The 120,777-nt window shown below is 42.7% G+C and overlaps 2 protein-coding genes across 6 annotated transcripts; one reads left to right on the top strand and one right to left on the bottom strand.

The window, feature by feature from the left end:
* Nucleotides 1-1,942: 1,942 nt before the first annotated feature.
* LOC134351712 (V-type proton ATPase 116 kDa subunit a 4-like) lies at nucleotides 1,943-79,943 on the bottom strand. Of its 5 annotated transcripts, XM_063058268.1 has the most exons (22): nucleotides 79,413-79,941; nucleotides 72,701-72,825; nucleotides 62,589-62,717; nucleotides 61,124-61,202; nucleotides 58,431-58,528; nucleotides 53,719-53,844; nucleotides 52,464-52,561; nucleotides 46,135-46,261; nucleotides 43,748-43,830; nucleotides 39,247-39,340; nucleotides 37,930-38,142; nucleotides 34,337-34,487; nucleotides 30,689-30,828; nucleotides 29,045-29,202; nucleotides 28,080-28,173; nucleotides 27,178-27,296; nucleotides 22,326-22,542; nucleotides 20,306-20,413; nucleotides 18,996-19,121; nucleotides 18,533-18,650; nucleotides 12,023-12,194; nucleotides 1,943-2,879 (listed from the first exon to the last, which is right to left on the bottom strand). In XM_063058268.1, the coding sequence occupies exons 3-22, from the start codon at nucleotides 62,703-62,705 to the stop codon at nucleotides 2,786-2,788; spliced, it is 2,532 nt and encodes an 843-aa protein (XP_062914338.1). In that variant the 5' UTR covers nucleotides 62,706-62,717; nucleotides 72,701-72,825; nucleotides 79,413-79,941; the 3' UTR covers nucleotides 1,943-2,785. The 5 variants fall into 5 exon arrangements, with proteins under 5 accessions (XP_062914338.1, XP_062914339.1, XP_062914340.1 ...); XM_063058269.1 differs by lacking the exons at nucleotides 72,701-72,825; nucleotides 79,413-79,941 and adding an exon at nucleotides 78,897-79,102; XM_063058270.1 differs by lacking the exons at nucleotides 72,701-72,825; nucleotides 79,413-79,941 and adding an exon at nucleotides 64,879-64,897.
* A 24,215-nt stretch (nucleotides 79,944-104,158) lies between these two features.
* Nucleotides 104,159-111,231, top strand: LOC134352374 (transmembrane protein 213-like). Its single transcript, XM_063059695.1, has 3 exons — nucleotides 104,159-104,314; nucleotides 104,402-104,479; nucleotides 109,836-111,231. The coding sequence occupies exons 1-3, from the start codon at nucleotides 104,239-104,241 to the stop codon at nucleotides 110,018-110,020; spliced, it is 339 nt and encodes a 112-aa protein (XP_062915765.1). The 5' UTR covers nucleotides 104,159-104,238; the 3' UTR covers nucleotides 110,021-111,231.
* The last annotated feature ends 9,546 nt before the right edge of the window (nucleotides 111,232-120,777 follow it).

Genomic DNA, 120,777 nt, shown 5'->3' on the forward strand with positions numbered 1-120,777 from the left:
TTCCCTTTCCTTCGCCTAAGTCACCGGTTACCTGCCTTCTTCAACTGAGGGGTCACTACCTTGCTGTAGTTCTTATCTATCGCCTTCTCATTCATTGAACAAGTTCCAGTAGAATCTTGGCAATATTTATCATAGTCTTAAAGGTGTTCAGTATGTGGTCATGATCAACAGTATCAGCATAATGATATCTGGTAGAGTGGTCCGAACCGGAGTTCACTCTTGCTCAGAATGTGGGCATCACCAGCAGAACTGATTGTCTATCCCAATTGTGTCTGCAAAGGTGTAGGGAACTGCTCGAGTCCTCTACTGCAGATTATACAACGAGGTCATTGTGCTGGGATTTAGACCTAGCAATGTTGAAGAAACAGAAATATTCCCAAGTCAAGATGCTGGGCAATTTGGAATAAAGCCTGCATGAGTTAGTATTCCCAAACAGCTGCTAACTTTGTCCTTCTTGATTTGCAAGATGCTGGTAAGTAACCTGGTCGAGACATGTTGCATGTTCTGCATACAGCAACCTCCGTGAGCCATTCATACAGCGCATGAACGGTTATGATGGTGGATGAGACTCAGGCCATGTGGACTGCTTTGTCCTGCATAGTGTTGAGTTCCTTGAGTATTTTTGGAGCTGAAGCATTTGAGGATATTTTATCTTGCTTCTGACTTGTGTCTTGCCAATGATGGAAAGGCTTTGCGGAAATTAGAAGGCATGTCACCTACCACAGGATACCCAGCCTCTAACTCACTATTGAAGCCAATGGCAATAATTTGGCTGGTCCAGTCAAACTACTTGTCACAAGGATGGTGAAACTTGAAATCTTGGCAATTGTAATACATTGAATAATAAAGAGAAATGGTTGGGCACTCATATGGGAGATGGTCATTGCCTGGTACTTGTGTTGTGAATATTACTTGTCACTTGTTAACCTATTCCTCAGTGTTGTCTGGGTCTTACTGCAAGCAGGGCTGGGCTGCTACAAGTACTTTAGAGTTGCAAATGGAATTAAAAATTGTGCAATCAGCAAACACAATGTACTTAATATCCAGGGAAGTGCAATTTTTAAAAAATCTTACCTATAGATATGAAAGAATTATAGAAAATCAGATGCTCTTGCATCTAAGAAGGGAACAAATATGCTTTTTTTTAAATTAAAAGGGATGATGCCAGGAAACAAGTTAAACCATAGCCAAAGACACAATAGTGTATCATCACTGCAGACAGGCTCGTTCCAATCATCATCAAGTGGGACTGCCATTGTGAGGTTTCAAGTTCCTTGGTAAACACATCACTGAAGATCTCACCTGAATTGTACACACTGGTTGTGTGGCAAAAGACGCACAACAGCATCTCTTCTACCTCAGGCGACTGAAGTTGTTCAGCATGAGGATTTGGGGGCTCAAGACCTGCTAAAAAAGCACTATTGAGCGCCACCTGACCAGCTGTATCACTGCTTGGTACAGGAACTGTACCAACCTTGATCACTGGGCATTGCAGAGAGTGATACAATATCATGAGCCCAGTGCATCTCTGGATGTGAACTCCCCCCCATTGAGGATATTTACAGCAGCAGGTGTGTAAAGAAGGCCCGAAAGATCATCGGGACCACCAGTCACCCCAACCATAAACTGCTTCAGCTGCTTCCGTTTGGCAAATGGTACCGCAGCATTAAAGCCAGGACCAACAAGCTATGGGACAGCCATTGGACTTATAAATTCACGTCTGTGCATTGTGATGGAGTCATAATGCAATGAGTTTTACTCCTCCACATTGTGGGACAGATGAAAGATTTAAATAAATTCAATCAGAACTATCAGGCTTGTGTGACACGGAAGCACCAAAGTAAGGCCAATATCACTCACTTCATTACTTGCCTTCAATCTGCTCAAAGTAACAATTATTTGTCTTTTAATTCAAGACATTTAACTGGCTGCACAGAACTGATGTAATCTTTATTCTTCAGCTGGGACTTTTTTCAACATTCTGGTTAAACGTGTGCACCCAGTCGATGCAAATCAACACAGCTCCTGGAACTCGGGCTTCGATCTTCAGTATTGACTTGCTGATGATCATGAATGAGGACTCCAGCTTGTCCTCCAATTCCCCCACCCTCCATGTCTCTAAATCCTTCTGTTCCCAAAAAACCAAACCTTCAAACACTACACCCAAGCCACAGACTCAACACGATTTAGACTGGAAGAGTCCATAGAAAACTTTCTTGGTGTGTCTGTACTTCAAAATAACAATCAAAAGATCATAGGAGGAGTAAGCATTTATGGCACCCAGGAGATTTAAGGTGTGGTAGCATGTGTTCTGAAAAAGCCTTTAAATAAGGAGGATCCCAGCTTTTGTGTAACTTATGTCATCTGAGGTGGAAACCTCCAATGTCAAAGCCCAATAAATATTCATATTCAGAACTTATCAAATGAAGCAAATGCAATTAATTTTTAGATAATCAGAATTGGATTTTTGTTTCTCGCCCCAGAAAAAGTCACATTTTAATGCAGAGAATACGAATATGAACACAAGGATACTGAATACATTTGCTATATGCATGCTCTATTTTAACACAGCTTTCTCTCCACAACCCCCTCAAAATATCACCTGCATATTGGTATTCAAATACTTGCAAAAATTAAATTTTAAGATGTACATTTCTTGAAATACCAATAATTTGTATGTTAATTGATTAGCAAGATCCACAGGTGATTTGATTTCAATTTAAACAATCTTTTGAATCTATAGCTGAGATGTCTTTTGTACCAATATTTCATTTTAAATTCCATTTCATTCATCTGGATTTCCATCTAGAATCGATTTAAATGAGAAGGGATTAAACTTGTAGCCAGCTCCACTGTAGAACTTGTTCTGGAACTCCACCCTAGAGAAGATAAAACAATGGATAGTTTGAAATTCATTGTAGGTAATACACATATTGAATGCTTGTCATATTTGGTTAGCTCTATGTATTCCCATGACTTGCTCTTGCATTCCAGTACATAGAACATCCTGTGAACCAGGTTAAGTATAGATCCCTCAGTGGGTGAGTATTTTGGAGAAAGTGACAACTCCCTGAACTTTACCACAACCTTGGAGAAGGATAAAAGCAGATGATATAGGAATGTACTTAATTGAAGGAGGGCAAGTGATGATGATATTAGGCAGGAACTTGGGAATGTAAATTGGGACAGATGTATTCTGGGAAATGCACAACAGAAAAGTGGAGGTTGTTTAGGGTGCACTTGCATAGGGTTCTGGATAGGTTTGCCCCATTTGAGGCAGGGAAAGAATGGTAGGGTGAAGCATCCATCATTTTCAAGAGGGAGAAAGAAGCCTACTTCAGGTTCAAAAAGCAAGGATCAAACAATGCTCTAGAGAGTTACATGGTGGCCAGGAAAGAACTGAAGAATGGACTTGTAGCTAGAAGAGAACATGAGAAGGCCTTGGTGAGTAGGATTAAGGAAAATCCTAAGGTTTTCTACATGTACGTGAAGAACAAGGGGATGACTAGAATGAGAAGGATCGATCAGGAATAAAAGAGGAAATGGGCCTGGAGTCAGTAGATAGAAGAGGTTCTTAATGAATACTTTGCTTTAGTATTGAGGACAGCATAGAATAGGTTGATATGCTGGAACATGTCAACGTTAAGCAAGTGGACATGCTGGAGCATTTAAAAACCATTAGGATAGACAAGTCCCTGGGGCCAGGGGGGGGATATACCCCTGGTTACTACAGGAAACAAGGGAAGAAACCGCTGTGCCTTTGACGATAAACTTTGGGTGCTCACTGGCTAAAGGAGTAGTAACAGATTAGAGGGTGACAAATGTTATTCCTTTTTTCAAGAAAGATAATAGGGATAATACTGGGAATTGTAGACTAGTGAGTCTTACATCAGTGGTGGGCAAACTATTGAAGAGGATTCTTAGAGACAGCACTTGAGCATTTGGAGAAGCATAGACTGATTAGGGACAGTCTGAATGGCTTAGAAGGACTTTTTTGAGGGGCAGCTCAGGCCTCATGAGCCTGATTGAGGAACTGACAAAACATTGATGAAGGTAGAGCTGTGGATGTTGTGTTTATGGATTTTAGTAAGGCATTTGGCAAGATTTCTAATAGTAGGCTCAGGAGGCATGGACTCCAGGGAAACTTGGCTGCATGGGTTCAGAATTGGCTTGCCCACAGAAGGCAGAGTGTGTTAGTAGATGGAGAGTATGCTTCCTGGAGGTCTGTGACCAGTAGTGTTCCTTAGGGATCTGTCCTGCAACCCCTGCTCTTTGAGATATTTATGAAAGAGTTAGATGAAGTGGAAAGGTGGCTCAGTAAGTTCGCAGATGACACCTGGGTTGTTGGTGGTGTGGATAGTGGGTAGAAGGTTGTCTTAGGTTAAAAGGGGACATTAATAGGATGCAGAGCTGGGCTGAGAAGTGACAGATGATAGTTCAGTCTGGAGAAGTGTGAAATGAAACACTTTGTAAGGCTGAATTTGAAGGCAGAGTAAAAGATTCTTAGTAGTTTGATGGAACAGAGGGACCTTAGGAGTTCATGTGCATAGATTCCTCAAAGTTTTTACACAGAGTGGTAGGTGCGTGGAATGAACTCCAAGGAGTGATGATTGAGGCAGATACATTGGGGACATACAAGAGACTGTCAGGCACACAAATGAAAGAAAACTGGAGGGTCATGTAGGAGGGAAGGGTTAGATTGATTTATTGTAGGTTAAAACATTGGCACATTGTGGGCCAATGATCTTGTTCTGTTCTACACAGAACTGCTCCATTTTCTATGTTCTGATGCAGAAATCTACCACTGTCCGCATCATTCACATTCATAAGCTTGAGAGTTTGATTCTTCCCCTGGTAAACTTGTTAGTATCCAATAGATCTGCTGGTCAATTATTCTACTGCAGTTTGTGGGATCTCACTATATCTGATTGGTTAGTGCATTACCTACATTATAACGTGACTAATTTAAATATTTCTTTTGTTTCTGGCACCTTAATTTGCGAATGGTGATATGCAAATTCTCTCCTACCTAATACTAAGTAAAATACAAATTGGAATAAATTGGAAATGTGAAACTCCTAACTTGTTGGCTTTGGAAGCCCAGGATGGTGATTGCATATTCTGAAATAAATGACTGAAAAGAGATCCCCGCAGTAGTGAAAACAGGGCTCCTGGTTTAAAAAAAAGATTTCTGCGCAGCTTATTATAGCTTCAACCTGACGTTCCAAATGAACAACTAGGAGCATGGCTCAAGGGAGCTAGCAGATGCTAAATTTCTAAAGCTTCAGAAAAGAATTATAAGAATGCAGATTTAGTTCTTGGAGTCTGATTTCCAATTACATTGCATATTATTTTCACATCTATACAAAAAAAAAGGCAAGATGGAGCCTAGGTGACTCTTTGCATGCAGCTCCGAAGGGAATCTTCAAATATCCCTGTTGAGGAGTACTGCAGCTGAAATTCAATCAGTCATGGGTAAGTAATAGCATTTTTAAAAATCCATCAGTCCTTCAAAACTGACGGGCCCTGGTTGGCAAACTCAGATCATGAGTGCAGTTCCGCTTCAAGGTGAAGGAAGCGAGGAAGGTAGGTTGGGTTGCAGGTACAATTGAAACACAGAGCCCTTCGACCCCCCCCCCCAACTCTGCACTGCACTGCTGGTGAATGTACAGTCTCTGGAAAATAAAACTGAAGACCTTAGATCAAGTTGCAGTACCAGAGAGACATCAGGATTTGCTCCATGGAAACATGGCTATCCCCCACCATTTCAGACACTGCACTTCAGCCCAAGAGTTTTCACTATCCACCGTAAAGACAGAACAACTGAGTACTTTAAAGGCAGAGGAGGACTTGAAATATGCTTCATGATCAACAGATCATGGTGCACAGATGTGGCAGTCCTATCTCTATCCTGCTCACTGATCTGGAACATCTTCTGGTCAAGTGTTGTCCATTTTACCTGCTGAGGGAGTTTTCCTGGTAGTGGCTCTGGACAAAGTCAAGCAGCTGAGCACCATGACCAGCAGCCTCGAAACTGTGCACCCCAATGCCTCCCCACGCATTGTGAGGGATTTCAACCAGGCTAGCTTGAAGAAGTCTCTGAACAACTACCACCAACAAATCACCTGTGGACCCAGAGGAGCCTGACTACTGTTATTTCACCATAAAGAATGTTTACCGGGCCATCCCGAGCCCGCACTTTGGAAAGTCTGATCACCTGGCTGTACTTCTACTCCCTGGGTACTGACAGAGACCAAAGACTGCAGCATCAGAGAGGTGAACCAAGAAGGTATGGGGGCTTACGGGACTGCTTTGTGTCTCTGGACCAGACAAAGTTAAGGGATTAATCTTCGAATATGAATGAATACACCACAGTCATCACCGACTTCAATAAGACCTGTGTGTGAGAGGACATGCCTTTCAGAACATACCGGACATACCCACACCCTTGCTGTGGATGAACTAAGAGTTTTATAGTCTGCTGAGGAGTAGATCTGTGACATTGAAGACCAGTGATCCAAGAGGGCCAGGTGCTACCTGCAAAAACTATTTTAAAAGTGGAAGAACAATTCTGATTGAAGATAGAGATGGGATCGGACGCACATCAGCTCTGCCAGAATTTGCAGGCTATTACTTCCTACAAGGCAAAACCTAACATCATGAATGGCAGTGGCGCTCCTCTCTCAGATGAGCTCAACTTTTATGTATGCGTTGAAAGGGAGAATAAAAGTGCACCTCTACGCTGCAGCATCCAGCTACCCTGTATTCTGTCCTGGAGACCGATGTGAGAATATCCTTTCAAGAGGGTGAACCCTTGCAAGGCCCCAGGCCCTGATGTTGAAACTGGTAGGGCACTAAAATCCTGTGCCAACCAGCTGGTGGGAGAGTTGAAGGACATTTTCAATCTCTCACTGCTTTAGTTGGAGGTTCCCACCTACTTCAAAGGGCAACAATCATACCAGAGCCCAAAAAGAGCAGGATGAGTTACCTCAAAACCTCACCCATTTGCACTCACATCTAATGTGATGAGGTGCTTTGAGAGGTTGGATATGGCTGGAATCAACTCCTACCTAAGCAGGGATCTGGACCCGCTGCAATTTGCCTATTGCCACAATAGGTCCATAGTGGATACGGCCTCAGTGGTCTCCACTTTGCCATGGATCACCTGGACAATAGAATTACCTAGGTCAGGCTGCATTACAACTCAGCGTTCAACGCCATCATACCCCCAGTACTAATCAACAAGCTCAAATATCTGGGCCTTTGTACCTCCCTCCTCAAATGGATCCCGACTTCCTCTTCGGGAGACCATGGTCAGTGAAGTTTGGAAATATCTCTTCCTCGCAATCAACACTGGGCACCTCAAGGATGCATGCTTAACCCACTTCTCTACTCTCTGTACTCCCACAACTATATGGCTAGGCATGCTCAAGTGCCATCTATAAATTGGCACAATTTCAGATGTTGATGAGGTGGTGTACAGCAGCGGTCCCCAACCACCGGGCCGCAAAGCATGTGCTACCGGGCCACGAGGAAACAATATGATTTGGCGATATGAGTCAGCTGCACCTTTCCTCATTCCCTGTCACGCCCACTGTTGAACTTGAACGCACGCGTCATCCATGTCAGCACAGGAAGATGATCAACTCCTCGAGCTTGCAAATGACAGCGGTCTGAAAAGTATGTTTGACATAACATCTCTGCCGGCATTCTGATTGAAGATAGAGATGGAATCAAAGTCAAGGCTAAATATCCTGAGATAGCCACGAAAGCACTGAAAACGTTGCTTCCATTTCCAACATATCTCTGTGAAGTGGGGTTTTCTGCAATGAATGCAACGAAAACTAAATTGTGGAATAGACTGGACATAAGGAACCCCCTTCAAGTATCGCTGTCTCCCATCACCCCTTGATGGCACCTCGTCTTGTTGCAGGGAAACAAGCCCAGGGCTCCCACTGATTCAGCGATATTGGCATGTTGCAATGATTTTATATGTTCATACGAGGAAAATATGCGCTGTGTTTAATATGCAAACGTTACTTAAAATGTTATGATGCTATTGACTTATAAGTGACTTATAATTGACTTATCACTATACTCATGCAAGGAAAATATGCGCTGTGTGTTTAATATTAAATTCATTAGATGATCCCTTTTAGAAATGAAACTGAGTGTATTAGCCACTTTTAAGTGTCTTAAAGTTGACATCACCTATATTCTGGTCGTGATTAACACCCCTTCCTCCCAGGGTTGCCAACTGTCCCATACTATATGGGACTTCCCGTATATTGGGCTAAATTGGTTTGTCCCATATGGGACCACCCTTGTCCCGTATTTCCCCCACTAAGGTAGAGCGTTCCTATGAAACCTTTCGTGCCAAAATGGCATAAAGCGAAGAAGCAATTACCATTCATTTATATGGGAAATTTTTTTGAGCGTTCCCAGACCCAAAAAATAACCTACCAAATAACACATAAAACCTAAAATATCACCAACATATAGTAAAAGCAGGAATATGATAAATACACAGCCTATAGAAAGTAGAAATAATGTAGGTACAGCGTAGTTTCACTGAACAGAATCGCCAAAACCAATTTGTAGAGGGAAAAAAAAAATCGGCACGTACACGCATGCGCACACAGGTGCCCGCGCAAGGCTTCATGGTCATGGTAGTCTTTCTTAGGGTAAACAGTGAGAAAGTTGGCAACCCTACCCCCCACCCCCCGTCGGTCCACAAGAATATTGTCAATATTAAACCGGTCCGCGGTGCAAAAAAGGTTGGGGACCCCTGGTGTACAGGAGCAAGATAGATCAGCTGGGTGAGTGATATCACAACAAACCTCGCACTCAATGTCAGTAAGACCAAGGAATTGATTGTGGACTCCAGGAAGAGGAAGTGAAGGGAACATACACCAGTTTTCATCAAGGGATTAGCAGTTTCAAGTATCTGGGTGTCAGCATCTTTGAAGATCTACAGTATCCTAGGCCCAGCATATTCATGCAATTACAAAGCCAGCAAAATAGCAGCTATACTTCATTAGAGTTAGAGGAGACTTGGTATGTTACCAAAAAACATGCAAATTTCTACACATGTACTGTGGAGAGCTTTCTAACTGGTTGCATCATCACCTGGTATGGAAGGACCACTGCACAAGATCAGAAAAAGTTGCAGAAAGTTGCAAACTCAGCCAGCTCCATCATGGGCACTAGCCTCCCCAGCTAGAGGACACCTTCAAAAGTCAATGCCTCAGAAAGGTGGCACCCAGCATTAGGGATCCCCACCCCATCACCCAGGACATGTCCTCTTCTCATTGAGGTGGTACAAGAGCCTGAAGACACACATTCAACATTTTAGGAACAGATTCTTTCTCTCTGCCAGATTTCAGAATAGATAATGTACACTACAATATCTTTTTTTTTGCTCTTTTTGCACTAAAATATATATTTCTTATTGTAATTTATAGTTTTTTAAAATTATATATTGCCATATACTGCTGCTCAAAACAACAAATCTCACGACATAAACCCGATTCTGAAAAAAAGGTGATTCTATTTAGCCCGGCAAGTGATGGTGGGCTTGCACAGAGCTTCTAGCTTTTCCAGCTGTGACAGGTTTGGGGTGGTAGAGAGGCACAAAGCTTCACGGCTCTAATGATCCCAGTCTAATTCTGACTACATGAAGTTTTAATGCTCTCCCCATGACCTGGTGGTTTCTTTGAGGCACTCTAGTTTGCTTCCACATCCCAAAAGATTGCTAGGTTAATTAACAACTGTCAATCATCGCTGGAGTGCAGGTTGTGTAGAAGTTGAAGAAGAGGGTGCTTGATGATTGACACAAACTTAGTGGCCTGACGAGCCCTTTTCTGTGTTACTTTATATATTTTTTTTTAAATTGTGGAGTATGCTCTTTTTGCCCTTCGAGCTCTGCCGCCCCAGCAACCTCACCACCCCAATTAAACCTAGCTTGATCATGGGACAATTAAAATGACCAATTAACCTACCTGGTATGTCTTTGGATTGTGGGAGCACCCAGAGAAAACCCCACGCATTCCACGAGGACGTACAGAAACTCCTTACAGAATGATGCTGGAATTGAGCTCCCAGGAGCCCCAAGCTGCAGTAGCATCACACTGACATCTATGGTGCCCTGATGACTACATCCAACGGCACTTAGTGACTCATGAAGCAACTCAATACTGGGCACTCCTGCACTTGTAAAGCTGCAAGTTGAGTTTAGTGAGCCATTCCATTGACCCTTCATCAGCAGGAACTAACCAGTGGAAGGAGTCAGAATTGAACTCCAAGTTCTCAAAGTAGGAATTAGTTCATTGTTATTTCTAAAGATTCACTAGTGAGGTGTTTGAACAAAGATGACGTAGCCCTAGAACAATACTTTTTGTGAAAATAGGAATGAAGGTAACTCAAACTGAAACAATAGCCCTCATAATGCAACTTATATGCATCAGACCATAAAAAAAGCAGAACACGAGGAAATCTTCAGAGGCTGGAATTTCAAGCAACACATATAAAAGTTGCTGGTGAACGCAGCAGGCCAGGCAGCATCTCTAGGAAGAGGTACAGTCGACGTTTCGGGCCGAGACCCTTCGTCAGGACTAACTGAAAGAAGAGCTAGTAAGAGAATTGAAAGTGGGAGGGGGAGGGGGAAAATCCAAAATGATAGGAGAAGACAGGAGGGGGAGGGATGGAGCCAAGTGCTGGACAGTTGATTGGAAAAAGGGATAAGAGAGATCATGGGACGGGAGGCCTAGGGAGAAAGAAAAGGGGGAGGGGGGAAGCCCAGAGGATGGGCAAGGTGTATGGGGGGGGAAGAGGGGGAGGGGGAGGATATATATATAAAATAATAATAAATAACGGATGGGGTACAAGGGGGAGGTGGGGCATTAGCGGAAGTTGGAGAAGTCGATGTTCATGCCATCAGGTTGGAGGCTACCCAGACGGAATACAAGGTGTTTTCCCTCCAACCTGAGTGTGGCTTCATCTTTACAGTAGAGGGGGCCGTGGATAGACATATCAGAATGGGAATGGGATGTGGAATTAAAATGTGTTGGAGGAACAACACCTTATATTCCGTCTGGGTAGCCTCCAACCTGATGACATGAACATTGACTTCTCTAACTTCCGTTAATGCCCAACCTCCCCCTTGTACCCCATCCGTTATTTATTTATATACACACATTCTTTTTCTCTCTCTCCTTTTGCTCCCTCTGTCCCTCTCACTATACCCCTTGCCCATCCTCTGGGCTTTCCCCCCTCCCCCTTTCTTTCTCCCTAGGCCTCCCGTCCCATGATCCTCTCATTTCCCTTTTGCCAATCAACTGTCCAGCTCTTGTCTCCATCCCTCCCCCTCCTGTCTTCTATCATTTTGGATCTCCGCCTCTCGAATCTCTTACTAGCTCTTCTTTCAGTTAGTCCTGACGAAGGGTCGACTGAACCTCTTCCTAGAGATGCTGCCTGGCCTGCTGCGTTCACCAGCAACTTTTATATAAAAAAAGCAGAATTTGGCCACTTGGTTCATTAAGCCTGTTCCACCATTCGATCACTGCTGATTTACTACCCTTCTCAACCTTATTCTCCTGCCTTCTCCCTGTAACTTTTGACACCCTGATTAATCAAGAATCTATCAACTTCTGCTTTAAATATACCCAATGACGTGGCCTCTGCAGCCATCTGTTGTAATGAATTCCACAGATTCGCTATCCTTTGGCTAAAGAAATTAGTCATCTCTGTTCTATTAGGACATTCTTCTATTCAGAGGCTGTAACCTCTGGCCTTATACTCCCCCCACTAATGAAAACACCTTCTACATGTCCAATCTACCTAGGCCTTTTGATAGGTTTAAGAAAGATTACCCCCCCCCCAATTCTTCTAAACTCCAATAAGTACAGGCCCAGAACCATTAAACACGCCTCATGCATTAACCCTTTCATTTCTGTAATCACTCTCGTGAACCTCCTCTGAACTCTCTCCAATGCCAACAAATAACTTAGATTGAATTACTCACCAATGAAGACGCAGTGCATGAAGAAAGGCCGACAATCCTTCCATCACTAACAGAATGGCAACAGTTAACACAGCGAAAATTGCAAAAATGATGAAGACACCAATAAGACCACCCCAGGAAGCACTACTCAGTCCAATGTGCATGACCATGGTCCAAAGGACTTCAGACAGCTCTGGAAATAAAGGAGACTGTGTTGTAATACTTTTAAAACAGACGTGACCTTCTGAGTGGACTACTGAGACAAGGGTTTTTCTGATTAAGATTGCAAGATTTCAGGATTTTTGTTTAACAATTTATAATAGTCTTTTGCTAGTAATTCTGAAGTGCAGTTCAGTTCAGATACACAGCTTGCTCTCTAACCTTGCACTTGATAGACTACTAGTTCCAGGCTCCAATAACCATTTATTTTATGGGGCAAGATTAAGGCTGCAGCAGCTTTCTTTGAATATTTATGTTAATGTAATGTGAAGATACAGCAAACTGAATATCAAGACCATACACCCCATCCTGTAACAGTTGCTAAATCTTGGGGCTGCACTTATCCTAAATACATCTCGTGGTCAGCTGCAGTGATATCATGAACACCTCTTCCCTCCACGTCCAGCGCTAGCTTATTACATCACTATCTCATCCACTGCTGACACACATTTACAGACATCCCACCTCTCCCGGCAGTTCTGGGAGTCTCCTGCATATTAATAGTGGTTCCCTGATGCCCCCAAATTATATACATTATCACGGAAATCAATTTTTTTGAGAGCGAGCGAGAGCGCGCGAGCGACCATGAGAGAGCGCGCGCGCGCCATGGCAGAGTGTTCCAAAAAAAATAAAACGTACGTCACCCCAGACTACACTAAAATATACCCCTGCCTAATAGGGGTCAAAATAATGAGTGTTGCTCGCTGCACTGTTTGCAACAGTGACTTTTCTATTGCCCATGGTGGGTTAAGACTGTAAAAGACATGTTGAGGTGAGTTTAACAGGTGTCATTCGTTCATTAGCATAGCTAATGTTACTTAAACTAGCTGGCTAGCTGCTAAGGAGCTACTCTATTGCAGACATCCCACCTCTCCCGGAAGTCTCCCGCAAATTGATGGTGCTACCTCCCTGAAATGAGTTTTTGCAGGGTGGGATGTCTGCATTTATCTCTGTGCTCATATATTTTACCACATCCCTGGCAAACATGTCATTTTCTACCCTTCATAAACCTCACATCACAGTGAAACCTGGGAAAAGAAAGCAAAATTCTCAATCTGGTTTTCAAAGTCTCTCCTTGCCTCGTTTCCTTAGTTGTACAATCGCTCATACAATCTACTGTCGTTACTGCTACAGTTCTGAATCTTTGTCAGTATCCTATTTTAATGGTTCCATCATGGATTATGTTTTCAAATGCCCTAGCTCTAAGCTCTTGAATTCCCTCTACACACTGTTTTACCTGTCCACTTCTCGGACACTACCTGACTAGCCAACCTCTTGGTCATGTCCAAGTACACAAGAACAAAATAACAGAAGCATTGTAGACCAGGCCCCTTGTGCTTGCTCCGCTGTTCAATACAGTCATGGCTGACCTACTCTCAGGCTTCAGAAGATCACTAAAGTCCTCAACTCTGAGATTTTTCAAAAATTACCCAAGATTTGAACTGCAGCGGCCACTCTGGTGAATGATATCTGTTATCTATCAAGTAGGGTGCCGTGCACAATCCTGATTTGATGGAGACGGATGTGAGAGCACGGAGGAACATCTGGTGAAACTTCTGAAATGCCTGCTTCACTGCCGCTGCTAATGTGTGATCCAGAATCTCCAGGGGGGGGAAGGCCCCGAGTCCTCAGCTTTACTTGTTGCTCGGCGGCCAGGGCGGGGTCAAAGCGCTCGGCAGAGATGGAGCTTGGTGCCGGAGGCTCGAAGTTTTCGGACGGACTCGGAGTCGGCTGCAATCGGGTGCTTCCAATGCATCGGCAAGTTTGCGATGCTTCCGTCTGCATGAGATGATGGGTCTATCGGGACTTAAGACTTTTTTTTTACTGTTCCCATGGTCTGCTCTTTATCAAATTACACTGTGGCTTTGCACTGTTGTAACTATATATCATAATTATGTGGTTTTGTCAGTTAGTCTTGGTTTGTCCTGTGTTTCTGTGTTATCTTTCTGGAGGAACAGTGTATCATTTTTAATGCATGCATTTCTAAATGACAATAAACGAGGACTGAGTGTCCTCATAATCTAATCTAATCTCTAGAATTCGAGACTGCAGCCCTCTGGGAGAGAGAATTTTAGAGATTCACCATTCCTTATGGGGTTAGGAATTCTGTGACAACAAGAAAACAGTCATGCTGGAAATCTTGTATCAAGACAGAAAATACTCAGTTACTCAGATTGATGCCCTTCAGCTGAACTAGAAGTCATGGAACTAAACATTCAACTCTGCTCTTCTGTCTACAGATGTTCCCGAGCCCCAGTACGTCATTTTGATTTGATCACTGTGATGTAGCTTGGATTTTTAAAGTTCTAAACAAACCTGAGTAGCTGTTGAACCCGATACCAACAGCACCACAAGACATGGAAGCAGAATTAGGCCATTCAGCCCATCAAGTATACTCTGCCAATCTGTCATGCTGATTTATTATCCTGCTCAATCCCATTCTCCTGCCTTCCCCCAGTAACTTTAATGCCCTAAATAATCAAGAACCCATCAACCTCCACTTTAAATATAATCAACGGCTTCCATTAATTAAATATAATCCAGAGCAGTCTGTGACAATGTCTTCAATAGATTCACAACCCTCTGGCTGAAGAAATTCCTCCTCATCCTTGTTCTAAATGGACATCTCTCTATTCTGAGGCTGTGCTCTCTGGTCTTAGACTCATCCACTACAGGGAACATCCTCTCCACATCAACTCTATTTAGGCCTTTCAACATACAATAGGCTTCAGTGAGATTCCCCAACCCCACCACTCTTCTAAACTCCATCAATTACAGGCAAAGGACCACCAACTGCTCTTCATACATTAAACCTACCATTCTGAAATCATTCTTGTGAACCTCCTCTGGACTTTCTCCAATGCCAGCATATTTTCTTAGACAAGTCACCCAAAACTGTTAACAATACTCCCAAGTATGGTCTGACCAATGCCTTATGAAACCTCAGAATTAAATCCCTACTCTCATATTGTAGTCCTCTCGAAAAGAATTAACATTGCATTTGCCTTCCTTACCATCGATTCAACCTACGAGTTAACCTTTAGGGAATCCTGCACAAGGACTCCCAATTCCCTTTACACCTCAGATTTTTGAGTTTTCTCCCCATTTAGTCTATGCGTTGATTCCTTTTCCCAGAGAGCCTGACCATGAACTTTCCCACACGTAGGCCATCTGCAACTTCGATCTGCCCCACAAATGCCAGCCACTGCTGTTCTGCCATCAAACCTGCTGGTGCCACCTTCCAATCAACGTCGGCTAGTTCCTCTCTCATGCCTCTGTAAATCCCTTTACTCCAGTGCAATACTGATGCATCTGGCTTTAGCTTCTCCCTCTCAAATCGTAGGGTGAATTATATCATATTATGATCACCCCCTCCCAAGGGTTCGCTTTACCTTATGTTCGCTAATCAAATCTGGTTCATTACACAACACCCATTCCAGAATTGCCTTTCCCTCAGTGGGTTCCACCACAAACTGCCCTAAAATGTAGGCATTCAACAAATGCTATTTCTTGGGATCCAGCACCAACCTGATTTTCCCAGTCTACCTGCACATTGAAATCCCCCATGACTAACATAACATTGCCCTTTTAGCATGCTTTTTTTTAAAAAAAGTCTCCTACTGTAATTTGTATCTCACCCTGGCTACTTTTTGGAGGCCTATACGCAACTCCCAATGTCTTTTTAAACTTGCAGTTTCTTAACTCTCATCTTCTGATCCTACATCGCTTCTTTCTATGGATTTGATTTCGGTTTTTACCTACTGTTACGTAACCGGCAACAATGAATATTAATCGAGACTAGACTTATCAAAACAGCTAAACATTTATTAAACATGTATAAGCGATAAGGAAAAAAAAACGAAGGAAAACTTTAACTGGAGGTTGAACAGGTACGCAGCCGTTCATCAACTCCACTCGACTCTGGTTCTTAAAGCGTTAAATGCGGAAACAGTTCTTAAAGCGATACAGTCAGGTATAGTTCTTAAAGCGATAAGTTCGAAAGTCCAACAGTTTTACACGTTCAATTGGGAGAGACTTCTCTGGAGAACGATTTCTTCACAGACGCACCTTTACTGCCGGTTCTGTCCACAGGATTCCCGATGCCGAAAATAAACAGTTTAAATCGACTGACCTTAAATTCCTTTTAGAGAGAGAGAGCCTTTACATGAACTCATTACTCTATTGCAAGAGTTATCGCAATGCAGCTTCTCTTCAACGAAGACTCAATAAGGTCGATCCTTTATTAAACTGCCAAACCGATGCCGACTTCTCTCGATCCTTCACTTCGACGAATTCTTCACTCTCCCTTCAAAACTGTCAAAATTGAGCAGATTGGCACTTCCAGCCACAAATTTCCAGTCCAAGTAATATGGAATCTTTCAACAGAACGTACAACCATTTTAAAAATGAAACTGCGTCACAAAAACAAACACGCAACAGAAACGGAGGCACAACACGTTCTACCTGGAAATCCACACATTCAAAAACCTACTGCGTCACCTGAGTCGACCCTTATATAGTCACGGGGGGGGGGCACGTGTCATCACGTGACCTCACAACGGCAGGAAAATCACATCAGGTGACCTCCAAAAGACCATTACAGCATTCTCACAAAAAAAGAGATCTCCTTGAGCATGTAACACCAACCATGCAACCCCACCCCCTCTGTCTACCTGCCTGTCCTGTTAATACAATGTATATCCTTGGATGCAAACCTCCTAGCTATGATCTAATTTCAGTAATGACTCAGTGATGCCCACAATGTCGTACTTGCTAATCTCTACCTTATTCCATATACTGCGTGCATTCAAATATAACACCTTCAGTCCTGTATTCACCCTTTCAATTTTTCCCCCATATCACACTTCAACTTATCGCACTGATTAACATTTTGCTCCATCATTTTGCTTGTCCTTCTTACACTCTCACTACACATTGCATCAACTTGTATAGCAACTTTACTATCCTCAGCCCAATCACTCCAGTTCCCACCCCCTGCCAAATTAGTTTAAATCTTCTCCAACAGCTCTAATAAACCTGCCTGCAAGGATATTAGTCCACTTCTGGTTCAGGTGCAACCTGTCCTTTTTGTACAGGTCATACCTTCTCCAGAAGAGATCACTGCCCATTGCAGGAGTTCCTCAACCACTCATTCATCTGCACTATCATGCTATTCCTGTGCTGACCAGCATGTGGCACTGGAGCTAGTCCAGAGACCACTACTTTGCAGGAGGTCCTGCTCTTTAGCCTCTTCCCCAACCCCCTACACTCACTGAGCAGGACCCCTACCTGACTTCTAACGATGTTATTGGTGCCAACGTGCACCATGACCTCTGGCAGCACTCCCCCCCCACCCCCCCAACCTTGAGAATCTGCTGCAGCTGTTCTGAGACATTCTGGGCCATAGCACCTGGGAGGCAACACACCATCCTGGTGTCTCTTTTGCAACTGTAGAAACTCCTGCCAGTTTCTCTATTGAGTCTGCTATCACTAACGTTCCACCTGGCTTTACCCTTCCCTGCTGAGCCTCGGAGCCGGCCACAGGGCCACTGGCCTGGCTGCTGTTCTTGTGCCCAGAAGTACCCAAAGGGGTGTACTTGTTGCTGAGGGGAATGGCCACAGGGGAACCTTGCACTACGTGCTTATTCTTCACCCATCTGCTGTCTGAAACCTGAACTCTTCTGGGTGTGAACACCTCAGTAAAAGTCTCATCTATGAGGTTCTCAGACTCTTGGGTAGTCCTGAGTATATCCAGCTCCAGATCCTTGACCTTGACAGTCAGGAGCTGAAGTTGGGTGCACTTCCTGCAGATGTAGTCAGCAGGGAGACCATTAGGTACTGTGCAATCTCACACCATACAGGAGAGGCATTCCAAAAGATAAATTAAAGCATCATTGTCACCATTCAAAGTGCGAGAGTAACTGAGCAGAGTGGACATGTTGTCAGGGTCAAGCCTTTAGCATTGTATGTGTTGCTCTGGATTTCTGACATTTGCAGACTCCTCTTTCCTCCATTATTGACACCTTTCATATCCATATGTAGTGAAAGAGAACAAATTTTGATTAGGCAGAACATATAAAGATTGGACGCATGGACAGAATTTATCTTAAAAAGATATTCCCTAATTGTTTTCACTTTCTCTCTTTTACCCTCTGATCATTACAGGGCATTTTACTGAATGGTAGAATGTTCTTCATATTACAGAAAGCTTTACATTCACATTCAGAGTTCAGTAAGTCCATTCACTTCACTCATTGCCATGAATATTCAACCCACCCATCATATACACTGGGACCAAAAAAATTTGCTTACCTGCATGAGCCAAGCTTAGAGCCCAGAGCCGGAGGTAGGAAGCAGTGTTGGAGATGCAACCGAGACAGTACTCAATAGTATGGATTGCTTGGTGCACAAAAATATCACCAAAGTCAAACTGAAATAATACAAGAATTTTTTTGTTAAAATGCAGTCACTGCAAAGCCCCTTAGGTATATATCTAATCGGGCAACTCCAGCCCCTCAGTTAGTGAAGGCAGTGAGAAACTGAACGTGGAGAATGTACAAACTGCTTACAAACAGCAGTCGGAATCAAACCCTTATCGATGGTCGCTGGATCTGTAAAGCAATTGTGCTAACTGACACAGTACCATAGCACCTGATAATACAAGGTAAAACATCCGCAGTATTTGATTAGGCAACAGGAGGGATCTGCTCTTGATAGTTAGTTTGTTAACAGAGCACAGCCAGTTTTAAACGTCCAAGTTAAATGTGATACTCACCTCTTCGCCATGCTGGTCCCCATGGCCACCAGCATGGTCAGTGGAGTTCCTTTGCTGGGTCTGCATCATGTCTGCATCGGCTGCATCGGCTACATCCACATAGACATTCTCTTGGATAGTCGCCAACTATGAAAAGCAGCCAGAATTACATTCATCCAGGATATCACTGTGACTGCGGCAGTGATCCAGTGAGACAGACAGACTAAAGGCTGATTTACACTTGTGCATACTAGCTTACGCCGCAGCCTACCCAAGTGGGCTACGCCGTTGTGAGCATTTATACTTGTGCGTTGATGTGTCTGCGTCGCTCTGCAATTCACCGCCAAAACGCTGGTTGGCAGTGGGGTTTCTGTGCCACTGTGTTGAGTTTCTTCGTGTTGAGTTTCAACACGAAGAAACTCAAACTTCAAACAATGGCAACTGAAACTGAAGGAGGGTGAATTTTCTGTGCTTGGCCGGCCACTGAGAGACATGGATGAGGAAATGCTTTTCAAATATTTTCGGACATCGGCAGGTAGATTTGACGATTTGGTTCATCGTCTCCAACCATTTATTTCGCATCAGTGTATGCACAGTATACTCAGAGACTGGCAATCACCATTCGAGTTTTAGCTTCAGGTGGAAGTCAACAGGCTGTAGCAGCTAGCTACAAACTGGCGTCAAGCACAGGGTCCTCCATAATTTCGGAGGTCTGTAAAGCTTTATGGAAAGCATTGCAGCCAGAGTTCCTTCCCTGCCCTTCAGTCGCCCAATGGGAAGCTATTGCAGCGAAGGAGGAAATGCGATGCTACCAAGCGGACCAATCACAGTTGTTGCGGTCTGCGACGCCATGACGCGTAGTTACATTTTGGGAGAGGTGCACGTTAGGCTACGGCATAGGGTTCGCCGCTACGCCATACCTACGGCGTACATTTAACGCACAAGTATAGATCAGCCTTAAAGCGTACCAGAGATGGGTCAGAGCAAAACTAGCTCATCTTAGTTTAAGGGGAACAGCATTACAAAGCCAGAAGATACAGCAAGGCTCGTCAGAAAGGTGACTGCATGATTGGGAAGAAAGTCCAAAAAGCCAAAAATAGTGAAAGTGCGACAATGTGCTTTTAATGGGGATTAATTCTCTGAAGTGGTCACCAACCCAAGTGATTAACCGATTCCCCAAAAGCCAGTGAAGACACCCTGCAGAGTTGGTGGCTCCAGAGCCAGAGACAAAGATTCGCTCTGAACTCTAGATCATTCAGGCAATTCACTGCGTCAACAGCAACTCCTCAGATGTACATTTTATTATTGATGATTATGCAGGTTTATCTTACCGCTTGCTGAGATCGCTTGTGATTTGATCGCAAAATAAAAGGCTTGAAGAGCAGCATCCAGGGGACAGAAATGAATGCAATGATGACCAAAAAGCTCTGTATCTCCTTCTGCAAAATTTAAAATAATAATTTCAAGTATTCCTGTTCTGCTGCAAGTTTATTCTCTTAGGGGTGGGGTGACACAGTTGCAAGGTCAGTCTGTTCAATCCTATGCCCGTTGCAAATGTGAAGTTCTGCTACCACTGATTTCTCTGGATTACAGTGATAGCAGAATATTGTATTCACAGTGGCCACAGGATTGACTACTATGCTATGTCAATGGCTTTTGGGACAGCCTGCTGAACATAGAAAACCTACAGCACAATACAGGCCCTTCAGCCCACAATGCTGTGCCGAACATGTCCTTACTTTATAAATTACCTAGGGTTACCCATAGCCCTCTCTTTTTCTAAGCTCCATATACCTATCCAGGTGTCTCTTAAAATACCCTATCGTATCTGTCTACGCCACAGTCGCCGGCAGCCCATTCCATGCACTCACCGCTGTGTAAAAAAAAATTACCCCTGACATCTCCTCTGTACCTACTTCCAAGCACCTTAAAAACTGTGCCCTATTAACCATTTTAGCCCTGGGAAAAAGCCTCTGACTATCCACACGATCAATGCCTCTCATCGTCTTATTAAAGATATTGAAATAAAGCTAAAGGAAAAGAATTTTAACAAAGACTAAGGTCTTACTCCAAGTAAGAACTGGAATTCAATTGTAATCAAGGTGGGAGAGTGGAAACTTGATTGGTTAACTCTCATCCAAATAGGAGGGACGGACTACAGGTGTATAAATACCACCAGACTAGACATAGCCAGGCATCATCCCTGGTGAAGATGGCAGAGTTGATCATCAAAATGTCAGTTATAATTAATACCTGTACCCAGCTGGAAGCCCAAGAAGAGTTTCTATGGTTTATTCAAATGCTCTTGGCACACAGTCTTTTTAAACTTCCCAAGTGTTGGTGTAGTTCAAAGAGCAGTTAATTGTGTTAAAAGTTAATATACAAGGAGTGTTGATGGCTCTGGGCCTGTACACATTGGAGTTTAAAAAAAAAATGAAGGGGGATCTCATTGAAACCTATTGATTATTGAAAGGCCGAGACAGAGAGGATGTGCAGAGGATGTTTCCAATAGTGGGGGCGTCTAGGACCAGAGTGCACAGCCTCAGCATAGAAGGATGTCCTGACGGTGGGGAATCTGTGGAATTCATTGCCACAGACGACTGTGGAAGCCAAGTCATTGAGTATATTTAAGCGGAGTTTGATAGATTCTTGATTAGCAATGGTGTCAAAGGTTGTGGGGAGAAGACAGAATGGGGTTGAGGGGGAAAATAAATCAGCTATGATTGAATAGCGAAGCCATCGATGGGCCAGATAGCCTGATTTAGCTCCTTTGTCTTATGGCCAATTACAATCTGTAAAGGAGCAACTGTCTCAAAGTGGCAAATCACTCTTCATTACCAACGTTATGTATGCTGCAGCCAGCATAAATCTGTGCTCAAAATATGACCTGCGATACCATGGTGTAGGTGTGTTACCGAACTAGTACTCCACAGATCAGAACAGATGGTCTGAAATCAGGAATTTCAATCTATTATGATGGCTCAATTTTAATGCAGCTGAAAAATAAAACAACTACACAAATAATATCAATGGGGCCAACAAACTTCCAGATTGTCATGAAAACACATCTAATTCACTGATTTCCATTCGGGGGCAAAAAAAAACCCTGTCACCTTTACCTGTACACAACTTCAGACAGAGTGATGGGATTGGCCCAGGTAAGAGGGAAGCAATCCATTTTGTTCTAGATTGACAGGTAATACTTTCACCCTTGCTGGGTACACCACATCAGAAGAATGTGCTAGAAACATCAGGTTTATTGCCATTCATTTAAGGGAGTTGTGTGTTATAACTGGGCACTTTTTTTGTTGTTGATAAAGATTTTAACTTTTAAACTTTACTATAACATACCTGATAGTGGTATAAGAGTGCACTGGAAGAATCATTGTAGGAGAACAGGAACATGTTGATGAAGTGGATTAAAATACTGGGAGCAGACTGGGAAGTCCCAACATGGTAATAACACCACTTAAAAATAATCATGAAGACCAGGTAACCAAATAAACTCAGGATGAAAATCATCTCTGGTATGAACTGAAGGAAAATGTTCACTTTGCTCTTAAAGTAGCTGCAAAATAGGGAAACAAAATGGAAGGACATGAATTATTGGTAAATTTGACCCTTAAAAAGGCAATAATATCCATCTACTCATTAATAATTTGTACAAAGGACAAGCATTTCTATTGTTACTTTCATACCCCAAGGATAACAAAAGCATCATTGAATGTGATCACTCATGTAAGCACGGGCAAATGCAGCAGTTAAAAAGTGCACAGCAAGGTCCACAGATAGCAGCATGAATGAGATGTTTATGGGTGAACCAGCGGTAGAACACTGGAAAGAAGGCCCTTGTTCTTAAATGGGATCACTTACATCCAAGCACAAGGATAGAATGAATGCAGGGATGCTGAACATTCAGGAGATGGTCTCTCAGCTAGGAATTAAACTGAGGCCCCATAAGTTGTAGAAGAGTTAGTTACTGCCTGTTATGCCATCTGCACCTCGGGCAGCAGTGAAGGTCCTCCATCTCTGTCTGTCCTTGGCCATCTTCTCTATTGTGCCCCAGGTGTGGTTCAGGGTCATCACATCTGTCTCTACAATAAAGCACTAAGTTGCCTCTGATCTCCCACGTTGCCTCTGCTCTTCAGGGGTCCAACGAAGTGCTGTCTTGATGGAGTTGGCCTCTTCTCATTATGTACCCAATCCATCTCCAACGTTTCCTCATGATGACCATGTCCTCTTGGTGACATTGAAGGAGTCGGGCATGGTTGAAGATGTTTCTTGGCCAGAAAATATGGAGGATCTTCCAGAGGCTCGTGGTGTGGAATGACAACAGCTTGGCAAGGTCATTCTGTCATGTGCCAGCATTCTGATCTGTACAAGCCTGTGGACAGACCATAGCTCTTATACAGCTTCACCTTGGTGTGGACGCTGTCCTTGGCTGATCCCCATGTGTTGTTCATTGATCTGATGATGTTTCCAGTTTTGTTGTGTCTGCACTTGATTTTGTCCTTGGTCCCACCTTCCTGCTGAATGATGTTGCTCAGGTAGGTGAATCTGCCAGTGCTGGGTAAGTCAACACAATATACCTGATGGGAGGAGGAGACTTGACATTGACAGGTATGGTCTCAGTCTTACTCTGGTTGACTGTTCCAACCTGTCCACTGAAAGAACACAGCTATTGAGTTTTCCCTTACATGTGCTGGTGTGTATGTGATAGTGATGTGAGGTCATCTGTAAAGTCAAGGTCTTCTAAATTAGAGAATTTCTTTCATTGTTTGCCTCATAACTCAGTCAGTCACCAGGTTAAATAATATCACCAACATCACCGAGCCTTGCCCAACTCCTGTCTCGGCTTCGAAGTGATTGTAGTCCCCAACTGTGCAGGTGTAGTTAGCATAGAAACTGGATAAGCTGGACAATTTTGGAAGGGATCCCATATGATCTGAAAATTTGCCAGCTCTCCCTGTGGATGCCATCAAAAGCCTTTTCAAAGTCCACGAGATTCAGGTACAGTTGTCTCTGTGACTCTGTGCACTGTTCTATGATGTTACGGCAGCATTTGTAATCCATTGGACAACGACTTTGGTGAAAACCCTGCTGGGCACTGACAAAAATGTGATGCCATCCCAGTTATTGCAATCACTTAGCATTCCTTTCTTGGGGATCCTAATAATAAATCCCTTTGCCAAGGTCTTGGGTACTTGGCCCCATTCCCAGATTATAGTAAATAGCAGCTGCCAGATGGCTGCTGCAACTTTTGGTTTAGCTTTGCCATGTCCTGGAGCTTTGCTGTACTTTAATGATTTATTCACAGCACCATTCTCTTCTTTCTTGGGTGGATCTGTTTTGATGTCAAGGTCCTCTACTGCCTCTTGCATGCCAGTTTCTCCATCTGGAGGTGCTCTATTCAGCAATTCTCCAAAATACTCTGTCCGTTGTACTACTTCTTGTTCTTTCTCAGTTGTCAAAAGCAAACCATTGCCATCTCTCATAGGACCATTGGATCATAGGCCAAGAACATTTTGCATACCAATATTGAAATCTATACATTTCCCTGATCAATTGCTGCTACTTTGGCCTCCTCTGCAAGGTCTTCCATGCAAGACCTTAAAAGTCCCTTCACTTTTATGTTAGCTTCAGTGTATGCTAGTTGAAGTTTCCTTAATTTGTGTTGACCTTGCATCTAACGCTTGCTTCTTAATTTTCTGTCTTTCTTCCAAGGCTGAGCATGTTCCCCGCTGTTATCCTTTCTTTGTTCTTCTTTCCAGTTCTGAGTCCTAGGCAAGCCTCACTGCTCTCCATGAAGACTGAAGCAATCTGTTTCCACATTATGTCGATCCCATCTCTTGACACATCCTCATCATGGTCTTGCAAGGCCTGAAATCTATTCTTAAGATGAATGTTGAAGGCACATCTCAGACTAATGACCTCGAGCTTTTTTTAAACATCAAAACACATTATAATGCCAGTACTTCTCAGCTTGAGTTTCATCACTCGACAATAAGGTGGTGATCACTTCCTGTATCTGCTCCTCTCTTCACCGTTACATCCTACAAGGATCGTCTCCACATACTATTGAACATTCAATGGTCAATCTGGTTCTTGTCATATCCATTGGGTGAGCACCATCAGCTTGTGGATCTCATGGTATGGAAAGAGGGTCCCTCCTACGGCCAGATCGTTCATGGCACAGAATTCCATCAGCATTTCACCAGTATTTCCCATTCATGCATGCCCATGATCCTAGTGAAGTGTGAGTTGTTATTTTCCATTTTTATATTTAAATCTCCCATGACAATGATTATCTCATGGTGTGGAGCTAACTCTACCTCCGATTGCAGCTATTCGTAGAAAATGTCCTTTTCTTCAATGTCACTATCGTTATTTGGAGCATAGCACTTGATCACAGTCATGTTCACTTGCTTCCCTTTCAGCCTGACTCACAGAGTACTGTTGACTGGTATTCACTCTAGCAAGCACTCCTCAATGCCCTTCTTCAAAATGACAGCTATACTATCATGGTGCTGACCATCTTCCCTTCCTGAGTATAAAGCTGTTTCACCAGTTGCCCCCTTTAGTCTGCTAGATACTGTACAACTGCTTTCACTACATTCAGTATATACATGTTATAATGACATATTTCTGCAGTCATTTGTCCTTGCTTGCTAGTGTTGTACATGGTTCTTACATAACAAAAACAAATTTTGATCTTAGTCTTGATCTTAATGGTGTTCAGGGCTTCCTTCATCATGCCAGTGGCTTCCCTTTAGTTTTCACTGTCAGTCATGCAAATCCTGGTGGAGACCCAGGAATAATGTCACACACAGATGTAGGACTCTTCATTGCTGTTTCCGTAACAATTCCTTTTGACCAGTCAGGGTTGTTAGCCCCAAGCTGAACCCCTAAAACTGGAGGAACGGTGGACCACTCTTAGTCTGGCCTCTACCCTTTGACCTGTTTGGCATGGGTAACCCTACCAAAAGTCAAAGCACAGGCCCTGACTCCAGCCAACATAGCTCTCCGGGTCATTAAGGCATCCAAACCCTACAACAATGTTATGGTCTTCTTGGAGGGCGTTCTGGCAGACATTGACAATAAATCCCACAGAAATGAAGATTGACATGGAAGAAAAAGAAAAGATGTACATTTATTTGACTGGTTTGGAAGACAAACCCCAGTGTAGATAAGGTTGTTCTTCCCAGATGCATGCTCCAATTCTACATAACATTTACCAATATGTATAAACAAATGGCACAGTGATTAAAGAAAACAGAAGTAAAAAGCATGGCAGTGGCTTGGAGAGCTACTTTCTCAGAGTTCAGGTAACAGGATTCAATGCTGACTTCCAGTGTTGTGTGTTCTCCATGCTTCCAGCTGCTCTGGCTTCCAAACACATCACAAAAGCATGCAAGTTGCTCGTTTACTTTGCTGCTGTAAACTGTCTGTAGGTGAGGGGAAGAATCACGGTGGGGGTAAGTGTGCAAGGGTAGTTGACAAGAATGTGGAGAGAATAAAAGAGATTAGGGGGAGAGTTTTAAAATAGGTGCTTGATAGTCAGCATGCGATTCGATAAACACTGATTCTTCGCCATATAAAGTTGATGCAATGTTTTACTGTTTTGCAATAGATGTGGACAGTTTATCAGAGGTCTAGAACCTTCTTGTGGGAAAAAACCATATTTCTCCTCTCAATACCACAGAAGCGAAAGCTTAAGAAAATATTTACCGTCACAGACACCTCCTCAGTGATGGCATTCAATCCCTAGATATTTGGCCACCAGTTTTGAAATGAAAATGATAATTCTTCTAAACAGAAGAGGGGACACTGCAGCCCATCTCCTGACTGTGGAGTCTGCTGGAAATGTTGGCTTCCAGACAACATTGCTGTCTTGGTATTGCAGAAGGCTGCCAGTTCAAACCAGGCGCAAGAGCCTAGACTACAAAAATCTAGTGCTGAGGATAGCTACACTCCTAGGGTGACAATCTTCTGAAGCTGGCATCATATGAAAGAAAGGCAGAATAGTTCTTCCAGTTTCTTGGTCAGTGGTCAACATCAAAGCAAGTAATCATTCACCCAATGCAGTCTGCAGACTGACTTGTTTTTCTTTTCTCCGGAAGGACGCAAGAGGCTGCAAAGTGTTTTGGGACATCCTGAAGATGTCTGTGAACAGACGAGCTTTGAATTATTTGCATGTACCTACATGTGGTTGAAAAGGCTGATGACAACACCAAACACCATGTGTGTGACACCAAGGATGACTGACATCTTCATCTTGTATGAGTTGAGGAACGTTAGCTTGTTTGAGGCAATGTTCCAAATCTGAAGAAAGAACGAACATTTATTAACTTCCACAGTTCAATTCATTCATTAACAAACAGTCCACAATCATAGAACAGTTGAGGTCCTTCAGCCCACAATGTTGAGCTGACCTTTTAACCCACTCCAAGATCAATCTAATCCTTCCTTCCAATTTTTTTCTTTCATCCATGTGCCTATCCAAGAGACTCTTAAATGTCCCTAATCTATCTGCCTCAGCCACCACATCTGGCTGTGCATTCAATGCACCCACGACTGTAATAAAAAAGCAAGCTTACCTCTGACATCCCCCTACACTTCCCTCCAATCACCTTACGATTATGCCCCCTCATGTTAGGCATTTCAGCCCTGGGGGGGAAAAAAAGTCTGGCTGTCAACTCAATCTATGCCTCTTATCATCTTGTGTATCTCTATCAAGTCATCTCTCATCCGTCTTCACTTCAAAGAGAAAATCCCTAGCTTGTTCAATCTGTGGATATACTGTATTGTGAGGATACTTTGCAAATTCAGGGGTAGCTCTGCAAGGGTTCAATCCTTCAACAGTTTAAAGAGGTGTGAATTCCTAACAGCAAGACTTGCATTCGACAACCTCACCTGTTTATGGTTTGATGATTAATCTGAACTTGGTCATTTAATTATTTCGGGTCACCCTGATCATTGGCGTACCACAGACATCGGCTCTTATGCCAATTTAGCAACTTGTTAGAAATAGAAGTTTTCAATGGTGCCTGAAACACAGGAGTGGCTAGCACGACAAGCCTGGAGTGAATCTATAACGTTCCTCACCGGATCAATGCCAAATGGGTAGGGGTTTCCAGAGAATACTCCCGATACAGCAGGGTCTAACTGCAGTAACAGATTATTTGAAACGACTGCCTCACTGCACAAAAACACAAACAGAAGTCCAGAGAATTGTTGCATTTTTAATGAGATATTATTAAAAATAGCAATGTGTTATCAACTACCTGGGAAAGTCCCAGAGGACTATTGAACCAACACTAAATCCTCCAGCATTTTGTGTATATCACTGAGTATCAATAGTTTGCATACAATTTTGATGTACTGTGGCCACAAAGGTGGAATTTAAGAGGGCCAAGGAATTAGAAAGAGGTGGAGTGGGATGTTTGAAGGAGGGGATTCCGTAATATGGGACAACATGCTTAAAGGAGTGAGGAGTGGCCAGAATTGGGAGGAATGGTGTTCCAGAAGGTTTTGCTTTCTAACCAGAAGGGGTAACAAAGACTTTATGGAAGTGGGCGCAGGGGGAGTGGTTGGTGAAGACCACAGACCTGCCCGACTGACCAGTCGTAAATCAAGTGGTAGTTAGCATAGGAAAAGACATACTTTCACAACTGAAGAGTGTTAGAAAGAAACTAAGGGCAAGAGATGTACAAGAACTTATAAATAATAAACAGCATTTTCAGCTAAAACTTCTTAAGAGTGTATTCACAATATTACTTTGACAAAAGATATCCAGCAAAAGATTCATTGCTGGATCTAATTTCAGGTGACGAAACAGAAGAGAGAAGTCTTGCATGTGTTATAGATATAATAATACTGTTGTTCCAGGTACATAATTTGATGCCCAAGCTGTCCAGTTCTAAGTTGAAGTTTAACAATGAAGGCAGAAGGCAGAAGGTTGAAAGGGGTGTAAAATTGAAATTGACCCAATTTTAAATCAACTACATATAGCTGAATGTTCTACATGACCGACTGATCTCTTATTGTTTAAAGTTTTGTGGGAGACTTACTTCCATGTTCCATTATGGAACATCCCCCGGACATGCCATGAGGATCCAAATATGTTGAAGGATTTTGAGAAGCAATCATTGTAGATAAATCCAGTGTAAATAGAGAATATGCTCATCAATAGAATGAGATAGCGTCCACTGAAGAAAGTATTCCAGATCTGAATAGAGGGCAAAATAGAGGAGAGCAGTTTAGGCTTATTCGCCAGCTAAGAACGGAATATCTAAATTTCTCCAAGGCCCAGTACTGTTGTGACTGCTAACACTAAGAGGTTCTCAGGAGTGGAACAAGTCTCACCAATGATCAGGATAACATTGGGACTTTAAGGAGTAATTTATGAGGCAAGATTGCACAGAATTAGTCTGCGTTCTCCTTATGGTTGCTTAGTATCATGCTAACATGAATTTGAGACATTTCTTCCACACCAAGTGTTACAGAGATGTAGAATACTCTCTCAAAAGGTGAGACTGCCGGAGCCAACTGATGAAGATTGACAGATTAGACAACTGTAGAAAAGGATGCGAGTCCATCCACCATTTTTTTTTACTAAAACGGCTAACAAGCTCAGGAGCTCCTTTACAAATGGCAGTCATTCCATTGTGCAAATATTGAAAAATTGACCAACACACACATACACAAAAAATTGCTAGAGGAACTCAGCAGATCAGGCCACATCCATAGAGGTGATTAAACAGTCAATGCTTCGGGCCAAGACCCTTCATTAGGACTGGCACACAATCCTCCAGCATTTTGTGTATATCACTGAGTATCAATAGATTTTTTTTAAAAAGACATTAAGGTTAAAGAAATATGGATTAATGTAGGTATTCAGCATCAAGTTTACAAATCAGGCCTTGTTTTGCTGATTGGCAGATAAACTTGCTTCTTCCATCCTCTTCAGGAAACATTCAAACATTCAGCAGATATCATTCAGTTAAGACCACGGCATCTCAGTAGCCATTTCCCTCAACTACCACCAGTTACAAGGCAGATCAATTGATCAGGTGCCTCCCTGTCTTTCGTGGGATTTGCCCCGTATTTCTTCACAACTATAGTCGTATTAAAATGCTTTGGTCACAAGGTGTGACTGCTTTGGAATTTGGAGTGGTTCTCCCTGGACAAGACAAGGGTAGAAGATTTGATATAGATTCTTCAAAATCAGAGATTTATTGAAATAATCGAAATAATATCGTTTAGAACAAGATGGTCAATTATCAGAGAAAATAGAAATTTTAAAGGTAGAAAAGCCAAATGGTACCGGAACAGAAAATGAAAGTTTATTTGTTTTCATGCAGATGAACAGTCTGTAAAGCATGATAAAACTAGGTAGAGTAGTAACACTCAAAACATTTCAAAGAAAAGTGAGTGGGTCAATTGGTTTGGAGATTACATGGAGTGGAAGTTGTCCTGTACTGTATCCCTGTGACACCATTTACTACACTACATTTCAATGGGGACAAAGCACTTCAAAGTATCTCAACGTCCTTTTTTAATTCTATAGAAGAGCTTAATTTACTACCATAAAACCTCTCAGGATCACAACGTTCAAATACAGAGCCACGTTGCATAGGAATGACACTGGACAGGATCCTTGGGCTTGAGAAGTAACCCTGCCCGCCAAAACACACAGCAGACTTTTCACCCACCTCGTTGCCACCTTTCTGGGCAGCAAAGCTTTTTTCATTAATGATCATGATGAGGGAAAACCCCAGGAGGACTGCTCCATGGCCACAATCTCCAAACATGACAGCAAATAGGAATGGAAATGTGATGATTGTATAGGGAGCTGTGGAGGAGAAAAAAAGTGCAAAGATATGACATTTCACAATATCCCATATTACAGGGTTGTGTCAGAATTTACAATGAGGTATAATATAATAAAGGTATTCCAACATATCTATTGAGATACAGCACAGAATAGACGCTACCAGCCCTTCAAGCTGCACTGCCCAACAATCCCCCGATTTAATCCTAGCCTAATTACGGGACAATTTACAATGACCTATTAACCTACCAATTGGTCATAGTAAATTGTCCAGAAATTAGGCTTTGGACTGTGGGAGGCACCCAAAGGAAACTCACGAGGTCACAGGAAAAATGTACAAACCCCTTACAGGCAGTGGTGGGAATTAAGAACCATGTGGCTTAAGATTTTCAGACCTGAACCACAAGCTGTTAATGTATTGTTTCCTCAAAGTTCAGACTTAGGTTTTTGTAGACAAAGTTTGTTGTTCTCATTAATTGGTATCGTGGCTGGCTTGAATGGTCAACATTCCCAGCATCAAGGCTATGGGCTCTTTCAGCTGCCTGAGTTGAATAGGCCACATTGCTCACAAACAGACACTCTGTACCAAGCTCTGTTGTGGGAAGATAACAGGGAGAAAACTTCCTAGAGAACATCAAGGCTGTGCATCAGAAGCACATCAAAGTTGTGTGGAAGCAACAGAAGGAACATCATCTCACCAAGTATCAACCTGCCCACCCCATCAGCCACATCCTGCAAGTCTCCATGGTTCCCAAAAGCAGCTCATCAACCACCTGAAAACACATAAGGAAGCCAAGTCATTTTCAGTACACCAAGGGACTGCCCATGTTGCCATCATGCCCAAGTTTAAGTCTCACTGCTGACTGCCTTTCCACTTCTCAGCAGGTCAGGCAGCATCTATGGAGGGAAATGAACAGTCAACGTTCTGGACCAAGATCCTTAATCGGGACTGGTTAAGTGATCAAAAGACTTTGTCAAGTTGAATTTTCAGGTGAAAAAAATAATTATTTCACAATGGGAAGGGAACTTGGAGCCTCCAACATCAATACTTTTCAACCAGCTTTACATGGTAGCCTCTGCTAATCAGTCTGTTTGATAAATTTCAGTCAATCTCATTTGGCCATCAGTAATCCAGCCTCATTTATTCAGCAAATCCCCAGTGAAAGTGGTCGCCTTGCATTTGCTGCTGGTGATCCTGGCGTTTCCAGAACCTTAGTGAGCTTTCCTCATTATCTGGGTGACTGCTGTGTTAGTGAGAAAAGAGTGAGACTTTAGAATCCTTGCCAAGTCAGCGAGAGCTTGGATATAGAGAACATAACCGTTATGGGAAAAGAAATGGTTCTAAGACATATTGCCAACACTATGAGAGCGATTCAAGGACACATGCTGAAGAACATCCAGTAAAGACCATATTGTGGTTTCCCCCTCTGAACTATAAAGATTTAATTCTAATAAAAGAACTGTAACCATAGGGTCAATTGCCTGCAGTTAGACCAAGGGGAGACATCAGTTAGCAGATGTGACCTGCGTCAGAGATGTAGCTCGATGCTGGCAGAAAAAGACTGACATAGCAGTTCCCCGGCAGCTCACTGAAGCATCCCTGCCACAGTCTGGGCTCCCCAGACAGTGACGTCAGTTCCAAACAATAATTTTGCTCTCAGCCACCAGTTGCCAGGAGATGCCACAAGTTTTACATTGGAACCACACAGATCAAAAGGAAGCCTTTTGGCCCATTGTCAGGTTTCCAAAAAAAAAAATAAAAAATCAAAGTTATTCCCACAGCTCTGTGCTTTTCACTGCCTTGGAAACATCCCTCTGGTGATTATGCATTGATTCTGTTTAGAAAATTACCATTGAGCGACCTTCTAGTGCCATTTCAGGTAACCTATTTCTCATCCAATGAAATCCAAACTGAAAACATCTCCAATCATGCTGTCATCAATTCTCTTAACTTTCTCTCTAGTGAATTATTCCCTCTAATCTGAGCAGTTCTGTTAAAGCTCTGAATTTTAGTCCCAACAATTTAACAACAAGTCATCGAGGGTCTTTTAGACTAACATTTTATGAAGTAAGCACTGAACCTTCATAAAGCACCAGTCTGGTTTTACCCGGAGTGTTGTGTTCACTTTGGTTGCTGCATTATTGGAAGAATGAGAGGCAGTTACAGAGTTTACTCACTGTATTTACAAATGTTTGTACTTGGAGATGCAGCACGGAATGGACTCCTCCAACCCTTTGAGCCACAGTGCTAACAAACCCCAATTTAACCATCGCCCAATCACAGGACAATTTACAATGACCAATTAATCCACTAACCGGCACGTCTTTGGAATGTGGGAGGAAACCAGAGCACCAGGAGGGAACCTACGTATTCCATGGGGAGGATGTATAATCTCCTCACAGAGGACACCAGGATTGAACTCTAAACTCCGACAGTCGGAGCTGTAACAGCATTGCACTAACCATTACGCTAGTTAGAGAGGGTCCAGTAAAGATTTATGGGAATGGCTTCTAGGATCAGTTAGAGATTAGAGTCAATGTGGCTATCTTTTGAGAAGTCTAAGCGGTTTTATAAAGCTACATTCTGTAGCCACTTTATTAGGCAACTCCAGTACCTAATTAAGTGACCACAGAGTACAGGTTCTTGATCTGCTGCTGCTGTAGCCCATCCACATCAAGGTTTGACATGATGTGCACTCAGAGATGCTCTTCTGCACACAATTAAAATGACTGGCGCCTACCCATTAGTTTGAACTAGTCCAACCATTTTCCTCTGACCCCTCTCAATAACAAGTTGATTTTTCCCCACAGAACTGCTGCTTACTGGTTTGTTTTGTTTTTTTGCTTTGCTGTACCATTCTCTTTAAACCCTAGAGACTTGTGCATGAAAATCTCGGGAGATCAGCAGTTTCGGAGATTCTCAAACCACCAACTATTCCATGGTCAAAGTGACTTAAATTACATTTTTCCCCATTCTGATGTTCAGTCTGAATAATACTTGAGCCTCTTGGGCACATTTCCATGCTTTTTATACATTGGGTTGCTGCCAGATGATTGGCTGATTAGATATTTGCATTAACGAGTAGGTGCACCGATGCACTAATAAAATGGCAACTGAGTGTATGTTGACTCTTCTAGTGAGGTTCTGCATCTTCTAGAGACACTGTCAGGAGCCAAGAATACTTTGATTGCTCATGTCTCTGAGCCATCTTCTGTTGTTGGCCTCACTTCCTTCTCCAGACTATTACACTTCTACAAATGTCACTGGACCGGCCAAAATGTGAAAAAACTTCATGCTCACACTCATGCATAATTCAACCTTTGGACACTTGTGGAAAAAAAAAGACTGCTTTTCAGGTATTAATTTGCTTACAGGTGTAATTTCAAGGAAGGCTGGCCCAGTCCATTCACAAAGGCACTTAGTGCCTAACTGGGAACAACAGAGCAACCTTGCACATTAGACTAGTTAGCAGGACACTGTAAACCAACACAACACAATTCAAGCTATGTAAGATTAACCAAGGGTCACCAGGATTCATTTCACGGTAAGTCCCAACTCCATAGGCATCCACAATGTTCTGGAACCCAGCTGTGAATTTATTGGTCCTGTTGAAGGTGGGTGGGGCCATTTGGGTCTGCACAACAGTCATGATCGGATCAACACTGGAACCACTGCGCTCCTAAAGTAAAGGAAGGGGTGGAGAGAGAAAAGGGAAAGAGCTTTTCATTTAGTGTCAGCTCGACATAATGATCAACTCTCATCAGTGGTGTCAAAGAAGAAAACAGCAAAAGGGCACATAACACTACTTCTTCATAGACATTGCATGTTGATATGCAAGTAAAATTGCTGTCAAATCATGACAGTCACATACAGTCACACAGCTGGTAGAGTTGCTACCCAACAGCTCCAGTGTCCTCAATTTAATCATGATTCTTTTTTATAAAGTTTGTATGTTCTCTCTGCGACTATATAGCCTCCCACACCAGCACCTTAATCACTCCAAGTGCAATTGTAGTAATTGACCACTATAAATTGCACACCCCTTCCTCTCCGCGCCACCCCCCCCCCGCCAACTGTGTGAGAGTGGTGAATCCAAGGAGCTATGTTGAGAATAGGTTGCAAGAGAATTAGTGGGTGAATGAGGTCACTCAGAGCTGGCATTGACTTGATGGGCTGAATGGCCTCCCAAGTTGTACGGAAATGATGATATGGAAACTACACCTAGAATCAATGTTAACTAGGTGAACAACTGCATCAATCACATGGAGGAATTGTTCACAAAGAGCAGAGTTTGAATGCAAACATAGTTATGATAATTAAATCAGGGGTAGCTGAAATAGCTGATTTAGTGTCAAATTACAGAAAATTGAGCAAAGGTGAGAGAAAGAAAATTTAAGATCTTCAACGTTAAAAGTTGAGGGAAAGAAACTGCACAGTAGAGAAGCCTAATTGGGCAAATGCTTTATAAAACATCCCCATTTAGTCTGCAATGCCTAACTATTACTATAAATTGCACATTTAGACAGACATAACAAAGATTTTTATTCCTCATGTACATGAAGGATGTAAGTAATAAAGTAAATTCAATTCGATTTATCTGTTACATTAATTTTCATCCCATTCTACTCTACCTTCAATCCCTTACACTGCTCCAAGGGCCAATATAAACTCAAGGTACAATACTTCATTCTATGATCATGTTTCCCTCAGTCCTGGGACTCAATGAATTCAATTATTTCAGATCACCAGCCCTGCCACTTTGGATGCAGTCACCGGTATCACTGATGCTGTGATGATCTCACCAAAGTCCCTGGCTTGCTGAATAGTTAGTCACAGGAAAGTACAGGACACAAACAGGTCCTTTGGCCCATCTAGTCCATGTCAAAACTGTAGGTTAGGTGACCAAAATTGCACACAATACTCCAAATTAGGCCTTGCCAGCATCTTATGCAATTTCAACATAAAATTCCATCTCTTGCACTTAAATGTCTTGACTTCTGAAGGCCAATGTGCCCAAAGCTTCCTTTACGACCCTATCCAACAGTGATGCCACTTGCAAGGAATTATGGACCTGTATTCCCAGATCCTTTTGTTTTACCACACTCCTCAGTGCCCTACTGCTTAAGCCACTTTTAGCATTCTATTTCAGATCTCCAGAAACAGCTCAGCTTTTCTCTTCATGTTTCTATTTATCCCTTCTCCTACTTGATCAGCTCCAGTTAACCGGTCTTCACCATCTGCTCAGCCAGCACCAACACTACTTTGGTCATTCAGTTCTTCTCAACCTCCACCCTGTGGTAGAAATTCCCTCTGGTTTCCCCCTTCCCTCTTCCAACCCCCACCCCCCCGCTTACAGCTTAATAGGTTGGATTTCTAACCTTTCCTAGTTCTGATGAAAAGTCAACAGCCTGATAACTCATCAGTGGAAAAATTCTCAGAACCAATACAATACACACACAATGACTAATCACGGAGCAGTAATCAGACAGGACAAAGTCAGTTTGGATTCTGACCAATCTGCTGGTATTGTTTTAGGATGCTGCAAGTGGAAGAGACAAGAAAAGAAAATGTAGATGTGGTGTATTTCATCTTTCAGAAGTATTTTATCTATTATATTTAGCGCTACAACACGCCGTAGGCCCTTCCGGCCCCTTGAGCCATGCCACACTATCCCTGACAAACCCAATTAAAATCTAACCTAACCACGGGACAATTTACAATGATAAATTAACCTATCCGATATATCTTTGGACTATGGGAGGAAACCAGAGCACCTGTGGAAAACCCACGTATTCCACAGGGAGGACATACAGAATCCAAACAGAACAGCCTGAAATTGAACTCCATACTCCGGAATCCCCTGAGCTGTAATAGTGTCACACTAACCCCTTCGCTACTGTGCTGCCCATCTTTTGATAAGGTTCCACACAAGAGGCTACCGTGTAAAATTAAAACATGCGCGATTTGGGGTAATATACCGCAATAGGTTGATAACTGACAGAGAGTAAACAGCTGAATGAATGAGACTGTCTTCTGGACAACAGACTGGAACTACTGGCTCCATCTTTCCATGAACATTAACTTCAGTTCCCTCTGCACAGATGCTGCATGCTCTGCTGAGTATCACCAGCCTCTTCAATTCTCATTTAGGTCCTGGTCAGGTTGAAATGGAGACAGAGGATGGAAGCAGTGACCGAAAGCAATGTCTGTGGCATTCCCAAATTTTAAGCAGTGAAGGAAAGACTGGACCTCGGATAATCAGCGTGACACCAGCCGCAGGGGAGAGTGTGGGCGTGTGTTCCACATTTCCCAGAAACAGCAGCCTAAAGGAGAACAACCCGCTTTAAATCAGAATCACAATGAAAGTTGTGCAACTGCAGTTTGGATCATTTCTGAAGTATGCCTGGACAGAAACATGACCGGAGAAATGCAAACAGGGAAGTCAGGAGTTATGAGCATTGATTTGTAAGGGCCAACTTTACATTCAATGATAATTGCTCAAGAATATACACTTATACTCCTCCTCCTCAACATAATACTGTACACTCCCTGAAATTAATTGGCAATTGGTTTGTTATTGCCGCATGTACTGAAATGCTGTGGAAAGCTTTACTTTGCATGTCATTCCAGACCATTCTGTGCAAAAGTACAGAATATATATTAATGTTACAGAGAAAGTGCAGTGCAGGGAGGCAAATGAATTACAAAGGACACAGTGGTATGTTGAGAGATCAAGAGCTCATCATCATCATCATATGAGATGGCCATTAAAGAATTGTATAACTGAGCAATAGAAGCTGTACGAGAGCCTGATGAATAGTGATCTTAAACTTTTATACCTTTACCCCAGTGGGTGGGCGGGGGGGGTGGGGGGCAAAGATATGAGATAATAGATAAAATGATAGAGATGGGAAAAAACCACCCTAGTCCTTAATCTCTTATTCAATCTATATCAATAATTTTATTTACATAAGATATCATAAAAACGTGTCCAACTTCATAACTCCTTAGCTTTGTACTCAATTCCATTTCAAGTTAATTTTCCTTCAGAAAAATTTTACTAAAAATAGTTCAATAAAACATCGATGATAGAAGTGCCCTGTCCTTGATACACTGCTCACCTTCCCCTGGTTGAGGGCCCTCTTGATCCTGTCCATGTCAGCCACAGGGCACCACGTCTCTGCAATGAGGCACTGCTGAGTCACATCGATGTTGCACAGGTTCAGTGTGTGATAAATAGCCTTCATTTTCTTCACCTTCACCTGCCAGTTCCGCAGGTTTTTGGCTGCTTCCTGCAGAACACGGCGGCGATGGGACTCTGTCTGGTTAAGAACCTGAAGCATTGAAAAGCAAATTCAGAAACTTAACATAAATCAAGCCCTGTACTGGATGGTGTGGTGGTGACAAAAAGACAGGGCAGCAGGTAAAGGCCTGACAGCAACCCGAGTTCTGCTACTGCAGGGCTGTCGCAGAGTTAGGTGGAAGTGGGGGAGGCCTTCTGGGACTCAGAGTTAAGGCCAGGGCTGACAACCAGGCTGGATCGTCATTGCTGATTAACTGGATTCTGAAAACACATACCCATTCCTCAATCACATTTTATTTACATGTACACAAGGAGAACATCATGGCCCTTGTCATCACACTGCTCTGAAGAAATTCAGCCAGCTGCAAGTTCAATTTCTGCGTTTGGAAGTTTGTTGGGATCCATTGTGGAAAATAGATTCGATGTGACAAGAAGTAATCAACTGTTCAACCCAAGATGGCGAGAATCCAGAAGAATGACAACATGAATCTCAGTAAAGCAGATGATATGCAACTTCAAAGACACGAAATATCACCAATGCTCTCTCCTAAGATATGGAGATGGAGCTAGGAAACAGGCACACTTTCAACTAAATTACAGAAAGTTATTTGTACAGAAGGGACACTTAAGCACACTCAGGCCCAGCTCCAGGACCATTCACTGAATCGGACACCAGGATTGCCTTGCACTGAACAGCCACACTCCGCAACATCCTCATGCATTGCACCGCAGTGTACTCCAATTAATAAAAGCTTATCCTGAGAGGTTAGAACACACGGATCGCGCCGTGCATCTCAGGAACCACTTCTTAGTGAAGGTGCAGATTGCTGATAAATTCACCACCGTCTCCAATGTGACAGCATGGCTTTGGATTAAGGAAAACAATGTTTCAAGTTCAACGTTGCAGAGCTAGCATAAAATTTACTAGTCACTTAAAGGACATCACTACCTTTGCAAAATCCTCAGTGAAAATTAAATGAGCCAACATCTTCTAAGCCAACACCAATGCCCTATTTGAACAGTCAACTACACTGGGCAAGTTAGATTGATTGTCAATATCAGCCTCCCCAAACAGGCACACTATTCCCAGTTCAGAATTGGGGAGAGATTACTAAGCTTCAAGTAGCCCACTTACTGTATTCAAGTCCTCAATGCGCGTCTTCACACCAGCAGCCACCTCTCGCCGCTCGTTGGCAGACTCGGGACACGGGTACACAGTGGCACGGAACCTGAGGCATGCAACAGAGGGAATTACTACTTTTTAAAGAAGTGAACCTGGTACCATTGCGAAGCACAGCTATTAATAGAAGCCCACAGAGGCCCTGCAAACGAAAGAGGCAGTCTTCCCTTTTAACCATTGATCGAGGCAGTTGAGAATAAAGCCCATCTGTTTGACTTTTAGTCACAGCAGAAGTGGTTGAGGTTCGATGTTGTCATTTAAAGTTAAATTGAACAGCTATATGGACAGGAAAGGAATGGAGGGTTACAGGCTGAGTGCAGGTCGGTGGTACTAGGTGAGAGTAAGAGTTCGGCACGGACTAGAAGGGCCGAGATGGCCTGTTTCTGTGCTGTAATTGTTATATAGTTAAAAAGAGAAGCGTGGCAGATTTCCATCCGAAGCAGGACTCAGGTATCCCATTGGGCTTTACCATGGCCCAACTACTCCACATTCATCTTTATTCTTCCAATATTTCGCCCTGCAGTTCATGTTGTTTCAATGCATCACCAACAAGCAGTTTTGCCTTTTAAATACACATTTCTGAAAATGTCTTCAGATATTTAAAGGAAGTTAAACATAATCAACTTCCTCTACAATGCAAACAGGCTGTTCACACTACACTTCTCGTACTAGAAAGGGGGTGGAATGGTAGCATTATGGTCAGTGTAACGTTTTACAGTGCAGGATCAGGTTTAATTCCCACTACCATCTGTAAGGAGTTTGCACGTTCTTGCTGTCACTTCGGGGTGCTTCGGTTTTCTCCCACCTCCCAAAGATGTGTGGTTAGGATTAGCGAGTTGTGGGCATGCTATGTTGGCACTGGAAGCATGGCGACACTTGTGGTACCCCAGCACAATCCTCGCTGACTTGAGTTGATGCAAAAGTTAACTGTGTATACCTTTTCCCCCATAGATGTTGCCTGGCTTGCTGTTAAGTTCCTCCGTGTGTGGGCGAGACAGTGTGGCTTGAATTTCCAGCATCCACAGATTTTTCCTCTTCTTTGCGACACCTTTCACTGTATGTTTCAACATACATGTGACAAATAAAGCTGATATTTACCTTCTCTTCTTTCCCTTTCTATAACTGGGACAGCATCAGGCTCTCATACAACTGCTGCAGTTCAGCATTTGAGTTCTCTAGTTAAATCAAAACAAGACCACACATAAACCAATCAACTGGATCACAGGCCTTCATCCTTCCTCTTACCGTCCAAGAAACAAACGTGCTCAAGGCACCACCTACTGCCTGCTTTTCAAACTGATGAAACTTCATAATTAATTAATTAGTTCGAGTTTATGGAAGGTGTTATGCAAATTAAAGTATTCACTTTGTAACAGCAAAATCCAAATCTACCCAGGAAATGAAAAGAAATCAGACTGGAACAAAAAAAAATGGAATGCTGTAAGGAGTCATAGACAGAAATAACAGCCTTGCTCACTTCCAAAGCCTCCAGGCACATCTTCCCACCTTTATCTCTAATCTGTCCTATCTTCACTCCTGTCATCCTTTTGTTCTTCACATAATTGAAGAATGCATTGGGGTTTTCCTTTACCCTATTTGCCAAGGCCTTCTCATGCCCCCTTCTTGCTTTCCTCAGCCCCTTAAGCTCCTTTCTTGCTACCCTATATTCCTCAATAAACCCATCTGATCCTTGCTTCCTAAACCTCATGTATGCTGCCTTCTTCCACCTGACTAAATTCTCCACCTCACTTGTCACCCCATGGTTCCTTCACCCTACCATTCTTTATCTTCCTCACCAAGACAAATTTATCCCCAACATCCTGCAAGAGATCTCTAAACATCGACCACATGCCCATAGTACATTTCCCTGCAAAAACGTCATCCCAATTCTCACCCGCAAGTTCTAGCCTTACAGCCTCATAATTTGCCCTTCCCCAATTAAAAATTTTCCTGTCCTCTCTGATTCTATCCTTTTCCATGATAATTCTAAAGGCCGGGGAGCGGTGGTCACTGTCCCCCAGATGCTCACCCAGTGAGACATCTGTGATCTGACCCGGTTTGTTAACCAATACTAGATCTAGTATGGCATTCTCCCTAGTCGGCCTGTCACCTGTCAAACTCACACCTGTGTTCTCGCCCACACACACCTAGGTAGATTTATTTATTGAGTTACAGCACAGAACTTGCCCTTCCAGCTGTGCTACCCAGCAATTCCCCCTACTATTTGATATGTCTTTGGACTGTGGGAGGAAACCAGAGCACCCAGAGGAAACACACACAGTCACAGGGAGAACATACAAACTCCTATCTCCTCCCTTACTTTCCCATCCTTCCCCCACCTGGTTTATCATTTACTCACACCTCCCTGCCCCACCCCTATCCCACAAGATCTGGCTCCAATTATCCCACTCAACCTCCATTGCACCCTCCCTCACACTGCTATTTACAAGCAATCATTCTCTTCCTTCTCAGTCCTGGAGCAGGGTCGAGACACAAAATGTCGACAGACACCACTTGCTTCCACAGAGACTGATTCACCTGCTGACGTCTTCCACTGTTGGTTCCTTTGTTTCAGATTCCTGAATCAGCATCTTCAAACCAGACTGGGAGCTCTTCAGTTGCAAGTATTTTACTGTGATGCCAGTGCCAATTTGAAGGAACAGTAAGGTACAATAAGCTATAAACAGATGGCACTCAAAATAAACACAAAGTGGCAGTAAATAAGTAGCAGGCAGAACGTACAATCCACAAGTAGATATTTCAAAGAAATGAAGTTGCTATAAGGAGCCACACACATCAAAGTTGCTGGTGAACGCAGCAGGCCAGGCAGCATCTCTAGGAAGAGGTACAGTCAACGTTTTGGGCCGAGAGCTTTCGTCAGGACTAACCGAAACTAGTAAGAGATTTGAAAGTGGGAGGGGGAGGGGGAGATCCAAAATGATAGGAGAAGACAGGAGGAGGAGGGATGGAGCCAAGAGCTGGACAGGTGATAGGCAAAAGGGATATGAGAGGATCATGGGACAGGAGGTCCGGGGAGAAAGACAAGGCGGGGGGGGGGAACCCAGAGGATGGGCAAGGGGCATAGCCAGAGGGACAGAGGGAGAAAAAGGAGAGAGAGAGAACGGATGTGTGTATAAAAATAAATAACGGGGGGAAGATGGGATCCCATTGGAGGTGACGGAAGTTACGGAGAATTATATGTTGGACCCAGAGGCCGGTGCAGTGGTAGGTGAAGACAAGGGGAACCCTATTCCTAGTCGGGTGGCAGGAGGATGGAGTGAGAGCAAATGTGCGTGAAATAGGAAGATGCATTTGAGAGCAGAGTTGATGGTGGAGGAAGGGAAGCCCCTTTCTTTAAAAAAAAAGGACATCTCTTTCATCCTGGAATGAAAAGCCTCATCCTGAGAGCAGATGCGGTGGAGACGGAGGAATTGCGAGAAGGGGTTGGCATTTTTGCAAGAGACAGGGCGAAAAGAGGAATAGTCCAGATAGCTATGAGAGTCAGTAGGCTTACAGTAGACATCAGTAGATAAGCTGTCTCCAGAGATAGAGACAGAAAGATCTAGAAAGGGGAGGGAGGTGTCGGAAATGGACCAGGTAAACTTGAGGGCAGGATGAAAGTTGGAGGCAAAGTTAATGAAGTCAACGAGCTCAGCATGCGTGCAGGAAGCAGCGCCAATGCAGTCGCCGATGTAGCAAAGGAAAAGTGGGGGACAGATACCAGTATGAAGAGTTCAGGGAACCAAGACCAAGTGATCGAATGAATTTATAGTTAGTGGAAGTTTGACAAGTATTGAGACAAAAATGGTTAAATGATTGTCTTAACTTTGTATAAATAGTCGATGCCAAATTATTAATATTTAAAAGACTAGAGTATAAATACATGTATCTTTGACAATACATGCAGCAACATCTAATACATTGTTGTACCCTGCACTGTCATTAGTGCACTGTGTTCAATACGTTCTGTCAATAGGTTGACCCCAATCTTTGGGAACAGCACCACAAAACCGACAGAGGTGGTGGAGCGTGATAAGTTGCTCTTTCCATACTACATCCTGAATAATTATCAACGTTTCTGCTATTAATTACATGGATTATGCCATCAAATGTACATTGATCTTTTTGACGTAAGATTCCACTGTCCAAATGTTCAGAAATCACGTGGTTCAACATCTTGCTCACTGGCTGCTGGTTCCTTTGTTTCCTTGAAACTCCCCTGCTTTTGCTTCCTGAAACCCAGAAATTTGCTCCCCATGCTCCATTTAAACTGATCGGTCACTGGAATTTGTTTTCCCTCTGTTGTACAATGTCTTAAAAAAGTAAAAGTGCATCAGGAGCATTAATTAGAATAGCAGTCAAAAATTCAGAAAATCTGCTTGTCCAGTGGCAAATTCCTGAAAGTACCACATAATATTCTATTATAATACATTGTTTAAGAAAATGATCAGCTCACCCATCACAAATCTTCTTTACTTTGTGCCGCAGCTGCTCCCCTTGAAAGAAGATGATGAACACATTCTTCTGCACCTCTACATGCTGCAAAATGTAATTATATTGCACATTGAAAGAGTCAGGAAAATATGCAGTCATCATGTCTTTTGGAGCCACATGTTGAATTAAAATTGAAATCCCAAGGTGTTAAGGGAAATATGGCAGGTGACCTTTGGCCAGTAGGGGGTGCTACCCATGGAGACAGGGGAAATGTCCTAATCAAAAACAACCACAGGATCTTTAATTTGAAGGGAAGTACCCCTCATTATCTGGACTCCCTCAAGACTGTTCAAATTAAGCACTTAAAATCTGCGATTTGAAACACCAGTCCAAACAAGGCCATCAAGCAAATCAGTCAGCTGCCATTATACAATAACTGTCATAAACCTGAGGTTATGCAGACAATGGCAAATGCTCAAAAAGGCCCAGAAATGTGAGTTCTAACACTTTGATTTCATTTTGAAGAAAATGATGTGAAAAGTCTGAGAACCTATCATTTTTCACATCAGCTTACATTCAGCTGACTGTGACATCATACCCCTTGCACAGAAATGATTAGCTCATCTTTCTCAGCACTTAGAAGCAAACAAAACCCAGCTTGATATTTCCAAAGGAGTCCTTCCTTTTTTCTCCCCCTCAGTACCTTTTCTGCCTTGAACTGGTCTGGGCATGAAGGCAGGAGGTTGGTGCCAAGAGGAAAATTGGATCAGCCATGATGAAATGATGGCGCATGATCAATAGGCCAAATGGCCTATTTCTGTTCCTATAGCTTATGGTCTGTCCTTTTCACCTGTTCCACTTCTTGCTTTTTACATTGACAATTTACAGCACATTGTGTCTATTCTGGGTGAAAAAGTTACACAACCTTATCCTACCTTCCAGCTCTGGTCTGATCTGCTCTGGAGCTCAGCAGGTCACAGCTCTAAGTATAAACACAAGAGATTCTACAGATGCTGGAAATCCAAAATGGTGGAAGGACTCAGCAGGTCAGGCAGCATCTATGGGAATGTATAAACATTCAACGCTTCGGGCTGAAACACTACTTCGGGACTGGTCACGTGCAAGTCCTGTTCAAATGTCATGAGGCATCCTACTTCTGCCAACCTTCCGGATCACAAGTCCCAGACCCCCCACCATTCTCTGGGTGGAAACACTTTTCCCCTCATCTCTTCACAAAGAGAAAACCTGCAGATGCTGGAAATCCAAGCAACACGCACAAAATGCTGGAGGAACTCAGCAGGCCAGGCAGCATTTATGGAAATGAGTACAGTCGACATCTCGGGCCAGGACTGGAGAGAAAAAGCTGAGTAGATTTAAAAGGTGGGGGGAGGGGAGAAAGAGAAACACAAGGTGAGAGGTGAAACCTGAAGGGGGAGGGATGAAGTAAAGAGCTGGGAAGTGGATTGGTAAAAGAGATATAGGGCTGGAGAAGGGAGAATCTGGTAGAAGAGTACAGAAGGCCATGGAAGAAAGAAAAGGGGGGAAGGATCACCAGAGGGAGACGATGGGCAGGCAAGGAGATAAGGTGAGAGAGGGAAAAGGTGATGGGAAATGGGGAAAGTGTGGCGGGGGGGGGGGGGGCATTACCGAAGTTCAAGAAATCAATGTTCATGCCATCAGGTTGGAGGCTACCTAGACAGAATACAAGACCGCTTGTCTAGTACTCCTACAAAGCAACTTATATCAATACCCTATGGCCTTGAACGCCTCAGCTAATGGAATGAAACCAATCCTAACTGGTCTATCCAGGCTCCATGTAATTTATACACAATTATTCAGTGTCCCCTCAGTTTCCCCTATTACAAAGGAAACAACCCCAACCTATCTAACCTTTCCCTCAAAGCTACTTTGATCACTTCCATTCAAACCATCTCCTGCTACCGACACTTATGTCAAAGGCTCTCCACCAAGGGGATTAGCTTGAGGATTCCAGGGAATTGAATTGCACGTGAATCTGGCTCCAATCCCACACAGCCTGCAGCTAACTTGCCCAGCAAAACAGTGGCATCTGCAGATGAATGGAGCAGGCTAGTATGCCAGAAGCAGGTCCATAGCTCCAAGCACCGTAAAAGTAAATTTACAGACAATTCCATAATCAAAGTAAATTTATTATGAAAGTACATACATATTCATTTCTGTTTTCATGAAGAGCAAGATCCTAAGGGAAGGCTGCTGGCAATGGAATAAGATAACAGATTGACGTAATGACAATTTTTAAATGAAGATTCTATGGCCATTTTTCCCACATGTTTGCACTCATTCCAAGTTCTTAAACCATTCCACTGACCACAAAAACAAAGAATTAATATAAAAGGTTTGTGGGTGTACCAATACATAAGACTTCCTTACTGTGCTTGGATCTTCCAGTGGGACTTCCATCTCTGACTGCTTCATGTAGACGTTTCCTCTGCAAGCTCTCCAGAGCAGGCGTTCAAAGGCAGCCATCCTCTCCCTACGAATCACACCAGCTATAAACCTGAAATATCCAGTGTACAGAGAGTGCCCGTGAACACCTTGGCATGCCTTTGCACAACAGCATCAGGACTATAACGTACGTACAATATTTCAACATTGTCCCTGAAAATGGAGACTGCAGATTTCAGAAACAAGAACAGAAAACACTGGAATTGCTCTGCCAGTCAGGCATCCGTAGGAAGAGAAACTGAAGAAATGTACCAGGTGACAGACCGTTTGTCAGAACCCCTACAGCAATGGATTAACTCCTGGAACTTCCCTGCTGCTGATTGGAAGATGGGTGACTTGATGAAGGTGCAAGTCAACCTTCCAAATACCCCCGTTCCTCACCACATGTACATTCAGTAGTACCTCGTGCAATCACCAAGCAGCCCAGTGATGGCCTCTCTTTCCAGTGGGATCTTGCAGCACATTTGTACAAGAGGTCTCGGGCTGTGCGAGAGCCAGGAAAGAACTGGAATCCGATAGGAAGGGAGGGTGGACAATGTGAAAAAGGAAAGGAGGAGGGACACCAGGAGGTGATGGGCAGGTGAGAAGAGAAAGGGTAAGAGGAATCAGAATAGGAATGGAGAAAGAGCTAAGGGGAAGGGGCAGACATTACCAGAAGCCGGAAATATCAACATTCAAGTCTATAGTTTGGAGATTACCAGCTGGCATGAACATCCATTTTTTCTAATTACATGTGAATCCTAACCCATGTCTTATGTCTCTCGTGGTAGCCGAGGAAGGCGACCACTTGCAGGATTTGTGCTTTCACCAGATGTCAACCAGATTAGTAAAATTTAGAGGAAAGAAGGACAAACAAATTTGCAAAGTTTATTATCATGTGCACAAAAGTGAAATGATAAACCTACTTGCAATAGCATCACAGGCACTAGAAAATCGAGCAATTTCTGTTGCATCTGTACAGTGGAGCCATTGGACAGAAACGGCATTGTGCCAGAATTATCTGGGGGCATTCACCATCTGGGCTCAGGAGTGAGGCAACAATAAAACTTGGGGGATCTAAAGACTAATCAGGTCCAGTCAAGAAAGGCTGAAGTAGATAAAGGAGAATTAATAGATGCTCCTCAGAGCTTTGCAAGGAATAAGCTGCTTTGAAGCACTCAATCAGCGCTTGTTTGACAACACCCCTGCAAAGCCCACTGGGGCCATTTTGCAGTGTGGATGATGATACAGAACACAAGATGGTGCTGTTGTTCATTCATGCGAACTCAGCTAAAGGGAGGGTCACTCACCTCTTCGAGAGTACGAGAGAGGGCACACGGTAACACAGTAGATGGAAAGTGAAAAAATTTACCAGGAACTGCTTATGTGGAAAGGTTGCAGGGTAGGTGGGCCCTCTCCTACAAAACCATACTATATCAGATTGGGAAACACATACAAAATGCTGAAGGAACTCAGAAGGCCAGTCAGCATCCATGGAGAGGAATAAACAGTCAGCATTTCAGACCGAGACCCTTCATCAGAATTTGGTTCCTGTAAATTGACCCGAGTGTGTTGGTGAGTAATAGTCTTGGCACAAAATATCCATCCTTTATTCATCTCCATGTCCTCTACCATTTTGTGTGGTTACTCCTAACTCCCAGCATTTGCAGAATCTCTTTTGGTCAACCTTTTTGTGGGTGATTAAGTTTCCATCCACATGAATAGACGCCAGATTATTTCTGGGTTTAAATTTTCAACTAATAACAAAGCTGAATACCAAGTGGGAGAAGCTAAATATGGCAGAGGTTTTTGTGGTGCTCTTCCTCCAGATCTTCCATGAAACAATTTAATTTCTTCTCTTCTCACCTTTTCAAGTGGCTGGGGTCCTATCAGAGTCTGTGATCTACATGGCACTCAAACTACTGTTCTTCATGGGCGGTGGGTTTTTGCTCTCTGAACTTGCCGAGCAGCTTGGCGGTTCGATATCTTCAGGAAGACATGCGCCTTCGCCGACTGAAGTGTCGTGGGAGATTCAAATGTTGAGACTTCAGTATATGCCGCTATTGAAAGAAAGCCCTGCATTCGAATGATCTCTCTCTCTCTCTCTCTCGATGGTGAGAGAGAGTCTGTTAGTCCTCGCGTTGGGCGAACTCGAATAAGTGACACAGCAGGTTGAAACATCGAAACAGCGAGCTGTTGGTCACCCTTCTTGTTTGTTGCAGGAGTGATATCTCTCTCTCTCCCCCCCATTCTAGAGAGAGCCTGTTTGAGATGTTGAAGAGTTGGGATGGACAGTAGTTTTTATTGGCTCTTGATCATGGGGGCTTTGCTATTACTTGCATGGTGGTGGTGGGGAGGGGGGCTGATGCTTTTGCTGCTGCTTGGGGGTGGAGGAGGGGCTTTGGGGTTCTGATGTTTTATGTCATTCGTTCCTCTGTTTCATGGATGTCTGTGAAGAGTAAGGATTTCAGGTTGTATGCATTAAATTGAACCATTGAAGTGTTGTGATATACAGTCAGTTTTATAAGTCCTTTGCTCGACATACCTGAATCAGGTTCAAGAACAGCAAATTCCCTTTAATCATTTGGCTCTTAAACCAACCAGCACAACCCTAATTACTACCTCAGTATAGCAATACCATGACTACTTCAATCACTTGGCACTACACTAGACTTTCCCCCCCTATTTGGGTGCTTCCTTGGATAATTTAGTGTGATTTATTTTTAATTTGTGTTTTTCCTGCAAATACTGCTTATTCATTACACCTGTGCTTACAATTGCTTGCACATATGGCCATTGGTAGCTTTGAAATTCTTTGGCATCCAAAAATGTATTAAATTTGTTCCTCTCAGTTGGAGATTATGATATAATCGACATTGGCAGCAGTCTGGGTTGGTGTGTGGGACAGAAGGCAGAGCAAATACCAAGCAAAGTCTTCCAAACTGGAGATCGTATGTGCCAAAAAACACCGCAGTCTCAGCCAGTGGTTCCATTCAACATAGAACCAGACCTTAGCTTTGAATTAAAATCCAGGCAGTGATCTCTGCCAACAGGGATTTCAATGGGCAGGGGACCCTTTGAAACTTGGTGTCCTACACACCAAGGGCAGGGAACCCTGAAAGATACTGGATTGAATGCCTCTGCATGAAGTACAGAGCTACGTTGTGTCAGTCTGCATCAAGATTGACGCAGCATATTGGTTACAAATCAAACAGCCTGCCCACACTAACCCTCTGCTGCCTGTCCAGATTGAGCTAATGCTTTGGGTTGCAGGGTTAAACGGGCCAGTCTCTTCATCCACACAAATCTGTAGCCATACCCTGGGTTTGTTGGGTTCAGGTTCTGATGCCCTAGATCTGCTTTGAAAAACATGTACATTGCAGAAAGACTGTCAGCAATTCTCTGGAATTATCCTGAAATCCCTGCAAGTTAATGATTTATTCTCTGTCCATAGCGCTGGAGAACCCAGCTGAGAAACCATAGGACACAGGAGCACAAGAACTAACAGTAGGAATTGGTTATTCATTGCCTCTGTCATTTAACAAGATCATAATGTATCTCTTACTTCATCCCCACTAACATAATCCTCGATTCCCCTCTTTATCGAAAAATTGGTTGATCTCCATCCGTGACTGAGCCTGTAACAGCTCACTTGGGTGCGGAATTACAAACATTCTGCTCTCCAGCTGAAAAAATTTCTTATGTCAGTGATAAATGTTTAACCACTTACGTTGAGACTATAACCCCTAGTTGAAAACACTTCAGTGGAGCAAACTGCAACTCTGCATCGACCCTGTCAAGCCTAGTAAAAACTTTACATTTTTCACCTGCTGTTCTAAATTATAGAGTAAAACCCTGGTCATTGAAATGTGAAAAAGATCACTTTCTGCAAACGTTTATCTCTGTTATCTACTAAAGGTTGAAGGCAGGAAGAAGCGGGGGGGGGGGGGGCGGGGGAGGGGGGGCAGTGGGAAGCTGGAGGTTTTCTGAGTCAAGAATTATCCAAACCTGGTATAAAAATTCAATTTCCATTTGGCTCCAAGAAGACTGCACGTAGTAAGTAGGGATACATTATGGTACTGCAGGCATGGGGTACTACAGTTTGGGACAACCACTAACGAATTAATCCCTGCAGGACTGAAAATCAGAGGCTTATAAAATCACGAGAGGCTTAGAATTTTTATTTTAAGAGGTGTAGCATGGTATCAGGCCCTTCTGACCCAATGAGCCTGTGCGGCCCAATTACAGCCATGTGACTAATCTACTAACCGATACGGCTCTGGGATGTGGGAGGACACCAGAATATCTAGGAAATCCAGGGTCACAGGGAGAATGGCATGAACTCCTTACAGTGGCAGGAATTGAACCTGGCTCACTGGCACTATAAAGCATTATACTAACCACTACACTATCATACTGCCAAGATTGTGGGCACTGTCTTTTATCCTCAAAGACTAATGAATAGATTTGAGGCAAGAGGGAAAACTTTTGAAAAGGGATCTGAGGGGCAACATGTCACAGAGAGGGTGGTGGTGTATAGAATGAGCTGCCACAGGAAGTGGTCGAGTCAGGTACAACAACATTTAAGAGACAATTGTACAGGTACATTGATAGAAGTTTAGAAGGATATGGCCATCTTGGTCAGCATGGACAAGTTGGGCCAAAGGGTCTGTTTCCACACTATTTCTCTATGACATGATGATGCCACAACACATCAATGGGCAACTATCTGTTGATGAGATGGAAGTGTAACAGGGTCAGGGACACCTGACAAGGGCATCTCGTGCTAAGTTAATGGTCAGACCTGCTAAATGAGGCAACACATGTTAAATCATTCATGTACAGATTCTTCCTGCCTTTACTGTGAGAATTAACTCCAGGTCTGATTAAGTTGAACCATTCATGGACATTGTATGCAGGGATACAAATAAGAACCAACAAGGGAAATGACTGATTTGCAAGCAGTGAATGTCACAGAGCCCTGGGATCAGGGTCGGTTTATACCAGTGGTTCCCAAACCTTTTTAGAGTTACCACCCCCTTGACTCCCAGACCCCATCCCCAGAAAACACCCCTCTCCCTTTCTGGCCATTACATAAGAACTATAAGTTTAATTTACGATGCACAGCGAAAGAAAATAGGAACTGCAAATTCAAAGCAGTGGCAAATAATTGCAAAATTCATTCAAATCTATTTAAAGCTGCAAATAAAATTATTTCTTTATCTAATAATAACAATTTTCAATCAATTTTAGAGTAAACATTAATAGTCCAATTTCTCATTGCCTTTTCACTTTTCAATGAGACGGATGGGCTTGGTGCAGTGATATCAGCTTCTCAACATCAGGCTGAATGTCACTCAGGAGGCTCAGATCCCCACGTTCAGTAATTTGCTGTCTGTTTCATTGCTGTAAAAGAAATTGGGCAACTGCACTGAACATCTTGACCTTCCCCTACCTCCCCCACACCCCCCCCGCCCCCGCCACAGTGCAGAATAGTGTTCAGAGATTCCTTTCTGCAACCCAAAATTCTTGATAGGATTTTTTGGAACATTAGCTCTGGTTATTTTGTAGCAAAGTTGTTTAGGAATGGATTTATTACCCAATCTGAAATTTAGATCAAGAGAAGACACTGAAGTCTGGCATTTTTTTTAAATGAAGCTCATCCACATGGGAACAGTGCACTTGTAGATCGTCTGGTATCCCTTCTTCCTCTTCCAACCCAGAGCGCCTCAAATTAGAAAAGGAAGCGATGACCAATATTACACTTAAACAGGGTTAACTTGGACAAAAATGCTGTCGTTTTGTATATTACATTGTTGAATAAAGGTACTTGCCCTATCCATGCCTCATGTATCATGCTCAGTTCAAGAGTCACAAATGTAATGGGAAAAGAGGAAAGTCCAGAGGTCATACCATCATTCAACCAAAGTTAACTAGGCATAAACTAAATTCCTGATGGATAAAAGCTTTTGGGTCCAAAGGTTTGAGCTTTGCCAGTTATTTTACATGCACTTCAGCAAGAAGCAGCATCCCTAATGGAGAGGTGTCTTACACTTCATAAAATGCAAGTGGAAATTCCCCATTGGAAAGTGATGAGAAATCACAGAACTGAGTGTTCTGGATTTCATACGACAATAACAGGTACATACTTTCAATGCAGTAATTCAAAAGAACATTTCATTACCTGAGCACAAAGACTGACACCTTTGAAATTAATTTCAGAACAACCAGACCTACAGCAGTGACCTGCCACGTCATCACTGCAGATGACTTACCCCAGTCTGCCAGGTGCAATCACTGCAGTTGCAGTCTGCAATTCCAACAGATGCATGGTGTCTTCGCTAAAGAAATCTTCAGTTAAATTCGCTTCAGTCTGCAAGAAATAAATCTCTATTAACATATTCTGCAGAATAGCACACTACAACTCACAGCAGTCACCGCAATGGAGAAAGAGGCCTGTTGATCCACTAGAATCAGGTAACTGGAAACAGAGGAATTTTGCATCTCCCTTTGGGGGATACTTAACATTATGACATTCATTTTTAAATCAGGATGGCTGAGATTTCTGAACAGTTGTTCCCCTGAGATTACTGATTTATTGATCGATGCTTCTGCTATTTCAAGTTCCTCTAACAATGTACCTGGAATATGGATAGTGTCCTACAACATACAGAATCCTGCTTATTGTACCCAGAGTATTACATCAAACTTTTAAAACTCTATTGCACCTGTCAAGAGTTTAACAAGAATTGGCACTCTTCCCCAAATAATCTGTCAGCTGCGCCAATTTTTTTCCTAAGAGTTGAACAAAGAATGAAAAATAACACACTTTTCCAAAAGATGGTGTTTCATACATTAACAAAGATTGTCTTGCAATATTTGGTTTAGGGACAAAAGTATTTTGCATTCGATGGCACCTTAAATATAGGACACTTCACGGGAGTGTGTTACAAATAACAACAAGTCAATGTGGAAGATATTACAATGGATAATTAAAAGTTTGGTTAACAAGGCAAATTTACAGGATTTTTTTTAGTGAATTCCAGTGCAAAAGAGAAAGGTGGGACATAATTTACCTTTCCTGATGCTCCAGCCTATTCTGACACAACTATTGGCCACGCCCAAATGCCTGAGAAAGTGATCTACCTTCTTGATATACTGCTGCCTTTGTAGCAAAGATACTCCCACAGCAGGGAGTTTACAAACTGACTCAGTAATGATGGAGGGACAGTCAGCATGCTGTGAAACTTGGTGTACTCCCTGGACTCTGCTTTCTGGTGCCAGAGATCACCAATTTGGGAGTAACTGTCGAAATTGCCTTGGTGAATTGTGGCATTATATCTTGCAGACCACTAACTCCTATGGCTGGGGTCAGATGCTTCGAGAATTCCCCACCCCCCCCACAATATTTTATTCTTTCTATTTTTGTAATCATCCAGACATGAAGGCTTCCTACATAGAGTGAAACAGCATAGAAAGATAATGCGGCATTTCAATCCTTTCATAGGGCGTGTCTGTGCTCCAGGTTACCTCAAAGAAGCCCTGTGTTTTCTTCAACAGGTGTTTGAGCTCAGTGAGCTCAAGAAAGTTTTGCTTGAGAGTCTGCTGGTTCTGGTTGACCTCCCTCAAATCATGCTCCAGCTTTTCCAGGACAACCTGTTGAAAAATAGGGTAAATCTTGCACTTAGTTGTCACTCAGACATTCAAGTGTCCAAAGATGACCTTTCACTCCAACAAATCAAAACATCGGATGTTTCAGTGCAGGGAAGTATTCCGCTGTATTAGTCCTCGGGCTTTACTGAAGCTAATCAGCTCACTGTATTGGACCTGGCCCAGTACCTTCAGATCTTCTAAAGCCGAGGGGAGAGATGGGGCAACAAGTTTTTGAGCATTATATCATGAAGGGCCACATCCCAAGGCTCAGAACCCCACTGTCAAAGGCTTTTGAAACACTGTGTGTATGTTCAGAGACAGTTGAAAGTTGCTTGATTAAATATTTAAGATAAAAACATCTTAAAATATGATTAAAGGCATATTACTTGAACATTTTAATGATTTTGAGATAAAATACTTCCCGGAGTGAATAAACCCATCCAAATTCAAAGTAGCTGACACCTTTCTTCGGCAAGTCACTTTCTAACCCTGGGTCAATAACAATCTAGCAAAGGATCAGTCAATGTACAAGCATCCAAAATGTAACGTACCTTGTAAATGTGTGAAAAATCAGAGATATGTGGAGGAACCCAGTATCTCTCTGCTCACTTCTCTTTCACCTAGTGTGCTATATCTTCAGGAAAACTTATTTTAAAACCAGTGGAGTCAAAGTATTTGAGAGGAGCCTTGAGATTTGTTCACTGTGAGGTAGTTATAAATGAGATTGACAAAGCAGCAGGGTAGTGGAAAAAGTGGCATACATCAGCAAGTTTAAAAGGGCAGGGGGCAGCAGAAAGCAGAGGACAGGGTGGGACTTTTTTTTTTATTTATAAAGGGATTTACCCAGATGCAAAGGAGAACATTAATATCATTCTTCAGGAGGGATCCACCAACACTAGAGATTAGGAAAATAATAAAAATCAACCCATGTTGTCAGGTCAAAGAATCCTTTGTAGAATGAAGCCAAGAGATTGAAAATTCTTGCTTAAAAATACACACAATAAGAAGCCCAAGTCTTTCTAAAGTGAACATGTACCAGGCACAGCCTGGTAAAGATTGAAGAGCAAGTCATGTCGTCTTGGCAAAGACACAGTTCATAGGTGTTTCGTAATCATAGCCGAATCTTTGCTTTGGGAAATGGAGAGCTAGATGTCACAAGAAAAGTTAAAACAGTACAGCACAGTACAAGCCCTTTGGCCCACAATGTTATGCTGACCTCTTAACCCATGCCGATATCATTCTAAATCTTCCCTCTCACATTGACCTCCATTTTTCTTTCACCCATGTGCCTATCTAAGTCTCTTAAATGTCCTTAATGTATCAGCCTCCACCACCACCGGCTGGCCATTCCATGTGTTTACTACTGTGTAAAAAAAACTACTGCTGACATCCTCCCCATACTTACCTCCACTCACCTTAAAGTTATACCCTCTCATATTAGCCATTGTCATTTTGGGCAAAGATGCTGGCTGTCCACTGCCTAAGCCTCTTATACACAGCTTACTTTCACATTGCTTGTTAGTTTTAAATCAAGAAAACCAGGCATTTCCCAAGGAAGGTTCATTCATGAAAACACTTGCATTGATGAGAGTGAGCTTCCTATATTAATCTACAGGTGCAAAATCCACCCCACCCCACATAATAGGAAAGTTTTAACCTATTATCCAGTATTAACAAAAGACTAAGTTACAACTGTTTGACACATTTAATAATCAAGGTATCCTCAAGTGCTTTACAGTCAATTAAATTCACTTCTCTTTTGAATATCATGTAGCAATTGTGGCAAATTACCAGATGACTGGTTCCTGTTGCGCTGGTTGAGGGATAGGTTCTGGCCAGGACTTCAGGAACAAACATTACTTTTCTTAAATATTTTAAATTTACCTGAGTTTAACATTGCATCTGAAATGTCACTGATGTGATGAATATCACCCTGGATACCAAAACCTACTTGCTGCAGAACTGGCTCAAATTTCAAAGATTACAGATAGACATCTACCTTTGAACTGGTTTTCTTGTTTTCACTTACACTCCCCAGTGTAGGAGGAAGGGATTAAAAAAGAGAGAAAACCAAAACAGGTCACTGGGAATTATTCCAAAATGGCAACACAGGTCTTGTCTAACACAAGAAAATGGGGAAAATAAGCAGGAATAGAAATTAAAGTGAAGATATGAGAGCATGATAGCATATTGGAGCATAGTTAAAAACCAGAATGGGCAAGTAAGTAGCTGTTGGGTAGTTATGGTTACAGATAATGTGAATAAATCGTCTGGAGGAATTAAATATCAACATGTTCAATTATCCATTCAGGGGAGCTACAAAACACCACAGAGTTTGCGTCATAAACGAGAAATTCTGCTGATGCTAGAAATCCAGAGTCACACATGAAATGCTGAGGAACTCAGCAGTTCATGAATCATCTACGGAAAGGGATGAAGAGTTGGCATTTTTCATCAGGCCCGAAAAGTTGATTTTTAAAAAAAATTCTTTTCCACCAGTGCTGCCTGACCTGCCGAGTCCCTCCAGCATTTTCTGTGTTATAGAGCTTTTATCAGACGGATGGCTCCTCAAGTGTCACATCCCATTCTGGTAGCCAACAATCAACACTCAAGAACCAATGCAGATAATAGACAAGTGATTTCCTGTGTCAGGAATCCACATTACAAGTCCAGAATGGCTAGGACTGGCCAGTGAGAAATAGAGGCATCTGTGAAGTGACTTTAATAGAACCATACAAGGTGGTTAAGAATGGGGGGGGGGCAAGGGGAGAATAGAAATTGCCTGGATTACAGAATATGTACTTAGGTGCAAAGAGGTATTAATTCAGACAGAGAAGGCGCAACTAGATCAGAATCACAAAATTCCTAATATGGAGTGATCGATATTGAGATTAAATCCATGGACAATGTAGTGGAGCCAGGAAGCCTTGCATCCTCCAACAGTTGGAACTGATAACTGAGACATCTCTTAGTCCATGAATCAACTTTATTCAGACCAAGAAAAGGCTTAACATTAATATTACCATCCTCCCTCTCACCTACTTGACCCCACCTCCTTATGAACAGAAAAACACTATAGCTAGAAATGACTTTGGTTGTGAAATAGCTAGTTTGACTTCCAAAGGTCAGAAGATGGACCTCACCCCCATCACCTAAAATTCCAAGAATTTGGTGCAGTTTAAGTTTTACATGTTAAGTTTGTCTTTGTTTCTCACTAGCAACAATTTAACGTCAGTCAACGTGATGGGTAGCTTCAGAGACAGAACATCATGATGGAAGTCCAGCTGTCAGACCCATAACAGATCATCTCTTCAATGACATTCACACATTTATTGTACATTTCATAGGATAAAGAACGAACTTTACAACAATCAAGGATTAAAAGGTCCTGGAAGAAGAGTTCAAATTTTGACAGGAATGTCTTCCCACAAGACATGCATTTTCAGAAACTGAATGCACTGCTGTGAGCTCCAGAGATATTGTGGATGTACACAACAATAAACTTTGTGGAAAATGCATCCAAAGCAGAGGGTTTAACATAACCTCAATATGATAGTTGAGCCAAATGAACTGAATGACTACAACTCCAACCAATTGCATTTAATTCTCTTGTAAATAGCAGATGGGAGAACCTGCTGGTGCATGCAGTCTGTCCTACACAGTGCTAGTCTAAACATCCACTTTATCAGTAGTCCCATTCTGAGCAGGGAGTAGAACAAGACCACAAGACATAGGAGCAGAATTAGGCCATTCAGCCCATCTAGTCCTCTCCACCACTTCATCATGGCTGATCTCATATCCTGTTCAACCCCATACATCTGCCCTCTTACCATCTCCCTTGATGCCCCGACTAATCAGGAATCTATCAACTTCCGCTTTAAGTATACCCATGAGCTTGATCTCCACTGCAGTCTGTGGCAGAGCATTCCACAGATTCACCACTCTTTCACTATATGTAAAAAAAAATCCTCCTTACTTCTGTTCCAAAAGGTCGCTTCTCAATTTTGAGGCTGTGCCCTCTAGTTCTAGATATTCCCACCAGAGGGAACATCCTTTCCACAACCACCTTATCTAGTCCTTTCAACATTTGGTCGGTTTCAATGAGATTCTCACACATTCTAAATTCAAGTAAAGACCCAAAGCTGCCAAATGCCAAAATATATTAAACTTTCTGTTTCTATCTCAGTCCCTTTAGCTGATTTAAACTGGTATCACAACGGTTGCAAAACACAGAACTGTACCAAAACCTTGGAGTTCAATGCTCCATCATTAAGGTGGGCAAAAGAGAAGCAGGCACATTGTCAAAATGCATCAGTGCTGATTAATGGAGCATTTGGATCACATAGTAACAGAAAGTAACACATGTTCTCCTTGAATTCCTGAGAAGGGGACAGACCCCAGTTGTATCTCCATTTCTGCACCCTGCTCAGAATAAGACTACTGTTACTTCTGACATGGAACTGCTCTAACTAGTGATTTCAACACACTGGGAATTAGACGAGGATCTAAGATAAAACACTTTGATTCAGGAGAGACCACTCCTCGATGCAGTGTGCATTAATGCTCTGAATGAAGGGCTCCGTTCTTACCTCCAGGTCAATCATGTCTTTTGGAAGAGGAGCCTGCGGATTTTCACCATCATCCTGGACGGCAATCATATCCCTCTCCATTTCAATCTCCAGAAATCCTGCAAACCCAACAGTACAAGACTCATACCAGAATAAGGCTTAGTATACTACCAGGGAGGCTTAAAAAGAAAAATCACAAATGCTAGAAGTAAAAAAAAATAGAAAATGCCAAAAACACTTGAGGTACAACCAGTCTCTGCAGAGAGAGATGAAGGTTTCAGCTTTCAGGCTGATAACCTTCCAGCATCATCAACTGGAAATTCTCACAGCTCCTCTCCCCAGGAATGCAGCCTGAGCTTGTGCCACTTAAGAGATCAAAAAAATAATCTGCAGTCACAGAAAGTGTCCGCAACAAATTTTGATTCCAAAGATTGTGGAATTGGGTGTCACATTGAAGAATGGATTGAAAGACAGCTGCTGAAAAGCATGATAGGAGTTTCTGAACCTAAAAGGAAAGGGGAACTGTTAAGGGCCAACATTCCATGGGAGGACTATAGCTGGTCAATATCTACAGCTAAAATGCAGATTTATAAACAGGTTGTATAACATTGACATTTACTGCTGCTTCCAAATAGGGCAGAGTTAAAGGTACTGATCAAAAATATAGTAAAAGAAATAAGCTTGCAGAATGCAAAGATAAATGGCAAATTAAATTCAATGCTAGAGGAAGTTCATTTTCAAAGGAATTGGAAGGCCACATTCCTAAATTGGGTAGGGTGACAATGATATGTTTCAAACTAAAAAAAGACAAATTGAGGTTTATTTCTAGAGGAAAAGGATAAAGAAAAAGCAGAAACATTGCCATAAATTTAAATTATTTCCTTTAATTAAAATTGCACAGAGTTTTAGATTCCAGAGCCTTACACTGAAATACTGTCAAAAGGGAATTATTAGGATGCTACATGAACAAAAAAGGGAAGATTGAGCAAGTTGGCTTTTCCCTTTAAGCCAAGTGAGGCTTGACAGACTAGAAAAAAAACTTTTTTAAACCTATATTGTCCTTTCTCTTTTCATACTTCTGTCAGTTCAAGTTGTCTGCAGAAATGCTACAATTGGTAACTTCATCTAAACCAAATTGTTTATATGCCTTTGTATCTGTACACTGGCTCGTGCCACTTGTGTCCAATCACAGTTTAACAGCTGTATTAAACTAGGGATTCCAAACAGGACACAGTTGAAGTACTGATCAAAAATATACCACAAGAAACAAGCAAAATGGCACATTTTTTTAAAATTGGGTTCTATCACTAATAATTTTTCATAATCACACCTGTTATTTTTACAGTCTAATAATGCCACTCAGTAAACAGCTCTTATTTAGATTTTGCCACATACAGTAATACAGTTAGCTGAAGTTTCATGGAAATAGTTAAAAGGTATATGACAAAATGTTCAACAGATTATATATTTAAATACAGAATAAATTAGAACACTAACAAATCTCCTACGGTACCATAAAACTGCATTAGTTCCTAACAGTTATCTGGAATTTATTCGGTGTACACTAACATGTTCTTTTGATGGACTGCAAATGGACAAAATCAGCGTGGACAATTGATTGCTTTCATACAATTCTATCGATGATTGCATCCTCCAAATCCTTATTTCAATTGTAACTTTCAAAATGATTGTTGATACCTTCAAGTTCTTTGTGGTTCCTTACTTGAAGTAGTGAAATAGTTTCATTTTCACTCTCAACCTTTCTGGCATCTCAAAGCCTGAATGCTTGAAACCACAGTGAATAAAACAGTTCTGAATTGTCTTACTGTTTACTTCTCACCAGCTATCAGTGACAAAAATCACTGCTTTTAGAACATAATCACACAAGTGACGCTACTTAAAACCTGTTTGCTTAAGCATGGTCTAGTGTTTAACAGACGCGAGACGTGCACGCAACTGATGCAAGTTAGAAAATGTTCAGCAACAGTCTCCTGCCCCAATTAAGCAGCGTTACATCCCAAATAAACAAAGGGAATCCCAGCTTTTTTTTCCTCAATTTGCTTTTGTTGTTGTAGAATTGTCCCAAATGGAAAATCCTACAAAAAGTAGTGGATCCAGCCCATTCCATCATGGGTAAAGCCCGCCCCTCCATTGAGCAGAGTTACACACAGTGGCATCCATCATCAGGGACCCCCACCACCCAGGTCATGCTCTCTTCTCTCTACTGCCATCAGGAAGAAGGTACAGGAGCACATGAATCACACCACCAGATTCAGGTACAATTATTACCCAACTATCAGGCTCTTGAACCAGTGGGGATAACTTCATTCAACTTCACTCGCCCCGTCACTGAACTGGTCCCACGACCTACAGACCCATTTTCAAGGACACGTCATCTCATGTTCTTAATATTTATTTCATCGCTTTTGCAGTTTGTCGTCTTTTGCACATTGGTTGTTTGACCACCCTGTTGGGTGCGATCTTTCATTGATTCTATTATAAAAGTTCTTAGATTTACTAAGTGCGTCTGCTGGAAAACTAATCTCATGGTTCTGTATGGTGACGTGCATGTACTGGATAATAAATTTACTTTGAACTTTTGAGAAACCCTTTCATCTGTTGCAGAAATTCAAGTATTTAAAGAGCTCTTCTATTGATTATGCTAGTCACAAGGCAGAAACAATTAATGTCACAAAACCATTTTGGAGACTTACGAAGAATTCTCTCCATCACTTCACAGCGCCTGACTTCATTTACAAACTTCCGCTGGAACAAATTGACACTTGCGTTCAGCTGTGGGAAGAAAACCACACTTGTTGCAGATTTGTTCTCCTCCAGTACATGTTATTACAACAGGAATCCCTCAACACCTCCTGCACGGTGCATTTATTCCACCACCTCCATTCCAGTTACTGACCATCACTTTCTGAAGTCACAAATTTAAAAGGCCCCATCAAACATGCAAAAAATGACATATTCACACCCACATTTACCAGTTGGGAAGATCTCTCGATAGCTCACTTGGCCACCAGCAACAGGAAGATCCCAGTGTTAATCAATGACCCACTGATGAATGGGGTGGAAAACATACAGGCTACACTTACCTTCGGAATTGGAGAACCAGTCCCGGTTGTGTGATTTGCAGCCTCATAGAAAACAATCTTAATTCTAGTTTCAAGCTACCATTTGGTAGACCTGTCAGGGTAACCTACCCATACTGATCCAACAAGTCCTATACACTTTCCATCCTTGTACCTAACCCGAATGTGGTGCTGGTGGGAAACCAATTCTATTCCAGGAAGAAGCGGGGGTGGGGGGGGGAGAAAGAGAAATGTGGACGAGTAGAGGAAAATTAAAACAAAAGACAATTGAGTGGAAGAGATTCATATCCTACTAGATATCACTAAAAATAAATCAAATATCACAAATGCACCCTTATAAAGTTCAAAACCTCCCTTTGCACCATAAAGCATAGAAAGACAGCATAGGTTGCTTGCAAAAGGTAGCATAACACTATTATATACCCAGTTTTATTTCTGCCGCTGTCTTAAGGAGATTGCATGTTCTCCCCGTGACCATCTGGGTTTCCTCCAGGTGCTCCAGTTTCCTCCCACATTCCAAAGACGCATGGATTTGCAGGTTAATTGGTCATGTGGGTGTAATAGGGAGTGTGGGGTCATTGGGGTAGAAGGTGCTATTACTTTGTATATCTAAAATCATTTTTTTTTAAAAAAAGCCGCATCTTTTCACATTGTTGGGAGGCTACATACACACACCTCAAGTATCGTTTGAATACATGTTGGCTTATTTCACGAGTCGATTAAGTGCACTGCACTGTGAAACTTAAAACAAGCACAAACAGAAGCAAACACAGTGCCAGCTGGCTGCAGCTTCACAGGTAGAAAATGGAGAAGGGCTGAACTTTGAATTAGTTCACCAGTGCTAACACTTCCCCTTGAACATTGTGGAACAGAGCCTGGTACTGAGCTTTGGAGACTGCCTTTGCTGAGCAGCTCCTCAGCAAGTGAAACACCCATTCCTAAACAATGTGACACGAGCTGATAAGAGGCAGTCAGGCTGTTCGAGAAGTGGGAACAATAAATACTCAGCTTGCCAGTGATGACCCTTCCCCGCGATAGATTTTGAAAAAATGGGAGGCTGTGGATAACGGCTACTCACATCACGAAACTGCATGAAGCCCAACTCTCCCAGCTCAGAAATGCAGCAATAGGCAGCCTCCACTTGCAGGAATAGTTGGGTCAGACACATCTCCTCACTTCGGAATAATGATGCCATCCTGCTGTTTCACTGAGGAAAATTTAAAGAATGCAATAAGTAAATGCGACTTGGGGGAAAAATAATTTGTTTTAGCTGCAAGGGAGAAAATAATTCAAGATTGTTTATTGTCTTTCTTCAGTACACAAGTGTAAAGGAGAACAAAATGATTGTTACTGCAGATCAAAAGAAGAAATAAAAACACAATAAGCATAAAATAGAAAAAGTATAACTATAAAAACAAACCTATAAAACACAATGCACATGTAACTGAGTGGCTGTAAATATACAAGATTAGTTTGTATACATAGATTGCATGTACATAAAGTGACAAGTGCAGGAGTATCTGTGCATAGGGTAACTGACAAGAAATTATAACATAGCAAAGTGACTCTTGGCAAGGCAAAAGCTTCTCAGTAATAGCAGGGCATATCCTATCAAAAAGGCAACTCTCCACATTACAGTTTATGATTTCACTTGATGAGTCTGATGCAGGATTTTGATCAAAAATGTCTAAAATTCCTTCCCTTTACACCCCCTTCAGTAAAGATCATTCAACCTGCTTTTCTTCCAAATGTCAGTATCTGCTGTCTCTAGATTCCACCACTGCAATCTCCATAAAGATCATTTAAAAGGACCTCCACCTTTAATAGCTTCTTCCTGTTGGCACCACATGCCACTGAGGAGGGGCTATTGGACTCAACACCAAGCAGTGACTTGGTGGGGGCAGGTAAACCACTGGCGGGTGGGGGGGGGTGGTCACAGCCCAAAATCTGGAGGTGCTCAGTGTCATGGAAATTCAAGATCACATGGGTGCATCATAACATGAATTATAGAAAATTTATTTTTAGGAGCCTTTTAGACTATACCTATTGAAAAAGAACAACCTACTGTATCCCACACCCCAATACCTGGTCTAGGTCCATGCAGATCACAATCCTGCAGCTACACACCCAAATCCTGATAGCTTCTCCTCCACTACCCTTTCAGGCAGCAAGTTCCAACCCACTGTCTAAATCTTTCATCTCCATCTAATCCCTGTATTAATTTTTTTTTAAGTTCACTCCCCCTGGTTTTGACCCCTCTGCCAAACAAAATTGGTCCTTAATCCCCTTCCATAGGCCTCTAATGATTTTATACCCCTCAATATCCCACAGCCACCTCTGAGATTTATCCAATCTTTCCTCATTGCCACCGTTTTCCAGTCCAGGCAACATCCTTGTTAATCTCCTCCACTCTCTCTCCAATCACAGGGCGGTAAATAGGAAATGCATGGAGTAACAGAGGCAATAAGGAGAGAGAGGCTCAAGAGCCAGGGAATAGGGATGACCAGAGGAATGGAGGATCATCTGGAAAAGGAATGTAGATTGGAGACTAAATGGGGAATGTGGGAAAACAGGGGACAAGTGGCTGGGGAAAGAGAGAGAGAGAGAGAGAGAGAGAGAGATGGAAACTGGAGAGTGTTGATGCAAAGGAAGGATAATAAGGAGGGAATGAGATCATGGGAAGATAGAGGCTCAGCTTGTGTCAAATAACACTTAGTATGGGGAAGGGAGACTAGTAAAAGAGGCTCAAACATAGAGAGGGATTGAGGCATGGGGTGTGACTGGAAACCAGAATTCCCTGCAAAGGCAAGAGAGCAACACCAAGGAGATTGATGCAAAGAGCAGAGAGAGGAGCTGTTAAACAGGAGACCTGGATAAATGGTGAAAAATCATCATTACAGGTGGAGAAATGAAGAACAAGACAGAGACAAAAGATTCTCACTGAAGAAAATACATGGGAAGAGGAGGAATACTCTTGAAGTGTGTGCTGTAAGACTGAGTATTGAGTTACAGCCTAAACAAAAACAATAATGGAATGAAACTGGCCTCCACAATCCAACTTTGACTTGTAAAGTCCAAGGTCAGACAGGCTCAACTTCCAAACAAAACTGCAATTCGTACAGCTAAGGAGATTGAAAGAGCATATTAGGGAATGTAACACAATACAATGGGTGCAGAGAATATTTCAAGACAAATATTAATTAGGGAAAGGGTTTACCACTACTTACAGGTCAGATATCAGGGCTTTACACCTTATGAGTGAATTACTGCATCATTGTTGGTTATTTCATTAAACTAAGCATTACTAGCATTATTATTAGTAATCAGTCCAAGGTCAAAGCATTACCACCAGTTGCCTCCCTCTTTACCTGCTCACAGGTTCCTGAATCTTTTTATACAACAGGACACACTACACCACCACACAATAAAGTAAAGGCAACAATACTGGCAAAAGTCATGTGACTGATATCATGTGATGAGGCACCATCTGCTTGCCTATCATGTGACTAAACATTCACGGGTCCATCCAATCAGCCATGCCAATACTAATCTCTGTTCCAATGTCTGGGTATTGTTCATTAGGAATTTTATGACTGCTGCTTAAGAAACCTGATTGAAGCTTAGAGTATGTAATTTCTCTGCTGCGTTAGAAATAGCAGGTAAAAATAGAAGTAATTGTTTCTTTGTTAACTAGGAAGCATTTTCTAGGCTGCATTAGAAAAATAAGAGCAACACACAAAATGCTGGAGGAACTCAGCAGGCCAGGCAGCATCTAGGAAAAGAATACAGTCGATGTACAGTCGTATAAGACTGCCAAAGGGTTTCGGCCCAAAATGTCGACTGTATTCTTTTCCATAGATGCTGCCTGGCCTGCTGAGTTCCTCCAGCATTTTGTGTGTGTTGCTCGGATTTCCAGCGTCTGCAGATTTTCTCTTGTTTGTGTTAGAAAAATAAGAGACTTCTTCTCTAATTCTTTCCCGATTCCTCAACCAAATCTTACTCCTCTTTTCCATCATCCCAACTCAACAGCACCTTCCTGATCTTCATCACTAGGAAGAAGAAGAGGAGGTCCTTAATGAATACTTTCCTTCTGTATGCACTAGTGAGAGTGACTGTGTAGAACAGGCTAATATGCTGGGATGTGACAACATTAGGAAAGAGGATTGAAAAACATTAGGATAAAAAAATTCCTGGGGGCCAGATGGAATTTACCCCATGTTGTTATGGGGAATGAGGGAAGAAATACTACACCTTTGGCAATGATCTTTGCATTAGCAGCAGGTACAGGAGTAGTGCCTGAAGATTGGAGGGTGGATCCTTATTCCTTTGTTCAAAAAAGGTCATAGAGATAATCCTGAGAATTAAAGACGAGGGAGTCTTACACCAGTGGTGAGCCATCTATTGAAAAGGCTTCTTAGTGACAGGATTTACAAATATTTGGAGAAGCATAGTTTGATTAGGGAGTCAGCATGGCTTTGTGAGGGGCAGGTCATGTGATCCTGTTTGAATTCAAGGAAGTGACAAAACAAATTGGTGAAAGTAGAGCAATGGATGTCACGTTTATCGATCTTAGTAAGGCTTTTAACAAGGCTCCCCATGGTAGGCTCATTCAGGAACTCCGGAGGCATGGGATCCAGGCAAACTTGGCTGCATGGATTCAAAATTGACTTGCCAATAGAAGGCAGAGGGTGATAGTGGATGAGACGTGTACTGTCTTGTGGTCCATGTTTAGTGGTGTTTCACAGGAATCTGTCTGGGACTCCTACTCTTTGTGATTTTTATAAATGATTTGGATGAGGAAGAGGAAGGGTGGGTTAGTAAGTTTGCAGATGACGTGATGGTTGTGGAGAGTGTAGAAGATTGTCAGCGGTTAACATGGGACATTGACAGAACACAGAGCTAGGCTGAGAAATACTAGATGGAGTTCAATCTGGAAAAGTGTGAAGTGATGCACTTTGGAAGGTTGAACTTGAAGGCAAAGTACATGCTACTTTGCACAAGGCTGGGTTTTTAGCAGTGTGGAGATACAAAGGGATCTTGGTGGCCACATCCATCAACCCCTCAAGGTTGCCACACAATTTGTTAGGGTGGTTAAGAAGGTGTATGGTGTGCTGCCCTTCATTAGTCAGGGGATTGAGTTCAAGAGCCTTGAGATAATGTTACAGCTCTATAAAACTCTGATTAGAACGCACTTGGAGTTCAGCTCTGTTCACCTCATTACGGGAAGATTTGTGGAAGCTTGGAGAGGGTGGACAGGGGATTTACCCAAAATGTTGACTGGATTAGTGATCACGTTAGGAGAACATGAGCTTTTCTCTTTGGATTGGAGGAGAATGGGGGATGATTTGTTAGAGGTGTTAACATGATTAATGACATAGAGAGAGTGGACAGCAAACACCTTACTCCCAGTTAGGCAAGGAGTAATTCAAGAGAGCATCATTTTAATCTGATTGCAGGACTGTATAGGGGGGATTTTAGAGGCAAGTATTTCGCAGAGTGTGGTATGAGTGTGGAATGCCCTGCTAGAGGTGGTAGAAGAGGCAGATACATTAGGACATTGAAGAGACACCTACATAGGGACATGGATGAAAGAAAAATGGTGGGTTAATTGGGAGGGAAGGGCTAAATTGATCCCAGAGCAGGTTAGAAGGTCAGCACAACATTGTGGACCAAATGGCCTGCATTGTGTTGTACTGTTCTATACTCCGTGAAGGAGACAGCCTTCAAGCACAGGAGAGCACCACCACCTGAAGGTACCCTACTAGGTTACACGTGCCTCGATTTGGAAAAATATCACTAATAGCAGAGTGAGAGCTCCTTCACCTAAAGGACTGCAGTAATCAATAAATGCTGGTGACATATGGGTCCTTAAGGCTGCTGAAGCCAGAGGTGATAGTGAGGATAAGCTCCCACTACCTATTAAATGGTCCCAATGGCATGTGTCTGAAATAGCTTCATACAACTAAGTCCAGCTCCTGGCCTTCACATGTGGCTTAGCTACTAAGCCCAGCGGAACCATTTCGACGGACAGGAGAAGGGGCAAAGGCTGGCTTCTGGCACCTTAAAACCAGTCACTTCAGGCAGATGGGGCTCGTCAGCCGTAGTTGGCAGCCCATCTAGGAGAAGGAAAACTCTGATCTCAAGCCTCCACTGCTTTCAGGCTATACCCACTCATGGGGAAGGCTTCAGGAGTAAAACCCCAAGAAAAAAAATCTGGCAATACCCGCAACACTGCTGGTGTCACACTGAACCGGTCTCTGCCGTTCCTTTGGATTCATCAACTGCACGGAGAGGGGGAGCCTGATAGAGGGGAAACAGCCTGCTCTCTATGTCATTCTGCCCTGGCTTGCATATCACGTCGACAGCTGAGAAGCAACATCCGCGGTCGGCCCTGACCAACGCAAGGTCTCGGAACGGTAACACACCCCAAAGAAGTCAATAAATTACAAACTTTCACCTTTGTGAAGACTCCTCTTTGGAAACAGATCACAACGTTAATGGAGTTGCACTACATTAACTACGAAGAGCAATGGGTCAGGATTTACTAACCATTAATCCAAAAAGAAAGACGCTCTTCACTATATTAGGAAGTCACGGTAAGGAACAGCATCTGTGTATACTGACCTCAGGGGCAGCAGTTTAGTTGATAATAAAAACTTTTCTTTGTGAAAACAGCCCGAAGTAGCTTTGAGCAAGTTTCTACTGAAACACTGCACGGTGAAACATTATGCTCACTTTACCCATATTTGGGACGGCTTTGATTAGACGGATCACAAGGACAGACTGAAGGCAGAGATAGCCCAAAGCTGTGCCACTCTTGGTTAGACTGCAAACACTCCATGTTTGGGATTTAGCACAGGAAACATCAAATATATTTGTAACCATAACAGATTGTATCTCTGGGGAATGGACAAAGAGTGTCCCATACACCACTATTCAAAAGTCACAATTCTGTGTGGAAAATGCCAGTTATTAATCCCATCTGATGGGATTTACATGATCTTTCATGAAGTATGCTTACAAGTGAAGGAAAAGATATTGGTGCAGCATTTTCTGGAAAAAAATAGCAGCAAGTTTAAGGTGCTTGCTGTTACAATATATAACGGGCCCAGTGACTTGTAGCAACTAAACTACAGTGAACTGTGAATCTCCAGTCTGTGGGCCTCACTTGCCTTTGAGCGCAGCAGAATGGATCCAGTTCTACTCAAATTTTTTTAAAAACTGCACCGTGGTGAGAAAATCAGGGTGCTGTGGAATTGCTTGCTCGTGCGAAGCTCACGAAATGAACAGCGTACATGGTAATTAATAAATACAACAGTAAACAGAATGATGACTGCAAAACAACAGAATCGTGCAAAGAACAGGGGTGAAATCTGAAGTAATACAAAAAGAAATGCTGAAGGGGCAATAATGGAAGAGGTAGAATTGAGAACACCGCAGCACCACAGGGAAATAGATGTTAGAGAAGTGACTGGTTCAGAAGTCTGATATGAGTGGGGAAGTAACTTCATGATTCTTGTTGTCCGGGCATGTAAACTCTTGTATCATCTCCCAGATGGTAGAAGAGTGAAAAGGGAATGGCCAGGGTGGTAGGAAACCAAGCCGATACTGTTTGCTTCCTGAAGAAATGCATTGTAAAGATGGATGAGATGGAAGGAAGTGACGAGCTTGAGATGGACTGGGTAATGCAGGTTATATCCAGCCCAAAGGAGAGCAGTTGCCGTACCAGGCGGAGATGTAACACGTCAGGATCCTTTCTAGGTTCAAGAGAATCTTTGTGGACAAGCTGAATCTTCCCACGTGCCTCTTTTCACGACAAGATATAAAGCTTACAATAGAAGTAATTTAAACTGTGGGTACTTAAGAATAATTTCTTACTTTCAGAATTCAAAATCCCCCTTATATCTAATTTGGCTCTACTTACTAGGTTTAATGCAGCATCAATCGTCAAACCTCACTGGCTAAGGAGAGACGTATAGGCTTAGGAATCACGTTACATCTCAGAAGGAAAGTTAACTAAAAAGAAAACCCAAAGTCTTTTACTGGCATGTAAATAGTTATTGGGCAATAAGAGGCAGGGTGGGACCTTTAGGGAAAGATTAATACAATCTTATGGAGTCCCATGTGATCAAGAGTGACTTGCTTACATTTCCAGTTTTTGGGTTCAAAGTTAGCTAATGTAGTTAGCTAATCTTCCTTAAGTGGGGCAGGAGGGACCCAGTGGGGCAAACAAGTGGGAGGTTCGGGAGGTGATGAACTCTTTCTGCCACCTACACAGGCCTTTAGTGTACTCCGGCAGCATGGCCAGGAGGTTTTCAGGACCACCCTGGAACCTATGAGCTGTACAGACAATCGTGATAAAGGGTCACAGCCTGAACACATTGACTGTTTATCCCCTTCCATAGGTGCTGCCTGGCCTGCACTTTGTGCGTATTACTCAAAATTTCCAGCATCGGCTGAATCTCTTGTGTTTATGTGTGTGTTAGGCAGGGAGGGTAAACCCTTGAATATTTTCTCAGTATTCTTGGTAACCTCTTCGCATGAGAGAGTGTGGAAAAGAGTGTAGATTTAGGGAGTCCAGTGCTGTAATAGGAAATAAGTGCCTGAGAGTAACTAGAGTGTCTGTGGTCAGGACAATGGTCTGGGAGAGGACATCAATGTTGGTTTCCTTATCCTTTCAATGAACTTGTAGGGACATTAGTTACACATGGAGCTTAGGAAAATAGAGGGCTATGGTTAACCCTAGGTAATTTCTAAAGTAAGTACATGTTCGGCACAGCTTTGTGGGCCGAAGGGCCTGTATTCTGCTGCAGGTTTTCTATGTTTTCTATGTTTCTATATCTTTGCAGGGTCTTGAGATGCCTGCTAGCCCAGGTGAGAGAAACATATAAGAGGGCAGAGGTCACCGCTGCCCAGGAGCTTCTTGAATTTTGTTTTTGGTTTGAGGTTTTGATCTCAACCGCAATTTTCCTCAGTAATCAGAAAGCTTAGCTGGTGCTTTGATGATGAGATTCATCGTTAACGTCTGCCTACAAACCCAGGGAAGTGATCCAAGTTTTCCAAGGTACGTTTCAGAAGGCAGCAGTGTACACTGAAGTGATGCTCTGCAGAGTATCATCGACAGCTCTTAAGTTGAAGGTCCGTCTAGTATGGACAAGATTACACAGTACACCCCATCTGACCTTAATTATCCAATTCAGTAGCTGGGATAGATAAAACACAAAATGTTAGAGGGTAAAATAGGTGGTATTTTCAAAGTTACATACACAAAATGCTGGAGTAACTCAGCAGGTCAGGCTACATCTATAGAAAGGAGTAAAGAGTCTATGTTCCAGGCCGAAACCCTTCATGAGTCCTGATGAAGGGCCTTGGCCCAAAACGTCTCTCCAGGGAGCGGAGGGCATGCCTACCCTGTCCTCTTGCTCTGTATTTCACAATTACGAAGCTGTTTTCTCTTGATTTTTTTTTGTCTCTGTAATCTCTCTCATGCACCCACTCATCGAGCAAACGTGCTTGCATAGGAGATTCTGCAGGTGCTGGAAATCCAGAGGAACAAACTCAAAATGCTGGAGGAGCTCAGCAGGTGAAGTGGCCTCTATGGAGAGAAATAAACAATCGACATTCCAGGCTGAGATCCTTCATCAGGACTCCCCCAGTTTCACCCTATCAGAGGTAACCCCCTCCCTCGCCCTCCTTGCAGTTTATTTACTTACAGCATTGTAACAGGCCCTTCTATGGCCAAGGCTGCCCAATAACCCATACCCATACTAACCCGTACATCTTTGGATATAGGAGGAACCTGGTGCTCATGAAGGAACCCACGCAGTCACGGGGAGAACATACAAACTCCTTACAGACAACGCTGAGAACTGAATCCCAATCACTGGCTTTGTAAAAGCATTATGGCATTATGCCAACCTCTTCACTACCACAGACCCCCCCCGCAACAAGCTCCTTTTGACTTCCTTTCCATTATGACGAAGGGTCTCCAACTGAATTATTGATTCTAATTCTCTTCCCACAAATGCAGCCTGACCTGTTGTTGGCACCTTGCGGTTCTTCAGCAGCTGTCCATTCTGCAGTGCCTTCAAGCTCAGCAGTGAACATCAGATGGATGACCCGATTTTGGAGAAAGGACAGCCGAGATTTCTCCGTAAAAGATATGGGGCTTTAATTAACGATATTGGGTGGGAGTAGTTGTTTCTAGTATGGTAACCAAAAGGCATAAATTTAAGCCATGGACAAAAACAAGTTATGAATTCTTCTTGTACACAGTGAGTTGTTAAGGTCTGAAAGGAAGATTGAAGTAAATTCTGTTCCAATTCTCTGAAATTAGTGGATAAGAAGAAATTGGCAAATGAAAGGAAAACAGCAGGGTATGCAGCCAACAAAAAGGCTTTTTCAAAAATTGCACAACAGACCCAAAGAACTCCCCTTACGTTATACAGTTCCAAGACTATTGGCAGTCTTCTACAGCTTTGTGATATACCAATGTAATCGATTTCTGTAAAGATTGGGTATTTACATTGCAGCAAATGCACTGAGGGCTGACTTCTTTCTCAATTTGGTGCTATTTTCAGTCTCTCAGTTCCCACAACTCTGATTTAAATGTCACTGACTGTAATTGTAGAATGCAATACTTTCTTTGTTCTCTCACAGCTGGGAGAGTGAACATGCTTTTGATTCTTAAACCACTACTAGAACAGAACTGGGAGGAGTTATAGGAAAGTTAAGATCATACCCTGGTACTGCAGGCAGACAAAAGCACTGATGTGTTGGGACACTTACCCGCAGAATGTACTGCACGTTCTCAGTACTTGTATAGTCAGTAATTGCTGATATTCATGCAAGATTCATTCATCTAGCATGTAACCTGCATTGCTCTGGCACACTAATGTGAAACGCTCTACGAACACAGTCACACTACATTCAGAGCAAAATGAGTTTGGTGGCATAACACAAGGTCAGTATTTGTCTCCCTTGAAATGGGACCCTCCCTCAATATGCAAAGCTATTTAAAATATGCAGAAATGGAATATAGGTAATATATCATCATGAAAACGTGCTTTGTTCAGCTCCTAGAAATAAAGTCACAAAAGCCTTACAAATTTAGTAAAAGGCTGATTTCACATGTGTGAAAAATACAAAGAATTGTTCATCGAAAATCAGACGAGAAAGATGTTAACTCACAGTGTGGAGAACCTTTTCCTACTCCTTCGATGAGTCCCAATCCACCTGCCGTGTAGCCGGGGCAATTGCTGCTCTGAAGGCTTTCGAGAGCAGCCCGGTCCTATGTGCAATGCCTGATGTGTGGGCTGTGGGTAGGGAGCAGTAGCTATATCATTCACAGTGCTGTCGGGAGGGAGACAGGTCTGCGGCAGTCGCCGTACAGCCAGGTCAGTTTGCTTTCACATCAACAACCACACCTACCTGTGAAGTTAGCAACCACACACAGTAACCCACCCCTAACCCAGAGCAGTCTCGAGGAAGAAAGTCTTACATTTACTTGGTGTCTTTCACAACCTTAGAAGCTATTGAAATACATTCCTCACAATGAAGTACTTTGAATTACAGCCATTCCTGTAATATGTAAAACACAATCGCTAATAACCATACATGCTTCCAAAAGGGAAACTAGGTAATAAAATTGGTTCAAATATAATTACTGGGCAAAAAACTAAGGTGAGCATCCTACCCATCACTGGGCAGTGTTTTGGGCTCTTTTACATCCTGCTGATAGGGGAGCAAAGGGCTCTAAAACTGCCCAATGCATCACCAGCACCAATCTACCCATTATCAAGGACATCTATACAGAAAGGTGCTGGGAAAAGGCCAGCAAAATCATGAAGGATTCCACCCACCCTGCTCATGGACTGTTTGCCCCATTCCAAGCAGAGAAGAGGCTATGCAGTATCTCTGCTGGGACCACCGGACCCAAAAAGTTACTTCCCCCAAGCTGTCAGTCTGATCAACACCCATTAATCCACCCCACCACCACTACTTTATAATTTCCTGTCAGAATCACCGATGTACAGATACTCCTGTACCTAGCATCACTCAATGTATATATAATCATTCCATGTATACAAGCTAATCTTATGTATTTCTATTTATTGTGCTTAGTGTGTTTTTATGCTGCTTCAGATCTGGAGTAACAATCATTTTGTTCTCCTTTACATTTACATACTGCTGAATGACAATAAACAAGCTTGAATCTTGAGATTACTCTGACAGTGCAGCATTCCACTATTTCACATTAGAGGGCCAGTTCAGACTTTTATACCCAAGTTATCAATGTACTTATCACGGTTAATCACTATCTACCAATTGGTTGCCTGATAAGCTGAAGGTTTTGTTTGTTCTTTTGTGGTCTGTTTAAGATTCTAGTATCATCTCCATATGTAAAAATGTCTTGCAGCATCAATTACTCTGACAAAGGTAAAAAGTACTGTTGTCAGAATCTTAAACAAAAACTACAATATCAGGCTGCCTCTGAGGAAATGAAACATTATTAAAATCTTGATATATTACATTGTACTCAGAACTCCTGACAAAGGGTTAAAACTGATAGACAAGATGGACTCATTCTTGGTCTTGGCCACTCACGTTCCCACCCTTGTGCCAGTCCCATGTCTGCACTTATTTGGAGGTTTACTGTGCAAACTATAGGCTATCTCACAAAGTGGAACATTCAGCTAGCACCAAGCTGGTCTCAGGCAGCAAGCTCCTCTCATAACATGCCGCGATGGTATTCCCGTAAATGATTCCTTCAATTAGGATTGAACTACTTTTGAATGTCACTGATGATCAGATGCATTTGAAAGCAGTTAAAGAGAATTTAAATATTTTTAAACTATTTATTTAACATTTAAGAGGTGGCACCATGGTACAGCTGGTAGAATTGTTGCCTCATAGTGCCCAAGACCCGGGTTCAATCCTGCCTTCAGGTGCTGCCTGTGTGGAGTTTTTGTGTTCTCCCTGTGACTGTGTATTTCTCCTGGAAGCTCCAGGTCCCACTCACATTCCAAAGATGTGCAGTTGGTAGATAAATTGGCCAGTGAAAATTGTCCCTCCTGAGTGGGTGAGTGTTAGAATCAGTGGGGAGTTGATGAGATTGTGGGGGAGAATCTTTTTTTAATTGAATTAATGTAGGATTAGTGTAAATAGTTGATAGTCCACATAGATTTAGTGGCCTGAAAGGCCTATCTCCATGCTGTATCTCACAATGACTCTTTGAACTTTGTGAAGGGGGTGCAGGGTACACGCTCTTTTGGAGTGGAAGGGGAAATAAAGTCCAACGTGAGCCTGGGGTTGGATTTGCAGTGAAGACAGAGATCGCTGGCAAGCTTGCTGGACCTCAAAAGGGCGTGAATGTCCAGCTCATGACCACAAAACTCCTGCTGACACACAGTAGGAAGCATGTCACCATCATCAGCACTTACACCCCAGCCATGACCAACCCAGATGATGTCAAGGGCCAGTTCTATGAAGAACATTCAGTTATTGCCACTGTTCCCAAAGCCAACAAGCTTATCATCCTTGGTGACTTCAATGCAAGGGCAGGCTCCGACAACACCTCCTGGGATAGGGTCATCATGAAATATGGCATTGGCTGCTGTAACAGAAGTGGTTTTCTACTGCTCCAAACATGTGCCAAACCTGAATCATTGATCACCAACCCCACCTCCTGCATTCCCACCCGTAACAGAACTTTGTGAATACATCCCTGCTCTAAGCACTGGCATCTAATTGACTACGTCACTATCAGGACAAGAGACAGGCAGGATGTAAGGGTGACAAAATCGACAGACGGTGCTGTATGATGGACAGACGACTGTTTCATCATTTCTAAATTGAACGTCCATATTCAGCCCAAGAGATGCCCACAAGGAAAGGCAGCCCCAAAATGGCTGAATGTCTCCAATCTGAAAAGCAGCAATGTGAAGCAGTCTTTTGTTGACACTCTGGAAGACCACTTAAACTTCAACCCCTGGACAATCAGAATGTGCTAACTGATTGGTCAACCCTTTGAGAGCTGATCTACAGTATAACACTTCAACAGAGATTCTGAGCCTGCTACCAGAAAGCACAAGGATTAGTTAGATGAAAATTGTGTCAACATTGTACAACTGCTGGAAGAGAAACATAAGACCATAAGACCATAAGACAAAGGAGCAGAAGTAGGCCATTTGGCCCATCAAGTCTGCTCCGCCATTTTATCATGAGCTGATCCATTTTATCCTATTTAGTCCCACTGCCCCGCCTTCTCACCATAACCTTTGATGCCCTGGCTACTCAGATACCTATCAATCTCTGCCTTAAAGACACCCAATGACTTGGCCTCCACTGCTGCCCGTGGCAACAAATTCCATAGATTCACCACCCTCTGACTAAAAAAATTTTTTCGCATTTCTGTTCTGAAAGGGCGCCCTTCAATCCTGAAGTCATGCCCTCTCGTACTAGACTCCCCCATCATGGGAAACAACTTTGCCACATCCACTCTGTCCATGCCTTTTAACATTCGAAATGTTTCTATGAGGTCTCCCCTCATTCTTCTAAACTCCAAGGAATACAGTCCAAGAGCGGACAAACGTTCCTCATATGTTAACCCTCTCATTCCCGGAATCATTCTAGTGAATCTTCTCTGTACCCTCTCCAATGTCAGCACATCCTTTCTTAAATAAGGAGACCAAAACTGCCCACAGTACTCCAAGTGAGGTCTCACCAGCGCCTTATAGAGCCTCAACATCACATCCCTGCTCCTATACTCTATTCCTCTGGAAATGAATGCCAACATTGCATTCGCCTTCTTCACTACCGACTCAACCTGGAGGTTAACTTTAAGGGAATCCTGTACGAGGACTCCCAAGTCCCGTTGCATCTCAGAACTTTGAATTCTTTCCCCATTTAAATAATAGTCTGCCCGTTTATTTTTTCTGCCAAAGTGCATCACCATACACTTTCCAACATTGTACTTCATTTGCCACTTCTCTGCCCATTCTTCCAATTTATCCAAGTCTCTCTGCAGACTCTCTGTTTCCTCAGCACTACCGGCCCCTCCACCTATCTTCATATCGTCAGCAAACTTAGCCACAAAGCCCTCTATTCCATAGTCCAAATCGCTCATGTACAATGTAAAAAGAAGCGGCCCCAACACTGATCCCTGTGGAACACCACTGGTGACCGGCAGCCAACCAGAATAGGATCCCTTTATTCCCACTCTCTGTTTCCTGCCAATCAGCCAATGCTCTATCCACGTATGTAACTTTCCTGTAATTCCATGGACTCTTATCTTGTTAAGCAGCCTCATGTGTGGCACCTTGTCAAAGGCCTTCTGAAAATCCAAATATACAACATCCACTGCATCTCCCTTGTCTAGCCTACTGGTAATTTCCTCAAAAAATTGTAATAGGTTTGTCAGGCAGGATTTTCCTTTAAGGAATCCATGCTGAGTTCTGCCTATCTTGTCATATGCCTCCAGGTACTCTGTAACCTCATCCTTGACAATCGACTCCAACAACTTCCCAACCACTGACGTCAAGCTAACAGGTCTATAATTTCCTTTTTGCTTCCTTGCCCCCTTCTTAAATAGCGGAGTGACATTTGCAATCTTCCAGTCCTCCGGAACCATGCCAGAATCTATCAACTTTTGAAAGATCATCGCTAATGCCTCCGCAATCTCCACAGCTACTTCCTTCAGAACACGAGGGTGCATTCCACCTGGTCCAGAAGATTTATCGACCTTTAGCCTACTCAGCTTCCTGAGTACTTTCTCTGTCGTAATTGTGACTGCGCACACATCGTCTCCAACAAAGCTATCCTTAGAGACCATAAGCCCATCTCAAAGAAGGATGCCTTCAATAACATACAAAGGACTATACAACACAAACTTTGCCAGATCCTGGCTGAGCAATAAATCTGATGGATTGCAGGTGTATGCAGATAGGTATGATTTAAAGAACTTTTACGTTGTATTAAAAAAAAAGCCCATGATCCCACATCATAAGGATCATCCCTTCTCCTTACTGCTGATGGGAACACCTGATCATGGACAAAGAGAAAATTCTTCATAGGTGGGTTGATCACTTGATCAGTGTTCTGAATCGTCCTTCGACTATAAATGACAAAGCCTACCTCAAGTACCTGTCAATGAAGCACTGGATGCTCCACCAACCTTAGCCAAGTGATACATCAGCTGTCTAGTGGCAAAGTGCTTGGACCACTTGAAATACTAGCTGAGGCCTAAGGAAGGAGGTGCAGTGCTGACAGAAAAGCTCTGTCAGCTCTTCCAACTCATGTGGCAGTAAGAGACGATTCCACAGGAATTTAAAGACGCATCCATCATCCACCTGTATAAGCGAAAGGGAAATGCACAGTCCTGCAACAACTATCGAGGAATATTCTTCTCTCTTTCGCAGGCCAGATCTTCACCAAGCTTCTTCTCAACCATCTCACATCACACCTTGACCGGGGACTCCTTCCAGAGAGTCAGTGTGGATTCTGGAAAGAGAGTGGGATTATCGACATGGTATTTGCAGCAAGAGAAATGTCAGGAGCAAATCGCTGACCTATCCTCCTGCTTTGTTGATCTGATTAAGTCCTTCGACACTACAGCAGCAGAGGGGGTCTGTGGAAAATCTTGGCCAAGTATGGATGCCCAAGGAAATTCATCACCATGGTGTACATAGCAATTCCATGCAAGCTAGAGTTCAGGGCAATGGTGACACATCCAAGCCCTTCCCGTCTCAAACCGGGTCAAGTAAGGCTGCATCTTGGTGCTAACGCTATTGATTCTGGTGTTTTTCTGCCATGTTGACTGATTGCATCAGAGACGATGATGTAGGCATTGCCATCAGATTCCGCACTGATGCAAAACTGTTCAACCTCAGGAGGCTCCAAGCAAAAACTAAGGTTATGACAGTCATCATCAGAGACTTCCTTTTTGCTGATGACTGTGCCCTCAATGCTAGTTCAAAAGATGATATACAGAGCTGTGTTGACTAGTTCCCTGATGCATGTACTAACTTTGGGCTTACCATCAACACCAAGAAGACTGAAGTAATGAATCGGCCATTTCCAGGGAAATCATACAATAAGCCAAGTGTCACAATCAATGTTCAAAGACTCGACCCAACGAACAGGTTTAAACGCCTGTAAGTATAGTCATCGGCAGACTTTATACCAACGTTTGGAACAGAAGAGGCATAAGTCTACAGATGAAGCTCAAGGTGTATAGGGCAATGGTACTTCTCACTTTGCTTTATACCTGCAAAACATGGACAGTGTACAACGGCATGCCAAGAAACTGAACCATTTCCACCTAGTCTGCCTCAGGAAACTCCCCAACATTAAGTAGCAAGGCAGAATCGCGAACAGAGGTACTTACAGGTAGGCCTGCTGGGTAATCTACGCCGTCCTGCCGCAGTACCAGATACTCTGGGCAGGCAATGTAGCTCACATCGTCTGCCTCAGAGGCAGCTTTGCGGCGAACTACAGAAAGGGAAGCGTTCCCATGGTGGCCAATGGAAACGCTATAAAGACATCCTGAAAACTTCACTAAAAGCCTTTAGCAGAATCTCGGACACAGGATCGCAGGATCGGGTAGAGTGGCATTCCTCCCTCCATAACAGTGCAGTCACACATGATGAGAAGGGACAATTGTAGCAGAGAGATGTAGGCTGACAAGGAAAGTGTGAGACAGCGAGCCCCAACCCAACAAGACCGCCATCTTCTGTCCATAATGTCAACAAACTTTTAAAGCGTGGATTGGCCTCTCTAGCCACCGACGTACTCACAGACAGACTGCGGATGACTAGAGTGGACGAACAAGCGATCCCAGAATGACTATTTTTACAGAATTATATTCATTAAAAGTATTAAGCCAAATACATTCAACACTTACGCTCATATCCTGTTTTGATCGGATTTGGGGCTCCCAATGAGCGGTAAAGCTGATAACTGGACGGGAAGATTTGCAGTCTCCCTGCCAGCACTTGGCGCTGGGTCCGAGTCACTCAGTCGGTGGTCAGGAGTTCGGCGTTGCGAAGTCAGAGACAATTTGACCCGCAAAGAGCACCTTGCTGGCTGTTCTCTCCTGGACTGCCCCGAAAGCCAAGTGTGTTTCAATCCATTAACTTTTCGGCATTTTTCTCCGAGGCAGACTGCCCTGCCCTTTACAGCTGGACTGATCCTCATTCAGGACCAACAATATTCTCGGAGGATCTGCGGAGCAGCTTCATAAACACACCACCTGATCGTGACATAGGCTAGAACTTAGAGAATAGGTTTATTAAAAGAAAAGATGCCGCTGAAACATAGATCACAAGTCTTGACTCTATTTCCAAATTAAAGAACTTAATTGGTTGCTTCATGAACACATGAATTTCTTTTTGAAACTCAAAACAAAATACTCGAGACTATGCTAACTCTGCCAACAACAATAATAAACCTGGAACACTAACTATTTTCATGAGGTGCAGTGAAGCAAGAAGTTCTGGGAACAGGTCGGCAATTATTACCTGGCGTCCTTATTTTGAAAGCTGCAAGGCAGTTTATATTTAACATTTGCACATATTTAAATCTCGCTCTCCTGAAAGGATTTGTGTAGTACAGCCCACAATCAAAGAGAAGCTGCCAAAGAAAGGTACCTAGAATAATGCCGATTATTTTCCACATGAAAGGATGCTGAGATACTCTAATTCCTTGGAGCCCCTCTCACTCTGTTAATCGTGGACACCAATCAGACCGAAACTGTGGTTCTTCCACAAATGTCCCCACACAATTGATTCCTGGGCTGTTAAATTTTGTCCGTAGTCCACTTTAGTGATCACAGAAATCGTGGAATACTGTATACTGGAAGAGAAGAGAGCGGTCTACCTCTCCCATGATGTTCATAATCCCACCTCCTTTTCCTATCAAGGATCAGCTTCCTTCACCATTTACATTTACCTGGGAGTCGATTCACTGTGGTGTGTTGGTCAGGATAGTCACGGACAAATAAAATAATTACATTCAACAATTATAACGAATTACATAAAAATAACTTTAGGTTACAATATGGATATGGAATAAAATATGCATAAATACCAGATGTATTACAATGTATACAGTGTTATAAAAAGTGCTTTAAAGTGTTTTCCGTGCAGTGCTGTCATGGGGATAATAAACAGAGAATGGTTAGGGCCAACGAGAATGGTTGATCATATTAACTTCAACATCCAAAGATGCACCTTGTATTGAAGGACAGGCAGATTGGCAGAGGGGATGAGATGGCTCTGTTGGTAGAAAATGAAATCAAATCCTTCGAAAGAGGTGACATCGGATGGGAAGATGTAGAATCCTTGTGGTAGGGTTAAGAAACTGCAGGGGTATAAATGCTCTGATGGGAGTTGCGGTAACACAAATAGAAAGGGCGCGTAAAAAGAGCAATGTTACAATAACAATTGGGGATTTCAATATGCAGACAGATTGTGGGAAATCAGGTTGGTGCTGGATCCCAATAGAGGGAATTTGTAGAATGCCTATGAGATGGCTTTTTAGAGCAGCTTGTGGTTGAGCCCACCCTGGGAAAGGCAATTCTGGATTGTGTGTTGTGCAGTGAACCAGATTAGATTAGGGAGTTTAAGGTAAAGGAATCTTTGGGAGGCAGTGATCACAATATGATGGAATTCACTCTGCAGATTGAGAGGGAGTAGATAAGGTCAGATGAAGCAGCATTCCAGTGGAGTAAAGGAAATTACGAGGCATGAGAGAGTAGCTTGCCTGTTGATTGGAAGGGGACACTATAAGGGATGGTGTTAGAACAACAATCGCTGGAGTTCCTGTGGGCAGTTTGGAAAGCACAGGATAGACACATCGCAAAGATGAAGAAATATTCTAAGGGCAGGATAATGGCTGACAAGGGAAGTCAAAGGGAGCACAAAAGGAAAAGAGAGAGCATATAATATAGCACAAATTAGTGAGAAGTTAAAGGAATGGGAAACTTTTAAAAACTAACAGAGAGCAACTAAAAAGCCATAAGGAGACAAAAGATGAAATATGAATGTAAGCTAACCAATAATATAAAAGACTTTTTGAAAATGTAAAGAGTAAAAGAGAGGCGAGAGTGAATATTGGACCACCGGAAAATGACAACAAAGAGGTGGTACTGGGGGAACAAAGAAATGGTGGATGAACTTAATAAGTGTTTTGCATCAGTCTTCACTGATATTAGCAGTCTGCCAGAAATTCGAGAGCATCAGGGGCACAAGTGAGTGTAGTTGCTATTATTAAGGAGAGGGTGCTTGGGAAGCTGAAAGATCTGAAGGATAATGGATGCACAGCCTTGGAAATGTAAATGCACATCACTGGGATATGGTCAGTTTAGTCTGAGTTGTATGAATATTAAAACAAGGTTACTCATCAATTCATTCTGAATGGGACACCAGGGAGATGGTATTAGTCAAGCTGTACATGTTCAGTATTGTCAAATTTAGCAGACATTCTTACAATCTTTATTTGATGCTTTACAGACAATCTAAATATTACACTAACAAAGGGGTGGAGTGGTAGTAAATGAGGTAGAAAACCTTATGAAACATCGGTGTACTCTGTAGATGACGATGCAATGGAGGAGAATTCATTGCTGGAGATGTACTGGGCTCATTAGAAGTGACAGTGGATCAAGAAAGAGAAAAATCCCACAAGGAAAAGTCAGGAAAGATGCAGCCTACACTCAAAGGCCAGCAATGTGAATAGGTGACAAAGAACACCTGGAGTCCAAGCTTCCACATCACGCTCAAAGGGCAGCAATGTGGACGGGGTGATGAAGGACATCTGAAGTCCAGACCTCTGCTCCGCGTTCGAAAGCCAGCAACGTGAGCGTGCGACCGAGGACATCGGTGCATATCGGGCTCTCGCAGGTTGGTGGATCCTGGGATCAGATGTCTGTGCAGACAGGAGGCACAAGAAGGCATGAAGTCTGGTGTGTCCGGTACACCTGGAGTTTGAGCCTGGAGTCCAGGGGTCGATGCTGAAGATAGAAGCCCAAAGGCCGATTGGAAGTCCAGAAGCTGAAGCTTGGAGATTGGAGGGCCAGAAACCTGTCCTGGGGCTGGAAGATTGTCCATGTGCGTGGTTGGGTGGAGGGAAGAAAGTGGCTTATCTTGCTTTTGTTGTTTTATTGCTTGCGGTGTTCTGTGTTGTTTTGCTGAGCATTGACAGCGTGCTATGTTGGCATCGGAATGTGTGGTGACACATGCAGGCTGCCCACCCCCCAGCACGTTCTTGGTTGTTTACGCAATCAGTACATTTCCTGGTGTGTTTTGATGTACAGGTGCTCAGGAAGCTTAATGGTTTGATGGTGGATAAATCTCCTGGACCTGATGGAATGCACCCTCGGACTCCGAAGGAAGTAGCCAGAGATGGTTTTGTCTCCAACCTGCATCTGGCCTCAATTAGCAATAGATGAGGCCATGGACAGACATGTTGGTATGGGAATTGAAAAGGGTAGCCATTGGGAGATACTGATTTTTGAAGCAGAGAAAAGGTTCTTGACATAGCAGTTCCCCGAGCTGCATTGGGTTTTACTGATGTTGAGGACGTCACAACATGAGCACTGGATACAGTAGATGACCTTGATAGACTTGCAGGTGAAGTGTCGCGTCACTTGGAAGGATTGTTTGGGGAAATGTGTAGAGGCAGAAGGGGTAGGGGCAGAGGTAGCACTTATCACAAATGCTAGAAAATCTCCAGATGCTGGAAATCCAAGGTAGCACACACAAAATGCTCGAGGAACTCAGCAAGTCAGGTAGTATCTATGGTTATTAGTAAACAGTCAACATATCAGGCAGAGACTTTTCATCAGGACTGGAAAAGAGATTAGAAGTCAGAGTAAGAAGGTGGGGGGAGTGGGGGAAGAAGTACAAGGTGGTGGGTGATAGGTTAAACTGGGAGAGTGGGAGGGGTGAAGTAAAGAGCTGGGAAGTTGATTGGTGAAATTGATAATTGGCTGGAGGAGGGGAACATGATAGGAGAGTGTAAAAGATCATGGAAGAAAGGGAAGGAGGAGGAGCACCAGAGGGAGGTGATGGGCAGGTAAGGAGATAGGAAAGTGAGAGAAACAGGAATGTGGAATGGTGAAGGAGATGCGGGGGTCAAACACCGGAAGTTTGAGAAATCAATGTTCATGCTATCAGGTTGGAGGCTACCCAGACAGAATATGAGGTGTTGTTCCTCCAACCTGAGTGTGGCCTCATCGCAACAGTAGAGGAGGCCATGGACTGACGTGTTGGAATGGGAAAGGGAGGCATAATTGAAATGGGTGGCTACCGGGAGATCCTGCTCTTTCTGGCAGACGGAGCATAGGTAGCGGTCTCCCAAGTAGGTAGTGAGGGAGCAGGTGTAGAGATGGGTGTGGCACTTGTTCCACTTGCAAGGATAAGTAGCAGGAGGGAGATCAGTGGGGAGGGACAAGCAAGGGAAGGAGGGGGGGGAGGGAGAGAGAGAGAGAGAGAGAGAGAGAGAGAGAGAGAGAGAGAGAGAGAGAGAGAGAGAGAGAGAAAGAGAGAAAGAGAGAGATAGATAGATAGATAGATAGATCCCTGTAGAAAGTGGTGCAGGGGAAAGGCAGAGGAATCTGGTGGTGGGATCCCAGTAGAGAGGGTGCAAGTTGAAGAGAATGATGTGTCAGATGCGTGAAAACAAGAGTATAGAGGGGCAGGATCAGGCAGAATGGGGCTGTTAAATTTGTGGATCTTGGGTAGGAGGTAGAAACGGGCAGTACCAGATAAGGGAGATGTGAGGATGGAGGCTGCAGAGGGGAGATCTTTGGAGGTGATGAGATTGGTGATGGCACAGGAGACAGTGTCCTGATGCCTCCCAGTGGGGTTCTGATTCAGTGCTATGCAAACTGTAAAAATTGCAGTTGGGTTAACATGCAGCCCAAATAACAATATCACATGATAGTAGGTGGTTGGAATAGATGTCATACTAATTAATTGTATTTATCATTTTAGCACCTGCAGGAAAAAACAGAAATGTATTCATTCTGCTGGCATAGAGAACATTACAGTTTTAATTGCCTGTGGACCACCTGTCAACACACTGGGAATAGGATAGCCTGGTAGGCTTTTGTTGTGTAAACACCACTGCATAAACAACTATTACTATCACTGCAGAAATCAAAAATGATGGTAACAAGGGAAGAAATGGTGAGCATCTCCTCTGGTGATTTGCTAATGCATTCAATGCCATACAGAGAACTCTCACACCAAACTCAATCAAGAAAAATCCCACTCCCAAAAACATCATCCTAAATAGTGTCACGAATGGGCTTTGCACTTGAAGCCGCTTCTTGAAATAACCTGCTTTGCAAAGATTAGCTTTATTTGTCACATGTACATTGAAACGGAGAAGTGTGTCACTTGTGTCAAATCAAGTTAGTGAGGATTGTGCCAGGGCAGCCCGCAAGTGACGCCACACTTTTGGTACCAACATAGCATGCCCACAAGTGAGTAACCATTATTACAGTGTATCTTTGGAATGTGGGAGGAAATTGGAGCAACGAGAGGAAATACACTCCATCGCGGGGAGCACGAGCAAACTCCTTACTGACAGTGGTGGGAACTGAACCCCTATCAGTGTTCACTGGCACTATAATAGATTACACTAACCTACCGCCCTACTGCAACAAATGTAGGCAGAGGTGACCCTCAGGCGGCTGTGAGATGGATGACTAGTTAACTATTATGTCTTTCAGTTGACCGAGTAAAAAAAAATGTCACTCAGGAGACTTGTTGAGTTCTGATCCTTATCAAATGCTACTGTGGGTTCATTAAGAAGCATAGTCATCATTGGCTTAGTCTCATTCAAATATTGGCAGCTTCACCCTCACTACAGCACACCTCTATTGTACAGAAGGACAGATTATAAAATAAGAAACTACTTTTTGGTTTTATGCAGTACGCAAATTTAGTTAATTTCTCAATAATATTTTGGACCAGAGAGCTTAACATAATGAGGCTAACTTTTTTGAATATAACCTATAATTAATCCAACATGGGAGTCTTCTTTTGATAATAAATCAATGCTCATCACAAGTACTAAACAATGGGAATAATATTTTTTCAAGATCAGCCATTCTTTCTTTCTTTGATCCCTCGCAAGCCTGCAACTGCAGTATTGTGTAATACCCACATTATAAGGGGGCCATTGCTAGGGATAGGAATTGGCGTTGGTAATGTAGAAGAAAATGATCAGAAACTTTCAGGCTTAGGCTATTAATTCTAGAATTTTAAACAGTATGGATTCCCAAACAGTTGTGGAAGGCTTTGAGTTTACAACCTGTATGATCATTCAAGAAACAAAACTGCAGGATTAGCATACCATTAACACCCAATGATTTACTTTAGGCATGTAATCAGTGTTGTAATGGAGGAAGCTGACCAGCCAACATGCGGACATAGAGTTCTCATTATGAATGGTGAAGAGATCCGATGGCACCATGCCTGAGTTCCAGGTAACAAGCAGAAGCCAGTGAGCAACAAAATGGACACGAACACTGTTGGAAGTGTAATATATCTGACATGGATCAGGGGGCATGCCACAGCTATTTATATGACCTCCAGATTAGTGTTATGCACTTCCAGTATTGGGCTACTTATGTGATAAATTTGTGGCATCGTTAAGAGTTTCAAAGCGGTTTTTCAGTACATGCAAACTCAGTACGTTTGTCCTGACGAAGGGTCTCGGCCTGAAACATCGACTGTGCTTCTTCCTATGGATGCTGCCTGGCCTGCTGCGTTCCACCAGCATTTTGCGTGCTGCTTTCAGTACATGCAGGTGTTCACAGGATTGTCACTTCTATTCCTGTCAACTCTGAGGGGGCATATTTTTGAGGTATTTGGAGAAAGTTTAGAGAGATGTCAGAGGTAAGTCCTTTACGCAGAGAGTGGTGGGTGGTGGTTGAGGCAGATACATTAAGGGCATATTAAGAGAATCTTAGATAGTCATATGAATGACAGAAAAATGGAGGTTTATGTAAGAGGGAAAGTTTATATTGCTCTTAGAGTAGGTTAAGAGGTCGGCACAACATTGCAAGCCAGAGAGCCTGTACTGTGATATGATGTTCTATGTTCTATTTGTGAGTTGACCTCAGGACATTTTGCGCACTTTTTTATTTTTAACATAGACTTCATTTTCAGCATAGGAAGGGTTATTCTCCCTGTCTGGCGTATGCCAATGTCAGTGACAGTGTTTATCCTGCCTGATCATGTCTTTCTCTTTCATATTCTCATCTAGCTTCCCCTTAAATGCATGTTCTTCATTTGCCTCATTCTTTCTAGATACTTGTATATTCCACATTCTACATGCAAAGATGTTAACCATTCTACTTTTCAGTACTTATGGAGGTTTAAAACTAGGACATGCTGGGTTTAAGGTGAGAAGGAAAAGATTTAAAGGTGTGTTGGGGTGCAAATTTTTCCCCACAGAGGGTGGTGGGATGTGGAATAAGCTGCTAGAGGGAGTGGTCATGGTGGGTACAATTACAACATTTAAAATACATTTGGATGGTTACATGAAGAGGAAAAGTTTAGGAGGATATGGGCGAAATGCAGGTAGACAACTTGGTCAACATGGAGGAGCTGGGCAAAGTGTCTGTGCTGTTCAATGCTATGATTTATGACACAGGAGCAAACTAGTTGGTCCATTCAATCCATTCAATCCAGGCCTGTAGAGCAATTACATTTTTCACACCCTCGTCTCTGTTTCCTTGTACCGCTACAATTTTCTCTCATATCCCCCTTCCGAATGAACAAGATGTGAGCTTTCTTTTCAGAACTAATTTTAATCTATCTGGAAATCAAAAGAAATAAAAATGTTATTAGTTTTATACCTTTTTGGTGATTTTTTTTAAATCCCCATTGACTCCTACTAGCTTATACCGCAGGTAATTTACAATGGCCAATTAACCCACCTACTCTGGGTGTTTTGGTTTCCACTTTATCTTTGGGATATGGGAGGAAGTGCAATGTGCAAACCCCACACAGCACCAGAGGTCAGGGTTGAACCAGGGTCACTGGAGCAGTGAGGTAGCGGGGCTAAAGGCTATGCCACTGTGCTGCTCCACTCCTGCTCCTTCCCGTTCAGGGCCTCGAGACTTGGAATCTGCACATGAAAATATCAGGCCCAACTTTCAACTGAAGTCATCTTCCACGTGGGGATGGGATTAAGTAAATTCCATCATTGGTCAGGTTCCCTGATTATTAGTTTGCGATATTGTGTTCAGTTTTGGTTACCCTCTATTGGGAGAATGTTATACTGGAAAAGCGCAGAAACGATTTGCAAGGATGTTGCCAGGACTCAAGGTTCAAAGTAAATCTATTCTCAATGTACACATACTGTATATCACCATATCCAACCCTGAGATTCATTTTCTTGTGGGCATACTCAATAAGTACAATAACTATAATAGTATCAATTGAAGACTACACCCAACAGGGTGGACAAACAACGTGCAAAAGACAACTCACAGGCTCCGAAGTTCAAAAGTTCAAAATTTCAAAGTTCAAAGTAAATTTATTATCGAGGTACGTTTATGTCACCATATACAACCCTCAGATTTATTTTTTTTTTGCAGGCACATTCAATAAATCCAATAATCATATTAGAATCAACTTAAGACCACACCCATCAGGGTGGACAACCAATGTGCAAAAGGCAACAAACTGTGCAAATACAAAAGGAAAGAAAACAATAATAAGAATTTTGAAAATAAGCAATAAATATTGAGAAAATTAGATGAAGAGTCCTTGAAAGTGAGCCCATAGGTTGTGGGAACAATTCAGTGATGGGGCAGGTAAAGTTGAGTGAAGTCATCCCCTTTGATTCAAGAACCTGATGGTTAAGGGGTAATGACTGTTCCTGAAGCAGGTGGTGCGAGTCCTGAAGCTCCTGTACCTTGTTCCTGATGGCAGAATCAAGAAGAAAGCATGACTTGGTGGTGGGGATTTGTGATGATGGATGCTGCTTTCCTGCGACAGCATTCCGTGTAGATATGCTCTGTGGTGGGAAGGACTTTACCCATGATGGACTGGAGTGTATCCACTGCTTTTTGTAGGATTTCCGTTCAAGGGCATTGGTGTTTCCACCCCAGGCTGTGATGCAGCCAGTCAATATACTCTCCACCACACATCTGTCGAAGTTTGTCAAAGTTTTAGATGTCACACCAAATCTTTGCAAACTCCTAAGGATGTAAAGGCACTGCCATGCTTTCTTTGTAATTGCACTTATGGTCTGGGCAAAGGACAGGTCCTCTGGAATGAAAACACCAAGGAAATTAAAGTCGCTGACCCTCTCCACCTCTGATCTCCTGATGAGAACTGGCTTATGGACCTCTGGTTTCCACCTCCTGAATTCAATAATCAGCTCCCTGGTCTTGCTGAGACTGAGTAAGAGGTTGTTATTGTGGCACCACTCAGCCAAGGGACTGAGCAGTGGGCAAAAGTTGGACAGGTTGGGTCTTTTCTTCTGGAGCATAGGAGAATGAGGGGAGGTCTTACAGAGGGTTAAAATCACGAAGGTGACAGTCAACTTAAAGGTCATTTTCCCTGGGGTGGGGAATCAAGAACTAGAGGGCATAGGTATATATGCCCTCGATACATTTTTCTTGTTGTAATTGAATATTTCAAGTATTAATTTGTGTTGTGATATACTGCTCCTGCAAAGTACAAATTTCAGAACATATGCCAGTGATAATAAACCTGATTCCAATTCTGAGGTTTCACACAGGAGAGGAAAGATTTATGAGGAACACGAGGGCAACTATTTTTTTAATGCATGAAGGGTGGTATGGCTACCAGAGGATCTGATTGAGTCAGTAATAATAACAACTTTTCAAAGGGAGGTACATGGATAGGAAAGGTAGAGAAGGATCTAGCCCAATGTGGGCAACAGGCAGCATCTATGGATCTATGGGCAAATAGTAGCCGCTTGAATGGGCATCTTGGTTGGCACAGAGCAGCTGGCCAAAGGGCCTGTTTCAATGCTGTATGACTCTATGACATACATAACACTGACATCTGGACATGGTGCATGCGAGCTGCACACCAGGTTGACATGCTGTCGGACAGCACCATTTCCATGCCTGAAGAATCATTGTCAATGTGGAGGACCAGGGAAGCATGGAGATGGAGCCACAAAGCAAGGTAGCAGACGTGAGATGCTTCACTGGAATCGGTGCTGCTGGTCAACAGGAGGAGGTATGGTACTCACTCAGACAGCAGTGGGAGAGGGTGCCTGCCGCTGCTGCCATGATGGCTTGCTGAGAGGTGGAGGTGTCGGGAGTAGTGTGATGACCTAACAAGGTCAAAAACAGTGAATACATTTGAGAATTTACCTTCTGCCTCCTGGTTCAGGCTCCGAGAGCCTTCCACTCTATCCCTCATGTTTTTGCATTAGATAACCACACAGCCACTCAGATTTCAGCACCTTCTGTTTATCTCATTTCTGTTTACGGTTGCTGCTCCTTTCTACCTCAGTAACATCAATTGCTCGTCGCTTGAAACTTTTAGCTTTAACACAGCCCTGTGGCATGGCAGTCCGTGTAGCACTGCGCCTGCGATCCACATCCATCTCAGCTGCTGCCTGTGAAGGGTTTGCACAGTCTCACTGTAATTGAGAGGGTTTCCTCTGCGTGCTCCATTTTCCTTCCACATTCCAAAGACATACGGGTCAGTATGTTAGTTGGTCACATGGGCGGCACAGTCTCAATGAACAGGATGGGTCTGTTACTGGGCTGTATTTCTAAATAAATAAATACGGCCATTGACACCGGGGTGTCAGGGCAGACATGCTGAAGAAAAGAGAACGTTTCAGAGTCAGACGGGTGGGGTATGCAATACCTCAGAGGAATTAAAACAGAGGGGAGAATTTTAAATTTTTGCCTCTGCTTAGCTAAGCTTAGCTAAGAACCAGCCCAAGTTAGCAAACATGATTGCTGGGATCTGATGCAAATTAGGACTTGTATTTATTTACAGACACAGCATATAGGCAGCATGGAGTAAATGAGGTGCTTGAGGAATATAAAGAATGTAAAAAGAATCTTAAGAAAGAAAATAGAAAAGCTAAACGAAGATACGAGGTTGCTTTGGCAAGTAAGGTGAAAATAAATCCAAAGGGTTTCTACAGTTATATTAATAGCAAAAGGATAGTGAGGGATAAACTTGGTCCCTTAGAGAATCAGAGTGGTCAGTTATGTGTGGAGCCAAAAGAGATGGGGGAGATTTTAAACTATTTCTTTTCTTTGGTATTCACTAAGGAGAAGGATATTGAATTGTGTAAGGTAAGCGAAACAGATAGGGAAGTTATGGAAACTATGATGATTAAAGAAGAACAAGTACTGGCGCTTTTAAGGAATATAATAGTGGATAAGTCTCCGGGTCCTGACAGGATATTCCCTAGAACCTTGAGGGAAGTTAGTGTGGAAATAGCAGGGGCTCTGACAGAAATATTTCGAATGTCATTAGAAACGGAGATGGTGCTGGAGGATTGACGTATTGCTCATGTTGTTCTATTGTTTAAGAAGGGTTCTAAGAGTAAACATAGCAATTATTGGCCTGTGAGTTTGATGTCAGTGGTGGGTAAATTGATGGAACGTATTCTTAGAGATGGTATATATAAGTATCTGGATAGACAGGGTCTGATTAGAAACAGTCAACATGGATTTGAATGTGGAAAGTCATGTTTGACAAATCTTATTGGATTTTTTGAAGAGGTTACTAGGAAAGTTGACGAGGGTAAAGCAGTAGATGTTGTCTATATGGACTTCAGTAAGGCCTTTGACAAGGTTCCACACGGAAGGTTAGCTAGGAAGGTTCAATCGTTAGATATTAATATTGAAGTAGTAAAATGGATTCAGCAGTGGCGGGATAGGAGATACTAGAGAGTAGTGGTGGATAACTGTTTGTCAGATTGGAGGCTGGTGACTAGTGGTGTGCCTCAGGGATCTGTACTGGGTCCAATGTTGTTTGTCATATACGTTAATGATCTGGATGATGGGGTGGTAAATTAGATTAGTAAGTATGCAGATATAAGATAGGTGGAGTTGTGGATAATGAAGTAGGTTTTCAAAGCTTGCAGAGAGATTTATGCCAGTTAGAAGAGTGGGCTGAAAGATGGCAGATGGAGTTTAATGCTGATAAATGTGAGGCGTGACATTTTGGTAGGACTGATCAAAATAGGACATACATGGTAAATGGTAGGGCTTTGAAGAATGCAGTAGAACAGAGGGATCTAGGGATAATGGTGCATAGTTCCCTGAAGGTGGAATCTCATGTGGATAGGGTGGTGAAGAAAGCTTTTGGTATGCTGGCCTTTATAAATCAGAGCATTGAGTATAGGAGTTGGGATGTAATGTTAAAATTGTACAAGGCATTGGTAAGGCCAAATTTGGAGTATTGTGTACAGTTCTGGTCATCAAATTATAGGAAAGATGTCAACAAAATTGAGAGAGTACAGAGAAGATTTACTAGTATCTTACCTGGGTTTCATCACCTAAGTTACAGAGAAAGGTTGAACAAGTTGGGTCTTTATTCTTTGGAGCGTAGAAGATTGAGGGGGGACTTGATAGAGGTATTTAAAATTATGAGGGAGATAGATAGAGTTGACATGGATAGGCTTTTATCATTGAGAGTAGGGGAGATTCAAACAAGAGGACATGAATTGAGAGTTAAAGGGCAAAAGTTTAGGGGTAACATGAGGGGGAACTTCTTCACTCAGAGAGTGGTAGCTGTGTGGAACGAGCTTCCAGCAGAAGTGGTTGAGGCAGGTTCGATATTGTCATTTGAAGTTAAATTGGATAGATATATGGACAGGAAGGGAATGGAGGGTTATGGGCTGAGTGCAGGTCGGTGGAACTAGGTGAGAGTAAGCGTTCAGCATGGACTAGAAGGGCCGAGATGGCATGTTTCTGTGCTGTAATTGTTATATGGTTATATGGTTACTGAATGGGCCTTTCCAGCCCTTCTGGCCTATGCTCTCCTGGCCCATGCCCTTCAACAACCCCAATTTAACCCTGACCTAATTTACAATGACCAATTAATCTACCCAGCACATCTTGGTCTGACGGAGGAAACCAGAGCACTCAGGAAAACCTACGCATCCCACAGGGAGGACTGACCTCAGATCTTTAGAGAGTAGAATAGGGATGTGTTAAAACATCCCAGATTTTTAAAAAGTTGGATTCAAATTTCTCTGTCACTATGATTGGATTCCAACTTGTGTCTCCAAATCAAGGTCCAGAAATCAGACACAATTGTAGCAACTTAACCACATTTTTATACCCATCTCCTCTGACGTTTTTCTTGCCTCCTCTACTTATTCCCTAAAACTGGTCTTATTGGGTATGTTAATATGCAGATCAGAACTGTAGAACAGTTGAATCTTAACATCTTAATGGAAGCTACCAGCAATTCTTGCTACTCCAGCTGAAATAAAATCTTCACTCCTCGTCCTTCTCTAAGATACTCAACTAAGGGGCATGTTTCCCCATCTCCTTGGACAAGCTGAATGCCACCCTCAGCTTTCACTCACCCGCACCCCTCAACATTGACTCCAGGCCCCTCATTGTCATAGACTTATTGAATGATACAGCATGGAAACAGGTCCTTCAGGCTAACGAGGCTACAGAAACCATTAAGCATATGTACACTACATCCTATAGTAATCACACTTCATACTCTTCACATTCTGAAGCACCTTCTCGATTCTACCACTCACTGGGACTCTAGGTACAATTTACAGTGGCTGATGAACTCACTCATCTCTAGAAGAGCATCTGGGGGACATCTATTCAGTCAGAGAGAGAACATGCAAACTCTGTGGTTAAGATTGAACGTGGGCCAAAAGAGCAGTGAGGTAGCAGGCCTGGAAGCTGTATCTCTGTAACAGCATTCTGACACCTCTCTGTTCTGCATTTTTCCAGAATGAAGTAATCACTGAATTTTCTGCTATTTCACAACTTGTAATACTGGCATTTCGTGACTATTAAACAATTCTCACAGTGATTGTGCAGGATTCATAAATGGGCCAGTATTTTCAAGTAGTGACATCACAATCTACTGAATGGGTCACCGGGGAATTTTCAGAAATGCACTAAAATAAGTAACTAAAGATGAGAATTGCCACTAGATTAATCTCCACCCATAGGCCGAATAGGTTCAAGATCAAATATATATGGCATAAAAATACTAAGCAGATTCATCACTTGTGTCCTGATTAATTGATACTGACATTCTTCCTGTCTACCTTGCCAAATGTGCTCCTAAGTCTGGACAGTAAGTTTTTTGGTAATTGGTTGATTAGTTACGAATGGAAACACAAACGTTCCAATTAAAGTAAAACTCAGATAACTTGGTATGCGAGTGCTTGAAAAATCTGATAGCTTAAGATATGAATGTGAGTTAAGCGTCAGGGTATACAACCAATGTAAGAGACCAGACTGTGGGCCAGGTCCATTGAGAAAACAACCAACATAATCAATGACTCCATCCCACCCAGATCATTCTCTCTCCTCCCTTCTCCCATTGGGCAGAAAGTACAAACGTTGGTAAATATACACCACTTAATTGAAGGACAGCTTCAATCCCACTATCATTAGACTCTTGAATGGATTTCTCTTGCACTAAAGATGAACTCTTAATCTCTCCATCTACCTTGTTGTGGCCCTTGCTCTTCATTTGACTACCTGTTCTATACTTTTTCTGGAACTCTATTCTGTATTTTTTCCTTTAGTTCTACTTTGATATATTTGCGTATGAAATGATCTGTTTACGTGACATGTAAACTAAAGCCTTCCTCTGATTTCCGTATATATGCCGATAATAAATCAGTTATTAACTTCTGAGAGGGTACTGTGATATTATGAGAAGGGATGGAAGCCATTATATTAAGTATAAATATAAATTATGAAGTATTCTTGAGCAATTATGATTGAATGTTGCATTGTCTCCCCCAATCCATACCCAGGTCTTCTTGAAGACCCTATTTACATCTTTCCAGTCATATTACTGGCCGGTCATACTTCAGAAATGATCCAAATTGTGGTTGCATGACTTTCCTTGTGATTCTGAGTGAAGCAGGTTGTTCTCCTTTAGATTTTCATTTTTGGAAAGCACATGGCACACATGCACACTCTTCTCCTACATTATTAACAAAAGGCTCTGCTCTTTTTCCAAAGCCTTTGCCTCTGGTGTTGTTATCAGACATCCCACCTCTCCCGGAAATTCTGGGAGTCTCCCGCATATTAATAGCGGCTCCCTGATGCCCGCAAATCATATACAATGTCACGGAAATCAATTTTTTTGAGAGCCAGCGAGAGAGTGTGAGAGAGAAAGCAAAAGAGAAAGCGTGAGAGCAACCATAAGAGAGAGCGAGAGCAAGCAAGCGAGAGAGAGGGAGGGAGGGAGAGAGAGAGAGAGGGAGAGAGCGTGAGAGCGAGAGAGAGAGAGCACGCGAGAGCCAGAGAGAGCGAGAGCAAGCAAGCGAAAGCGCATGAGCGCGAGAGCAAGCAAGCGAGAGCACGCGAGCGAGAGAGAAAGCAAGCGCGAGAGAGCGCCCACAAGAGAGAGAGAGAGCGCGAGCGAGAGCGCGCCATGGGAGAGTGTTCCAAAAAAAGAAAATATAAAACGTACGTCACCCCAGACTACCCTAAAGTGTACCCCTGCCTAATAGGTGTCAAAAATAATGACAGTGTCTCGCTGCGCTGTTTGCAACAGTGACTTTTCTATTGCCCATGGTGGGTTAAGACTGTAAAAGACATGTTGAGGTGAGTTTAACAGGTGTCATTCGTTCATTAGCATAGCTAACATTATTTAAACTAGCTGGCTAGCTGCTAAGGAGCTACTCGATTGCAGACATCCCACCTCTCCCGGAAGTCTCCCGCAAATTGATGATGCTACCTCCCTGAAATGAGTTTTTGCAGGGTGGGATGTCTGTGTTATACTGATTACCGAACATTCAACCTTTAACTAACAGTTAAAATTTGGGAATGCTACAGACATCACTTTTGGTCGTTATTGCAAGCATTGCATCTTAGTCATAGCTTCCCTCCTGTCTATTGATTGTCATCTGACCAGGATTGTTTGCAACTCCAATGTATGACGCGACGATGAGGAAGGAAAGGATGCTTGAAGTACCGGAGACCCCGGGGGATGTACCTCTCATAAACAGGTTCACCCTCTTGGAAGCTGTCGGGACAGAAGACACTGCCAGCCTGAGAGGCGGTCAGGTCTGAGAGTCGAAAATTGGCTTTGAAGCAAAGCCAAGGAGACAGACGTCAGTCAGAGCCGTGGTAGTAGGGGACTCCATAGTGAGAGGTACAGAAAGGGGTTTCTGCGGCAACAGGCGAGATTTAAGGATGGTGTGATGCCTCCCTGGTGCCAGGATCCAGGACGTCACAGACCGGGTGCAGGGAATTCTCAAGGGTGAAGGTGAACATCTGGAAGCGGTGGTGCATGTTGGCACAAATGACGTGGGGAAGAAGAGGAAAGACATTCTACAGCGTGAATTCAGAGAACTCAGAAGAAGGCTGAAAAGCAGGACTTCCAGGGTGGTTATCTCTGGTTTGCTTCCAGTTCCTCGTGTTGGAGAGGGCAGGAACAGGGAAATAATGGATTTGAATGTGTGGCTGAGGTACTGGTGCAGGAAGCAAGGATTTACATTCTTGGACCACTGGGGTATGTTTTCTGGTAAGGATGAATTGTACAAAAGGGACAGATTGCATCTTAATAGGCGGGGGACCAGCATTCTGGCAGGCAGGTTTGCCACTGCAACACGGGTGTGTTTAAACTAAGTAGTGGGGGGGAGGGGACGAACTGGAAATATAAGGATGGAGTTAAAGGGGAAATTAGGATAAGAAAAGTTAAGAAAGACAACAGAATCAACGGAGCAGAAAGCTCAAGAAGGAATCGTTTGGCCAAGTGAAATAGGAATTGATATGAAAGGTGAAGGGAGTAATGAATTAAAAGTATTGTATATGAATGCACGAAGTATAAGAAATAAAGTGGATGAGCTTGAGGCACAGTTGGAAATTGGTAAGTATGATGTTGTGGGAATAACAGAGACATGGCTTCAAGTGGACAGGGCCTGGGAAATGAATATTCAAAGGTATACGTCATATCGAAAGGACAGACTGATGGGCAGAGGGGGTGGGGTGGCTCTGTTGGTGAGGAATGATACTCCCTTGCAGGGATAGAATCAGGAGACATAGAGTCAGTATGGATAGAACTGAGAAATTCTAAGGGTAGAAAGACCCTAATGGGAATTATTTACAGGCCCCCAAACAGTAGTCTGGACGTAGGGTGTAAGTTGAATCAAGAGTTAAAATTGGCATGTAGCAAAGATAATGCTACAGTTGTTATGGGGGATTTCAACATGCAGGTAGACTGGAAGAATCAGGTTGGAACTGGACCCCAAGAAAGGGAGTTTGTGGAGTGCCTCTGAGATGGATTCTTAGAACAGCTTGTACTGGAGCCTACCAGAGGAAGGCAATTCTAGATATAGTGTTGTGCAATGAACCGGATTTGATCAGGGACCTCGAGGTAAAGGAGCCATTAGGAGGTAGTGACCATAGTATGATGTTTTAATCTACAAATTGAGAGGGAGAAGGGAAAATCAGAAGTGTCAGTATTACAGTTGAACAAAGGGAACTATGGTGCTATGAGAGAGGAGCTGGCCAAAGTTCAATGGAACAATACCCTAGCAGGGATGACAGTGGAATAACAATGGCAGGTGTTTCTGGGAATAATGCGGAAGGTGCAGGATCAGTTCATTCCAAAGAGGAAGAAAGATCCTAAGGGGAGTAAGGGGAGGCCGTGGCTGACAAGGGAAGTAAAGGATAGTATAAATATAAAAGAGAAGAAGCATAACATAGCAAAAATGAGTGGGAAGCCAGAGGATTGGAAAACTTTAAAAAAGCAACAGAAGATAACTAAAGAGGTAATACACGGAGAAAAAATGAGGTATGAAGGTAAACTAGCCAAGAATATAAAGGAGGATAGTAAAATTTCTTTAGATATGAGAAAAGAAAAAAAATAGTTAAGACCAAAATTGGGCCTTTGAGGACAGAAAAGGGTGAATTTATTATGGGGAACAAGGAAATGGCAGACGAGTTGAACAGGTACTTTGGATCTGTCTTCACTAGGGAAGATACAAACAATCTCCCAGATATAATAGTGGCCAAAGGACCTAGGGTAATGGATGAACTGAAGGAAATTTATATTAGGCAGGAAATGGTGTTGGATAGACTGTTGGGTCAGAAGGCTGATAAGTCCCCGGGACCTGATGGTCTGCATCCCAGGGTACTTAAAGAGGTGGCTTTAGAAATCATGGACACATTGGTAATCATTTTCCAATGTTCTGTAGATTCAGGATCAGTTCCTGTGGATTGGAGGGTGGCTACTATTGTCCCACTTTTCAAGAAAGGAGGGAGAGAGAAAACAGGGAATTATAGACCAGTTAGCATAACATCAGTGGTGGGAAAGATGCTGGAGTCAATTATAAAAGATGAAATTACGACACATTTGGATGGCAGTAACAGGATAGGTCTGAGTCAGCATGGATTTACGAAGGGGAAATCGTGCTTGACTAACCTTCTGGAATTTTTTGAGGATGTAACAATGAAAATGGACAAGGGAGAGCCAGTAGATGTAGTGTACCTGGACTTACAGAAAGCCTTTGATAAAGTCCCACATAGGAGATTAGTGGGCAAAATTAGGGCACACGGTATTGGGGGCAGAGTACTGACATGGATTGAAAATTGGCTGGCTGACAGGAAACAAAGAGTAGCGATTAATGGGTCCCTTTCGGAATGGCAGGCGGTAACCAGTGGGGTACCGCAGGGTTCAGTGTTGGGACAGCAGCTGTTTACAATATACATTAATGATTTAGATGAAGGGAATAAAAGTAACATTAGCAAATTTGCAGATGATGCAAAGCTGGGTGGCAGCGTGAAATGTGAGGAGGATGTTATGAGAATGCAGGGTGACTTGGACAGGCTGGGTGAGTGGGCAGATGCATGGAAGATGCAGTTTAATGTGGATAAATGTGAGGTTATCCACTTTGGTGGTAAGAACGGGAAGCAGATTATTAACTAAATGGAGTCAAGTTAGGAAAAGGGGAAGTACAACGAGATCTAGGTGTTCTTGTACATCAGTCACTGAAAACAAGCATGCAAGTACAGCAGGCAGTGAAGAAAGCTAATGGCATGCTGGCCTTCATAACAAGGGGAATTGAGTATAGGAGCAAAGAGGTCCTTCTGCAGCTGTACAGGGCCCTGGGTGAGACCACACCTGGAGTGCTGTGTGCAGTTTTGGTCTGCAAATTCGAGGAAGGACATTCTTGCAAATGAGGGAGTGCAGCGTAGGTTCACAAGGTTAATTCCCGGGATGGCGGAACTGTCATATGTTGAAAGGTTGGAGCGACTGGGCTTGTATACTCTGGAATTTAGAAGGCTGAGAGGGAATCTGATTGAAACATATAAGATGATTAAGGGATTGGAACGCTGGAGGCAGGAAGCACGTTCCCGCTGATGGGTGAGTCCAGAACCAGAGGCCACAGTTTAAGAATAAGGGGTAGGCCATTTAGAATGGAGTTGAGGAAAAACTTTTTCACCCAGAGAGTGGTAGACATGTGGAATGCTCTGCCCCAGAAGGCAGTGGAGGCCAAGTCTCTGGATGCTTTCAAGAAAGAGATGGATAGTGCTCTTAAAGATAGTGGAATCAAAGGTTATGGGGATAAGCCAGGAACTGGATACTGATTGTGGATGATCAGCCATGATCACAGTGAATGGCGGTGCTGGCTCGAAGGGCCGAATGGCCTACTCCTGCACCTATTGTCTATTGTCTATTGTAAGTTGAAAAATGGGCAAAACTCAGCAGCTAGTGGAGCATCTGTGCAGAGGCAACTGAAGTTAAAACTTCAGGGAAAAATAAACCAAAGCATTAATCATTTTAGCTCTCCAGTCTACCTGCACTGCACTTCCCCTGTAACTGCAACACTATCTTCTGCATCCTGTTTGATGCACTCACGTCAAGTTCTAGTTTAAATTTAATTGTCATTAAACAATACTCATGGATACAGCCAGAGGAAGCATCATTCCTCCAGGGCCAAGGTGGAAAACACGGCACAACAGTCACACACAGCACAATTGACATCTAGCACATATGGTAACGATAGCAGTAAAACATCGATACAAGGTATGTTGGCCCCATGAGATGTTTCGTTCCTCTTGAGGAAGGATATCAGAAAGTCTCGAGTCTTATTGAAAACCACCTGGAAGAACAGCAGAACAAAATTGAACAGTATTTTTCCTCCCTTTCAACACAAGTGTATGACTGGGTGAGGGACCCTTTCTCTGAATCTTCCGTTCAGCCTAAGAACTTGACCTTGGGAGAAGAAGAAGAACTTTGTGAGCTGCCATCTGATCATGCACTCAAAATGAGATTTACTGACCTGCCCTGGACAAGTTCTAGATTTCCGTGAAAGAAGTGTATTCTGCCATTCATAGGAAAGCAATGAACATTTTGCTGCAGTTTTCAACCTTACATGTGTGAGCAAACTTTTTTTCTTGTTTAACAAGCATTAAGAGCAAGGATAGAAATCACCTCATGTCAGTTGAAGGTGAAATCCATGTGTGCTTATTTCAAGTTCGACCCAGAATTGAGTATTTGCGCAGCAAAACAAAGCAAAGGTCTCACATCCGAGGCCTATATTTGAATCTGATCATGTCACTCAGTAAGAATTCTTTTTTCAAAGTCTTGTATAAAATTATCTTAGGGCTATATTTTTATTCTTATTGCTTTGGCCTATGGTTTTTAGTAACTACTATTCAACATTGTCTACAAATTTTCATGTTGTAAATAGCATTAATTAAAATCAATTTACAACCTTTATTTAAATTAAATCTACTGAACCTAGCTTTAGAAAAATTAAAATCCATTTTGGCTTAAACCAGTTATTTAACAGAAATTTATTATGCTTGCCTGATGAGTTTTTAAAATTTATGAAAGGGAAAGAAAGAGATTAATTTCAAGTTAAGCTTAATTACCTTTTTCTACCCCCAACAAAGGTCAGCTAAAAGTTTATTTGCTACCCAAAAAAGCATTGACAGTTATTTTTGGATTATTATATCTACAACTCACAGGTCATGCTAAGGTACTGTGAGCTGTAGGTATAATAATTTTTATGCAGGGATCACCTGAGACCAGAAAATTATTTCAAGGGTTTCTCTAGGGCAAAAAGATTGAGAAAAGCTGATATACAGTATATTGTGTATGCACATTTTCAAGTGACTTTCTACTTGGTGCTCCTGTCTCCTCCCACATCCCAAAATTCTGATCGTAGCTAATTGGCAAAAAAAAATCAAAGGGGAGTGATGGGTCATGAGAACAAAAGAGTAGGTTGCAAGACTACAGGGAAATGAGAGAGAGTGAATGGGACTGAAGGGGTTTCCACTCTAGGAGCCAGTGTGAATCTGAAGGGAATGACGGCCTCTTTCTATGTTACAGAAAGTAAATTAGTATACATGTAATATTGGATCATTTTCCTCAATAAATAAGTGAACAAATATAATGTTTTTCTGTGTTATTTATTTAATTGAGTTCTGTTTATCTAGTTTTAAGACTTACATGAAGATCTGATCACATTTTAGGTCATATTTATGCAGAAAGAGAAAATTCTACAGGGTTCACAAACTTTCTCGCACCACGTAAAGTGAAAAAGAGAGGTGAGAGTAGATATCGGACTTCTGGAAAGTGATGCTGGAGAGATCGTAATGGGAAACAAGGGAATAGAGGATGAACTGAATAAGTATTTTGCATCAGTCCACTGTGGAAGACATTAACAGTCTGCTGGAAGTTTGAGAGCATCAGGGAGCAGAAGTGTGTGAAGATGCCATTACTAGGGAAAAGGTCCTTGGGAAACTGGAAGGTCTGAAGGTAGATGAGTCATCTGGATCAGGTGGTCTACACCACATGGTTCTGAAAGAGATGGCTGTAGAGATTATGGAGACGTTTGTAACGATTTTTCAGGAATCAATGATTTCTGGCATTGTTGTGGAGGAATGGAAAATTGCAAATGGAAAATTCCACTCTTCGTGAAGGAAGGGAGGCAGAAGAAAGGAAATTATAGACCATTAGCCTGACAGTGGTTGGGAAGGTGTTGGAATTGATTGTTAGGGATGTGGTTTCTGGGTACTTCGAAGCACATGATAAAATAGGCCATAGTCAGTCAGCATGGTTTCCTTCAGGGGAAATCTTGTCTGACTAATGTGTTGGAATTCTTTGAAGAAATAACAAGCAGGATAGACAAAAGAGAATCAGTGGATGTTGTACACTTGGATTTTCAGAAGACCTTTGACAAGGTGTCACATATAAGGCTGCTTACAGAAAAGACACTAGCATGGCTAGAGCTCAAGGATTTCACAGGGGTTTGTGTAGAGACCGCTTCTTTTTATATTATATGTCAATGACTTGGATAACAGAATCGATGGCTTTGCTGTAAAGTTTGCGGATGATGCAAAGATAGGTGGAGAGGCGGGTAGCTTTGAGGAAGTAGAGAGGCTACAGAAGGACTTAGAAGGATTAAGAAGTGGCAGATGGAATACAGTGTCAGGAGGTGTATAGTCATGCACTTCAGTAGAAGAAATAAAAGTGTGGACTATTTTCTGAATGGAGAGAAAATTCAAAAATCTGATGGCGAAGGGACTTCGGAGTCCTCATGCAGGTTTCCCTAAACATTAACTTGCAGACTGAGTCAGTGGTAAGTTGATCTCCTAGTAAGATAGTGGTGCGCTCGAACGCAGCGGCCTCTTAGGAGCCGGTCAAAGGTGCACTTTGCTTTTTAAAATGCTTTTTTTATGATCATAAGACCATATTGGGCTGCAAGAACAAGGGGTACAGCAGGTCTAGGGAGGGAGAAGCCGGCCATCGGCCAGGAGGAGGAGAAGCCGGTAGATGGGCTAGAAAGAGTTCGGAGGAGCTGACCTGGGTGCAGAGTTGATCAGCGAAAGCAGCATGCAGCGTAACCGTGAGTGACCGTCTTGGATGCTTCTCTTGTGATTGCCAGACCCTATTGGACATTGATAATGTGAGGTGTTGCAGGCCTGCTTCCCTTGTTCGGTGGTGAGACAGCTGACGGTGCAGCAGCATGGCCTTGGCTGTAGCAAGGACGAGGCCTCAAGCGGACTTGCCTGCTGCTGTAGTCCAGGTGAGACGATGCTGGAGGCAATGTAGCATGGAGACCGTGCTTGGTTGGGAGCTGGCCTCTCCCATCCGTGCTGCCCTCCAGTGTTCGACTGGTGGAATGACAGGCTGGATTGCCATCAACTTGCATGTCGCTCAGGGACTTGGACTATACACGTGTGTATGTTTTTTTCTCTTTCTCTTGCTATTTTAAATGTGGCCTTAGCGCCAGAGGAATGCTGCCTGGTTTGAATGTATCCATGTATGGTTTGAATGATAATTAAACTTGATTTGATTAGGTGAAGAAAGCAAATACGATGTTAGCATTCATTTTGAGAGGACTAGAATATAAAAGCAAGGATGTAATGTTGAGACTTCATAAAGCACTGGCTTGGAGTATTGTGAGCAGTTTTGAGCCCCTTATCCCAGAAAGGATGTGCTGGCACTGGAGAGAGTTCAAAGGAAGTTCATGAAAATGATTCCAGGAGTGAAAGGCTTGTCATTTGAGGAGGATTGGATGGCTCTGGACCTCTACTCACTGGAGTTCAGAAGAATGAGCGGAGAACTCATTGAAACCTATCAGATATTGAACGCCTTTGATAGGGTGGATGTGGAGAGGATGCTTCCTGTTATGGGAGAGTCTAAGAGCAGAGGACACAGCTTCAGAATAGAGGGGTATCCTTTCAGAATGAAAAAGAGAAGGAATTTCTTTAGCCTGAGAGAGGCGAATCTGTGGAATTTATTGCCCCAGGTAGCTATGGAGGCCAAGTCATTGAATATATTTAAGGCAGATAGATTCTTGAATAGTCAGGTCATGAAGGGAGATGGGGAGAAGGCAGGAGATTGGGGCTGAGAGGGTAAATGGATCAGCCACGATGAAATGATGGAGCAGACTTGATGGGCCAGATGGCCTTATTCTGCTCCAATATCTTATGATCTTAAAGAATGTGAGGAGCCAAAGAAGTGGTCCTTGAGAAGTGCAGATCTCAGATGCTTAGGAATTGGGATGATCAGATTTCTTCACAATTCTATCCTCTTTGTCTGAGCTCTTCCTTTCAGATTGTGACTACTATTTTAGATACTCTACCCAGGGGATACATCATACTCGCCTCTACCCTGTCAAGCCCCGTGAGAGTTTTGTTCCAATCAAGTCACCTATTCTTCTAAACCTTGAAGTGTAGATCCAATCCACTGAATCCCCCACCCCCATATTACAAGGCAATAGAAAAGTACAATTCAGCATGAGAAACTAAAATAAAACATCCCCCTAGGGCCATGTACCTGCATTCCTAAATTCATTCCCATTTATGTAATCCTGCATAGCTGCAAATCATTGTCTTCTTTGATCTAGTGTTGGGCAGGTAATAGTTACTTTGACAGATTGGAGGCGTGTCTAACCTAGAGATTGAACATTACGTTTCTTTCCTCCTAGCTTTTTTAAAAGGGGATGTTGTGAAACAATAACAAGGAGGTAGGAGGCCGAGAGAGACCTGAAGCAATTTCCTTCAGATCATGGACCTCAGTTCACTGAGCCGTCTCCGAATAAACCCCGCTCACCTGGTCCTGTTCTGGGCATCTGCTGCAATTGGTAAGCACTCGGACTTGTATGAACTTGTAATGTCATTTTGTCAAGCTTTCAAAGAAACTTTCTTCAACGTTCTTATTGCTTTCTCAGAACAAGGATCTGCCTCACCTGAATACAACTTCAGTTTGAACAATTCAACGACCCACAACATGGATCGGTGTGAACAGTGTGAGTATGAGTATATTAACTTAAAATACTGATCAATAGGATTCCTGCTTGCAGGAACAAATCTGCAAACTTGTTCTGTTGGACTAAGTTGTTAATGTTACACCTACAGAGGAAAGTTCCCATTCCCTGTATTATAGGTGAAGAAAATGCAAGTTTTTGCATGTAAAAACAGAAAAAAACAAATAATTCATCTGGCTGATTAGTGATGTTCTAAAATGTAAAAGATAACACTAAAGTGCTCAGCTATATAAAAGCACAGCCTATGATTGAATTTTACCCTCTAGCTTTGGAGAAATGAATCAATGAGCTGACGTCAGCATACAGTGATTAAATTCATGCAAAACTGCACATTGAGAAAAGTTCTCATTAACCTCCTATTCAAGGATAGTGAACACAAATTTAAAGTGATGGGCAAAAGAAAGAAGGGCCAGGGGTGCAAGTGTGAAGAATTTTTATTTCACCTGTTAATCTGCTATAGTTGTAAAATGAATCTTTAAGGGAAAATAATTGGTGGGGTTATAGGCCTAGAGCAGGAAATGGATGACTACGTAAAGGGCTGAATAGTTTCCTGTGCTGAAACTGTTTTACAAAAAACATTTAATGGCAGTACGGTGCGACAGCAAATGGACCTACCGCTTACATTTGCGGTGACTGGGGTTCCATCCCAGACTTGGTTGCTGCTGCACAGGGGCAGATTGCATCCTTTCCCTGTGGCTGAATGCCCTTCCTCTGGGTGCTTTGGCTTCTTCCCACATCCCAAAAACTTTCTGGTAGGTTAACTGTCTGCTGTAAATTAATTCCTCATGTAGGAAAATAACAAACAGAAGCCAGGGCATGTGGAAGAGAAACTACTTAGCAGGGGTACACAGAATAAGAGAGATAACTAATGGAGTGCTCTGCTGGGAGCTAGCATGGATCCAGTGGGTCCAATGTCTCATATGTTGTTACGTTTGATAGGTACTTACAATTTATCCTCAACTACAGCCACTCACCTTCTTCAGGATCTGTTCCCCTCACCTACCGCCACCCCAACCCCAACCCCAATTGTCAATCACTCTCCAACCACAGAAGGCACACTGCTCAAAGTCTGAAAGCTTTGGGGGCAATACTTATTCACCCACCCACTATTGCCTGATGTCAATACCTTGATCAGCCAGCATTCTCACTCGACATACATCTCCCCTTCTTCCATGAACCCATGGAGTCTCTAACAGCAAACCTACCCCAATTCACAGGGCCCCTCATCTCTCATTCGCTCCTAAATCCATGGGGTCTCCCATTTCCTGCTCACCATAATCCCACTGGGCCTCTGCTCTCGTGTAACTCCTAAAACCCACTGGGTCTGGGTCTTCACCTACTGCTATTCTTATGAGGTGCCAGCCACACCATTATGAAATGAGTGGGGTCTTTGCTTCTTGCACTGCTGGTAAACCCAGGGGCCTCTGATTTCCTCTGATTCCTGATCCGTCCTGAACCTTCGGCATTTACGTTTGAACTCACATGCCACATTGCCATTAGACAATCTGTTAAAAATCTCATATAAACAATTCACATCAAAAGTTCAAATAATGTTAAATACCAAGAGGAGAACAAAATCCTTTCCAAAGTGTGGACCTGACCTGGAAAAGTAAGCATAATGATTTATCACTTTTGACATGACATTACAAACATGATTTTTAAAAATGAACACAACAATGTGTACCGATTCTAAAATTATCGCAAGTGTTATTGGCCCACTTTTATCAGTGCTGCATTATGAAAATGCACATCATATCATAGTGGATTAATCATACTCCAGTCACACAGTGTTCTTGGCACTTTCTATAGCTATCGTACCACATGCCTCCTGGTACCAGAAGGAGTTTGTCTTGTAGACTGAACAGCACAGCAAATAGGCTTTGTCAGTCTGTAAAACTTTGCTGTGTTCGTTTTCCTCTGAAAAACTCTACAAAGATATTTTTAAGGAATGGTTCAGCTCATCAGAGACTCCTGAGCCTATAAACATGAGCTGCACTCCCAATGTAGTCAAACCTGAAGTTCCTGGAAACAACAGAGGTAGACCCACCAGAACAACACTGCTGCCAAATTAATGTCAGCTTTAGTTGTGAACAAGCAGAGAGTTGGTCTTCCAGTTATGTTCCTGGGGCACATTTAAAGAGACTAGCTCTGCTTGAATTTACTTATTAACCTGGTATGGAAATGCATAGGCAATGTTCAACAAAGAACATTTAAAAAAAAACATCAAAACAGAAAATGCCAGAAATACTGAGCAAATGAGGCAGCACCTATGGAGAGAGGAAGACAAGTAATGCCTCCAGTGAAATGCCTGCTGTCAGAACAGGGAAAGAAAGAAAAGGCAGCAAGCAATGGATTGGACATAAAGAAAATCCCTCATGGTATCAGGCAAAGGTTGACCTAGATCTGAGGTTATCTGCTTGAGGTGTTTGCAGGGCAGTTAGATGATAAGGACGCAGATAAAGAAAGAGATGGAAAATGCTTTGGAGCTTAAGTTAAATCCACAAACTCCTCCAATAAGAGCATTAGACCAAAAGGTAGAATTAGGACATTCAACCCATTGAGTTTGCTCCACTATTCAATCATGGATGATTTATATTTGCTTCTCAACCCCATGTTCCCACTTTCTCCCCATAAACGTTGATGTCTTTTCTAATCAAAAACCTAACAACCTCCACTTTAAATATACCCAAAGACTTGGCTTTCAGAGCCATCTTTGGTGACGATTTCCACAGATTCACCCCTTTCTTCACCTTTGAAAGGCGATGCCTCAAGGTGGTAGCATCTGACCATGTCCTCTTTCCATTATAACCATCAGGGAAGAGGTACAGGAGCCTAAATAAACTCAGTCAATGTTTTAGAAACAGACTTTTCCCCTCCCCCATCAGATTTTATAACAGTCTATGAACCAACGAACACTACCTCACTAATCCTCTTTTGCACTATTTCTTACAGTACTTTAATAGCAAATTGCACTGTATTGCTGCCACAACACAACATACTGTATGTTGGTGTTAATAAATCTTAATTCCTCTGGCTAAAGAAATTCCTTCTCATTTCTGGTCTAAAGGGCCATTCTTTTATTGAGGCTGTTCCCTTCTGGTTCTGGACTCTCCCACAACTGGAAATATTGCCTCCATGTCCATTCTATCCAGGCCTTTCAATATTTGGTAGCACTTAAATGAGATCCCCTCCTTATCGATCTAAACTCCACTGGGTGCAGGCCCCGAGCTATCAAACACATCTCATACATCAACTTTTTCATTCTGGGATCATTTTCATGAACTTCCTCTTTAACTTCACTAATGCCAGCACATCCTTTCTTAGATACGGGGCTCAAAACTGCCCACAATACTCCAAATCTGGTCTGACCTATACCCCATAAAGTTTCACCATTACATTCTAGCCTTTACACTCTAGTCTTCTCAAAATGGATGCTAACATTGCATTTACCTTCCTTACCACTGACTCAGCCTGCATATTAACCTTAAAGGAATCCAGCATGACTCCCAAGTTCCATTACACCTCTGATTTTTAAATTTTCTACCCATTTAGAAAATATTCTATTTCATTATTTCTTCTGCCAAAATGCATAACATACACTTCCCTATACCGTATTCTATCTCCCACTTCTTTGCCCATTTTTGCAACCTCTCCAAGTCTTTCTGCAGACTCCCTGCTTACTCAACTCCTCGTGTTCTTCATGGTCTGCAAAGTTGGCCATAAAGCTACCAGTTTCATAGAAACATAGAAAACCTACAGCACAATACAGGCCCTTCAGCCCACAAAGCTGTGCCGAACATGTCCTTACCTTAGAAATTACTTAGGGTTACCCATAGCCCTCTATTTTTCTAAGCTCCATGTACGATAAGGTCTTTCAAGGAGTCTCTTGAAAGACCTTATCGTATCTGCCTTCACCATCGTCACCAGCAACCCATTCCACGCAGTCACCACACTCTGTGTAAAAAGCTTATCTCAGACATCTCCTCTGTACCTACTTCCAGGCACCTTAAAACTGTGCCCTCTCGAGTTAGCCATTTCAGCCCTGGGAAAAAGCCTCTGACTATCTACATGATCAATGCCTCTATCCACACGATCAATTAACATATAACGTGGAAATTAGCAGACCCATCACCGACCACTGCGGAATATCATTAGTCATGGCAACTAACCAGAAAAGACCCTCTGTATTCTCACTCTTTGCCTTCTGCGAGTTTGCGGATCTCCTATCCATGCTAGTAGTTCCCCTGTAATACCATGGGTTCCTCTCTTATTCATCAGCCTCATGTGCAGCACCTTGTCAAAGTTCTTCTGAAAATGCAAATAAACAACATCCACTGACTGTCTACCCAGATTGCTACTGCCTGAAAGAATTCCAACAGATGTGTCAGCTAAGAAACCACACTGACTTCAGCCTATTTTATCATGTTACTCCAAACCCTCATCCTAAGTTACCCCAAAACCTCATCCTTAAGAACAAACCCTTACTGACCAATGAAGTCAGGCTAACCGGCTTATAATTTCTTTTGCCTCCCTCGCTCCTTAAAGAGTAGAGTAAGATTTTCAATTTTCCTGTCCTCTAGACCCTTCCCTGACTCCAGTGATTCTCTAAAAGTCACTATTATTGCCTCCACAATCTCTTCAACTACCTCTTTCTGAACCCTGGGATGCAGTCCATCTTGTCCAAGTGACTTATCTACCTTCAGACTGTTTAGCTTCCCAAGCACCCTCTTCAATTTAAGTTCCTCTCTCATAAAATACAGGGTGAATTCCATTGTATTACAATCACTGCCGCCTAAAGGTTCTTTCACCTTTAGCTCTCTTAATCAAATGTGCTTCATTGCACAACAGCAAATCCAGAACTGCCTTTTCTCAAGTGGGCTTGACCACAAGTTGCTCCAAAAAGCTACCTCGTGGGCACTCTATAAATTCCTTTTCTTGGGATTCAGTGCCAAGTGCTGATTTGGGCTTTCAAGTCTTGTTATTCTTGTTCCAAGTACAGAATCTTGCATGCTTGTTTTCTTAAGTGGCATCTTTATCATACAGGAAGCAAGGAGCACTGCACTCTCTGCTCTCATTATGTTACAACAGGGCTGGTAGTTTTCCAGTGCCTGGAAGGATAGTAAGAGTTCTAACCAGCCCTTCCACCTTGACTACATCTTCCCGCTAGTAATTTCCAAAGCAGTAAGTGTTGTAACAGTTCTCAAAAGGTCACCACTCTTACCTGCCTGGTGACTGGCAGGCTACAAAACTCAGTTTACAAAATTGACTGAAATAAAATGGTCTTGGCTATTATAAAAAAGGTGTCTTTTATTAAACTACAAGTTACATATCTCCACAGATTTTCAGAATGGCCAGGATCTTTGTGCGGTAACAAAATCGTGCTGTCAGACAGGAGTGGATGAATACGGCTGGATTGCTGCGGCTGTGGGTTGGAGTCTTTGGTTTCTCACCCTCATCCTTGTCTGTGTGAATAAAGTAGCCAAGCTGAGGCCAGATGAGTCACAGAAGTACCCTTCAGCCTGACACCTGGGAGGAAGAGGAACCCCTTAGGGAAGGAAGAAGGGAGCTCTCAGACTTTCTTTGGCATCATCTTAGCCAACTACAGTCATCAAGTTGCCTGAAGCAAAATAAGATTATCTATTGGAAGTGGAACTCAATAAAGGCTGCTAGATTATGCTAATCTACATGACATTTATCAAGAGTTTCGGAAATAACTGACAATGAAACTGTGTGCTATTTCATATCTTCCATTGCACTTGAAGAATTAATCATTTGATAAACAATTCTTACTTTTTGCTCCTACAATTTCTCTATTGTAAAACATGTCTGTTGTTGTTTTATTGTCTTTATTCTTAGGGCTTTTTTGAACTTCCTATTCTTGTTCCAGGTACAGCATCTTGCATGTTTGCTTTTTTTTTGCTGTGTGGCATCTCATGTGTTACCATGGATTTGGAATTACTTCAGTGCCTGGAAGGATAAATTAACTAAATGGTGCATGGTGGGCTATCAAAACCTTTTCCACCAGAGCCCTTGCTTATGAGGGCCAAGGAGCTGCATGTAGTAAAACAAGTGTGATCGACTTAGCCAACTCCCATTTGCCTGATTAGCCAGCAAAGACCTGATTTTGCACATGACCTCAGTTTCTGCAGGTCATGATTAAATATGGAAAAGTCCTCTCTCAACATCCAGTGGATATTGCTGGGCAGTTCTGGCTAACTCCATCTATTGTTGTGTCTGTCATATGCACAGAGAACTCAGAAGAAAAATCATGATCCTGAGTGTTCAGACAGCAGGCACTGCACAGGCATGGTGGAATTTACGCTTCCTTCACCTATTCTTGCATTTTCCTAATGCAATCACACCAGTTGTTATGAAGTCCAAAGTCACCAGGATAGCTTTTCCAATGGACCTTCCTTATCTTTGATACTTTCTTACTTTGCACATACAATGGTTCTGAAAGTACTATAAAAATCTATTCCCCAATACCATTGTTTCCTTGGTGTTACCTTTAATGCAATTTTTAGAAGCAATATAGGGCAGAACTCAATCCATTTTTTTTTGATCCTTGATAAATCAACAGTTACTCAGCACATTTGGTTGCAATTATTGCTGTATAAGGTGGTCACACCAGTTACTGAAAGCAAAGGTTCACATACTTTTTCCAACAAATCCATGCAATATTGGATAATTTTTTTCAATAAATAAATGAACAGGTATAATTTTTTTGTGTTATTTATTTAATTGGGTTCTCTTTATCTAGTTCCAGCCCTCAGTTTCTAATATTCAGCAGCTACAAATATTAGAATGTACCTCTTCCTTAAGGCTGTTATAGCCAAGCTCCCACTACCTATTAAATGCTCCCAATGGTGTGTACATCAAATAGCCTTTGACAACCAAGTCCAGCTCCTGGCCTTCACGTGTGGCTTAGCTACCAAGCCCAGTGGAACCATTTTTACTGACAGAAGGGGCAAAGATGAGTCACTGGTGCCTTAAAGCCAAACACTTTGGGCAGATAGGGCTCGTCATCCGTGGTTGGCAGCTCATCTAGGAGAAGGAAAGCTCTGATCTCAAACTTATGCTGCCTTGCGGCTATACCCACTCATGGGGAAGGCTTGGGGAGTAAACCCAGAGGGAAAAATCTGGAGCTGGAGCCCCTAAGGCAGTCCTACGTTGAGTTCAAAGCTGACTGGAAACTCCTGCGACGCTGCTGGTGCCAAACTGTATCGGACTGCCGTTCCTCTGGGTTCATCAGAGGCATTGAGATGGGGAGCTTGCTACATGGGCAACAGATTGTTCTCCATATCATTAGGGCCCAGGCTTGTGTATCTAGACAGCTAGGATACAATATCCATAGTCAACTCTGACCAACAGAGGCCTCACTCACTCACGTCTTCCTTTATCATATTTCTACAATGTTTATTTCACCATTCAGAAAGCTGAGATGTTCCAGACTCCAGGTTTGATCCTGACCTTTGCTACTGTGATGCCGAATGCATGGAGTTTGTACGTACTCCTTGTAATTGCATGTTTCCCTCTGGGTATTTCCATTTCCTTCCACATCCCAAAGTCAAGCAGCAAGGTTAATTAACCACTGTAAATTTCCATCTAATGTAGATGAGTGACACAATAATTAAGGGGGATTTGATGGGTGGTGGGCAAGAGAGAATAAGTTTTAGGGATGCAAGGAAATAAAGAGAGGGATTGAGATCCTGGGAACCAATACAGACCTTTTGGCTCAACTGGTCACCTGCTGTACCATACGTTCACGCTTAAGCGTCAACTTAAATATGGACAGTGCATGTAATATAAAGGAGAAACTGGAAGACTGATCTGTGCATGAGTCACTGGGCAAAATGGAAGGGCAGCAAAATGGTTAATATTGTATCGGCTCTGCTCTAGATGTTCAGATGGAACATTATAATAGAAATGCACAATGATTGACACCTGGGCAGGCCTGCAAGTGTGCAACATTGAGCAGCAACCAGCAACTTTGCAGAGGGCTAACATGCAACCACTAACAGGTTACTGTTATTGCAGCCGTAGATACCACTGCAAATTTGTTGCAAACCTGCGCATCAAAAGACTAAACAGTACAGCTGAAGTGCTGTGTGGGTCACTGATGTCTCTCATGATGTTAGTATACATCGTCCTGCCGCTGTGGCACCTTATTGTTGCCTGTCCACAGGCAAACTCAGACTGCTACTGTACCTTTGCCTAATGGTGACTGACTGCTAATGGTGTAAGCTTTTCAGACCTAGAGGTGCTCAAGTTTATACTTTCTGCTCCTTCACAGAAAGCTAGCACCTTCCACCAAGTATCCCGCTCAACTAGAGTACCACTATGCAGTATCACTAGGACATAAAAAGGCATGAGTATCTCTAACACATGTTCATTACTTGGCATGCTGTATAACATTGCCTTGGTTGGGAAGTTTAATTTGTAATGCATTTTATGTTTGCATTGTGCCCAAATAGACATTCCAAGAGTAACTTACTGAATGTAAGGTGTGGTGCTCTCGGTGGGCAAGATCGTGTTTACTGATTTGGCAGGTAAATTGGACTTGGAAGCCCTGTCTAAAATGGCAGGTTAGGTTGCTTCCTTCCTTCCTCTTCCTGCTCTTCAGGTTCTTGCCCTATTCTTAGAGGCAAGAGCTGTGCCCTCATAATAACAAGCCTGTGTAGCAAGCAGCAGACTTGCACCAGCCCTGGACATCTCCTGCAACATCACACCAGAAGGAGCCAATGCAGAGTCACGGAGGTACAAGGCAAAGAAACAGCCCCTTTGGCTCAATTCACCCTTGCTGATCAAGTTGCCTAATTGAACTGGTCCCATTTGCCTACATATGACCCATATCCCTTTAAGTCTTTGCTATCCATGCAAATGTCCAACTGCTTTTTAAATGTTATAATTGTACCCATCGCTACCTGTTCCCTGGCGCTACCGTCTGTGCGACAAAGTTGCCTCTCAGATCCCTTTTAAATATTTCACCTTTTAATTTAAACCTATACCCTCTAGTTTTGGCCTGGGGAGAAGATTTTGGTAATTAACGTTATCTATGCCCTCTCACGATGTAAATAAAACTCTTTAAAGTAACTCCTCAGCTTCCTATGCTTCAAAGATTGAGGTCCTAGCCTAACCAACCTATCCTTTTAACCTGCTCTCTCTAGCCCTGGTAACATCATCTTTAGTACCCCCCCCCCCCCATTTAACGACATCCTTCCGATAGCAGGATGACTGGAACTGTACACAGTTCTCAAGTGTGGCCTTATCGAAGCCTAGTACAGCTGTAACATGACATCCCAACCAGCACTAATATTCTGACTGATGAAGCACGTCAAATGCCTTCTTGACCACCCTGTCCATCCATGTTGCCACTTTCAAGGAAACTAGGTACTGTACCTTACTATGTACGCTTAGATATCCACGTTCAGTAATGCTCTCCAAGGCCCTTCCAGTTATTGTATACATCCTTCCCGACTGTATCTTAGTAAAATGTTACACATGTATTTATCTGAATCCACCTGTCATTCCTCAGTCCACTGTCCCAGTTGATCAAGATCCTGTTGTAATCTTAGATACCCTTCTTCACTGACCAGCAATCATTTGCAAACATACTAACCATGCCACTTCCAGCATCATCTAGATTGTTAATATAAATGGTGAACAACAGCAGACCCAACACCAGCCTCAGCAGCACATCATTGGTCACAGCCCTCCAGTCTGTGAAAAAAAAAATTCACCACAATCCTCTGTCTCATACCATCAAGCCAATTGGCCAGCCCTGCCAGGATGCCATCCAATTTAACTTTCTGGACTACCCTACCATGTGGTACCTTCGGAAAAGCTTGGTCAACTGATCTTATCTCATTTGCAAAAGGTTCTATTTCTTTCCCTGCATATAAGTCCCTCTCACACTTCCAGCCAGATACACAAAATTGATTTTAACCAATGTTTTGAAGACAAACTCTGCCATCTTCATCAGGGATGATGCCTAGGCCCTTTGAATCCTCATCCAATCATGTTTCCACTCTCCCACCTTGTTTAAAATCAAATTCCTGTTCTTACTTAGAGCAAGACCTTTGTCTTTGTTAAAATTCCCTTCCTCTAGTTTTATTCCAATGGCTTCCTACACCAGGTGGTCCCAAAACCCATTGGCATGGCACAGCAGTTTACAGGATCCTGGTGTTTATAGGATTCCCTGTGGATGCAGAGCAGCATATTTCGGCACAGTGGACACATCAAGGAGCCCAGGAGGCCGATCCGTTTGGGTTACCCGGAGAAATCGGAGGTAGCAGTATATTGCATTTGCAATGGCCATAGGATTGACTTCAATGGCACAAAACTACTGTGCCGCGCCAATAACTTTTGGGACCATCACTGCCTGGTATGGGAACTGTACCTCCCTCAATCGTAGGGTTCTGCAGACAGTGGTGCAGACAGGCCAGCACATCTATAGTTGTGAACTTCACATGATTCAGGACATTTACAAAGACAGGTGTGAAAAAAGGGCCCGAAGGATCATTGTGGACCCGAGTCACCCCAACCATGGTCTATTCCAGCTGCTACCATCCGGGAAACTGTACCGCAGCATAAAAGCCAGGACCAACAGGCTCCCGGACAGCTCCTTCCACTAGGCCATCAGACTGATGAAATACACTCAACTCAACGTGAGTTAATTAGTCTGAGTTAATCATCAGACTGATTAACTCATGTTGATTTGAGTGTATTTCAGTGTTACATAGACTGTTCCATTTATCATAAATTATTATAAATTACTATGTTTGCACATTTAGATGGAGAAATAACGTAAAGATTTTTACTCCTCAAGTATGTGAAGGATGTAAGAAATAAAGTCAATTAAATTCAACTCACCTGTCTTCTTGGCCACCACTTATAAAAAAAAAGCTCAATCAAATTCATGAAACAACTCTCCATGCACAAACCTATACTGATTATCTCTAACCATTCCTTTTCTCTCAGAATCTCCCCCAATAATTTACTCACCACTAATATTAGGCTCACTGATCTGTAGTTCCCAAGATTTTTCTTGCAGCCTTTCTTAAATAAAACACACATTAGGCACTGTCCAATCCAGAACAATGGTTTGCTGTATGGTATTTTGTATGAATAACTAAAGAGGTCAAAATGGCATAAAAAGAAACAAAAACAAGATCAAGTTGCTGGGAAGGAAAGTTTAAGTTGCATATATTTTGACACACTTCCTTACAATTGGAGTGGGGCCAAAGGAATAAAGCATAGCAAATGTATCACTGTTCAAAAAAAATGAGAATAAATCTTAAACATAAGAAATTCTGCAGATGCTGGAAGTTCAAAGCAACACACACAAAATTCTAGAAGAAGTCAGCAGGTCAGGCAGCATCAATGGAAATGAATAAACAGAGAACGCTTTGGGCCAAGACCCTTCTTTAGGACAGCGTTCTCCACCCAAAACATCAAGCCGGTTTATTCATTTCCATAGATGCTGTTTGACCTGTTGAGTTCCTCCAGCATTTTGTGTGTGTTATTCACAATAAATTTGCCAACTACAGCTTTTGATCCACAGTATTGAAAGTAAACTTTGAAAAATACATTCCAATACAAATTCTAGTTCTTTGATCAACCTATTCAAATTCCTTGCTCTTCCCCACTACCCTGTGGTGTAAATGTGATGCTGGAAGTTTAGATTTTCATAATCGACTAAAAGATGTGTAAGCAAATTAAAGGATTGCAGGGACAGTACAGAATAGAAAATTAACAGAAAAGGGACAGTACTTTTTCCAGAATAGGAAAACATTGGGATCACTCCTATTTTTGATTTTCATTATTGACTTGGATTTGTAATAAATGCAGAAGGGAAAATGCAATGCAGCAGAGAATGGGGAAGTGGAAGATACAACACTTGAAACTTAATGAGTGATATATTTTGATGGCAAGAATTTTGAAATATTTGAATGTGGCTGACAAGTTGAAAGGGGTGTTAACAGGCTGATGGCATTCTTGGCATTAACGAACAGAACTGATTGTTGACTTCAGGAAGAGGAAGAAGGTTGAACAAGCACCAACCCACACTGGTGGATTGGCTGTTGACAAGGCCAGCAGCTCTAAATTCCTGGGCATTAACATATTGGATAACCTGTCCTGGGCCCAGCACATAGATGCAATCACAAGGCGTGCCTGTGTCTTTACTTTCTCAGGCTAAGGAAGTTCGGCTTATCACCAAACACTGACAAACATATTCAGCTGTACTGTGAAAAGTATTCTGACTGGTTGCATTGTGGCCTAGTACAGCAATTCAAATTCACAGGACCACAAGCTGCAGAGAGTCCTAGATTCAACCCAATACATCACGAGCACATCCTTCCCCACTATCAGTAGCAACTACTTCAGGCACTGCCTCAACAAAAGCAGTACTGTATCTGTCATCAAAGATCTCCACCACCCTGGCCATGTCATCTTCTCACAGCTGGCACTGAGCAGGAGATACAAAAGCCTTAATTCCAACACCACCAGGTTCAAGAAAGACAACTTCCCTCCAACCATTCAGTTCTTGAACTAACCTAATCACTATGTAAGGTATAGCAATACCATGACCACTTTGCACTACAATGGACTTCTTCTTGCTCTAATTGTGTTCTTTTTTACAATTTTTTTGTGTGTGTGTGTGAATACTCTTTATTTAATCATGTGCCTGTGATGCTGCTGCAGCAAGTTTTTCATTGTACCCGTGCATACATGTACTTGTCCATACAGCAGTAAACTCGACTTTAACAGGGTCCATTGAATGCAGTACTAAATTTGCATTTGTAGTTTTTACTATCAAAGTGTAAGAGTCATTACACTTCAAGTATCTTGTCTTCCACTTCTCTATTCTCTTGTTCTGCACTGCATTTTCCTTCAGCATACATGTACAGATCTCAATATCCTACTTCAGATGGAATAGCAACGATGATTTGTACATATTAACTGAACGGGGCAGTAGTTCAATATTTTTCCAGAATACAGGAACACCTATAGTAGTGTTTCTCTCCAACACATTAGGACCACTACATTAATGTCTTGGATCCATAATAAGACGGAGGAGCATGCAGAGGAAATAAATCTTGGTGGATCATGAATTCTTAAGATTAACGAGCCAATCCACAGTCTTGGCTGCAGATTCTTGGTCAAAGGCAGAGTAGAATGCTATAACATCATGCTGGGCTCAGAATTTAATAAGATGAGACCATAAAGGTATGACTTGAGGCCTCTGCTGAAGGATGTTTGCTTGGAATCAGAGAAGAACAATCAGAAACAACAGTAAAAACATGGCATGGGATAAAAATGGGTGAGAGATAGAGCCAGCTTTCTCTCCTTCTGCTTCCATTCATCTCCTTCTATTTACACTGCCTCCAGACAGATCAGTTCACCTGCATGAACACTACTGGAGTCAGTCTCTTTAGCTCTATCTTTTCACAGACATTCCCACTGTTCTCTCCATCTCACTCGCCTCCCTCTGGCTTAAAATTTATCTTTGATTTCTAACTTTGTTGAGGGTCACACTTTTTAAATGTAACAGTTTCTCTCTACACTGCTGTTCCCTGACCCACTGAGTGATTCAATCGATTCCTGTTATTTTTGGTTTGAGAACATACCAGCTTCCATTAGGTTTTTAATGACCCTCTGCCAACTTTGTTTTACGGAATGGAGCTAATCTGTATGCCAGTTGGTGTGCTCCTGCACTTTCAATGAGGTCATGATTCTTCTTCCCCTTCTCTGAGACTTATTGTAAGAAGGCAATCAAAACTTGTTTGCTCAAAAACTCAGATGGAGATTCTGCTCATTACTCAGCTACTGAAAACATTACAGCTCTGACCCCTACAGATGTTCAGGGTTTGGAAACTACTTAACTTTCAACACCACAACATAACCAAAAATAGCAATGGTTCCTGCTCCACCACAATTATGAGAGAACTTAACATATGTTGACTGAGAACTGAACTTCGGTCTTGCATTGTTTCATGGCTCTAGGTTCAGTGCTGTGAACAATTAATTAGGTTTCTGGCAACCCAAATACAGTAACTTGTGATATTGAGTATACATGGTACAGTTAAGCTCAAATGCATCCGATCCACAAAACTTACCCACCGTAGCATCAGCCCGACAGAAAGGCATGCTAGTGCTGCATGGAGTGGGTGGGTGGGGTGGGGGGGGGTTTAAACTATTATTGCAGGGGGATGTGAACCTGAACACCAGAATAGATCAACGAGAGGTTGTGGAGACAGATGTTGTTACAACCTCAGACAAGTCCGGAATCAAAAGGTTGACCATGGTGGAAATGATATTCTGAGCTGAAAGTAGTATCATAGGAAAGGCAGATGAGCTCAGGGCATGGATTAACACTTGGAATTATGATATTGTAGCCATTAATGATACTTGGTTGTAGGAGGGGCAGGACTAGCAGCTCAATATTTCAGGGTTCCATTGTTTTAGACATGACAGAGTGGGAGGGATTAAACATGGGGTAGCGTTACGGGTCAGGGAAAATGTCACATCATTGCTCAATCAGGACAGACTGGAGAATGCACTCAGTGAGGAATTGTGGTTGGAACTGAGGAATAAGAAAGAAATGACCATGTTAATGGGGCTAACTTTCAGATATCCAACAGACCACAGAATTTAGGGGAATAAATTTGTTGAGAGATTGCAGACTGTTGAAAGAAACATTAAGCTTGTTATAGTAGGGTTTTGGCCTGAAATGTCGACTGTACTCTTCTCTTAGATGCTGCCTGGCATGCTGAGTTCCTCCAGAATTTTGAGTGTGTTGTTGGGATTTCCAGCATCTGCAGATTTTCTCTTGTTTGAGGTTGTTTTAGTAGGTCATTTTAACTTTCCACATATTGACTGGGAGTCCCATAGTGTAAAAGGACTAGATGGGGTAGATTGCCAAATGTCTTCAGGAAATGTTTCCTTAATCAGTACATAGAAGTTCCAATGACAGAGCGTGCAATACCTGATCTGCTATTAGAGTATGAGACAGGGTAAGCAACAGACGTTTGTGTGGGGGAACATTTACATCTAGTAATTATAATGCCATTAGTCAAAGTGAATATGGAAGAAGATTGGTCTGGTTTACAGGTTAAGATTCTAAATTGGAGAAAGGCCAATTTTGATGGGAACAGAACGGATCTGGTAAATGTGGTTTGGGACAGGCTGTTTTCTGGCAAAGGTGTACTTGGTAAATAGGAGGTCTTCAAAATTAAAATGTTGAGAGTACTAAGCTTGTATGTGCCTGTCAGAAGAAAAGGTAAAGGTAACAGATTTAAGGAACCTCAGTTTTTAAGAGATATTGAGGCCCTGGTTAAGAAGAAAGTTCATAGCAGGTATAGGAACAAATGAGGTACATGAGGAGTATAATAAAAGCAAGAGAACACTTAAGAAAGAAATCAGGAGGGCTAAAAGAAGGCATAAGGTTGCTCTAAAGGTAAAGGCGAATCCTAAGGGATTCTATAAATATGTTAAGAGCAAAAGGATTATAAGGAACAAAATTGGTCCTCTGGAATATCAGAATGGTAATCCACGCATGAAGCCAAAAGAGATGGGGAGGTCTTAAATGGATTTTTTTTTTTTGCACCTGTATTTACTCAGGAGATGAAGAGTCCATAGAAATGAGGCAAAGCAGCAGCAAGGTCATGAGCCTTATACAGATTACAGAGGAGGAGGTGTTTCCCCTCTTGAGAAAAAATTAGGGTGGATAAATCTCCAGGGCCTGACAAGGAGACCCTTAGACTCTGTGGAAAGCAAATGCAGATATTGCAGGGGCCCTAGCATTGATATTTAAATCACACTTAGTGACAGGTGAGGTACCAGAGGATTGGAGGATAGCTAACGTTGTTCCATTGTTTAAGAAAGGCTCTAAAATAAACTAGGTTATAGGCCAAAGAACCTGACATCAGCACTGGGAAAGTTATTGGAAGAATTTCTAAGAGACCAGACATACGAGTATTTGTATAGACATGGGCTGATTAGGGATAGTCAGCATAGCTTCATGCATAGTCAGTCATGTCTAACCAGTCTAAGAGCTTTTCAACGAAGTTACCAGGAAAGTCGATGAAGGTAAAGCAGCAGATGTTATCTACATGGACTTTAACAAGGCATTTGACAAGGTCCCGAATGGGAGGTTGGTCAAGAAGGTACATGCGCTTGGCAACCAAGATGAGGTAGTAAATTTGATTAAACATTGGCTTTGTGGGAGAAGCCAGAGAGTGGAAGAGGAAGGTTGCCTCTCTGACTGAAGGTGACCA

Source organism: Mobula hypostoma, chromosome 9 (genome assembly GCF_963921235.1).
Source record: "Mobula hypostoma chromosome 9, sMobHyp1.1, whole genome shotgun sequence".
Classification (NCBI taxonomy): Eukaryota; Metazoa; Chordata; class Chondrichthyes; order Myliobatiformes; family Myliobatidae; genus Mobula; species Mobula hypostoma.

Excerpts from the sequence above, each read along its gene's own strand:
- LOC134352374 (XM_063059695.1), top strand. The coding sequence starts at position 104,239 with ATGGACCTCAGTTCACTGAGCCGTCTCCGAATAAACCCCGCTCACCTG. Across the intron at positions 104,315-104,401 it reads CTGGGCATCTGCTGCAATTG|AACAAGGATCTGCCTCACCT; the intron begins GTAAGCACTCGG and ends TTGCTTTCTCAG. Across the intron at positions 104,480-109,835 it reads CATGGATCGGTGTGAACAGT|ATTTTCAGAATGGCCAGGAT; the intron begins GTGAGTATGAGT and ends ATATCTCCACAG.
- LOC134351712 (XM_063058268.1), bottom strand. The coding sequence starts at position 62,705 with ATGGCATCATTATTCCGAAGTGAGGAGATGTGTCTGACCCAACTATTC. Across the intron at positions 30,829-34,336 it reads TTACCGTGAAATGAATCCTG|CTCCCTATACAATCATCACA; the intron begins GTGACCCTTGGT and ends TCTCCTCCACAG. Across the intron at positions 2,880-12,022 it reads CATGCACTGCGTCTTCATTG|GGTGGAGTTCCAGAACAAGT; the intron begins GTGAGTAATTCA and ends TATCTTCTCTAG.